Here is a 144,179-nt window from a genome sequence, read left to right as displayed (position 1 = left end):
TGCCTGCTGCCTCAGAAAAGCAGCCAGCATAATTAAGAAACCCATGTACCCTGGACATTGTCTCTTCCACCTTCTTCTGTTGGGAAACAGATATAAAAGTCTGAGGTCACGTATCAACCGACTCAAGAACAGCTTCTTCCCTGCTGCCGTCAGACTTTTGAATGGACCTTTCTTGAAGTTGATCTTTCTCTACACCCTAGCTATGGCTGTAACATAACATTCTGCATTCTCTCCTTTCCTTCTCTATGTTTTGTCTGTATAGCGCGCAAGAAACAATGCTTTTCACTGTACGTTAATACATGTGACAATAATAAATCAAATCCAATCTATTGTTGTAAACCACTGTTACCTTTTCCCTAATATGTTTCTTCATCCTCTTAAATGCATCCATACCATTCACTTATACCATTCCACGGGCAGCAGGTTGGCACAGTGGTTAGCACTGCTGCCTCACAGCGCCAGGGACCTGAGTTCAATTCCAGCTTCGGGTCATTGTCTGCGTAGAGTTTGCACATTCTCCCCGTGTCTGCATGGGTTTGCTCTGATTTCCTCCCACAGTCCAAAGATGTGCAGTTGGGTTGATTGTCCAGGCTAAATTGCCCCTAAGTGTCAGGGGGACTAGTAGGGTAAATATGAGGGATTATGGGAATAGGACCTGGGTGGGATTGTGGTTGGTGCAGATGCGATGGGCTGAATGGCCTCCTTCTGCAATGTAGGGATTCTATGATTCTACGAATTCGACTATTTCCTGTGGATCCAGTTCCACATTCTCACCACTCTTTGGGTAAAGAAGTTTCTTCTGAATTCCTGATTGATTTCTCGTTGAACATCTTATACTGATGGCCTCGAATTAGACTCTACTCCACAGCAGAAAATATTTTCTCTGTATTCTCTCCCCTTCAACAACATGTAGGCCAGACTGGGTGAGGACGGCAGATTTCCTTCCCTAAAGGAGATTAGTGAACCAGATGGGTTCAGTAATTTTGACCTCCTGTCCTAACACCTCCTTACCTGCCTTGGTATCAAAACCTGTTAACATTTCTGTGACGTGCCTTGGAACTGTGCTAAAGGTGCTATATAAATGCAAACTCTTGTTATTGTTAACCCCCAGGCGAGAGACCAATTAAAGTCCCCACTCACTGTGACTCAGTACACGACTAATCATCCTTCCATCAGATATAAATCACAGTGTCCGCCTCTCACCATTGTACAGCGCTCAAAACCTCTTGCACAAAGAATAGTAAATAATAGTTATTGTCGATGATTATGTGAACAAAAGATATTAATTTCTGCATTGCCGTTGCTGTATCCTTCACCCTACACTGCCAGATTACACACTGAACAATGTAAGAATGCACAGGGTGTAAGTGTACCCAGAGGTGGTAATTCTGGGGGGAGTTGCTTTGAACATTAAAGTGCTTTACCCTGCGATGAGTTCCTCTGAGTTTTGAAAAGGTTCGTGCGATGGATTTTCTGTTGAGTTTCTGTGTTTGACAATGAACTCCTCTGAGCATCCCCCGAGGATTGCCACTGAGAAGTCACACAGTAGGGGGGCAGTCACATTGCTTCAGCCTCCACAAGCAAACACTGCTACCATTTAGGTTCAGCCGCAGTTCTCTTCAGCTAAGGAAAAACTCAACAACAAAAGGAGGAAGTTCAAGATGTTACGATCCCAGTTGATAAATACTTAGCTTTCTTTATATTTGATTTGATTTATTATTGTCCATTGTTATTTTTTTAAGGGGCATTTTAGAGGAAGTGAGAACTAAAGAGGTGAGAACTAAAGAGGAAGGCTGAGGCCTCGGCATGCTGGCCAGAGATGTGTGGGTTAGGTGGGTTGGCCATACTAAATTGCCCCGTAGTGTCAGGGGGATTAGCAGAGTAAATTCATGGGGTTACGGGAATAGGGACTGGGTGGGATTGTGATTGCTACAGACCCAATGGGCCAAATGGCCTCCTTCTGCACTGTAGGGATTCTATGAATCTATTCATCTATCCTCTGACTGTCACATGTATTGAGATGCAGTGAAAAGTTATGTTTCTTGCGCACCATACAGGCAAAATATACCATTCATATGTGGCCTTTATATGTCCTGTTTCTGATCAGACTCTCCACTCACCTGACGAAGGGGCAGCGTTCCGAAAGCTAGTGGCGTTTACTATCAAATAAACCTGTTGCACTTTAACCTGACGTTGTGAGACTTCTTACTGTGTTTACCCCAGTCCAACGCCAGCATCTCCACATCAGCATTTATTGCCCATCCCTTGTTGCCCTTGGGAAGGCAGGGGGTGAGCTGCCTTCTTGAATCGCTGCAGTCCACGTGCTGTGTGTCGACCCACAATGCCGGTTAGGGAGGGAATTCCAGGATTTTGACCCAGTGACTGTGAAGGACATATTTCCAAGTCAGGATGGTGATGGAGGGGAACTTGCAGGTTGGTGGTGTTCCCCGTGTATCTGCTGCTTTTGTCCTTCTAGATGGAAGTGGTTGTGGGTTTAGAAAGTGCTGTCTCGGGATTTTTGGTGAATTGCTGCAGTGCATCGTGCAGTTAGTACACACTGCTGCTACTGAGCGGTGGTGGTGGAGGGAGCGGATGTTTGTTAGTAACCTAAAGTTAATGAGCAGACAATAGCCTAGCACCTGAAGCCAGCAAGTAAGAGGAGCCCATATCCCCTCCCCCTGCAGTATGAATATCTCCCACTTTCTATACCTTTTAGCTTTGACAAAGGATCATCTGGACTTGAAGCATCAGCTCTTTTTTCTCCTTTTTCTCTCCAGACCTGCTGAGATTTTCCAGCATTCTCTCTTTTGGTTTCAGATTCCAGCATCCGCAGTAATTTGCTTTTATTAAGAGAAGCCGATTATCCAGCCTATCAAAAACCAGCTTCTGGAAATCGCCCTTGCAACAAGCCACATCGTAGACAGAGAGGACAAATCTTCTAAACTTGTATTGAAGGGTAGTTAGCGCAGGTCACCAGGAGAGAAATTACACATTCCAGCTTCCATATTACAAAAGAAAAAATACAACAACGACAAGAATTGTTTCAGAATTGATCGGTTCGAGCTTTTCAGAAAGGATGAACACTCTTGGTTTCTCTCCTCTCGAAAAGAGAAGGTTGAGGGTTGACAGGTTGTAGGGCTTTAAGATTATGAAAGGGGCTGACAGGTTAAACACATTGATGGTTCATTAATCGGGGAGGGAGACTGAAGCCAGGGGGTCCGTAAGTATAAGATAATTACTAATAAATCCAATAACAAATTTGCAAGAAGCCTCCTTGCCCAGAGAACGGTGAGAATGTGGAACTCCCTGGAAATGTGGAAATCCCGTGGAATAGGTACGTTTTAGGGGAATCTGGATGAACACATGAAGGGGAACAGGATAAGTTGATGGGATGTGGTGAAACGGGATGGGAGGAGGCTCAGGTAGGGCATAGTCACTGGCATGGAACAGTTGAGCGAAATGGCCTGGTTATGTGCTGTCATTACTGTACAGTCCTGTACAATTACTGTACATGAATGAGCTGGTGGGGGAGGGGGGGGAAGGGGTGGGGGTGGAGCTAGTGGGGGAGGGGCTGGTGGGGGAGGGGGAGGGGCAGGTAGGGAGGGGGAGAGGTGGGGGAGGAGCTGATGGGGAAGGCGAGGAGCTGGTGGGGGAGGAGGAGGGGCTGGTGGGGAGGGGTGAGGAGAGAGTGAGGGAGGGGCTGGCGGTGGGGGAGGTGGAAATGAGGGAGGGGATGGTGGGGAAGGGGAAGGGGAGGGGGCAGGGGTGCAGGTGGGGGGAGAGGCGGGGGTCGGGGAGGGGAGGGATTGATGGGGAGGGTAGGGGCTGGTGGGATGGGGGTGGGGGGAGCTGGGTGGGGAGAGAGTGGGGGAGGGATGGGGCTGGTGGGGGAGGGGGTGGGGGGGGGTTGGGACAGGGAGGTGGGGCTGGTGGGGTGGGGGAGGGGCTGCGGGGGAAGGAGGTCTGCAGCGGGGTGGGGAAGGGGAGGGTGGGGGGGGGAGAGGAGGGGAGGGGCAGGGAGCAGCAACGTCTGAGCTTTCGCTGCAGAACCCACCCAGGGAACAGGCTGGGCTGGAGTTGCAGCCTTGGTGAAGGCAGCAGCAATAAACGGCAATGTTCCTGACCCCCCCACCCCCAGAATGAGAATACAAGCCCAAGAAACATTTAGAGTGGGGTATGCTGCATATCTGTGCACCGTCCCCCGAACAAGCTACACATCAGGCATGTGTCCACCGGGGGATACAGTGATAAATGGCCACACAAGAATCATACAGAGACTGAAGAAAACCAGCGCTGCCAGACAAATATGTTTTAAAGGGAACTTTGTCTATGTGTACAGCTCTGGAATTATTTCCACCCCCCCCAAACCTGTCCTCCTTTAAGAAGCTCCTTAAACTCTACCCCACAAAGCAAGTGTTTAATCACCTGAGCAAACACCTTCTGACGTGACTTGGTGGCAAAATATTTTGTTAACGCTCCAAATGAAGCAGCATGAAATATTTTATTGCATTAAAGGCATCAAATCATAGAATCCCTAAGTTTGAGTTTATTTATCAGTGTCACAAGTCGGCTCACATTGACACTGCAATGAAGTTACTGTGAAAATCCCCTAGTCGCCACACTCTGGCACCTGTTCGGGTACACTGCGGGAGAATTTAGCACGGCCAATGCACCCTAACCAGCAAGTCTTTCAGACTGTGGGAGGAAACCTGAGTATCCAGAGGAAACCCACGCAGACATGGGGAGAATGTGCAAACTCCACACAGACGAGCCTGGAATCAAACCCGGGTTCCTGGCGCTCTGAGGCAGCAGCGCTAACCACTGTGCCACAATGCTGTCCTCAGAATAAGGCCATTCAGCCCATCAAGCCTGCACCAATAACAATTCCATCCAGGCCCTATCCCCGTAAGTCCATGTATTTTACCCTGCTGCTCCCTCTGACACTAAGGGGCAATTCACCATTGCCAATTAACCGAACCTGCACATCTTTAGGCTGGTACCCTCAGTGCAGAATGCAAGTTAGAATCATATCATCCCTACAGTGCAGAAGGAGGGCCATTCAGCCCGTCAAATCTGCACCAACAATAATCCCACCCAGGCTCTATCCCCATAACCCCATGCATTTACCCTAGCTGGTCCTCCTGACACTGAGGGGCAATTTATCTTGGCCAATCCACCCAACCCACACGTCTTTCAGACTGTAGGAGGAAACTGGAGCACCTGGAGGAAACCCACACAGACACGGGGAGAATGTGCAGACTCCACACAGACAGTGACCCAAGCCGGGATTCGAATCCAGGTCCCTGGCGCTGTGACGCAGCAGTGCTAACCACCGTGCCACCGTGCAGCCCCGGGTCATTCCTTATATCTCACATTCGCCCGAGCTACGCCCAGCTGGAACGTAGAGGAGGACAAGAAGGAAAGGGAAGGGAGGGAGGGAATTTATTAAGCATATTTCAGGAGGTTCTGAAACGTTTTACAGCCAAAGTATTCTTGAGGTCGCGGCAGGGATTTTCCTACCTCGCCGACAGCTGGGATTTTCCAGTCCCGCTGCCATGAATGGTGATTTGGTTGAGTGCGAGGCCAGAGAATTCAGGGCCTGAGTTACTGTTGTAATATAGCAAAAAACTGGGTGCCTAAAGCGGAGGGCATATTTGCATTTTTGCACCGACAACTCAGAAATCTACTAAGCTTCCTCCCCCTCCCCCGCCCCTCACCACCCCTCCAAGAAATTGTTATTCGCAATCATGTTTATAAAAAGCACACACGTCTCTGTGAGATGCGCTTGATGTCTCGAGTCTCCCGTCTCAGGGTCTTTTTGTCAATGTGAGAGCTGTTGACAGCCCCAGGATCAAACAAATGAATATCTCCGCCAAGCAGAGTTCACTCGCAAACAACCCATCAGTTGTGATAATTAGAATCTGCTGCCTTAGTGCCCTGGTTTAGGGTCTCTGGAAATAAGCTGAACTCCCATCTGGCTTACGGAATGCTGGCCTTGGTATTAAATTTTAATAATGGAGCGGGTCACTGGAGAGAGGCAGATAGTTACGCTTGTGTACATTAATGGCTGAGAGACAGACTGTGACCTACATACATGACTACAAAAAGACAGCACACACACAGATACTCACATATACAGACTGAAACACGCACACAACACAGATGGACAGATATACACTCTCTCAGACAGGCATGCACACAAAGACAGATAAGGACAAAACAGGCACTCACACACAGAAACCCACACACATTTACAAAGATACAGCACAAGTGCACACACATAGAATCCTACAGTGCAGAAAGAGGCCCTTCAAGTCTGCACCAAACACAATCCCACCCAGGCCCTACCCCCATATATTATACCCACTAATCTACGCATTCCAGGACACTAAGGGGCAATTTCTTAGCATGGCCAATCAACCTGGCCCGCACATCTTTGGACTGTGGGAGGAAACCCACACAGACACGGGGAGAATGTGCAAACTCCACACAGACAGTGACCCGAGCACGGGAATCGAACCCTGGACCCTGGAGCTGTGAAGCAGCAGTGCTAACCCACTGTGCCACTGTGCCACCCTGTATATGTTCACCAAACTCAAATACTGACATACACACGCAAATAGGCAGGCATACAGACAGACAGGTAGACAGGCAGACAGATACACACGCACACAGACACCCACAGACAAACACATCAACACAAACACACAGATACCTTCAAATTAACGGAAAGCACTTGACGACAGTGAGCAGCAGAACTGTCCCGAACTGATTTAATCTCTCTTTATTGCCATCCTGCTCATGTAAACAACAACCTGCATTTAAATAGCGTCTTCAATGTCAAACGCCCCAGTGAGTTTTACAGGATAGTTATTAGGCAAAAGATTGACATTAAAGCCACAGGAGACGTTACACCCAGTGAAAGTCCTGTTCTGTACGCTTCAGTATTTCCAGTCATCAACCCATACAAGAAGGAGGCCATTCAGCCCATTGTACCTGTGTCAGCTCTTTGTCAAACAAACATAGCCAGAGTCACGGTTCAGTGGCGGGCGGAGCAGTGGGCGTGATTTGTGCTGAGATTGGGACACAGGTTCTTGTGTCGTGCCTCACATCCACGCCGTGTGTAAAGGGCAGTCTGCACCATCCCACCCACCCTGGCCCCTGTTCCAGCACCCCCCCTGCTAACTCTTCCTTGGTCACCTTCCACCCTCCGGGCACTGCCATCGCCCGGCTTCGAGCGCAGGCTGGTATTTACAGACAGTCCACCCAGAGGGCCATACAGCCACACCTCATCGTCAATCAGGGCCGAAATCTCCCCCGTCTGGGCCGTGCCACTCAGGTACAGTCGTAAAGGCAGTGAGCTCAATATTGAGGGGAGATTAATTCTTGCAAGCGGGCCTTTTAATGTTTGATAAGCGAATGTGCGCGGGAGGGTTTCCGCTCACGGTTCACCTGGACACTCGACCTGACTTTAAAGTTGAGTGAACAGAATTATAACAGTGAATCCTGGCAGCAGGAAATTGATCCGGCGCTCACCAAAATTCCCATTGCCGCTGGATCTGGAAGATCCCACACGTGGAGAGAGACAGATTCACACAGTCACACACTCACACACACACACTCGCACTCACACACTTGCACTCACTCACTCACTCACATACTTGCACTCACTCACTCACTCACTCGCTCACTCACTCACTCGCTCACTCGCTTGCTTGCTCACACACACTCACACTTGCTCACACACACGCACGCTCACACACAGATACATAGACACTATTTCCACCAACTCCAGCTTCCTCTTCCCTCTCCTGTCAGCATTCCGAATGGACCACTCCCTCTGCCACACCCTGGCCTATTCCTCTATCACCTCCAAGACGGGCAGCATGTTGGCACAGTGGGTTAGCACCGCTCCCTCACAGCGCCAGGGACCCGGGTTCGATTCCCGGCTTGGGTCCCCGTCCGTGTGGAGTCCGCACATTCTCCCCGTGTCTGCGTGGGTTTCCTCTGGGTGCTCCGGTTTCCTCCCACACTCCAAAGATGTGCGGGTTAGGTGGATTTACCATGATAAATTGGCCATTAGCGTCAGGGGGATTATTAGGGTAAATGTTTGGGTTGTGGGAAGGGTCTAGGTGGGATCGTTGCAGGCTAAATGGGCCAAATGAATTGTTCTGCACAGTAGGGATTCTATGATTCTAGCACCTCATCCCCTTCTCATAGCACCTTCCCATGGACTCGCAGGAAGGCTATCACCTGTCCCTCTGCCTCTTCACTGTCCAATCACACCTCCCTGGTGAAGCAGTGATTTACTTGTAATTGATTGAATTGAGTTGCTGTAGTCACTGCTCAGGATGCAGTCTCCTCCACACTGGAGAGATTACATGGAGACTAAGTGACTGCTTTACAGAGCACTCCATCAGTGACCCCTAACCTTCTAGTCACTTACCATTTCAATTCACCGTCTTGCTGCCAGCTCACATCTCTGTCCTTGGCCTGTTACAGTATTCCAGTGAAGCCCAATACAAACTTGAGGAACTACACCTCATTTTCCGAGTAGCTTTCAGGACTCAACATTGAGTTCAACAACTTCAGGCCATGAACACTCTCTTCTGTTTTTTATATCTTTTTCCCCTAGTGCCAGTTTATGTCTTATTCTCATGTTTTGCTCTCAGACAGAGTGGTCTTCATCCTGTTACTAACACATTCTGCTATTTAGCTTTCAGACAGTGCTGACCTTTATTCTGCTATTAACACATTCTGCTATTCAGCTTTCAGACATTGCTGACCTTTATTCTGTTATTAACACATTCTGCTATTTAGCTTTCAGACAGTGCTGACCTTTATTCTGCTATTAACACATTCTGCTATTCAGCTTTCAGACATTGCTGACCTTTATTCTGTTATTAACACATTCTGCTATTTAGCTTTCAGACAGTGCTGACCTTTATTCTGTTATTAACACATTCTGCTATTTAGCTTTCAGACAGTGCTGACCTTTATTCTGCTATTCACACCTACTCTGGACAATGCTTTGTTCCTTCACTCATTTTGCCTTTTGCCCCATGGGGATTCTCTGATCTCGTTCACCCCACCACTGTTGCCGAAGAGAACAGAGACTTTGGCGCTCAGCCAAAACATCATTCACCATGGCGGGATCAGAGAATCCCAGCCCCGGGCGAAGTTGGAGAACTCCGGCTGACATCTTTTAACCTCTCCCGCCCCCTCACCTATCGCTGACCTTCACCTTTGCTCATCTAGCCCCTCCCCTTCCTCAACGTGAACGAACCCACCCTCTTTCTGCCTTTCTTCACTCCTGAAGAAGTCATATTCAACTCAAAACACTAACTCAGGACGGGATGGAACATTTAAGGACAGAGTTTGGAGAGGCTTTGGGTTGTTTTTGTTGGAGCAGAGAAGACTGAGAGGTGGCTGATTGAAGTCTACAAGATTACGAAGGGCGTGGGCAGGGCGGATAGGGAGGAGTTGTTCCCCTGAGCTGAAGGGTCAGTTACGAGGGGACACAAGTTAAAAGTGAGGGGTGGGAGGTTTCGGGGGGATTTGAGGAATCCAGAGGGTGGTGAGGGTCTGGAATGCGCTGCCTCGGAGGGGGGATGCCTCACACCCTTTAAACAGGACCCGGGTGAGTACTTGGCACCCCATAACTTTCACGGCTACGGGCCAAGTGCTGGCACACGGGATTAGCCGGGCAGGTCGGGGCGTTTCATTTGTCGGTGCAGACTCGATGGGCCGAAGGGCCTCTTCTGCACTGTAGCGACCCGTGATCCTGCAAACTCTGCTTCTCTCTCACACAGACGCTGACAAACCTGCTGAGTACATAAGAAATAGGAGCAGGAGTAGGCCATCTAGCGTCTCGAGCCTGCCCCACCATTCAATAAGATCATGGCTGATCTGAAGTGGATCAGTTCCACTTTCCCGCTTTCTCCCCATAACCCTTAATCCCCTTGCCTGCCAAAAACCTATCTACCCGTGACTTAAATATATTTAGCGAGGCAGCCTCCACCACTTCAACGGGCAGAGAATTCCAGAGATTCACCACCCTTTGTGTGAAGAAGTTCCTCCTCAACTCTGTTCTAAACCGCCCCCCCCTTTATCTTGAGGCTGTACCCTCTAGTCCTGGTACATTATCTGAGTATTTCCAGCACATTGTGTTTTTATGTCAAATCTCCAGCATCTGCGGCAGTTTACTTTGTAATAAAATTCTACTCTCTGTGCTTTCAACTGTCGGCACCCTAAGGCTCCGGAATTCTTCCCTTAATCTTTCCGCCTCCCTCTGCCACAACTGAGATGACATTTGATCTTAACATCTGAGGCTCAGGGTCCAATTCTGTCCGATAACACTCTGGAGAGACACCTTGAGATGTTTGGCTATGCTAAACATGTGTTGAAAGAAGGGGAAAGAGAGAAGGAAGAAAAGGGGAAAGAACGAGAGAGAGAAGGGAGAGAAAGGAAGAAACAAAAAGACGGAAGGAAACGATAGAGAAGTGGGCAGGGAAAAGTGAAAGGAGAAGGAGAGCAAGGAAAACAGACACGCTGAGAACGAAAAACCAAGGGAAAAGTGAAAAGAGTTCAGTTTAACTTTATTTATGAGTGTTACAAGTCATCTGACATCAACACTGCAATGAAGTTACTATGAAAATCCCCTAGCTGCCACACTCCGGCGCCTGTTCGGGTACACCGAGGGAGAATTTATCATGGCCAATGCACCCTAATCAGCACGTCTTTCAGACTCTGGGGAGAAACCGGAGCACCCGGAGGAAACCCACGGAGACACGGGGAGAACATGCAGACTCCACACAGACAGTGACCCAAGCCAGGAATTGAACCCGGGTCGCTGGCCCTGTGAGGCAGCAGTGCTAACCACCGTGCCACCCATGAGAAAAGGGGAATAAGAGAGTGAGAAATGGAGTCAAAAAGATGAAAAGGAAACAAAGAGAGGGGAAAGATAGAAAGAGAAAGAAGAAATAAAGAGATAGGAAAGGCGATAGTGCAGAAACATTCAGAGAAAAGGGAAAATGGAAATAAATTGGGAGATGGGGAGCTGAAAGAGAGAAGTGTTAAGTTGGAAAAAGGAGGGAAAAGTAGAGAGTGGGGAACAGAGGATTGAGAATTGGAAAAAAATGGAAATAGAATGAAAGGGGAAGAGGGAAGCAGAGTAACGGAATGAAAGAATCAGAGGAGGAAAGCAAAACCTTGTTTTTCTCCACTCTCCGCAGCGGGACTGGAAAATTCCAGCCGCGGGCGAGGCTGGAAAATCCCAGCCGCGGGCGAGGCTGGAAAATCCCAGCCCAGAACTCAAAAAGACCTTGGCTGTAACCAGCACCTTGAACCCTGAAGGGGGGCTAGAATTTTCCAACCGTTCCCGCCAGTGGGATTTCCCCATCCTGCTGCAGTGACCGGGGATTTGGCTGGCTGTCAAATTCTCCAGCTTCGCTGCAGTGGGAGCTTGGCCTGAACGGGCGGTGAGAGATGTCCAATTTTCTCTCAGCCACATTTGAACAGTAAAAACCCTCACCCGAGGGTGCCGGGTATCGTATCACCCATTCAGCTCTGCTAACCGGTGTCACTGGAGCCTCGCTCAAAGCACGTCTCCCCATTCAGATATCCTCCAGCTCACTTTACCTGCTCAAAGGCAATTTGAGAAGTAAAGCAGTTTGAGCTTCACAGATTCGTGTCTGTGTGTTTCCGTGGCAACAATTAAGAATCTTAATTACAATCACAAAATAGGGCAATGACCTCATCACTGGAGTCATAATTCATACAATCCATAAACGGACCACATAGTCATCTCTTTTCTAATAAAAGACTGACTCCTAGTGTTGGAATATTGTCAGAACAGCCGTGTTCTCATCACAGGAATCTGGTTTTCTGGTGTTTAATCTGTGATCAACTCGTACGTCTTTGCCCCAAATCCTTTAGTACCCCGGTTAACAAAACTATCAACCTCATCTTTAAAATTACCGATTCATTCAGCATTATTTACTCGTTTAAAGTTCATCTATTCGTGTCACAAGTACGCTTACATTAACACTGCAATGAAGTTACTGTGAAAATCCCCTAGTCGCCACACTCCGGCGCCTGTTCGGCTACACTGAGGGAGAATTTAGCACGGCCAACACACCCTGACCAGCACGTCTTTCAGACTGCGGGAAGGAAACCGGAGCGAACCCACACAGACACGGGGAGAATGTGCAGACTTCACACAGGCAGTGACCCAATCTCAGGAATCGAGCCCAGGTCACTGGTGCTGTGAGGCAGCCGTGCTAACCACTGTGCCACCGGGACTGGAAATACAGGTATTGACAAGAGTGCAATAGAATTGATAAGATCCGCTCTTATCAGAGAATCATCTTTGCGTAGGCTTACAGCACCCCAGGCTATCACTTTCTGATCTACAATTAGATTCAGATTGCCGATCATTAGAGCCTAATCTCACCCCCATCAAACAACACAAACACAGATACCGTCAGACACTGTGATATCAGATAGGAACAGCCGCTTGTTGGAGGGGGGAGGGGGTCTATTTCCACCACTCTGCATCGCTCCCGATATTTCAGAGGGCCCGCCCCTCGACCTTTTGACTAAGATCAAGCATCAGATCGAGCCCAGAATGGGCTGCATTGCCTTATCTTATTATCTTGGGTCTTGTTTCCCTCTCCTGCGAGGACCATGAATTGGATTCCATTTGCATTCGTTTTTTGGAGCAAGCAAAGGGCTGGATTCGGGTTTGCCCGGTCCAAGCTGAACATTGGCTTTGCAGCTTGAAGAATGGAGTAAAAATTTTTAAAAAACACCAGCCTATGCCTCCTAAATATCACAATGAATTATAATGATCAGCTGGAGTGTCGATTCTCTCTCTCAGACGTTGCCTGGTCTTCTTTTCGAACGTTTCAGCGGTCACGGGCATTCGGTCTCTGACCTTCGGGTAAACGTTCTCCAAGGCGGCCTTCACGACACACGACAGCGCAGAGTCGCTGAGCAGAGACTGATAGCCAAGTTCCGCACACATGAGGACGGCCTCAACCGAGACCTTGGGTTCATGTCACACTATCTGTAACCCCCATGACTTGTCTGGGCTTGTAAAATCTCACTGTCTGGAGACAATACACATCTCTTTAACCTGTGCTAATGCTATCTGCGCTCACATTGTCTGCATCTTTAAGACTTGATTAGCAGGTTAGCTGTAAAGACTTGCATTCTAATCGGTGTTCTATAAACTGTGTGTGTCTTTATATGTCCTTCTCTGGCCAGAACCCTCCACATACCTGACGAAGGGACACCGTTTCTGAAAGCTTGTGGGTTTACTGTCAAATAAACCTGTTGGACTTTAACCTGGTGTTGTGAGACTTCTTACTGTGTTTACCCCAGTCCAACGCCAGCATCTCCACATCGCGCGTTTCTTTCCCCCAGCCTGTTCTGCTCTCATTTCAGATTTATATAGCATTTTGCTTTTGCATTGGATCAGATGTCTTGTATTATTCGGGGTACCCTTAGTTGGAAGGGTGCTGTCCAAGTCGCTCCAGCGACGAGGGAGCAGGACAACACTCACAGCCACTCGAACGAAACACAGCAAAAAAGAGTAATAAAAACCATCACCAAGTGAAAGTGCGTGATGAGGGAGTTGAAGAAAGGCTGCAGACACCAGGAGGATCTGAAAGAAAACCACAAAATATTTGGAAAGTAACTTTAGAGGGAAGCTTATCCCGTGCTCCACCCAAAACATACCAGATAGCCGTGGGCAGCAACTGCTCCACAACAACACTGTTCGAGCTGGGAAGCCGCGGTAAAACACAAAAGCTCAGTTTGTGTCTCGTCTTGGGAGAAGGGAAGCTAGGTGGTGTTAAAATTTTGTGGCATGTTGTGTACATGCTGATCCTTCCATGGAGGAAAATGTTGGGAGTGTTTGGCGCCATGGATCCATTGGATGTGAATACAGAATGTTGGAATTTATACACGGAATAATTTGACTATTTTGTCCAAGCTGGCAAGGTAGCAGAGGATATGAAAGTTCCCTTATTCCCGAGCATCTAACCTCCTTAGGGATTTGGTACAACCAGGCACAAAAACAGGCAAGGAAACGGTCGAATTTTTCCAGGGCTACTATTCACCAAGACCCCTAGTCACCGCGGAAAGGCTTAGGTTTCATAAGTGCATCCATAGTGGCACAGTGTTTAGCACTGCTGCTTCACAGCTCCAAGGGACCTGGGTTCGATTCCCGGCTCGGGTCACTGTTTGTGTGGAGTTTGCACATTCTCCCCAGGTCTGCGTGGGTTTCCTCCGGGTGCTCCGGTTTCCTCCCACAGTCCAAAGATGTGTGGGTTAGGTTGATTGGCCAAGTTAAATTGCCCCTTAGTGTCCTGGGATACGGAGGTTAGAGGGATTAGCGGGGTAAAAATGTGGGGTTAATGGGATAGGGCCTGGATGGGATTGTTGTCGCTGCAAGCTCGACGGGCTGAATGCCCTCCTTACGCACTGAGTGATTCTATGAAGGCGAATCAATTGTAATATTTGTCGCTGCACTGAAACGATTGGCTGAATTTGGGGCTGTATTGCAGGATAGCATCTGAGATTGGCTAGTGTGTGGTTTGAGGAGCAAGATAATTCAAAAGTGGTCGTTCATTAAAAACAGCCTGACTTCGAAGAAAGCTTTGGAAGCTGTAGTGTCAATGATATTAGCAGCCTAAGAAGCTCAACAGTTGAGTCCAGACACAAGAATTTGCAAGATGTTGGCTGAATCTCAAATGTAAACACTCACACTTGCCTTCAGTATTCTAAAACTGGATACTCTACAGCAGAATGCTGGTACAAGGGCAGCATGTGCAGGAATTGTGCGAGAAAGGACCACACTGAATGCACTTGTTGGAAAAAGAAACAAGTTCCAGGCAAACGTTGTAAGAAACAAGGTCCGAATAAAAGAAATGGCGAACAGGATAGAGGAGAAAGAGTCCGTGTGGGCAAAGAGAATGTGAGGAAAGATGTGATTCACAATCCAAAGATGGGTTGTTGTTAAGTGTAGTCGTGTGTAACAAATCAGTACTGGGTCACTCCACTTGCTGGCGAAGATGGAGGTGGACACAGTGGCAGCAATCTTGTTGGTTCCAGAGACTGTTTAGAAAGAAAAACTGATAGATCTCTCTGAAACCCTTGAAAACAGCCCCCACTGGAGAAATGGTTCCATGTGAGGGGCCGCATTGATGTAACAGTGCAATTGAATGTTTTGATTTGATTTATTATTGTCATGTGTATAGGGATACAGTGAAAAGTATTGTTTCTTCTCTGCTGTACAGACAAGGTATACCGTTCACAGAGAAGGAAAGGAGAGTGCAGAATGAAACGTTACAGTCACAGCTAGGGTGTAGGATGTAGACAGACAGACAGATGGCAGACCTGTCCTTGCACAGAGTCAAAAGAAATCATTCGGCATTTATAGGAGGAAGTTCGTTGGAAAAGATCAGATTAAATTGGACCGATGTAAACCTCATGACAGATTCTGAATCAGGCCACACCAAAATCGTAAAGAAACACGTTATTGTATTCAATGGTGGTCTGGGAAACATGAGGAATACCTTAGCAAAGTTAAAGATTAAAGAAAAGACCCAGGCAAAATGCTTGAACATAAGAAATAGGAGCAGGAGTAGGCCATCTGGCCCTTCGAGCCTGCCCCGCCATTCAATAAGATCATGGCTGATCTGAAGTGGATCAGTTCCACATTCCTGCTTTCTCCCCATAACCCTTAATTCCCTTGTCTGTCAAAAACCTATCTACCCGTGACTTCAATATATTTAGCAAGGTAGCCTCCACCACTTCAACGGGCAGAGAATTCCAGAGATTCACCACCTTTTGAGTGAAGAAGTTCCTCCTCAACTCTGATCTAAACTGCCCCCCCCCCTTATTTTGAGGCTGTGCCCTCTAGTCCTGCTATCCTTTCTAAGTGGGAAGAATCTCTCTACCTCTACCCTGTCCATCCCCTTCATTATCTTATATGTTTCTATAAGATCCCCCCCTCAGCCTTCTAAACTCCAATGAGTACAGACCCAGTCTATTCAGCCTCTCTTCATAGGCTAACCCCCTCATCTCCGGTATCAGCTTAGTGTACCTTCTAGGTTGAAGGCAAAGGTCAGTACCTTACACAATCCGATCTGAGGTCGAGGCAGAATTAGAGTGACTAGTCAAACTGCGAGTCCAAGAACCTGTTAACGTGATTGAATGGGCTACACCCATTGTACCCGTAATGAAAAAAGACAAGTGCGTGCGAATTTGTGGTGATTTCAAAGTAACCATTAATCCTGAGCTCCATGCAGAATAATACCATTTACCTCTGATTGCTGACCTGTTTGCAGCATTGGCTGGAGGTCAACACTTTTATAAGATCGACCTCTGTCAAGCAGGTCTACACATTGATGCAAATCGGGATTCACAACAGTTCTTGACAAGTGTGACGCACAAAGGATTATTTTGACACAAGAGACCATTTGGCATCGTTCCAGCTCCAACATTGTTCCAATGAACGATGGACCATATTTCATGGGGGTAAAGAGAGTCCCGTGTTATCTGGATGACATCATGGTGACTGGGAAGAATGAGGAAGAACATCTCCGCGACCTGGATGCCACATTCCAGAGATTAAATTATGGATTAAGAGTCCAAAAAGACAAATGTACATTTTTCCACTCTTCAGTCGAATATCTGGGGCATGTCATCGACGCCAAGGGACTGCATAAGCCTCCTTCGTAAGTCAAAGTTATTACCGGACATTCGCACCTCAGAATGTGAACCAACTTTGATCTTTCCCAGGCTTAGTAAATTACCAAGGAGTGTTTGTCCCCAATCTGGCAACTATTCAAAACCCTTGCATAATCGACTATATGTAAGTAAGGAGTGGAAGTGTGTGGATCAACGTGAGAATGCACTCACGCAAACCCTGTGGGCAGCACGGTGGCACAATGGTTAAACACTGCTGCCTCGCACCGCCAGGGACCCGGGTTCAATTCCTAGCTTGGGTCACCGCCTGTGCGCAGTCTGCACGTTCTCTCTGTGTCTGCATGGGTTTCCTCCGGTTTCCTCCCACACTGCAAAGGTACTTTGGTCAGGCTAAATTCTCCCTCAGAGTGTCCAAACAGGTGCTGGAGCATGGCGATTAGAGGATTTTCACTGTAACTTCATTGCGGTGTTAATGTAAGTCTACTTGTGACTAATAGATAAACTTTAGGAGGTGCTGCTCAAATCAGAATCCTCACATATTTTGATCCAAACCCCCAGTTGGTGTGTGACACATTACCCTATGGTGTTGATTTGATTTATTATTGTCACATGTATTGACATACGGTGAAAAGTATTGTTCTTTGCACGCCATACAGACAAAGCATACCATTCATAGAGAAGGAAGGAGAGAGGGCAGAATATAGTGCTACAGTCAGGACAGAGGGCAAAATATAGTGCTATATTCATAGCTAGGACGTAGAGAAAGATCAACCTAATATGAGGTGCTGGGGCTATGGTGTCCCACATTGTGCTGACAGGTGAAGAGCTAACAAAGGGTCATCCAGACTTGCAACGTTGGCTCTATTCTGTCTCCACGAGTGCTGTCAGAGCGGCAGAGATTTTCCAGCATTTTGAGGAGTCATCTCTGGGTTCCACCAATTCTTGTGTAGCAGGAAATTCACATTATTGACGGAGCATCTTCCATTAACGATAATTCCTGGATCACATAGCGGGATGCCATCCCTGGCATTGAGCAGGGTGCAGAGATGGGCATTGCTTTTGCCAAGCACACTCGTACACTGTCGAGTATGATCTGTCAAGTCTTCATGGTCAGGCAGATGGGCTTTCCCGAATACCCTTACCAACTAGTTTGTCAATGAGTAGTTTTGTGTGGAAACGTACTTTGAGAAGTTAGATAATTCTCCCATTACCACAGGGCAAGTGAGGAAATACACCCAAAGTGATCCAGAACTTTCCAAGCTAATAATGAACATGGCCATTTGGCAAAGATCAAGTGTATGATCAAAGCCAAGGGGTCGGATTTCTCAAAGAGCTATCGAATTTCGATGGGGATTGTGGATTGAAGAAGCATTCAACCGACTACACAGAAGAAGATAACACTTGAGCTCTGCTGCTACTGGTGGTCCTGGGTTCGATTCCCAGCTCAGGGTGACTGTCTGTGTGGAGATTGCACACTCTCCTCGTGTCTGCGTGGGTTTCCGTCGGGTACTCCAGTTTCCTCCCACAGCCCAAAGATGTGCGGGTTAGGTTGATTGGCCATGCTAAGAAATTGCCCCTTAGTATCCAGGGATGTGTAGGTTAGAGAGATTAGTAGGTGTAATATGTAGGGATATGGGGGTTAGGGCCTGGGTGGGATTGCGTTCGGTGCAGACTCGATGGGCCGAAGGGCCTCTTTCTGCGCTGTAGGGTTCTATGTTCTATGGATCTTTACGCTGGTTTCAAGCCTCTGGCTTGCGCCTAACGCTGGTACAGTCAGATTCAGTGTTTTTGGGCTATGGCTGCAGTTGTTCCGAGAGCTACAGGCCAAGGGTTGCCCGACACCATCCGGGTGAAGCCTTTGGGAGGGAGGTTGCCTGCGGGCCGCGATTACCTCGTGAAGAAGGTGTTGTCCGAGTGCTGCGGGTTCCAAGCAGCAGGTATCTCCGGTGTGGCTGAGTACAGCAGCCAGCCGTACACGGATATTAGCTTCAGAAGCCTATCAGGATGCGTCAAGCTCCTGACAGTGTGGAAGGAGAAAGACAAAGGTCTATCCAGACGGCGGAGCCCCTGTTCACAGTGCCGTCCCAGCGGAACCCCGTTATCACGTTCCAAATGTATAACCCCTACGTCCCTGCAGCTGACGTTCCTCTCCAGGTACGTGGAGGTGAAGGGGGAGAGCGTGGATGTCACGGATAAATACGGGATCTGATCCTGTAAAAGGCAGATCAGAGTCACCCTGAAGACAGACCCCACCTCCTGCACCCACCCTCCAATTTTGCCATCGGAGGGAATCGAGGCTTCCTGTACTACACGGGACAGCCACGTCTGCCGTACCTGCGGCAAAACTGGCCATTTTGCCACAAGCTGCAAGCACCACCTTCTTCAGAAACCGCCTGGAGGAGGGGACACTCGACCAAGGACAGCAAATGTTGCAACCTGTGCGGGGAGGCTGGCCGTCTTTACAGAGCCTGTCCCAAGCGGAAGGTCACCCGCGCCCAGATCACTGGAGGCGGAGGGATGAAGACAAGTGCTCCTGTCGCCTCGGGGAATAAGAAGTCCACCACAAAAGAAGCCGGCACGGAGAAAGCTCCTGAAGCAAGGATGGACCCCCCCAGTGACACACCCACACCAGCACCAGCAGAGGGCACGGAGAGCGGAGATCCCGCGGGGTCCCTGGCAGGACGGAACCTCCAAGAAAAACGCCCGGAAAAGGAAATCCCTCACAGCTGGAGCCTCCAGTGGCGACGCCTCCAAATGGGCAGCCGACGGAACATCAAACGGCTCCACGTAAAGGCGGCACAGGAACCACAGAGGGCTCAGACATGGGGGCAGCCGGGGACCATCCAGGTGACGGGGGCAGCAGTGCGGCCGAGGGTCCACAGACCCCGGGAAACAGGAACTGACAAGGTCCAAGGCGGAGATCGGCCTGCAACCCCGGCACCAACCGAGAGCTACACGACACCGACAACGTCACCCAGTCGGGGTCGGGGAGCTGGGGCAGGGGACGGACTGTTCCCTCAGCCCTGCTTGTCCTACCTGGACAATATCAAGGCCGACCTGCCGTTCCTGCAGGAGTGTGGGATACCTCACCTCAGGCGTTGGTCGAGTGTGTGGGTCCCACGGCCCGTCCATCTGGTCAGGTGGGAACGACTGCTGCTCCTCGGGCCTGGGCATCCTGCTGCGGGGAGGGGGCTTTACCATCTCCGGAGTTAGGAAGGTGGTGGGGGGGGGGGACGACGCCTCCTCGTAGCAGACGTCACCTACAAGAACCGCCCTCTCCGGCTGATTAATGTCTATTCCCCTGCCGTCAATACTGAGCGGCTGGCGGTTTTTGAGCAGCTGCCGCTGCTGCTCACCACCTCCAGGCCGGTCGTTCTGGGTGGGGATTTCAACTGCATTATAGACCGATCCAGCAGGGCTGAAAACAAACTGGACGCTACGTCCAGAGCCCTGCTGGAGACGCTCAAAGATGCCAAGCTGCTCCACGTCTTCAGTAACCCAGCAGACGGAGGGCAGCGCAGGTAGACGTGGTCACGGCCAGACGGGTCTGTCCGCTCCAGGATCACGTTGGTGTCCCGCGCGCTCACGGTCAGGCCCACCGACGTCAGGCCGGTGTTCTTCTCTGACCACTGCCTCCTGCTGGCCGACTGTCAGCTGGAGGAAAACCAGCAAGTGGGCAGGGGGTCCTGGAAGCTGAATGTAGAAGTGTTGATCCCAGAGAACCTCGAGGAACTCAAGAGGGTTTAACACGGTTGGAGAACCGTCAAACCCTTCTTTGAGTCTCCATTGCTCTGGTGGGAAACCATCAAGGCCAACATCGAGAGGTTCTTCATCCGCAAAGGGGTTCAGAAGGCCAGGGAGAGACGGGGGAGGGTGGCAGGGGGGGGTGGGGGGCATGTCCCGACTCCAACTGCAGTCGATGTCAGGGAGGAGCTCCAGGAGGTGAAGAGCCAGCAAGCCTCGTTCTTTGCCTCGGAGGCCACCAAGGTCACCTTCCGGTCCAGGGTCCGCTCCGTGGAGCAGGACGAAAAGTGCTCGCGTTTCTCCTTCCAGAAGGTACACAGAGAAACCTCTGTGATCAGCAGCCTGAAGGAAGGTCATCGCAGTCGGACATCCTGAGGATCTGCAAATCCTTCTATGCCGGACTGTGTGACCTGAAGCCGACAGACAGCACGGCCTCCCAGTCTCTCCTGTCGTCTATCACTCAGGCCTTAGACGACGGTGAGCGGGACAGCCTGGACAGGCTGGTATCTCTGGACGAGCTGACCAAGGCCGTCGAGTCCTTTCAGAAGGGTAAAACTCCCGGAAGCGACGGCTCACCGGCGGAGTTTTACTCAGCGTTGTGGGAGTTGACTGGCCCGGAACTCTTGGAAGTATACGAGAGTATGCTTCTGGAAGGCAGGATGTCAGAATCCATGAGGAAAGGCATCATTACCCTCATCTACAAGCAGGAGGGGGAAAGGGAAGAAATTCGGAATTGGCGACTCATTTCACTATTGAACGTGGATTATAAAATTCTGGCCAAGGTCATCGCCAACCGGGTCCAGTCTGCTCTGGGGTCAGTGATCCATCCTGATCAAACCTGTGCTGCACCCAGCAGGAAGATCTCTGACAGTCTGGCGCTACTCAGGGATACGATCGCCTACGTGTAGGACAGGCAGGTGGATACGTGCCTCACCAGCCTGGACCAGGAGAAGGTGATTGACAGAATATCGCACAGCTACATGATGGATGTGCTGTCCAAAATGGGTTTTGGGGAGGGAATCCACAATTGGATCCGGCTGCTCTACTCAGACATCAATAGCACAGTTTCAGTCAATGGGTGGGAATCAGAGAGGTTCCAGATCAGGTCTGGAGTCAGACAGAGCTGCCCTCTCTCCTCCGTCCTTTTTGTGTGTTGCATTGAACCCTTTGCCCAGGCCCTCAGAATCCACCCAGGCATCAAAGGGGTGACAACCCCAGGCAGTGGAGGCACGCAGGTCAAAGCCTCCCTGTACGTGGATGACGTGGCTGTCTCCTGCTCCGACCCCCTGTCTGTTCGCAGGCTCCTCCAGGTCTGTGAGAATTCGAGCTGGCCTCGGGGGCCAAAGTCAACCAGGGTAAGAGCAAGGCCATGTTCTTCGGGAACTGGGCTGACAGATCCTTTGTCCCCTTCACCGTCAGGGCAGAGTACCCTGGGGATATGGTTTGGAGCGGCAGGAGCATGCACCAAAAACTGGGAAGGGCGCATTGCGAAAGCCAGGGAGAAATTGTAGGAGCAACGCTCCCTCTCTATCACCGGAAAAAACCTGGTGATCTGTTGTGAGGTACTGTCCGTGTTGTTGTACGTGGCGTAGGTCTGGCCTATCCCCAAATCCTGCGCTGCAGCAGTGACCCAGGCCATCATCAAATTTATCTGGAGAGCGAAGGTGGATCGTGTTCAGCAGGAAGCGATGCACGAATCTCCAGAGAATGGAGGGAAAAGCATTCCCAATGCTGCCCTCAAGCTGTATAAAGCTGTGTGTAGATCCTCGGTACACTAACAGCAAGTGCCACTACTTTTTGAGGTTCTACCTGTCCCGAGTGTTGCGGAGGATGGGTCTGGCCACACTGCCGTGGAATGTTCCGGATAGTTGGACCGTACTGCAGCACCTGTCCTTCATGGAGAAATTTTTCCGCAAACACAACTTTGACCACATGGTGATTAAGCAGTGGTCAGCGCGTAACGTCCTTGGGGCCCTGAGAGAAAAGGAGATGGCGGATCCTGTTGGATGGTTCCCTGAGCAGACTGTCAGTGTCATCTGGCAGAACGCCTCATCACCAGAACTGACAAATAAGCAGCAAGATCTGGCTTGGCTGGTGGTGAGAAGGGCACTCCCCGTCACATCCTTTATGCACGCTCGAGGTCTCAACATCACCGCACGCTGCCTTTGAAGCGGCTGTGGGGCTAATGAGATGGTCACACACCTCCTTCTGGAATGTGCCTTTGCAAAGAAGGTCTGGAGTGAGATGCAGTGGTATTTGTCGAGGTTCGTCCCGAGCAGCTTGGTGACGCAGGACTCTGTGCTCTACGGGCTGTTTCTGGGAACGCACACCGAGGCAAATATCAACTGCTGCTGGAAGGTCATCAACTCGGTGAAGGACGCACTTTGGTCCGCCCGAAACTTGCTGATCTTCCAGCTGAAAGAACTGTCCTCGACCGAGTGTTACAGACTGGCACATTCCAAGGTCCAGGACTATGTGCTGAGGGACGTGCTGAAGCTTGGGGCAGCTGCCACAAAGGTGCAATGGGGAAAGGCCACACTATAAGGCCTTTTAACGGAGGCAGACCGAGGGCCCGGGAACTGCAGAATACCCTCGACCTGCATAACTGTGTGCCAATCTGAGAAATAACGGCACACAGTAAAATCTGATGTGTGTATATAATTTAAAGTAATGAAATGTAATGCCATGTAAATTAGCATCATATAGTATTGCAAAAATAACTGATTTTTTTGCACTGTTTATAATTTTTGGAAATGTTGTTTTGCAATTGTTTATTTGAGAGTTTTTTCATGAATAAAGTATATTTTTGAGAAAAAAACATTGGCTTCAAGTGGAGAGGATCTCTAAGAAAATCGTGCATCTCGACACAGAACTTGCCAAATCTCTCTAACTGTCCTGTCTGGAGACAATACACATCTCTGTAACCTGTGTTTAACCCTCTCCCCACTCACATTGTCTGTACCTTTAAGACTTGATTACCTGTAAAGACTCACATTCCAGCCATTATTTTGTAAATTGAGTTTGTGTTTTTGTATGCCCTGTTTGTGAACTGAAATCCCACTCACCTGATGAAGGGGCAGCGCTCCGAAAGCTGGTGGCTTTTCCTACCTGTTGGACTTTAACCTGGTGTTGTGAGACTTCTTACTGAGAACAGATACCGATGTAGATCAGTTGGGCCTTTCTGTGCTATATAAAAATAATTGTCATAAATATTCATCAGCGATAAATAAATCTGCCATTCCAGTACAGCGCTCTGTTTGGGCTCTGAAACTGTTCGAGCTGTTCACAAAGTGAATTGGGTTGTACACCACGTCAGATCCAAAGCCTTTTCTGCTCACCAGATGTTTTCGCAATCCAAGCCCAGATGTCGGAGCACAGCTGTAAGCCAGGGAGATTGTAGGCCAGTGCGAGGCACATCTCTTACAGATAGGCACTGGGGAGAAAGCCAAACTGGGAGTCAGTGCCAGAATCGTGAACATCATAAGCCCTTGGCCTCAACATGGTGAGTAAATACATACAGGAACATAGAAACATAGAAGATAGGAGCAGGAGGAGCCCTTCGAGCCTGCTCCGCCATTCACCACAATCCTGGCTGATCACCCAACTCAATGACCGAATCCTGCTTTCTCCCCATATCTTTTGATCTCATTCACCCCAAGTGCCACATCCAGCTGCCTCTTGAATACATCCAATGTTTGGCAAGATGGCACAGTGGTTATCACTGCTGCCTCACGGCACCAGGGACCCGGATTTGATTCCCAGCTTGAGTCACTGTCTGTGTGGAGTTCACATGGAGTGCATATTCTTCCCGTGTCTGCGTGGGTTTCCTCTGGATGCTCTGATATCCTCCCACAGTCCGAAGACGTGCTGGTTAGGGTGCATTGGCCGGGCTAAATTCACCCTCAGTGTACCCGAACAGGCCCCAGTGTGTGCCGACTAAGGGATTTTCACAGTAACTTCATTGCAGCGAGAATGTAAGGCTACTTGTGACACTGATAAATAAACTTTAAACTTGAAACTACTCCCTGTGGTAATGAGTTCCACAGGCTCACCACTCTTTGGGTGAAGAAATGTCTCCTCATCTCCGTCCTAAATGACCTTGAATCCTCAGACTGTGACTCCCCCCACCATCGGGAACACCCTCCCTGCGTCTACCCTGTCTAGTCCTGTTAGAATTTTATAAGTCTCTACGAGATTCCCCCCCCCCATTCATCTGAACTCCAACAAAAATAATCCTAACCTAATCAATCTCTCCTCGTACATCAGTCCCACCTCACACCTATAAGGAATCTTTCACAAACTGTACATGTGTATTAAACTGTGCCCACCCCAGTCCAACCCTGGCATCTTCACCTCACGTGAGCAAGAGGCTGTCAATGAGCCAGTATAAACGTCACCCACTGCCCTCTTAAACCATGCCCACTATGCCAAGAGGGCCAAGTAGGAGGAATGACTTTGCACCCAGAACTTTCAGATGTGTGCTAACAGTACCTGACTGAACATTGTGCAGGGCAATGTCACACGTGTTAGAATAACTCTTTCTATTTCCTTGCACATTACCCTCCCGCCACCAGGGGCAGGCTGCACGGATGTCTCTGACTCAGGCATCTCCTCCTGTACTCGACGGTGGTCCCCTTCACCACATCCTAAACACGCACCACATCTCTCCAATTCTTTAGTTTCTGTGTTAGCAGAGCGTGGGTTGGTCAGATGTGAAACTGCCCTCCAGTCCCCCCCACCCTCTGGATATCAGGTCCATCTCCTGGTGCCTGGCAGATGACATGGCATTGGGGTGGGGGAGGAGGCAGGTGAGCAATACTCTGACCAGTGTGAGATACACAGGAGGAGGTAAGGAGATTTAATATTTACAATGTGACTGCACGCCCTGATACACACCACTGCCTTTAATCTCTCACCACCCGACCTTCGCACTCTCTCTCATAGCAACGTTCCCTTCCACTCAGAGAACACACAGCATCACCTCCACCAATACCGCCATGTTTCAAACTGCCTTTACCAGCACCTTTACCACCTGTAATGGCCGATTCTCCATCCCTAACCACCAGGCAGACACCAAGCCAAGGCTGTCCCCTCCATTGTTCCTGATCAGCTGTAGCCTGGTGGATCCAGCCCCGGACCGTACTATCTCCCTGGCAACGTGGACCCTCTTGTCCTGACGACACAACATGCAGAGTGATATTTGCCTAATGTACCGTGCCACCAGGGATAAATCACAGTCCACATTTCCCCTCTACTGTGTGCACCTATAGGGGGCAGTTTGGTACACAAGTCTCCATGCTGTAGGACAGGTATGTGCCAGGTCTCTCAGAGTCAGTGCAGGATTTTGATGGGAACCATCGCTCACTCCCTTGTGTACTTGTGCAGAACATCTAATCTAACCAGAGAATGGCAGGTCATGGAACCGCTTCCTATACTGAATCTACTAGCAGCCATAGTCCCTTCTTGCACCCACAGTGGAGATTGTCCTCTTTGACGTCCGTTTGGTCGCCGTGGGTGAGTTGTAAGGTGCTGTGGAGTCTCTGTGTCTAACTCACCAGGATTTGGAGATCCAAGTCACATATCCACAGTGCAGCCTCTTCCCCATTCATCCTTGAACTTGATTCTCTGCCACATCAATGCCTAATGTTTGGGGAGAGGCAGTTGGTATTAAGAACATAAGAACATAAGAAATAGGAGCAGGAGTAGGCCATCTAGCCCTTCGAGCCTGCCCCGCCATTCAATAAGATATTGGCTGATCTGAAGTGGATCAGTTCCACTTACCCGCTTTCTCCCCATAACCCTTAATCCCCTTGCCTATCAAAAACCTATCTACCCATGACTTAAATATATTTTGCGAGGTAGCCTCCACCACTTCAACGGGCAGAGAATTCCAGAGATTCACCACCCTTTGAGTGAAGAAGTTCCTCCTCAACTCCGTTCTAAACCGCCCCCCCTTTATCTTGAGGCTGTGCCCTCTAGTCCTGCTATCCTTTCTAAGCGGGAAGAATCTCTCTACCTCTACCCGCTCCATCCCTTTCATTATCTTATACGTCTCTATAAGATCCCCCCTCATCCTTCTGAACTCCAACGAGTACAGACCCAGTCTATTTAATCTCCCTTCATAGTCTAACCCTCTCATCCCCGGTATCAGCCTAAGTGAACCTCCTCTGCACTCCCTCCAAGGCCAAAATATTGGTCAAATGCAGGGTAGCTTTTGTTCAACGAAATGAAGGAGATTGTCATCGACTTCAGGAAGCGTAAAGGAGAACATGCCCCTGTCTACATCAACAGGGACAAAATAGAAAGAATCGAGAGCTTCAAGTTTTTAGGTGTCCAGATCACCAACAACCTGTCCTGGGTCCCCCCCATGCCGATGCTATAGTTAAGAAAGCCCACCAATCCCTCTACTTTCGCAGAAGACAAAGGAAATTTGGCATGTCAGATACGGCCCTCACCAACTTTTACAGATGCACCATAGAAAGCATTCTTTCTGCTTGTATCACAGCTTGGTACAGCCCCTGCTCTGCCCAAGACTGCAAGGAATTACAAAAGGTCGTGAATGTACCCTAATCCATCACACACATAAGCCTCCCATCCACTGACCCTGTCTACATTTCCTGCTACCTCAGCAAAGCAGCCAGCATAATTAAGGATCCCACGCACCCCAGACATTCTCTCTTCCACATTCTTCCTTCGGGAAAAAGATAACAGAAGTCTGAGGTCACGTACCAAGCGACTCAAGAACAGCTTCTTCCCAGCTGTTGTCAGACTTTTGAATGGACTTAGCTTGCATTAAGTTCATCTTTCTCTACATCCTAGCTATGACTGTAACACTACAGTCCACACTCTCACATTTCCTTCTCTATGAACGGTATGCTTTGTCTGTATAGCGTGCAAGAAACAATACTTTTCACTGTATATTAATATGTGGGACAACAATAAATCAGATCAAACCAAGTCAAAGTTCCTGTCGCCATCTAATGATATAGAATCACTGCAGTGCAGAAGGAGGCCATTCGGCCCATCAAGCCTGCACCAACAGCAAGATCCGGAGCTCCTGGCTTGCGGTGTGTGAATGGTTGACTGTCCTATTTATATGGCAGCCAGATCTTCATCCCCGTGAGATAACAGCAGGAATGGATGCTTCCTGAGGTTAGGTGAACTCCTCACAAATGCGCAGGAAATTAGCTAAACAGCGCACGATCGCGTGGGAGATGATGGCCTAGTGATATTATTGCTTGACTATCAATCCAAAAACTCAGCTTATGTTCAGGGGAGCTGGGTTCGAATCCCACCACGGCAGATGGTGGAATTTAAATCCACTTTTTAAAAATCTGAGATTAAAAATCATGAAATTACTGTCGATTGTCGGAAAAACCCATCTGGTTCACTGATGTCCTTTAGAGAAGAAAGTCTGCCATCATTACCTGGGTCTGGCCTACATGTGACTCCAGAGCCACAGCAATGTGATTGAATCTCAACTGGCCTCTGAAGAAGGACAACTAGGGATGGGCAATAAATATTGGCCAGCCAGCAACGCCCGTGCCCCACCAATGAGTTTAAAAAGTGTGGTTGGGTTTCCCACCCCAATTTCTGTGCCCACCACCAAGCTTTGATTCCAGGACGGAAGATTCTGACCATTATGCTTGCTCTAGAATTCACAAAGGGTTAACCATGGACTAGTCACAAAGTTAATTATCCAATATATTTCCTAAGAAGTCAGCAATCACGAGTTTGGAGGAAAATGCCACTAATTGACCGCCAGTCTTGTGATCAAAAACTTTCTCGATGATTTCAACTCTCGTCATGTGAGTTTAAGTGAATTCAGCTCTGCAGCTGGGCCAATTAGATCAGATATTAAAGCCTCTCAGGCTGTGTGCCTCTCAGGAAAGGTTGTGAAGATGGTGTTTTGCTGGAAAACTTCCAGGGACGAGGAGCTGCAGAAATGTGAAAAGACTGGATTGTTCTCCTTAAAAACAGAGATTAACAGATTTGATTTAAAATCAAGTCAGGTTTAGAAAGAGTAAATGAAGAGAAACTTCTTCCAGGATCAGTAACCAAAGGACACAGATTTCATAGAACCAGCGTCAACGTGACAAAGTTTAAGAAATGATGTGGATATGGAATGAACTGCCTGAGAGAGTGGTGGATGTGGATTACAGAGTAACTCATACAGTCATAGAGATTTACAGGAAAAAGGCCCTTCAGCCCAACTTGTCCATACCACGCTTTTTTTCAAACCACTAAGCTAGTCCCAATTGCCCACATTTGGTCCATACCCCTCTATACCCATCCTACCCCCGTCACCGTCTAAATGCTTTTTTTAAAAGATAAAATTGTACCCGCCTCAACTACTGCCTCTGGCAGCTTGTTCCAGACACTCACCACCCTCTGTGTGAAAACGTTGCCCCTCGGGACACTTCCTGGACGGGCTGCTGCTGCACACCTTCCAGTGCCACGTCCTGGCCCCTCGCCCGGATACACCTTGGCAGGCCTTACTGCCACCGGGCAGTGGAGGATTCCAGTGGAGGTCCCTCTACGGAGGGGGGATGGGGGGGTGGTGGGGGGGGAAGTGGGGGTTGGGGGAGGAGGGGGAGGGGGTTGAGGGTTGGAGGGGGGGAAGGGGGGGTGGGGCTGGGTTTGCGGGGGGGTGGGGGGATGCGGGGAAGAGCGAGGACCTCTTTGTGAACCTGCTCCTGGGCCTGGCAAGGCATTCCATCTACAGGTCCAGCAGTGGGTGACCGAGGGGGGGGGCATCCACCCTGACTATCTGCCCCTCGACTGTGGCTAAATTCACGGCCGGGAGTTCCTGGGAAGGGAGCATGGTGTCCGAGGGCACTGTTATTGCCTTCCATGCCCGCTGGGCACAGCAGGGACAGGGGTGTATTATTGACTGGTTTAATCACATTTTAATTTGAGGTTTTAAGTTTCCTTTCTGCTCTGTCTTTTATTTTGGGCGGTTCCCCTCCTTTTAGGGAGCTGCTCCTTTTTGAGTTGTTTATTTGATTGGACGCTAAAAGATGTCCCTGACTGAGGTAAACATTGCCTGTCCAATCAGGGAGCCTCACCTGTGTATATATTGAGGAGTAGACACAGTAAGCAGTCTCACCACACCAGGTTCTCTTCATTTACAAGCTTATCTCCACTCCTAAGATGCTTCAGGTGCAGAGTTGAAATCTGGAGTGTTAGTAGTTCTTTCACTCCTCAATATGTGGATCACAGTACAGAGTCTCTGAGCAGAAACTGATAGCCAAGTTCCGCACACATGAGGACGGCCTCAACCGGGATCTGGGGTTCATGTCGCACTATCTGTAACCCCCATGACTTGCCTGGGCTTGCAAAATCTCACTTACTGTCCTGTCTGGAGACAATACACATCCCTTTAACCTGTGCTTAATGCTATCTCCACCCGCATTGTCTGTAACTTTAAGACTTAGCTGTAAAGACTCGCATCCCAACCATTATTCTGTAAATTGAGTTTGTGTCTTTATATGCCCTTTTGTGAACACAACTCTCCACTCACCTGAAGAAGGAGCAGTGTTCTGAAAGCTAGTGGCTTGTGCTACCAAATAAGCCTGTTGGACTTTAACCTGGTGTTGTGAGACTTCTTACTGTGTTTACCCCAGTCCAACACCGGTCTGTCCAGGGCGACTGACACTCCAGATTTCGACTCTGTACCTGAAGCATTCTTAGGAATGGAGATAAGTTTGTAAATAGAGGGAACGTGGTGAAGGGAACACCGGCCTCTGAGGGGTTATTTCATCATCTCACTGATTCTGGAGAGGTTTCAGCCTGGACTGACTGAGTCAGGGTGGGAATTTTTCCCACACCAAGCTCCCCCTCTACTCCTGGCTATCCTTTCTGTCTTTTTCTGTAGTTAATTATGTCTCTTTCCCAGAAATTGTATGATCAAATGTGCCAGAGAAAGTGAATTTTGTAGACCTTTGGAAAAAGAATAATAGTTTGTTTGGACTGAGTCGTAAAGGCTACGTTGAAATGAAAAGGATCAAGTGATGATGGAGAACACTTGACTGCAACCTGCGGCCATTCACCCAGATAAAATCTTACTTCTGACTCATGGGATTTCAGTTGTTTGCTACTTCTACTCATTGAGGTATTTAGAATCCAGGGAGTGATCCCTATCTTTCTATCATCGAATGCCCACAGTGCAGGAAGAGGCAATACAGCCCATCAAGCTCAAATGGCCAACAATTCCACCCAGGCCCTACCCACATATTTACCCAATTAACCTCCCTGATACTAAGGGGCAATTAAACATGGCCAATCAACATAACCTGCACATCTTTTAGACTTTTATTTATTCGTGGGACATGGGCGTCGCTGGCTGGACAGCATTTATTGCCCATCCCTAGTTGCCTCTGGAGGGCAGTTGAGAGTCAACCACATTGCTGTGGCTTTGGAGTTACACGTAGGCCAGACCGGGTAAAGATGGCAGATTTCCTTCCCTAACAAAAAAACTGGATGGTTTTTCCTGCCAGTTGACAATGGCTTCATGGTCATCAGTAGATTCTTAATTCCAGATTTTTTTTATTGAATTCAAATTCCACCATCTGCCGTGGTGGGATTCGAACCCAGAACATTAGCTGAGTTTCTGGATTAACAGTCTAGTGATTGCCTCCCTATTGTACAATCCCAGCAAATCCCCGGAGATAAAACGCTGGTGGACTAATCATTCGGATGACTGTAAGAAGCTCAGCTTTCTACATTACTGTCCGTGAGGAAATGTGAAAATGTTAAACTTTGTGCCAAAAAGGGTAAAAGACCTTTTCTGTCTTAACTCACTCAAGGCCATTTACATTTTGGTCACATGTAGTTAATCCATTACTTGACTATCTCCCTGGAAGAAGAAACTTTTATTACATTTAACAATTATTCACTTCACCCCAAGTGCAGCCAATCATATCTTTACAACGGCTTATGTGAACCAATCACTACGGCCGTGGTAGGGTGCCAATTTGGAGCTCATCATCCCTCTTCTGATATATAACTGGAAAATCTGGAGCCAGTGAACCAGCAAAGGCTCTCACAGCAAGCAGTGCCTAGTGAATCGGCTGTGAGAAAATCAACTGAAAGTCTCCAGTCTTTGAAGAGGGAAAGAAGCAGAAAGCAGACTTAATATTTGACATGATGCTTTCTGAAGATCCAGTCTGGTAAGTTATCATTTTAATTGACCCGTTAGTGGATTGCCCACGGAATTGTTCATGGCAAGGCAGCCAGTACGTTGAGCATTGTATGCATAAGGCAGGTAGTACGTGTAGTACAGGTTAACTCTGGTAGTAGGTACATTGAGCATTGTAGGCATTGTGGCACAGTGGTTAGCACTGCTGCCTCACAGCGCTAGGGACCCGTGTTCGATTCCTGGCTTGGGTCACAGTCTGTGCGGAGTTTGTATGTTGTCTGCAGGGGGTTTCCTCCCACAGTCTAAAGATGTGCAGGTTAGGTTGATTTGGCCGTGGAAAATTGCCCCTTTTAGTATCGGGGGGGATTAGCAGGCTAAACGCGTGGGGATAAGGGTCTGGGTGGGATAATTGTCGGTGACTCAGGAAGAAATGGTAGTAGATGAAGGTGGTTTGCCTTTGAATGCTGGTGGGATATTCCGGTTCTGTCAATGCCTACGGTGTTTTGTGTGCCCTGCCCGTCACAGTACCAGGGAACCCGCTGCAGGGGTAGGGGCTGCTTTCAGCAAGGCTGGAAGATTGATGGGGAGGAAAGTGGTACCTTGGCATTATCACTGGATTAGAAATCCAGAGAGTCTAGGTAATGCTCTGGGGACCCAGGTTTGAGTCCCACCCCAGCAGGTGAAGAAATTTGAAACTAATTATTTAAAAATCTGGAATTAAAAGTCTCAGGGCGATCATGAAAACATGTTTGATTATCATTAAAAACCCATCCGGTTCACTAATCTTCTTTGCGGAAGGAAATCTATAACTGGTCTGGCCTACACGTGACTCCAGACCCATAACAATGTGGCTGACTCTCAACTGCCCTCTGGGCGGCACAGTGGGTTAGCACTGCGGCCCGCAGCGCCAGGGACCCGGGTTCGATTCCCGGCTCGGGTCACTGTCTGTGCAGAACTTGCGCGTTCTCCCCGTGTCTGCGTGGGTTTCCTCCGGGTGCTCTGGTTTCTCCTCACAGTCTGAAAGGTGTGCTGTTTAGGTGCGTTAGCTGTGCTAAATTCTCCCTCTGTGTACCCGAACAGGCGCCGGAGCGTAGCAACAAGGGGATTTTCATGGTATCTTCATTGCAGTGTTAATGTATGCCTACTTGTGACACTAATACATAAAAGAAAATGATCTGGAAAGCTGCTGAATTCAAGGGCAATTAGAGACGGGTAATAAGTGCTGGCCCAGTGATGCCTACATCCCATGAACAAATAAAAAAGACTCTGTCATTTACAAATGTATCCTCTGGTGCAGTTTTGAGTCTGTAGAACTGTTTAACATCTAGACCAAGCGATGGAACATTATTCCAGGAATTGCACCTATTGAACACTCCAATTTCAGACTGTTCCCACTCTAACAGAATGGGAACTGGTCTTTAATGGGGTGGAAATTCCTCCATACCTGCACTCTCTCTCCTTTTCTTCTCCCGTATGTTCTCTCTGAACAGTGTGTCCGTATAGTGTGCAAGAACACAATACTGTATACTAATAAGTGTGACAATAATAAATCAAGTTAAATTTGTATTTCTCAGTTTTCCTACACACTGAGTGCGTGTGAGCAAACCTTACACTTGACAAAACCTACCGGATGGGAGATAACAAACTGGCAGTGCAAAGTCTCCCCGCTGTCCATGCTAACTGAACCGAGAGCAGCTCATGGACCTTTACCCCTGCATGTTAAGATGTACTGCGAAAGAAAGCAGTTCTGAATTAGCAAGGATGGCAACCAACAAAAGTTGTAGGAGAGGCAGTGGCATAATGGTATTATCGCGGGACTAGTAATCCCGAGAGCCAGGATAATGCACTGGGGACCCAGGTTTGAATCTCACCACAGCAAATAATGAAATTTAAATTCAATAAAAATTTTGAATTAAAAGTCTAATGGTGACCGTGAAGCCATTGTTGTAAAAACCCATCTGGTTCACTAGTATCCTTTAAGGAACTGCAATGATTTTGGTCGGGCCATTGAGTTTGGTCTTGCTGATTTAAGGATCCAATTGACGAGGCAATCAGGGACTCTTTGCCTTGTGGTCAACTGGGTGTGGCAGTTCCTCTGACTCCCGGGAGAGACTGCTGACTCATAGCACTCTGTGTACTGCTATTAGAGCTTGTAATTAAAGGGATTTTGGTGAAGGAATTTCTGCCTCCGAAGACCTATTGTAGGAAGGAAATCTGCCATCCTCACCTGGTCTGGCCTACATGTAACTCCAAAGCTACAACAATGTGGTTGACTCTCAAAAGCTCTCTGATATGAATGGCAGTTGGGATGGACAATAAGTGCCAGGCCAGTCAGTGACATCCATATCCTGTAAAATGAATATTAAAAAGATCAGAAGGAATCTTCCATCCAATTCACTTCAACCTTCAATAGGAGGGTGAATTGCATTTAACTAGGGTTCAAACTCATTATCACAGCTAGACTTCTGGGCGCCTTTTCAAGCAGAAACCATACTGTTGCAAACTAGAAACCCTACAGTGCAGAAGGAGGCCCATCGAGTCTGCACTGACAACAATCCCACCCAGGCCCTATCCGCAGAACTCTACATATTTACCTGCTAATCCCTCTAACCTACACTTCCCAGGACACTAAGGGGAAATTCAGCATGGCCAATGCATCCAACCTGCACATCTCTGGACGGAAACCGGAGCACCCGGAGGAAACCCACGCAGACACGAGGAGAATGTGCAAACTCCACACAGACAGTGACCCAAGCTGGGAATTGAACCCAGGTCACTGGTGCTGTGAGGCAGCAGTGTTCACCCACTGTGCCACCCCCAGAACATCCAGAGGTAGAAAATTCATTGAATATTTACATCATTTGGAGAAAGAGTCTTTGACAAAACTCCAACAGAAACTTTTTCCTTCAAGTTCAATTACATTTGATACACCAGCTATGAATCCTTTATCATACACCAACTTTGTTCTGAAGCCTGCAAGAACTGAAAATTAATCTCCGGGACACTGTCTGAGGATCACACGGGAGGGGAATGTCATAGGGGTTTAAAGAAGATTGTGATTTGCTTTGCATTTTTTTGTTTGCTGAAATGAATTAGTTCCTGAAACTATTGGAGTTGGGGGTAAAGGCTGCTTTTGACGCCCAGTTGTGCCAGTTTGCATCCCGGTTGGCGGGGTTAAAGCGGGGCATCACAAGGATTGCTGCCTCGAATGAGAAATGGCAGGTTGGAGGCAGGAGGTGGTGTGATGAATCCGCCAGGCAAACCTCCAACTGGAGGTGACAACACTCTTACTTTAATTTGATTTATTATTGTCACATTTATTAGTATACGGTGAAACATATTGTGCACACTGTACAGCCACACCATTCATAGAGAACGTAAGGAAGAAGGAAAGGAGAGTGTGCAGATTGCAGTGTTTTAGCTAGGATGCAGAGAAAGATCAACTTAGTGCGAGGTAGGTCCATTCAAAAGCCTGACGGCAGCAGAGAAGAAGCTGTTTTTGATTCAGCTGCTATGTGTTTTCAGACTTTAGTATCTTTTTCCTGATGGAAGGAGGTGGGAGAGAGAATGTCCGGAGTGCGTGGGGTCCTTGATTATACTGGCTGCTTTGCCGAAACAGTGGGAAGTGCAGACAGAGTCAATGCATAGGAGGCTGGTTTGCATGAATGACTGGGCTTTGTACATGACCCTTTGTAGTTTCTTGTGACCATGGTCAGAACTGGAGCCATACCAAGCTGTGATATTACCAGAAAGAATGCTTTCTATGGTGCATCTATAAAAGTTGATGAGAGTTCATAGCAAACATGCCAAGTTCTCTTAATCCCTGGGCTATTAGAGGTATTGGAGAGCTTTCTTAACTATCACTGCACTGGTGTCAATTTTAGATTTCTCACACCGGATGAAGCAGGGTGAATCTATTTACAATTTTTATTACGCGGCAGGGCATTTGTTACTTCAGAAGTATCAATGAAGAATGAGTTATTGAAAAGACAAAATTAATGATGGATATTCTGCCTTTCCGTTCCTTGAACAGATTTATTCGATCCTACCAGAAAAATATTAACTCTTTCTTTCAGTTGGGGATTTGGAGATTGTGGGGTTTTGTTTCCATCCTCATTGCTTTCCATAGTAACAGGTCTAAATCCTCCCCTTTGACTGAGACCTTTCAATAACCTTACTTTTACACATCGGGCAGTTTCTTGGGCTGGGAGGCCATCATCATTTGAAGGTCCCCCACCCCCCCAGCGTAAGGCAACTTATGTCCCGTCTTTAGATTGACTGACTGACTGACTGACTGAGCCAGTTTAAAGTTAGTTTAGATTTGCCAACCATCCACCCCCCCCCTCACCCAACCCCTTCTGCACCCCCCAAACTCCCCTTCCCCCACGAGTGTCCCCAGAGTCTCCAGGACTTGAAGATTCATCTCCAAAACGCTGCTCCAATTATGGAGCAATTGAAAAGAAATTCTGTGACGTTTCTTTGCTTAGAACACTTCCATCTGCGAGTTTTGGAAGTGTGGGAGACGGGTTAAAAAAAAGCTGCTTGATTGACAGTCAAAGAACAAAGAAAATTCCAGCACAGGAACAGGCCCTTCGGCCCTCCAAGCCTGCACTGACTATGCTGCCCGACTTAACTAAAACCCCCTACCCTTCCGGGGACCTTATCCCTCTATTCCCATCCTATTCATGTATTTATCAAGACAACGCTTAAAAGCCACTATCGTATCCGCTTCCACTACCTCCCCCAGCAACGGGTTCCAGGCACCCACCACCCTCTGCATAAAATACTTGCCTCGTATATTTCCTTAAACCTGTGCACCCTCTAATAATTGAATCTTTCACCCTGGAAAAAAACTCCTGACTACCCACTCTGTCCACGCTCCTAATAATCTTGTAGACTTCTATCAGGTCACTCCTCAACCTCCATCATTCCAGTGAGAACAAATCAAGTTTCTCCAACCTCTCCTCATAGCTAATGCCCTCCATATCAGTCAAGGATCAGCCAATGGGGTAGCAAAGACCTTTTCCATTTTTAATGGGAGAAGGAGGGCATTGTGGGATGGGTGTGCCAAGTGACAAATGGCAGGAGCATAGAGGGTGGGGTAGCAGGAGGCAGGATACCACATCACGTAACCGCGAGGAGTACATTTAACCAGAGTTAGCAACTCTTAGGTTAGCTATGGACTTGTTTGCTTGTCATTAGACAGTTCTTGTCCTTTTCATGCCTGTCTTCCTTTTAAAGAAAGGTTTTCTCCTGGGTTGTGGCAGTGTACAGCATTTATTGTCCATCCCCAGTTACCCTGAGAAGATGGTTCTACCTTATCAGATTCAGAAAGGATGTTCCCAATGGTGGAGGAGTCCAGAGCCAGGGGACATAGTTTGAGGATAAGGGGTAAATCTTTTAGAACTGAAGTGAGGAGAAATTTCTTCACCCAGGGGGTGGTAAATGTGTGGAATTCACTCCCACAGTAAGTAGTTGAGGCCAAAACATTGTGTGATTTCAAGAAAAAATTAGATATAGCTCTTGGGGTTAAATGGATCAAGGGATATGGGAGAAAGGAGAGGACCAGGATATTGAATTCCATGATCAACCAAGATCAAAATGAATAGTGGAGCAGACTTGAAGGGCTGAATGGCCTACTTCTGCTTCTAGTTTCTATGTTTGTATGTTTTCAGCAATTGTATCTATAACTGAGAGAGTATTTTCTGTGGGTATGAAAAGATGGAATGGGTGGATGGACAGATAGATGGGCATGCAAGTGAGCGGATGTACATGGACGAACATGTGGATGGATGGATGCACGGACGGACGGACGTCGAGACAACATGTGCCGAATTCTGATGGCCACATGAGTAAAACGAGTAATCATAATTCAGAATGTAATTATAGGCAATCACTGAAATAGAGTAAAACATGAAATAATCTCTGGAATTCTCTGCCCGTTGAAGTGGTGGAGGCTGCCTCGCTCAATATTTTTAAGACGCAGGTTGATGGGTTTTTGATAAGAGAGGGGATTAAGGGTTATGGGGAGAGGGCGGGAAAGTGGAACTGAGCCATGACAGATCAGCCATGATTTTATTGAATGGCGGGGCAGGCTCGAAGGGCTAGATGGCCTACTCCTGCTCCTATTTCTTATGTTCTTATGTTTTTATGTTCTTATAAAAGGATCGCATAATTATGAACATCAGAATATTGAAACAATTATAAAATTGCAAATAGCAGGTCTTAATTTAGAAATAATAGTGAAAGATCGACTGCATTTTCAATGAAAGGTCATTGATCGCCTGCCGTTAGGTTGCGTTCATTAAACTTTCAATCATTTACAGAATGGGCGGGATTTTACAGACTCACTCAGGCGAGACTGGAGATTCCCACCCAAGGTTAACAGCGATTTCCGTTATAGGAGCCTTGCCCCCGCCAGGCGCGTTCTGGCCAATATTTCTTTTTCTAACAGAGTGGAGTCATGTGTAGTTTGGAATGACTTGGTTTCTTTCCCTGAAAGATGCTTTTGAACCTATGGAGTTTTTATAAGAACAGAGCGCGCAGCACAGAGTTGGTCTTTGGGCCCAATGGGTCAATACTGCTGCCCCACATGAGCCTCCTCCCAGCCCCATTTCAGCTAACTCACCCAGCTGGGGTCATTCAAAGTGTATGCTGCAATAATGTTACAACATTTGCCCCGAAAACTTCAAACTCCTAATGTTTATTTTTGCTGATTAATAAATTCTCAGCTCTAAACTTCTGACCTTCTCTTTCTGACTGAGATGAACAATACATTTTATGTATTAAAATACATTCAGTACTTTCGTATATATATACTTTAAAATTATATTAATTTGTTTTAGTACTGTTATTACATTTATACATGAGCAAACTGTCCAGATTAACCTGTTATAAAGAGTCATTTGATACCTCTCACTATCCTATCACTGAAAAGACTATATCTGTCTGTGAATCTTTTGATTTGATTTATTATTGTCACAAAGTATTGTTTCTGGTGCACAGACAAAGCATACCATTCACAGAGAAGGAAAGGAGAGAGTGCAGAATGTAGTGTTACAGTCACAGCTAGGGTGTAGAGAAAGATCAACTTAATGCAGGGAAGGGACATTCCAAAGTCTGACAGCAGCAGGGAAGGAGCTGTTCTTGAGTCAGCTTGTACGTGACCTCAGACATTTGTATCTTTTTTCCCAAAGGATGGAAGAGAGAATGTGCGGAGGGGTCCTTAATTATGCTGGCTGCTTTGCTGAGACAGTGGGAATCGTAGACAGAGTCAATGGGTGGGAGGCTGGCTTGCGTGATGGATTGGTCTACATTTTGTAGTTTCTTGCATTCTTGGGCAGGGCAGGAGCCCATACCAAGCTGTGATACAACCAGAAAGAATGCTTTCTATGGTGCATTTGTCAAAGTTAATGGGAGTTGTAACTGACATGCCAAATTTCCTTGATCTCCTGAGAAAGTAGAGGTGTTGGCGAGCTTTCTTAACTGTAGTGTCAGCACAGGGGGGACCAGGACAATTTGTTGGTGATCTGGACACCTAAAAACTTGAAGCTTTTGACCCTTTCTACCTTGTCCCTGTAGATGTAGGCAGGGACTACAATCTTACTAACTGCTTTACTATAATGAATCTGGTCTTTTGTGTGTTGGCAACAACATGACAAGCTATTGGATTGTTGGAAACGCTCATCTGATTCACTAATGCCAAGTGGAGAGAGATTTGATCGAACCGACCTCTGACTCTTACGCAAAATTCATTTGGTTGACTCTTCACATTCGCAGGGAGAGCAATAAACAGTTCTGTCAGTCTCTGCTGCCAAAACATTTAAAAACCTAACTCCCCTGGATGTTTTCAGGGAATTTTTTTCAAGAAATGTTGCCAATCTGAGGGTCACGGACCACGTTCTTGCAAACTCCCTAGAAGTGCAGCCAGTGCTAACATTCCCCCTGGATCCTGGCTAAAATTCCTGACACAATTTCCTGAAGTTCGTGGAAGGAACCAAAAGGAAAATATTGCAATGAATAGATCATTGGATAATAAAATGTTGCAACAGAAATAATGCCCAGAAACGGTTGGGCTTAATGGTAGTTTTACTCATGGTCATCTGTGTAAAGGAAGCCCAGCATCTAAGGGGAGATAGATTGTGAATTGACACAGTTCCTGAATAGTTCACCATTAGTCTCACCGCACTCCCAGTAATTTAGTTTAGGCTTGAAGGATGAGGGAATGATTAGATTCTCTGATGTTAAGAATGAGAAGTGATCTTATTAAAATATTGAGATTCCAAAGGGATTCATTGGGTTAGACTTAGGCCTGGATTCGCACTTCCATATTGCTTGTGCAGAGTTGGGAGATTTCCTGAGACCTACTCAGGAGAAAATGTCCCAAGCTGCCGGACTTTCACTCGGGTCGGGGTGGTGGCGTGGGGTGGAGTGGGGGGAAGGGCAGGGGCGTGATGGAAGTGCTGATGCAGAGGCAGGTCCAGGGTGGCTAATGCGGCTCGGTCAGGTTTTATAAGGGGGGGACTTCCTGCTGTGATGCAAGAAATGGATACCTGTGTTACTGTTGCTCGGGGAGATGGTGACAGGAACAAAAGCTAGGCCATCCTGTGCCCTCCCATAGGAGTGGTGACGGCTTAGTAGTACTAGGCTATTAATCCAGAAACTCAGCTGACATTCTGGGGTCTCGGGATCGAATCCTGCCACAGTAGATGGTTGGTTTTGAATTCAATTTAAAAAAACTGGAACTAAGAATCTACTGATGACCATTGTCAATTGCTGTAAAAACCCATTTGGTTCACTAATGTCCTTTAGGGAAGGAAATCTGCTGTCCTTACCTGGTCTGGCCTACATGTGACTCCAGACCCACAGCAATGTAGTTGATTCTCAAATGCCTTCCAAGGGCAGCTAGAGATGGGCAATAAATGCTGACCCAGCCAGCGATGCCCATGTCCCACAAATGAATTTTAAAAATCTTATCCAGCTCCAGTTACCTCTCTGCCCAACATTAGGCATTGATGAGACAGAGAATCTAGTTTGTGAACATAGGCAGATGCATTTGAACATGGAGGTTTATCTGTAGCTATCAGACCATCTGCGTATCTACCCAATCAATACAATCTACACAAGGGGTGTCTTGACAAATACAGTAAGTAGTCTCACAACACCAGGTTAATGTCCAGCGGGTTTATTTGGAATCACGAGCTTTCGGAGCACTGCTCCTTCACTCACCTGATGAAGGAACAGCGCTCCGAAAGCTCGTGCTACCAAATAAACCTGTTGGACTTTAGCTTGATGTTGTGAGACTGCTTACTGTGCCCACCCCAGTCCAACACCAGCATCTCCACATCTTGACAAATACATGAATAGGATGGGAATAGAGGGATATGGTCCCCGGAAGGGTAGGGGGTTTTAGTTAAGTCGGGCAGCATGGTCGGAGCAGGCTTGGAGGGCCAAAGGGCCTGTTCCTCTGCTGGAATTTTCTTTGTTCTGATACAATACACTCAGATAGACCGCCTGACTTCAAATGATAAAAATCTAACCGTCCTGCATATTTCCTGAGATCCCAGTTTGCAAGGTTGACTTCGTCCTGTTTGTGGTTACTTAAACATGAATCTTATTCCAGTTACGAAACCTACCAGGAGACAGCAGACTGGCTGCTATTGAGGACCAAGCATCGTCCAAAGGTGGCAATAATCTGTGGCTCTGGACTTGGGATGCTCGCTGAGGCACTTGCAAACCAGGAGGTCTTTAAATACATCGACATTCCCAACTTTCTGCAGAGCACAGGTATGGAACCTGGATTCACTGAGGACTAGCGAGAGGCTGTCAACGCCTTGAAGTGAGTCAATATCATAGATAAGGGTCACAGAAGCCTCAGTAACAAAAGGACAATTATTTAAGATAATTGGCCAATGGAGCAGATGTGAGATGAGGAAGAAAACATTTGACGCCAGCAAACTTGTTATTATCTGGAATACATTGGCGACATGGTGGCACAGTGGGTTAGCACTGCTGCCTCACATCACCCGGGTTCGATTCCCGGCTTGGCTCACTGTCTGTGCAGAGTTTGCACATTCTCCCCATGTCTGTGTGGGTTTCCTCCGGGTGCTCTGGGTTCCTCCCACAGCCCAAAGATGTGCGCGTTAGGGGGTTGGCCATGCTAAATTGCCCCTTAGTGTCAGGGGGACTAGCTAGGGTAAAGGTGCGAAGTTATGGGGATGGAGCCTGGGTGGGATTGTTGTCTGTGCTGACTCAATGGGCTGAATAGCCTCCTTCTGTACTGAGGGATTCTAAGTCCATAATTCTACAATTCTATGAATGCTGAGAGTGCTATATAAATAGTTGTTGTTGGTGTAGCTTCAGGAGAAGTTGCTAACTTTCTGGTTGCCCACTCTCCTCTCTTTCTCCATCCAGTCCAGGGGCATGCTGGTCAGCTGGTATTCGGAGAGCTGAAGGGGAAGGCGTGTGTTTGTATGCAAGGCCGTTTCCATAAGTTTGAAGGATACTCACTCATAAAGGTAATGGTGACATATCCTGACTCCTGAAGGATAATGTATAAAATGTGTCGCTTATAGTGAACATCTTGCCAGACATTGGCAATGAACAGTGTACGGCGCTAAGTGGCAGCCACAGGACAGGCATTCCTGGAAGAAAAGGATCATTTCTCAGAAATGGGCGTCGTTGCAACCTCACCATGCCAAGTTGAAGCTCATTCAAAACATTAGGCAAAGCAATTCCAGTGGCATATTTTGCAATTCCAACACATCCCAAAGGGCTCAATAAACAAGGGCGTATTCCTCAAATAGTGCCATTGTAATTGAGACAGTTCGCAGTTGTACGCACACAACAATCCCCCACAAACAGCAATGGTGACCAGCAAACCAGGGTTTAGTAATGTTTGTTGAGGGATGGATTTAAATACTGGCTTCTTCAGGCCAACTATCCTGCCGGCTGATCCAGTGACCAGGCTAATACTCTGGGGATGAGGTTCAAATCCCACCAGAGCAGCTGGAGATCATTAAATTCAATTAATAATCTGGAATTGGGAATCTAGTCTCGGTAATGATGACCACGAAACCATTGTTGGAAAAACCCATCTGGTTCTCTAATGTCCTTTAGGGAAGGAAATCTGCCGTCCTTACCTGGTCTGGCCTACGTGTGATTCCAGAGCCACAGCAACGTGGCTGACTCTCAACTGCCCTCGGAAATGGCCCTAGAAAGCCACTCAAAGGCAACTGGGGATGGGCAATAAATGCTGGCCTTGCCATCAACACACATTCCAAGAGAGAATTAAAAAAAAAAGGCACAAAATGCATTATTTTTCTGAGTGGTCAGGGTAAAGGCACAGAAGGCCGACCACAATGAATCATCGGGTGGAATTTTTACTGGCTCACCCCGCCCATCGATGGGCGGAGCAAGCCGGTGAAGCCAAGAGCGAGAGCCGGGAAATCAGGACCAGGCCCGATTTCTCCCATCTTGTGATTTTACGTGGGTCGGATTTCCAGTGAGGTCTGGCTGTCACCAGAAATGGGTGAGAGGCTGAATAAATTGTCCAGATGTATGAAAATGCTCACTTACATCTGCATAGTGAGCTCGGCGCTCTATCACCTGGGCTCCCTCGCCTTGATGGCCTCTCAGGGAGAGGCTGTCTCCGGCCAGGAAAACACCCGCTCCCCATGGACGGGGAACAGTCGCGTTGGCCTCGCTGGTGGAATTGGAGGTCATTGAGGCCCCCATAGGGAGGTGGAGGGTAAGGGGGGGATCCCTGGGGTAGTGCCAGCCTGGCACCTGGGCAATGCCCAATGGGCAACTTGGCACTACCAGCCGGGCAGCGCTGGGGGTGGGGTCAATGGGGCGGGGACTTAGTGGACTATGGGGGAAGGGTGCATGGTGCCAGGGCATGAAGGGGTGGCCCGATTGGGGTGGGGGGGAGACCCGCTGCACATTCTGCAACAGGATCAGATCAGTCGGCACTCTGCAGTTGTAATCGGATCAGGAAGGGGGGGAGCAATCGGTCTGGGCGGCGGAGATAGGGGCGATTGTGAGGGTTGGATGCCCATGCATTGTGGGGCTCGCGATCGGCCCACCGTGATTGCTGTGGGGGTAGCTGGTTGAGGCTGCCTGCTGTAACTCTCTCTCTCTCTATCTGTCAGACCCCTGTAGTTGCTATTGAATGTTGTGCCTGCCACATGGTCTGTTTCAACCCTTATAAAATGAACAAAGAATTGTGAGTCACTTCTTGTTAGTACAACTGATACTTATTTAAAACACACAATCAATAATCACCCAGCCAACCAACAATAAGTTATCTTACAGAACTATTAAAGTTCAAGTCCAATACTCGATCTTGACTTAACTTTGCGTGACTGGCAAGTACCCAAGCAATATTGGTCTTTATCTGTGTGCTGGTCTCTGTAGCCCTCCGTGTAGTCCAGTCCTTTGATCTATCTGGCACTCTGGTTCTGGCCTTCCCTCCTTTTTGGGCGTGGTGGCTCTCCTTGTGCTGGTCGTTGCTGGCGACAGTCACCGTTGTTATAACTCGTTCATGGAGTCAGAGAGAGTGAGAGAGAGAGACTGGGTTGTGAAGCACCTTTTATACTCCGTTGGGTTTCGCGCTCCTTTTGGCCATTGCCAATCAATCGATCAGGACTTGATCACCCTGATCGATCTCAGAGCCAGAGTGCCAGATAGACCAAAGGACCGGACTACGCAGAGTATTACAGAGACTAGCACACAGATGAAGGCCAATATCTGCTTGGGTACTTGCCAGTCACGCAAAGTTAAGTCAACCTTAAAGTTGGAGGAGTTGTAGACAGTGTGGATGGATGTTACAGTTGACAGAGGGACATAGGTAAGCTGCAGAGCTGGGCCGAGAGGTGGCAGATGGCGTTTAATGTGGAAAAGTGTGAGGTGATTCACTTTGGTAAGAGTAACAGGAGTACAGAATATAGGGCTAGTGGAAGGACTCTTGGTAGTGTTGACGAGCTGAGAGATCTCGGGGTACATGTGCATAGGTCCCTGAAAGTTGGCACCCAGATTGATAAGGTTGTTAAGAAGGCGTACAGTGTGTTACCTTTTATTGGTAGAGGGATTGAATTTCGGAGCCGTAAGGTCATGTTGCAACTGTACAAAACTCTGGTGCGGCCGCACTTGGAGTATTGCGTACAGTTCTGGTCGCCGCATTATAAGAAGGATGTGGAGGCATTGGAAAGGGTGCAGAGGAGGTTTACCTGGATGTTGCCTGGTATGGTGGGAAGGTCTGATGAGGAAAGGCTGAGGGACTTGAGGTTGCTTTCATTGGAAAGAAGAAGGTTACGAGGTGACCTAATTGAGGCATACAAGATGATCAGAGGGTTAGATAGGGTGGACAGTGAGAGCCTTTTTCCTCGGATGGTGATGGCTAACAGGAGGGGACACAGCTTTAAATTAAGGGGTGGTAATTATAGGATGGATGTCAGAGGTAGGTTCTTTACTCAGAGGGTAGTAAGGGCGTGGAATGCCCTGCCTGCAGCAGTTGTGGACTTGCCAACTTTAAGGGCGTTCAAATGGTCAGTGGATAGGCAAATGGATAATATTGGAATAGTTTAGGTTAGAGGGTCATTAGATTGGTTCCACTGGTCGGTGCAACATTGAGGGCCGAAGGGCCTGTGCTGCGCTGTAATGTTCTACGTTCTAATGTTCTAGCTCTAGTATTGGACTTGAACTTTAATAGTTCTGTAAGATAACTTATTGTTGGCTGGGAGGGTGATTATTGATTGTGTGTTTTAAATAAATACTGGTTGTATCAACAAGAAGTCTACTCACAATTCTTTGTCCCCTGTATAAGGATTAAAACAGACTGTGCGACAGGCACTACAATTGGTGAATCAGAGGTCTGCACATGTGCAGTAGCTCCCTCTACAGGCTGGCTGGCAAATTAAGCCCAGCCCACTGCCTGCAGCAGCTAGAAATAGTCTAGACCATTTTTTCAGTGACTAAGATTGGATGTGAAAACTCATCCAAAAAATGGATCAGGAATTCTCCCATTTTCATGCCAGCTGGACGCTTAGAATCAATCTCGTAAAATTCCATCCACTGAATGATTTTACAGCACAGAAAGAGGCCCAGAGATTGTGGCTGCATTGGCCACCAAGCACATAGCTATTCTCATCTTATTTTCCAGCAGTTGTTCCCTCGCCTTGTCTGCTATGGCATTTCAAAAGCTCACCTAAATGCTCCTTAAATGTTGTGAGGTTTTCCTCATCCGTCACCCTTTCAGACAGTGAGTTCCAGTTTCCCACTGCCCTCTGGATCTAAATGTATCCCCTCTAAATCTCCTAAGGGGACCCCTGTACTAAGGGGAAAGGTTTCCTCCTGTCCGCTCTATCTATGTCCTTCATAATTGTGTACACTTTGATCAGGCCTTCTTTACTCTGAGGAAAAACAACCCCAGCCTAACCACCTCTCTTCGTAGATGAAATGTTCCAGCCCAGGAAACATCCTGGTGAATCATCACGCAGTCCTTCTCATGCAATCACACCCTTTCTCCAGTGTGGTGACCAGAGCCGCACACAGTGCTTTAGCTGTGGCCTAACCAGCGTTTTGTACAACTCCATCATAACACCCCTGCTCTATATTCTATGCCTTGGTAATAAAGGCAGGTAACACATAACCACCCTATCTACCTGTCCTGCTGCGGTCCTGCACCTATGGACATGCACCATCTGGTCCTCTGTAAAAATAACTTGCATTTACGTAGCGCCTGTATAACCCATCGTCCCAAGGTGCTTCACATGACATGTTATCAAGCGTATTATGAAGGCTGATAGTGGGTCTCTCCGGGCAATATTAAATTGTATTTTCTTTCCGTGTTTCCAAGGTGACGTTCCCTGTCCGAGTTTTCCAGCTGCTGGGTGTTGAAGTCCTGATCGTGACCAATGCTGCAGGATCGATTGCCGATGGTTACAATGTAGGAGACCTCATGATCATTAAGGATCACATTAATCTGCCAGGTCTCACTGGACAGCACCCCCTCTGTGGACCCAATGATGAACGGTACAGAGCCACGCTGGTTTTATACAGTCAAACTTCTATAAGATCATAAGTCATAGGAGCAGAATTGGGCCACTCGGCCCATCGAGCTTTCTCCGCCATTCAATCATGGCTGATACTCTTCTCATCCCCATTCTCCTGTCTTTTCCCCATAACCCCTGATCCCTTTATTGATCAAGAGCCTATCCATCTCTGTCTTAAAGACAGGATGGCACAGTGGTTAGCACTGCTGCTTCACGGTGCCAGGGAACTGGGTTCAATTCCTGGCTTGGGTTACTGTCTGTGTGGCGTTTGCACATTCTCCCCGTGTCTGCGTGGGTTTCCTCCCACATTTTGAAAGACGAGCAGGTTGGATGCATTGGCCCAAACAGGCGCTGGACTGTGGTGACTAAGGGAATTTCACGGTAACTTCATTGCAGTGTTAATGTAAGCCTTACTTGTGACTAATAAAAACTTTAAACTCAATGACCTGGCCTCCACAGCCTTCTATGGCAAATAGTTCCACAGATTCCCCACTCTCTGGCTGAAGAAATTCCTCCTCATCTCTGTTTTAAATGATTGTCCCTTTAGCCTGGGGTTGTGCCCTCTGGTTCTAGTTTTTGCTAATAGTGGAAACATCCTCTCCACCTCCACTCTACCCAGGCCTCACAGTATGAGGAGAGGCTGAATAAACTAGGCTTGTACTCGTTAGAGTTTAGAAGAATGAGGGGAGATCTCATTGAGACGTATAAGATGATGAATGGGATGGATAGGATAGAGGTGGAGAGACTCTTCCCGCTCAAAAAAGACAGTAGGACTAGGGGGCATTGCCTCAAGATAAAGGGGAGGCGGTTTAGAACGGAGTTGAGGAGGAACTTCTTCACTCAAAGGGTGGTGAATCTCTGGAATTCTCCGCCCGTTGAAGTGGTGGAGGCTGCCTCGCTAAATATTTTTAAGAAGCTGGTTGATGGGTTCTTGATAAGAGAGGGGATTAAGGGTTATGGGGAGAGGGCGGGAAAGTGGAACTGAGCCATGACAGATCAGCCATGATCTTATTGAATGGCGGGGCAGGCTCGAAGGGCTAGATGGCCTACTCCTGCTCCTATTTCTTATGTTCTTATGTTCTTATGTCCTGCAAGTTTCAATAAGATACCTCCTCATCCTTCTAAATTCCAATGAGTACAGTCCCAAAGTCTTCAACCATTCGTCATATGATAAACTCTTCATTCCAGGGATCATTCATGTGAACCTCCTCTGGATTTTTATATTTAACCCCCCCCCACCACTCCTTTTCAATTTTTCTTCCATGACGACTTGCATAGAATGTGTTGAACAGGCTCTACAATCCAGTGGGATTGCCCCAGTTAATGCTCCACAGGGGCCTCCCCCTACCCTACCTCATTTAACTCAATCAGAGAATATCCTTCAATGCCATATGCCTTCTTAATCACCTTGGCCACCTGTGTTTCCCCTTTTAGGGAACTCTGGGCCTGCACGCCCAGATCCCTCTGGAAGTTAGTTTTCCTAAGGGTTCTGCCATTTACAGACTAATTCATACCTAAATTTGATCCTCCAAAATGCATCACCTTGCATTTGTCCGGATTAAACTCCATTTGCCATTTCTGTGCCCAAGTCTCCAATCTATCCTGTTGTATCCTCTGACAATCCTCGGCACAATTAGTAACTCCATCAATTTTTGTGTCATCTGCAAGCTTACTAATCAGAACATCTATATTTTCCTCCCGATCATTTATCTATACTACAAACAACAGAGGTCCCAGCACTGATCCCTGTGGAACACCACTAGCTACAGATCTCCATTCAGAAAAACACCCTTCCATCGTCACTCTCTGTCTCCTATAACTAAGCCACTTCTGTATCCATCTAGCCAGCCCACTCCAAATCCCATGTGATTTTAATTTTTGTACCAGTCTGCCATGTGGAATCTTGTCAAACGCTTTACTAAAGTCCAAATAAACTACATCCACAGCCTTTCCCTCATCAATTGTCTTTATCTCCTCTTCAAAAAACTCAATCAAGTTGGTGAAACCTGACCTTCTCCATACAAAACCATGCTGTCCATTTTCTTCCAAACGTGCATATATCCTGTCCCTCGCTATCTTCTCCAAAAGCTTCCCCACCACTGAGGTCAGGCTCACCGGCCTATACTTTCCCAGGTTATCTCTGCTTCCTTTCTTAAACAGGGAAACAATATTGCCTATTCTCCAGTCCTCTGGAAACTCGCCTGTGGTCAAAGAGGATGTGAGGATATCTGTTAAACCTCAGCTGTTTCTTTCCTTGCCATGAGAAGTAATCTAGGGTAGATCCCATCCGGCCCTATGAGATGTGTATTGTCTCCAGACAGGACGGTAAGTGAGAAATTGCTGAAGGCCGCCTGAAGATCTTCAGGTAAACGCTCTCCAAGCAACATCTCACATACTGACCTGTCTGGAGACAATACGCATCTCTTTAACCTATACTTAATGCTCCCTCCACTCACATTGTCTGCACCTTTAAGACTTGATTAGCTGTAAAGACTCACATTCTAATCAGTATTCTGTAAACGGAGTGTGTGCCTTTATACGCCCTGCTTGTGATCAGAACTCCCACTCACCTGATGAAGGGGCAGCGAGCGCTCCGAAAGCTAGTGGTCTTTGCTACCAAATAAACCTGTTGGACTTTAACCTGGTGATGTGAGACTTCCTATTGTGTTTACCCCAGTCCAACGCCGACATCTCCACATCATCCGAAATATAACACAGTCGTCAACAAACCCAATTGGCAACTTGAGGGAAATTATTTTAGAACATAGAACATAGAACATAGAACACTACAGCACAAACAGGCCCTTCGGCCCACAAGTTGCGCCGACCACATCACCTACCAACCTACAGACCTATCTATAACCTTCAATCTCATTAAACCCCATATACTCATCCAGAAGTCTTTTAAAAGACCCCAGCGAGTTCGCCTCCACCACCACTGACGGCAGCCGATTCCATTCACTCACCACCCTCTGAGTGAAAAACTTACCCCTAACATCACTTCTGAACCTCCCTCCCCGCACCTTAAATCTGTGTCCTCTCGTAGCGACCATTTCAAACCGGGGAAATAGCCTCCGAGAATCCACCCTATCTATTCCTCTCAACATTTTGTAAACTTCTATCAGGTCGCCTCTCAACCTTCGTCTCTCCAGGGAAAAGAGTCCCAGCTCCCTCAACCTAACTTCATAAGGCATGCCTCCCAGTCCAGGCAACATCCTTGTAAATCTCCTCTGCACCCTTTCAATAGCTTCTACATCTTTCCTATAGTGAGGCGACCAGAACTGCGCACAATACTCCAAATGAGGCCTGACAAGGGTCTTATAAAGTTCCAGCATTACCTCCCGACTCCTAAACTCAATCCCTCGATTAATGAAGGCCAGTACACCATACGCCGTTTTATCCGTAGACTGGCTAAAACGTGGAGCTCACTGCCACAAAGAGTGGTTGTGATGATAGATGCATTTAAGGGAGCAGTAAAGGGATAAAGGTGAAAAGGATAGAAGGAATGTTGAGTTGTAGTGACTGAGTGGTTTCTCCCACACTATTTCTCCGCTGCCTCTGTCGGATGCTCTTCCTCCTGTTCACCACAAGGGGTGGTGTTTCTCCCTGGCCCACTGCTCAGTCGAGGTCACTGAGCTGGCTTCTCCTCTGCTGCCTCTGTTGGATGCTCTTCCTATGGTTTCTCACTAACTGGGGGAAAGGCCCACAGTCCAGTCGTGGTGATCGATTTATCACATTTATCCTGGAATCCTAGAATCCCTACAGTGCAGAAGGAGGCCATTCAGCCCATTGAGCCTGCACCGAAAACAGTCCCACCCAGGCCCTATCCCCGTAAACCCACATATTTACCCTGCTAATCCCCATATCCTACGCATCTTGGGGCACTAAGGGGCAATTTTAGCATGGCCAATCAACCTCACCTGCACATCTTTGGGCTGTGGGAGGAAACTGGAGCACCCAGAGGAAACCCACGCAGACACGAGGAGAATGTGCAAACTCCATACAGTCACTGACCCAAGAATCATAGATTTTTTTAAAGTTTTTTTTATTTGTTAGTATCACAAGTGGGCTTACATTAACACTGCATAGAATTATAGAATCCTACAGTGCAGAAAGAAGCCATTTGGCCCATCGAGTCTGCACCGACCACAATCCCACCCAGGCCCTATCCCCGTAACCACATGTATTTACCCTGCTAGTCCCCCTGACACCAAAGGGCAATTTAGCACTGCCAATCCACCCTAACCTGCACATCTTTGGACTGGGGGAGGAAACCAGAGCACCTGGAGGAAACCCACACAGATACGGGGAGAACGTGCAAACTCCACACAGACAGTGACCCAAAGTCAGAATTGAACTCAGGTCCCTGGTGCTGTGAGGCAGCAGCGCTAACCACTGTGCCACCGTGTCGACTTCTCCCTGAGTGCTCCTCTGGTGCCTCTGATCAATGTCCCTCTCCTATTAGGGGCGGCACGGTAGCACAGTGGGTTAGCACTGCTGCTTCACAGCTCCAGGGTCCTGTGTTCGATTCCCGGCTCGGGTCACTGTCTGTGTGGAGTTTGCACATTCTCCTCGTGTCTGTGTGGCTTTCCTCCGGATACTCCGGTTTCCTTCCACAGTCCAAAGATGTGTGGGTTAGGTTGATTGGCCGTGCTAAGAAATTGCCCCTTAGTGTCCAGGGATGTGTAAATTAGAGGGATTAGTGGGTATAATATGTAGGGATATGGGGGTAGGGCCTGGGTGGGATTGTGTTCGATGGACCGAAGGGTCTCTTTCTGCACTGTAGGGTTCTATGATTCTGTTTATCACTGGGGGTGGTGGAGACAGGGGGAGTTTCCTGTGCAACGCAACTGTTGAGTCGTTGCCTCTGGGGTTTGCTGGACAGAGTGTTGATGTATTTCCAAGTCGGGATGGTGTGCGACGTGGAAGGAACTACACAATTTGTGGGATTACTATTGCATCTGCTGCTCTTGTCCTCCTAGATGGTGGAAGTTGTGGTTTCAGAAGGTGTTTGCGATGGAAACTGCATACGCTATATAACCTCCTGGCAAAATTATTTTTGTAAAAAATCTTTGAAGTTTAAAAGCGGAAGAAAATATATAAAGTACAATGATGTTCTTATTGATAGGTTTGGTTCGCGCTTTCCCTGCATGTCTGATGCATATGACAGGGATCTCTGTAAGCTGGCCCTGAATATAAGCAGGGAACTGGATTGCTCTGATTATATGCACGAAGGGATTTACTGCATGGTTGGAGGTCCCAGTTTTGAGACGATCGCTGAAGCACGTCTTCTTCACACACTTGGAGTTGACGCTGTGGGTAAGATATTTCATACCAATCAATGTTTTTGGCAGATTCCAGAATGATAGGTGAACTCAGCGCTTCTCAAAACCTCAGAATGTTCCAAAATGCTTTCAGCCAATTAAGTACCTTTTGAAGTGTGATCGCTGTCGTAAGTTTAAAAAAAGTGCAGCAGCTAATTTATGCATAACAAGATCCCATAAGCGACAATGAAAGAAATGTTCTCAGGTCATCTGGGCCGGGGCAGCACAGTGGTTAGCACTGCCGCCTCACAGCGCCAGGGACCTGGGTTCGATTCCTGGCTTGTCTGTGCAGAGTTTGCACATTCTCCCCATGTCTGCGTAGGTTTCCTCCCACCATCCAAAGATGTGCAGATTAGGAGGATTGGACAAGTTAAATTGTTCCTTAGTGTCAGGGGGACTCGCTAGGGTAAATGAGGGCAGGGCCTGGGTGGAATTGTGGTTGGTGCAGACTCGATGGGCCGAATGGCCTCCTTCTGCACTGTAGGGATTCTATGGTAAACATTGGCCAGAATATATAGAGAATTCTTCTGCTGTGATTAAAATAGTGCCATGGAATCTTTTACATCTTCCCAACAATGCAGTGCCCTCTGTGCTCCACTGGGTTGCAGAGTGAGACTGCTGCTTACTCAGAACGGAGAGAGCCTGAACCAAGGTTGGCAGCTAAGAGGTGGTAATAATGTCTGGATATGAGTTAAGCAGCATTAGAGTCTCAGTGCACTGTGTCAGTCAACTTGATTCCACTCACACTTACACAATTCAACATGTTAATTACCTTTCCTGATGTCACAGAATCCCTACAGTGCAGAATAGGCCCTTCGGCCCATTGAGTCTGCACCAACCACAATCCCACCCAGGCCCTAGGTTCAAGGTGAGAGGGGCGAGGTTTAACTCAGATGTCAGAGAGACGTATTTTACACAGAGGGTGGCAGGGGATCTGGAACGCACTGCCAAGCAAGGTGGTGGAGGCGGACACGCTGAGATCGTTTAAGACTTCTCTTGAACAGACTGGGAATGGAGGGATACAAACGAATGGTCTAGTTGGACGCATGAGCGGCGCAGGCTTGGAGGGCCGAAGGGCCTGTTTCCTGTGCTGTATTGTTCTTTGTTCATATCCCTGCATATTTTACCCACTAATCCCTCTAACCTAAGCATCTCAGGACACTAAGGGGCAATTTTAGCGTGGCCAATCAACCTAACCTGTTGGCAAATGTATTTTCATTACACATGTTTCTGTTCCATTACATACAATAAATGTAGAAGTTCTTCATCTGTTTGATATTCTTTCTTTACTATTTCATGGGATGCGGATATCACTGTCGAAGCTTACATTTATTGCCCTTGAACTGAAGGCAGTGAAGATTCACATATAGGCCAGACTGCATAAGGGCAGCAGGTTCCCTCCCTAAAGGGTGTTAGTGAAGCGAATGAGTCTTTACAGCAATTAGAATCATAGAGTCCCTACAGTGCAGAAGAAGGCCATTCGGCCCATCGAGTCTGGACCAACAACAATGCCACCCAGACTCTATTCCCCTAACCCCACATGTATACCTCACCAATCCCCTCACACTAGGGTCTTTTTTGCACGGCCAATCAATCTAACCTGCACATCTTTGGCCTGTGGGAAGAAGCCGGAGCACCTGGAGGAAACCCACGCAGGCATGGGGAGAATGCGCAGACAGTGACTCAAGCCGGGAATCGAACCCAGGTCCCTGGCACCGTGAGGCAGCAGTATTAACCACTGTGCCACCGAGCTGTCTTCTCAAAAGATGATAATTTGATCATTTCATGATCATCATTCCTGAGACGAGAATCCAATTCCAGTTGAACCAATTGAATCTGAATTCCGCCTGCTGCGGTGGTGGGATTTGAACCCATGTCACCAGACCATTAGCCTGGATTACTCATCCAATGAATTTACCACTGCCACGACTCTTCCGAATTTCCTGCTGGAGTTGTTAATGGTTATTTTATATTCATGGCCCTTACTTCCAGTCTCTCTGACAAGTGAAAATACTTTCTGTATATCTACCCAACCCAATCCTTTCATAAAGACCTCTGTCAGATCAATCAATTTCTCAAGCAAACTTGGCATGGTCAATTTTGTGCTCCTCAAATTATCAAAATCCATTTTCACAACTTGCTACAGTGAACTCAAAAACTTTGGATTATTAATCTCGAACTTTTAGGTTACTAAACCACAACCTCTGGGTTACCTTTGGGTTACTAGTCCACAATCTCGTAGAATCCCTACAGTGTAGAAGGAGGCCATTCAGCCCATCAAGTCTGCACTGACCACAATCCCACTTAGGCCCTATCCCCATAACCCCATGCATTTACCCTGCCAGCCCCCTGACACTAAGGGACAATTTAGCATGGTCAATCCACCTAACCTGCACATCTTTGGACTGTGGGAGGAAACCAGAGCACCCGGAGGAAACCCATGCAGACACGGGGAGAATGTGCAAACTCCACACAGACAGTGATCCGAGGCCAGAATCAAATCTGGGTCCCTGGCGCTGTGAGGCAGCAGTGCTAACCACTGTGTCACCATGCTGCCCTCAAAGACAATCTCTGAATTACTTCTGGGTTACTAGTCCACAATCTCTGGATTACCTCTGGGTTACTAGTCTTCTTCTGTGTTGCAATGACTCCAGTCGCGGGACTTCCAGCCGCACTTGCTCCAAAGCCAAAAAGGTCCACCCATGGTCAATGGACCTTTGCACGAACAGAATCCCTACAGCGCAGAAGGAGGCCATTCAGCCCATCAAGTCTGCACTGACAACAACCCATCCCAGCCCTATTCCCATTACTCCCGTGCATTTACCCTGCTAATCCCCCTGACACTAAGGAGCAATTTAGCATAGCCAATCAACCTAACCCGCACATCTTTTGAGTGTGAGAGGAAACCAGAGCACCCAGAGGAAACCCACACAGACATGGGGAGAATGTGCAAACTTCACACAGTCACCCAAAGTTGGAATTGAACCCGGGTCCCTGGCGCTGTGAGGCAGCAGTGCTAACCATTCTGCCAGCATGCTGCCCTTCTGCATGGGTCCAACCCACCCACACACCTGGGCAGGATGGGAAAACCCCATCCTCGGACTCTCCTCTCAGATGATTAAGGCCAGTCCATGGAAATGTTATGCGCTTGTGGCTTACTTGTTCTGCTAATTAAAGTTTTCTCAACACACGTTTCTTGCTGCCTACCGTTCTGCAGGAATGAGTACTGCTCCTGAGGTCACTGTTGCCAGACACTGTGGCTTGCGGGTCTTTGGACTTTCGCTGATCACCAATAAAGTGCTGAAGGAGTATGACAGCAATGAGGTGGTGGACCACGAAGCTGTCCTGGGTGTTGGGAAGAAGCGGGCAGGATTGCTGCAGAGTTTTGTGACGGAGCTGGTGGCACGTATGGAATTCAGCGCTGGCTGCTAATGTGCAGACCAGGAAACGAAACGGATGTCAGAGCCAACAAGAAAACAATGATCTCTGAATTTCTGGAATATAAGTTTAGAGTATATTCCATTTGATTGTTAAAATATCACCCTGGTGGCTGTATCTGCACATCCTTTCACATTGTGGATTACAATAAAAATCTCCTTGAAACCAGCTCATTGTCAGGCTTGATGAATTAAATACATAAATTCACCCTCGCCAATAGGCTGTCATGCCCCCTGTGTCAAGCCCCTTCCGTCCATGCCCATGGCTCGTCATGCCATCATGTCCAGTTCTGCCCATCTGCCCACACTCATGGATCCTCATGCCCATTTGTCAACGAATGCCCCTCCATCCACTCCCCATGGCCCCTCATGCCTCCTGTGCCAAGCTACAGCAGTCACTTGCCTGTTGACCTAACAGACGCTGTATAGAACTAATGAACCATGTTCTGAGTGTGGGAACGTGTATAAATAAACTCCTTTCAACTTTTATTCATTCATCACTTTCCGCAATATTGATAAAAGTCATTTCACCTCAGGACAATAAAAGTGTCAATCTTCCAGACCCATTAAAGTATCAATAACAGAAACTCTAAGTCCTTGAAAACACTTAACCTTGTATAAATAAAGTGTGAAATTGACAGCAGAGATCAGTGTGCCTGAGTTGTCAATCAAGCAATGTTTTCTCTGCAGTTCAGAGGTTTCAGTATGAGGAATGGATTTCTGGGCTTGCAGATGAGATTTTGGCAGACTACGAGGTGACTAAAAAGGCTATTCTAGAAGCTTCTAGAGTTGGTGCCTGGAACATGTCCCCATGTATTCCAAAGCCTCCAAAAGCAGCCCGACTTACGTCAAGTTTGAACAGGTCAAGCAATTTGCTTTTGACCAATGGAAAGGAGAGTTTTAGATTCCACCTCTGAAAGCCTCAGAGAGGTAATTTTCCTTGAGGATTTAAAGAAACTCATTCCCCCTTTCCATGAAATTCCATGTGGAAGAACTAAGGGTGCTATCTTGCCAGCCATTCACACCATAGTCCTGCTCGGAGAATTTGGCACTCAGCCAAATCCGCATTAACTGCAGCGGGATGGGAAAATCCCATCGGTTTGAATAACCACATAACATTCCAGCCTCAGAGTTTCCAAAGCTGGGCAGGCAACACCAATAACAGGTGTCTGAGTTAACCCACAGAACCGTGACCCAAAGTAAACTGGGATCCGGTAATTCTCTCAGACTCAGGAGAGACAGAAGAGTTAGACAAAGACAATCAAAGTGCAGAGGAAAGGGGAAGGACGAAGGAAAGGCAGATCACAATAAAACAAAAACAGAAATGGAAATACAGGGACAATTCAGCAGGTCCAGCAGCATCTGTGGAGAGAGAGGGAGACAGAGAGTGGAATTTTACAGCCCTATCACAGCGAGGGTGGAGCCATAAGACCCAGTGAGGTGTTCAAACATCCTGCTGAGATTTTCCAACATTTTCTGTTCTTGTTTCAGATTCAGGCATCTGCAGTAATTTGCTTTTTGCTCACACTACCACAAGAACGCTCACGTTTTTCCACAGTAACTTCATTGCACTGTAAGCTTGCTTGTGACACTTTTTAAAAACCTTTTTTGAAGCTGATGTGGAGATGTCAGTGTTGGACTGGGGTGGGGATAGAATATTTGATTGAATCTCTAGCAGACTGACTCGTGTTAGCTATTCCTCAGTGAGTGTGATCACCAGCCATTGCGCAACATAACACATTGGGGAAAAGTAACTCTCATGGTGGGGTGGCACAGTGGTCAGCACTGTTGCTTCACAGTGCTAAGGACCTGGGTTCGATTCCCACCTCGGGTCACTGGCTGTGTGGAGTTTGCATGTTCTCCCTGTGTCTGCATGGGTTTCCTCCAAGTACTACGGTTTCTTCCCACATTCCAAAACACATGCAGGTTAGGTGCGTTGGCCATGCTAAATTCTCCCTCAGTGTGCCTGAATAGGCACCGGACTGTGGTGACGAGGGGGATTTTCATTGTAACTTCATTGCAGTGTTAATGTAAGCCTACTTGCGACACTAATAATAAATAAACTCTCAAGCGACAGAACTGCTGGTTAGACGCATCGACCCAAACAGGTGCCGAAGTGTGGCGACTAGGGGAATTTCACAGTAACTTCATTGCAGTGTTAATGTAAGCCTTACTTGCGACACTAACAACTAAACTTGCGCTCCCAGATTGATACGCCAAGTCGGCTGCGCATGCGCACGGGGATAGCCGGCAGTGAGCGGCGGGCTATCTTAACGCGCCTGCGCGGCGCGGGGGTCCGGCAACGCATGCGCAGGCGTAACAATAGCTGACCCGGCCGTCGGCGGGCGCGCATGGGCGGTGAGTGATCAGCCGGCGGGCGGACGGAGTTGGCTGCAGCGATTGTCGGAGGCCCGGGGCCCCGGAGGCGGTGAGTGATCCGGGTCGGAGCTCCGTCAGGCCAGGCTGGCTCCTTATGGTGCTGCCAGGCGGGGCGGGGGTTTTTGTTTTACAGGAAGATCCCAGTCGGTTTCTGCTCCCAAGGCCGCAGGCTTGAGTGGGGGTTTCTATGGCAACCAGCAACAGCAGGGCTCCTGAGGCAGTGCGTGCACTCACGTTGGCACAGGCTGCACAGCACCCCCAGGGGCCGGGCTGCGACCACCCCCCACCCCCCACCCCCCACAGGGGCCGGGCTGCGACCACCCCCCACCCCCCACCCCCCACAGGGGCCAGGCTGCGACCCCCACCCCACGGGGCAGGGCTGCACTGCTGAAAGGTGCGAGTGCACGTTTTATAAATACACCTTTTTCTGGTTGCATTGCCTTGCACTGTGGCACAGAAAGAGGTCATTCAGCTTATCAAGTCTATGCAAATGATATCCCTTCTTTCAATGTGTGGTCACTGTCAATGTGGAGCAAATGCTGCAGCCAATTTGTGCGCAGCAGGATCCTGCATAAGGCTATGAAATAAATGTCTGGATTATTTGCTGTAGTGTTGTTGGTTGAGGTAGATATATTGGTTAGGGGGGGTGGTATGGTGACTTAGAGCACTGCTGCCTCACAATGCCAGGGCCCTGGGGTTCAATTCTGGCCTCAGGTGACTATGTGGAGTTTGTATGTAGTCCTCATGTGAACCTACCTACCTACCACTGGCATGGTGGCACAATGATTAGCACTGCTGCCTCACAACATCAGGGACCCGGGTTCAATCCCGGCTTCAGGTCACTGTATGTGTGGAGTTTGCAGGTTTTCCCTGTATTTGTGTGGGTTTCCTGCGGATGCTCCAGTTCCCTCCCGTGGTCCAAAGGTTAACCGGATTGGTTGTGCTAAAATGTGTAGGTTAGATGGGATTAGCCGTAGTAAATGTGTGTGGTTATGGAGGTGAGGTGGGGGAGAGGGCCTCCCAGAGTAAGATACTCTGTTAGAGAGTTGGTGCAGACTTGAGGGGTCAGATGGCCTCTTCCGCACTATAGGGATGCTATGATTCAAGTCTTTTCAAAGTATCCTTTCCAGATATATCACAATTTGGTATGGCTCCTGCTCTGATCAAGACCACAAGAAACTACAAAAGGTTTGAACGAAACCCGATCCATCTCACAAACTAGCTTCCCATTCATTGACTCTGTCTACACTTCCCACTGCCTCAGAAAAACAGCCAGCATAATTAAGGACCCTGTGCATCCCAGACTGACTCTCTTCCACCTTCTTCCATCAGGAAAATGATATAAAAGTCTGACATTACATGCCAATGTTCTCTTTCTCAGGAGGCTGTATAAATTTGGAATGTCTGCAATGACTCTGTCCAACATTTGTAGATGCACCATAGAGAGCATTCTTTCTGGTTGTATCACAGCTTGGTGTGGCTCCTGTTCTGTCCAAGACCACAAGGAACTACAAAAGGTCGTGAATGTAGCCCAATCCATCTCACAAACCAGCTTCCTGTCCATTGACTCTGTCTACACTTGCCAGTGCCTCGGCAAAGCAGCCGCATCATTATCATGAAGGACCCCACGCACCCCGGATATTCACTCTTCCACCTTCCTTCGGGAAAAAGTTACAAAAATCTGAGGTCACGTACCAACTGACTCAAGAACAGCTTCTTCCTGCTGCTGTCAGACTTTTGAATGGACTTTTCTTGCATTAATTTGATCTTTCTCTACATCCTGGATATGACTGTGACACTACATCCTGCACTGTCTCATTTCATTTTCTATGAACGGTATGTTTTGTGTGTATAGCGCGCAAGAAATAATACTTTTCACTATGTTAATATATGTGACAATAATGAATCAAATCAAAAACAGTACTTTTCATTGTACATCAATACATGCAATACATGTGACAATAATAAATCAAATCTGTTACTTTGATACCAACTTATGCGTGGATATATGAATTAGGAGCAGCAGTAGACCATTCATCCCCTTAAGCCTGCTGCACTATTTAACCTGATCTGATTGCTGCCTCTACTTGGCCCCTGTAGTCTCCATCCATCCAGACAGGCTGTTGGAGGTCTTCAACTTGGGAAGGGTTATGATAGCAGCAGCCTATTACAAGCTCATTAATCACAGCAATCTTAATTATACTTCCATCCACTGTAGGGACTAAATGTGACATGAGGTCCTTCTCCATCCTGCCAACTCAGTTCATCTAAAACGCTAGCTCAAAAACACTACAAGAAAAGTGACTCAACCATGGCTTAGAAAAGAAATTTGGGATTATATTTGATCCACAGAGGAGTCATCTAGAGTTGCTTGGAAAAGTAGCAAGCTTGAGGATTGAGAGCAGTCCAAAATTCAGCAAAGGAGGACCAGATATAATCCATGGAGAATCATCAAAGTTGCCAAGAGACAGTACCAGACTAAGCTAGAGCACTAGGCTATCCACAGGTTATGGTAAAGTCTACACAACATAAGAGGCTACAAGGTGATAACATGTAGAATGGCTGGCAGCAATGCATGCCTCCCCAACGAACTCAAGGTGTTCTGTGCCCGTTTTGAGCAAGAAGTCAGCGAGAGGACATTATCCATCCCAGATGCCTATTCAAAGTTGCCATCAACAGCAAATAAATCATCAATTCAAGGCTATGGCTTTACACACAGTACCAGACAGATAATGACTTTAAAATTGTTACATATTATATCAAACCACCTTTCTTCAGAGGCATGGCCCAATCATTGCATTAATGGATTCAAGAATCCCTGCCTTGACCAGTCTGTTTAATTCTGCCGCAACCTGGGTAACTAAGTGTGTGGACAAAGGTAGAACAGTTGATGTCGTAGGCATTTGATAAGGTTCCCCATTGTAGGCTCATGAAGAAGATAAGGATGTGTGGGATAGAAGGAAATTTGGCCAATTGGGTAAGTAACTGGCTGTCTCATAGAAGACAGAAGGTGGTGGTGGAAGGAAAATTTTCTGACTGGTGACCAGTTACCAGCAGTGTACCACAGGGGTTAGTGCTGGGTCCTCTGCTATTTGTGATTTTTATCAATGACTTGGAAGAGGGGGCTGAAGGGTGGGTTAGTAAATTTGCTGATGACACTAGGATTGGTGTAGGGCTCTTGCAGGCTGCAAAGAGACATTGATAGGATGCAGAGCTGGGCTGAAAAGTGGCAGATGGAGTTTAACCCTGACAAGTGTGAGGTGATTCATTTTGGTGGGACAAACTTGAATGCAGGTTACAGGGTCAATGGCAGGGTTCTAAGGAATGTGGAGGAGCAGAGAGATCTTAGGGTTCATATCCACAGATCTCTGAAGGTTGCCACTCAATTGGATAGAGCCGTGAAGAAGGATTAAGCATTTATTAACAGGGGGTCTTAGTTTGACCTGTGGAGTTACGCTGCAACTATACTGGAGGTTGGTGAGACCACGGTTTGGAATATTGTGTTCAGTTCTGGTCACCTCACTATAAGAAGGATGTGGAAGCATTGGAGAGAGTGCAGAGGAGATTTACCAGGATGCTGCCTGGTTTGGAGGGTAGGTCTTATGAGGAAAGGTTGAGGGAGCTGGGGCTTTCCTCTGTGGAGCGGAGGAGGATGAGAGGCGATTTAATAGAGTTTTATAAGATAATGAGGGGGATTGATAGAGTGGATATGCAGAGACTATTTCCTTGGGTGGATGTAGCTGTTACTAGGGGGCATAACTACAAGGTTCATGGTGGGAGATATAGGAGGGATGTTTGAGGTAGATTCTTCACTCAGAGAGTGGTTGGGGTGTGGAATAGACTGCCTGCTGTGATAGTGGAGTCAGACACTTTAGAACTTTCAAGCGGTTATTGGATAGGCACATGGAGCACACCAGAATGATAGGGAGTGGGATAGCATGATCTTGGGATTGGACGTAGCTCAGCACAACATTGAGGGCCAAAGGGCCTGTACTGTTCTATGTTCTAACCTGAGGCACTATCTTAGCCTTTAAATATGCTTGGCTTTTATCATTGATCTTTAGCTTGAATGAGATCTCTTTCATGCTTCTCAGCTCTCCATTGAAGACAATGGGACGTTTCTTTAAAATATTCAGTAGACCTGTTTCAGACTCCGGCATGAGATTCACTTTGACGCAGTTTAGCCGACTGTAATGAATAATGGATCATCTGAACAAACTATGATGGTGCTTTCTTGTCTCTTTCTGTGTGCATGTTTAGAAAAATGATAATGCTGTACTGTACCAATCCTAGAGGGTTTGCTCGCATTCATAAAAATGGGGAAAATATTTAAAACAAAAATTCTCCACCTCATTTTCAAACTTTCAATTGGCTCAACCCTCCCTGCTTCTTTAATTGTCATGACGTGGAGATGCTGGCATTGGACTGGGGTGTAAGCACAGTAAGTAGTCTCACAGCATCAGGTTAAAGTCACTCACCTGAAGAAGGAGTTACACTCAAAGTGTGTGCTACCAAGTGAACCTGTTGGACTTTAACCTGGTGTTGTGAGACTACTTGCTGTCTTTAATTGTCTCCAGACCCCTACTGCACCCCGAGATATCTGTGCTCTGCTAATTCTGGCCTCTTGACCATGCCCGATTGTAATTGTTCACTGGCTGTACTTTCAGTTGCACAGGCTCAAGCTCTAGAATTTCCTCTCTAAACTTCTCTTTACCTCCCTTTCATTCTTTAAGATGTCCCTAAAACTTGTCTGTTGGAACAAGTTTTTGGTCAACTAACCTAACATCTCATTATGTAGCTCAGTGTCATCCTTTGTTTAATTATGCTTCTGTGGAGTGTTTTTGGAAATGTTGCATTTGTACAGTAATAATCACTGTAAATGTTGGTGGTACCAACAGCATTGTCAGAGGGCTAGCAGCAAAGACAAACCTGGTGACAGTGAAGGCCTTGAGTCCATAAACCTGCAATTTAGTGTTTTATCATTTGCTTTATTATCCACAGGATCTTTGGGCCAAGATGGCGACAATGACAGAAAGCAATATCTGTATTGTGAAATCCTTAGAAAAGGAATTTGATATGGTAGTAAGTATCAGGAGTAAGAATGTTGTAATTTGTTGATATATTTTACATCAATCTAATAATTAAAACTAAAATTTAACATCACCAAGACTTTGAAAGGCTTGATGTAGAAATACCCATTAGAACTACTATAGAGAAATAGATGACTGATTACAATCAAGTGTCCCAAAAGCTGATTCCAATTTTCACCGTCCATTTGGTGACTGAATGTGTGACTAACAATGGTTCATAGCATCTCAGGCTTCTGCTGACCACATCTTTGTGTGGTGTGACAGCTTTCTCAACCATGAGACAATTTACATGGAACCTGAACTTTCAAACTACTTTCCCTGATTATTGAAACTGGGATCTAAATAGTAAGTACAGTTCCAGATCTAAAAGAAGAAAAGACTTGTGTTTATGAAGCACCTTTTATGAATCACAGAACATCACGAATTACTTTAAGTCCCAATTACATACTTTTCAAGGGCAGTCACTGTGCATAAATCAAAATGTGATAATGACCAGATAGCCTACATTTGTGATGTTGGCTGAGGGATAGATATTGGCCAGGACATCAGAGATAACTCCCTTACTTTTCCTTTGAGAAAATGCTATGGGATGTTTTACATAGTGTACTGATTTTCAGTGTTTTGATTGCTGAAATTTGGATGCGACTCTTTGGCATTCTGAATACTTTCATTTGTAAGGCAGCTGTAACCATTTTGAGTTAGAGATATAATTAGCTGTTTTACTGTCACCATAGCAGTTCCCACTCAGATCAATTTTCCACTTCGCTGTTTTTGTACTCAATACAAAAAAGGATACAAGTTTTTTAAAACTGCTGTTATTATGCCTTGTATCTGTAGATAGCATGCACAATATTTCCCCATGGAATAATTCCATGTACGAGCAAGCACATATAAATATAGAATCCCTACAGTGCAGAAGGAGGCCATCGAGTCTGCACCAACCACAATCCCACCCAGGCCCTATCCCCATAATTACATGCATTTACTGTAGCTAGTCCCCCTGACACTAAGGGGCAATTTAGTATAGCCAATCCACCTAACGTGCACATCTTTGGAGTGTGGGAGGAAACCGGAGCACCCAGAGGAAACCCACGTAGAGACATGCCGAGGAAATCCTATATTCTCATCTCCTCCAGTAATGCAGCACTCTCTTAACACTGTAATCGAATCAGTGCCTGTCTAGTTTATGCACCCAAACACAGATAAGAGGTTTGGACTTTCTAACTCAGTAAGCCAGTATGATATAGGATCACACTAAAATTCATCTGTTTAAACATCTTTGTAATTGCTTTATTTTCTGCTTTTGTTTAGGATTATAGTCAGTGGGAGAGAACAGACAGACATGGAAGGAGTCGCAGTGCACAGACTTCTTCACTCCCACCTATTAAGTGGTCGCCGGAAGCTTTAGGAAATCACTGGACGATTGTGAAGAAAGACAGGGAAAAATCAGCAGCACATCGTACTACCCAACCGCAGAATAAGTCAGAAGGTATTCTTCCCACTTTTTTGGCCTCTGTTGGATCTGTTCCCGCGATTCCACACTGGCGCTTTTGACATGTCTTTCTTTTTCCTCAACTGAGAATTTCCCCCACTGCTCCCTGAGCTGTGTTTGACATGGCCCTCAGCCGTGCCTGACCCATTTCTCACAGGTCTGGCGACTGTTTACATTTCCAGCTGCCTCGGAAAAGCAGCCAGCATTATCAAGGACCCCACGCACCCCAGAAGAATCTCTTCCACGTTCTCAAATTGGGAAAAAGATACAAAAGTCTGAGGTTGTGTACCCACTGGCTCAAGAACAGCTTCTTCCCTGCTTCCATCAGACCTTTGAATGGACCTACCTCGTATTAAGTTGATCTTTTTCTACACCCTGGTTCTGACTGTAACACTACCTTCTGCACTTTCTCCTTTTCTTCTCCATGAATGGTATGCTCTGAATGTATACGTGCAAGAAACAATACTTTTCACTGTTTGCTAATACATGTGACAATAATAAATCAAATCACTTCAGTTCATCCGTTTGCTATGGAAACAGCAAAAGAAAACCTCTGTCAGCAAGCTTGCCATCGCTGGTTTTGCTACTCCTCCAGTCAAAGATTGGTTCACTTCCACATTATCACCAGCAAGCATAGGAGAGGAATGGCCTATGATTGGAGGACAAATATTTGATCATTTGTCATTGTGGTAGCACTGCTGCCTCACAGCGTCAGGGACCCAGGTTTGATTCCCGGCTTGGGTCACTGCCTGTGTGGAGTCTGTATGTTCTCCCCGTGTCTACATGGGTTTCCTCCAGGCGCTCTGGTTTCCTTCCACAGTCCGAAAGCTGATTAGGTGCATTGGCCATACTAAATTCTCCCTCAGTGTGCCCAAACAGGCGCTGGAATGTGGCAACTAGGGGATTTTTACAGTAACTTCATTATAGTGTTAATGTAAGTCCGCTTGTGACACTAATAAATTGACCTGTTTATAACTGCAGTGCAATAGCAAGTTTATGTGCGTATCCTACAAAATAACCCAAAGGTCATGGTCTGTTTTAGGTCCATACCGGCTGAATATAGATCATCCTTATTCAACCAAATGTGATCACCCCTGGCAGAAAAGAACGGTTATAAAGGATGATGATGCCTGTTATGTTGAAATGCAAAAGAAAATGGCAATACTTAAGGTAATTATTAATGTTGCCATTACAGTTACAGTTTCTACAGAGCTAGTACTAAAAGTGTATAATGGATGTGAAAGAAAGTCTTGGATATTTGCTTAACATGTTTCCTCATGAGACATATGTGCATGTCTGCCCCACCCAGGTGATTTCACTATGAAGCGTGTCAGTCTGTTACTGTTTATACCTACCATTCAGCTGCATTACCATCTAGCATCACTGACCATTGATGCTACATTGCTGCCCAATCTTAATTTTGTCAAAGCGAAATATACTGATGCCAATCAGCACAGATAGTTAGGAAAGTCTTCTGTTTGATGTCATGTTGTGTCTCTTAACTACTCTATGGAAATCCACTAAATTAGAGAGAACTTTTGAAATTATTTAAAAATAAAGTTCTGTTCCCAACTGTGTTCAATACACTCCCATGATATAAAATTGTATTAGTCTAACTTGTGATCTGTACATTAACTTTCCAGCAATATTATTAACTCCTATATCCATTCCATACTGAAATGTTACATTCAATATTTCCTAAGTTTATTAAGCTGCATGAACAAGAATTCTTTGATGAATAACATTTTAACCTGGTGAAAGGGGGGAGCCTTTTTGGGATATATTTCTGATTGATGCACATCAAGATGCATAAATTGGCTATATGAGAGAGGTGCTGTCTTTCTTGGAAATAAATCTTAAAAGATTTTCTTCTGCTTTTCTCAAACTATACTCAAGAAATCCATTCAATGCAAAGGAAAATTTGTTCATCTTTTGCAGCGTGCAGATCTCTTCCTTGGCTTTCTGGTGTCAGCATCTGAAGGGTTTTCTAACCATGTAACTTTCACATACATAGATGAATGCCAAAATTTCTTTGCCATTTAAACTTCCCCCTAACAACACCAAGTTCAATTTAGGAGCAATTTGTTCCTGGTTAAAATTTGGTGCTACTGATTCCACAGAGAGTCATTGGACACTGTCTTGAGGGACATGCTGGTATTGTCAAGAAAGATCTTTGGGTTTTCACAGTGACTTCATTGCAGTGTTAATGTAAGTCTACTTGTAGCACTAATAAAGTTTATTTTTGACTTGAATTAAAAGGAAAACATTTTGTTGCTACAGAATTGTGTTAGCCCCGCATACAGAGGGAGGTCACAAGACCCCTTGACAATTGTTGAATTTGCTTGTCTAAGCCCCAAGCATCTGTTTCTCTAAAGTAGGAAGCCCTATTTCTTTGCCATTACCCTGGGTGACATAGTGGCACAGTGGTTAGCATTGCTGCCTCACAGCTCCAGGACCCAGGTTCAATTCCTGACTTGGGTCACTGTCTGTGTGGAGTCTGCACATTCTCACCATATCTGTGTAGGTTTCCTCCGGGGACTCCAGTTTTCTCCCAAAGTCCAAAAATGTGCAGTTTAGGTGCATTGGCCATGCTAAATTTGCCCTTAGTGTTCTGGGATGCATAGGTTAGAGGGATTAGCGGGGTAAATATGTGGGGTTACGGGGATAAAGCCTCGGTGGATTGTTGTTCGTACGGACTCAATGAATTGAATAGCCGCCTTCTGCGCTTTAGGGATTCTCTGATTTCTACAGCCACTGCCTGCAGTTTGATACAGTAAAGTAAACCAGGAAAGCAGAGGCATCCTAATTTTAACTCCCCAGTCTGGAAGAATACATTTTAGTGTATCAAAATATAAACCTGCTGCTGATCAATGCATACAAGTTGAATCATTTCACTCCCAGAATTTTGAGCAATTAGCACATCCATTTCCCTTAGAAAAGACAAATACTGCTGTTCGGGCAAAGATAGCTGAACAAATTGACTAATGATGTGCGTTCTTGCTGAGCACCAGGCAAGGAAAGCAGGAGAGGCCCTGATCCCCTCATTGCAGTTGCGGCATTTCCATATCGCACTCTATTCAACCATTAGGATACTCTTTTTGTGCTAGTTTTAGGGCACCAAATAGTGCATTCACCTAAATTACTTTCCTGTGCATTTTAACGTGTGGTTCAGTCTGTGATGAAGTTGCTACTGCAGTATTCGGAGTCCTAAAACTCTGCAAGATCATCATTTCCTTCCACGTAAATTATAAATCACTCAACAAAGTAATTCTCAAAGCTTTTTGAAATGTTCCTGGGAAACTCATTGAGTCTGCATGTTTCTGGGAACCTTAATAAGGTGTTATGTGAACGCAAGCTATTCCTTCTCCTCTCCAGCAGTGTTCTAAAATCTGCATAAAACCATTCTGAGCAAATCACTGCATCATTGAATCATACAGTGCAGAAGAGACCCTTCGGCCCATTGAGTCTGCACCGACACGAGAGAAATGCCTGACCTCCCACCTAATCCCATTTACCAGCAATTGGCCCATAACCTTGAGTGTTATGACATACCAAGTACTTTTTAAAGGATGTGAGGCAACTTGCCTCTATTACCCTTACAGGCAGTGCATTCCAGACCATCACCACCCTGTGGATAAAAAGATTTTTCCTCATATCTCTCCCTAAACCTCCTGCCCCTCACCTTGAACCTATGTCCCCTCGTAACTGACCCTTCAACTAAGGGGAACAGCTGCTCCTTATTCACTCTGTCCATGTCTCTTATGATCTTGTACACCTCAATCAGGTTGCCCCTCAGTCTTCTCCGCTCCAACAAAAATAACCTCAGCTTCATTCTGTCTGGAGCAGTAGACATCATGACACATTGCCTTACCTAGGCTGAAGGAGGTTCCCTAACAAGGCAAGCACTTCCAGACAGTAAAGAAGGGGAATTTGAAAGGTGAGTTACATCTGGGCTGCTTCTGTGCACCTCAAAAGCATCCAGCTGTGAGAAAGCATTGGCAAGCTGCTTGCATCAGTGATCATGGTTTACTGTGCAGCATAGCTTGGATCAATCACATGTGATAGAGGCAAAAGCAATAAAAGCCCTTCAAGTGTTAAAGAATGCACACAGTTTTTCTAATGCTTTGCAACTATAAATGCCTTGAAATTCGCAAGGGGAGATCTGTGTTCAGCCCATTAACAGGGTGGCAGGGAGGAGTGGACACTTGGGTTATAGAAGTTCATTACACCCTCTCAGCTTGTCACCTTTTAGATTTCAACTCTTCATTTGAACATCCAGTTGTAGCTTGAAAGTCTCATGTTTAAGGGTAGCACAGCGATTAGCACTTCTGCCTCACAGTGCTCGGGACCCAGGTTCAATCCCCTTGAGTCACTGTCTGTGTGGAGTTTGCACATTCTCCCTGTGTCTGTGTGGGTTTCCTCCAGGTGCTCCGGTTTCCACCTACAGTTCCAAAGATGTACGTTGACCCGAACAGGTGCCGGAGTGTGGTGACTAGGGGAATTTCACAGTAACTTCAGTGCAGTGTTAATGTAAGCCTTTGTCTCTAATAAATAAATAAAACTTTAACCATGCTGCTTCACAGTATCTGATAACAGCAAAGAAGAAGCAGATAGATGAGTGCAAGGAATACAGCAAGAACCTCCTGGAAATGAACATGAAACTGGCAAAGGAAATGAAAGAGATGGATGAAGTTGCAATGAAAGAATCCAGAAACCTCCTGGTTCAGTACACCAAGTTTAGGGTATGTGACTGACTGTGTCATATGACATCCGCCTGAGTGCTTTTCTCAGCTATGACCTGTACCTTCCTTCCACTGGAGCTGTCATAGATTTTCCCATCCACTTTTAGACTGTATGTACCTTTTTGACTCTGGAAACGACAGCAAGAAATTGCAATGTGGAAGGCCAGGCAAACCTAACCATGCTATTGCAAGTTGTTGAAGAATTAGATTGGTAAAGACTAGGAGGTAGTTGTTGAGAGTCTGTGAGGTCAGTGAGAGACTGGCAAAAGAATAGGGACAAAAGAAGTAGGTCATACATATGACTGGAAAATGAGCACTAAAAGAATCACAGCACGTGATTTTAAAGAGCTGGGAAAAGAAGAGAACCAAACCCTTTTAATCAATCTGATGGATTCCTGTGCAACTGGTGTTCAAAATTGATGTGAAATTAATATCCCAATAACTGTTAAGATCATAAAGCCATTAGACGTAGGAGCAGAATTAGGCCACTCAGCCCATCGAGTCTGCTCCGCCATTTAATCATAGTTGATATTTTTCTCATCCCCATTCTCCTGCCTTTTCCCCATAACCCCTGATACACTTATTAATCAAGAACCTATCTATCTCTGTTTTAAAGACACTCAATGACCTGGCCTCCACAGCCTTCTGTGGCAAAGAGTTCCAAAATTCACTTACTCCCTGGCTGAAGAAATTCGTCCTCATTTCTGTTTTGAAGGATCGTCCCTTAGCCTGAGGTTGTGCCTTCTGGTTCTAGTTTTGCCTGCTAGTGGAAACGTTTTCTCCACATCCACTCTATCCAGGCCTCGCAGCATCCTGTAAGTTTCAATAAGATCCCCCCAGCTCGTCCTTCTAAACTCCAACGAGTACAGACCCAGAGTCCTCAACCGTTCCTCGTACTACAGGGAGTTCATTCCGGGAATCGTTCTTGTGAACCTCCTCTGGACCCTTTCCCAGGCCCAGCACATCCTCCTTTAGATATGGAGTCCAGAACTGCTCACAATTCTCCAAATGGAGACTGACCAGAGCCTTGTACAACCTCAGGAGTACACTCCTGCTCTTGTATTCTAGCCCTCTTGGCATGAATGCTAACATTGCCTTACTAACTGCTGACTGAACCTGCATGTTAACCCGAAGAGAATCTTGAACAACTCCCATGTTCCTTTTGTGTTTCTGATTTCCTAACTATTTTTCCATTTAGAAAATAGTCTATGTCTCCATTCCTCCTTCCAAAGTGTATAACCTCACACCTTTTCACATTGTATTCCATCTGCCACTTCTTTGCCCGCTCTCCTAAGCTGTCCAAGTCCTTCTGCAGCACCCCCCAACTTCCTCAATACTACCTGTCCCTCTACATGTCTTTGTATCATCTGCAAACTTAGCAACAGTGTCTTCAGTTCCTTCCTCCAAATCATTAGTAGATATTGTGAAAAGTTGTGATCCCAGCAGCTGAGTAAAGGTAGGGTTGTCACACAAGACTCCCAAGCCAGGAGAATCGGCTGACTTGATGGTACCAAACGGAACAGTGTGCTGTCAGCCCCAGTATTAACTTTGACACATCACCTTTCCGGCATGTTGCAGAATGAGAGTGATGGTTTGTTTGTAACAGCATCTTTTACAACAAAAAACTGTGAACACAATGGAGCAGAAATGAGTTGGATAAATTGTAATCTGTAGTCTCAATTCTGATATTACTCTCTTCAATTTGCTCCCTCATTTTGTATGTAAGAAAGGAATTTCTGGTGTAAACGATTGGAAGCGACAGGAGCTTGAAGCAGCAAAAAATGACCTAAAAGATGCTGAGGAAGTAGTGGGGCAAAAATCTGCAGGTCAGTGAAGAACCATTTGTAAATTGTGAATGTATTCCTTTTGTAAGCATGTGCAGAGCAATCTGCTTCATTTCCCTTTGATAGAGAACGGAAATCAGCCGGGGCTGCACTTCTGCTTGCTCTCCAGAGCTTCTGGACAACCGGTAAGGATCTACTGGATTCTTAGTCATAATTGAATTCTTGGCAGCTACTTGGGGAAACTGCTAAGCCCAGTGGCATGATGAAATAGAATTGACCTTCAAAGGTCTGTCTTGTAGTAGCATATCATTTAAAATCTATGTTCATCATAAAATGTTTACCTATTTGGTCCAAAAAAGGTTTATATTAATTTTGATTTTAATGTTACTATGAAGCGGCTAGCACGTTGGACAATGGTTAGCACTGCTTCCTCATAGCATCAGGCATCCAAGTTCAATTCTGGCGTTGGGTGACTGTGTGACAGTCTGCCTGTGTCTGCATGGCTTTTCTCCGGGTGCTCCAGTTTCCTCCCACAGTCCCAAAATGCGCAGGTTGGGTGGATTGGTCATGCTAAATTTCCTCATAGTGTCCAAAGACGTGTATTTTAGATGGATTAGCCATGGTAAACGTTCAGGATTATGGAGATAGGGATGTTCCTGGGTGGGATGCTTGATGGGCTGGATAGTCCCTTTCTGCACAGTAGGATCCTGATTCTGTGGAAGTTAAATTCAACTCCAAAGGGCTTGAATCACAGGAGTACCCAATGGATTCAGGATGTGGGTTGAGGTCACTAACAAGGGAGTCAGATAGGTCATTGACAGAATTGTATTTCTTGCGAATCAGCTTGGTGTGGTGAGGACCAATGGTTGCCGCCAAGAAACACTTACACCGGTAATGGCACGCCTGTAATGTTGGACTGTATTTTAAATTGGAGTGATGTGCAGGATAATGGGGGAAAGGGAGGAGAGTAAATTGCTCATTCAAAGAGCTGCTGCAGACATGGTGGGCTTCTGCTCCATAAAAGGTCTGAAATTTTGAGTCCGTTTTGACTCTTCAAGCTCTAATGCTATATCAGATTTGAAAAGTTTTTCCTCTGTACAGGGATGCTGTCAGTCCTGCTGACTGTTTGCAGAACTCTATTTTGGTTTTCCAGCAAAGCTGTATTTTGCTTTTATTTTAACAAATGGAATACCAGACCAACCTGTCGTCATTTTTTTATTTATTCCAAGAGTTACATCGTCAGCTGGAAGAAGTTAACACTAGCATTCAAAATGCACAGGCAGAACTTAATGTGTTGAAGAACTTCCGAGACAAAGATTTTCCTGTATACTCTTTGAAAATTGCGGAGCTGCAGAGAGAAATTGGGAAACTCTCGGAAGAGCACCAGGTAGGGGGAGAACTGCTCGTGTCCCTGCCAAGCATCCATCATTAAACAAGTGAGGAGTCTGCTACATGGCAGCTCTAACTCCGTGACAGCCCAAGCTTCACCACAGAGCTGTAATGCGAGATGAGGAGTGATTCAGCATTCTATTACTCTTCCACACTTCTTGTGTATAATGGTGTTGCCTGAGCACGGATTTGGAGGAGAAGCACCAGAAGCAATGCAGCTGCTATTCACGGGTAATTGTTATAACTTAATCTTCCTTTGGTACCAAACAGGCTGAGCTGGATGACATGGAGCAGATTGCACATGAAGAAAAGAAGAAATTGGAAAGTGCTTTGAAGGAGAAAGAACAAGAGATATTACAGAAGATCGCAGAGGTTAGTAACTCTAGCAAGGTAAAAAGTAACTGCATCAGATAGGACAGATAAGAAATATGGAATGCCTTCCTGTCCTCCCCAATCCTTTAAAAAAGATGAAGAAGTAGGGATGGTGGGGAGTTCAGTGTTTTTTTTTATTCATCTGTGGGACATGGGCGTCGCTGGCCGGCCAGCATTTATTGCCCATCCGTAGTTGTCCTTGAGAAGGTGGTGGTGAGCTGCCTTCTTTAATCGCTGCAGTCCCACGTGCTGTGAGTTTACCCACAATGCCATTAGGGAGGAAATTCCAGGATTTTGACTGAGCGATAGTGAAGGAGCGGCAATATATTCCCAAATCAGGGTGGTGATTAACGCGGAGGGGAGCTTGCAGGTGGGGGTGTTCCCAATCAACCACTTCAGAACTGAGATTGAAAGATAAGGTCACAGAACCAAGGCAGGCAATTGGATTTGAAGTGCAAATCAGCCATGATCTAACTGAGTTTAGGCACTAGCTCAAGAGGCTGTATGACCTATTTGAGGAGTCAGTTCTTCCTTACCCACAAGTTTGGTAAATTTCTGAAGTATAATTTGTTTTTTATCAGAAGAGTTCTAAGAATGCATTAACAGAGCTCAAGTGGGTTATTTCTTCAATATTGGTGGAATTGCTCAAATACCAGATGAAAACAAATTAGTTTATGTGGGCAGGAATCTACAGTATAATACTTGGTTTCAGCTTAACATTCTCACTTTCTGAGCCAAAAATTCATGAATCCTGAGGGAAGGTGGAAGGAGAAAATGCTGGGAAAACTCAGCAGCCATTCTGGCAGCATCTGTGGAGAGAGAAACAGAGTTAACATTTCGAGTCCAATACCATAAAACCATTGTTGGAAAACCCATCTGCTTCACTAATGTGCTTTAGGGAAGGAAATCTGCCGCCCTTACCCAGTCTGGCCTATATGTAACTCCGGAGCCACGGCAATCTGGTTGATTCTCAACTGCCCTCCAAGGGCAACAAGGAATGGGCAGTAAATGCGCTGATGTGGAGATGCTGGTGTTGGATTGGATAAACACAGTAAGAAGTCTCACAACACTGAAGGAGCAGTGCTGTGAAAGCTGGTGGCTTGTGCTACCAGATAAACCTGTTGGACTTTAACCTGGTGTTGTGAGGCTTCTTACAGTAAATGCTGGCCAGCCAGCGATGCCCATATCCCACGAGTAAATAAAAGAAACGAAGACTCTTCAGCGTTTTGTGTTCTATTCCTGTTGCTTGTAAAGCATTATTGGTCATTGTTCTCTGTTCAGCGCACTATATAAATGCAATTGGTTGTTGTCAGTGCTGAAACTTAAAAAGATTTTGGTCCTTGCTGGACAGATAGTTAGTGGAAACCAGGACAATTATAAAGAATATGGGAAACTAGAGAAGAAGAATTAACAGGCAAAGACCAATGCGAGATGAGATTTATTTCAATGCAGCAAATTATGATCTGGAATGTGGGAATAGGGGGAAAGAGTGTAGGGGAATCAAATTCAGTTGTAATTTTCATGTGGAATTTAACAAATAATATGAAAAGGAAAATTTTGTTATGGAGAAAGAGCAGGGGAGTGGGACTAATTGGATAACATTTTTGAAGAGCTGCCAGGGCGGTGTTGGACCAAATGGCCTCCTTTACTATATTTTCAACAGTTATAGAGTAATGGTGCTTTAATTGTGCTTCCTGGGTGGTGTGGTGGCACGGTGGTTAGCGCTGCTGCCTCTCAGTGCCAGGGACCTGGGTTCGATTCCTGGCTTGGGTCACTGTCTGTGCAGAGTTTGCATGTTCACCCCATGTCCTCACGGGTTTCCTCTGAGTGCTCTGGTTTCCTCCCACAGTCTGAAAAATGTGCTGGTTAGGTGTGCTGACCTGAACGGGTGTCGATAGTAGTCATGACCTGACGAAGGGACTAACCCCGAAAGCTTGTGAGTCTATTATCAAATAAATCGTTTGGACTAAAACCTGGTGTTGTCAGACTTTTTACTGAACGGGTACCAGAGTGTGGCAACTCGGGGATTTTACTTTTTTTCATTTACTTTTTTTATTGGTAGGTTCATTTTGAAAGTGTCCAGTATTGATCATCTACCACCAGGTGTCACCAACACTTCATTAAATACCGCATCACCAAATTTGCTGAGGAGGCTTTGAAGGCTGATGTTTTCTTCATTTTGTTTTTTTTAAACTTCCACTGCCATGGTCCCGATATTTGGAGCAGAGGAAGGTGGAAGGGCTCCAAGGAGACAGTAGTGCAGTGAGATAGTTTCCCATTGCTGTAGCAAAGAGTTAGGATCTACACAATGGAGACAGTCTCTGTCTTCACCGCTGAACTGTCTTCTACAAAGTAGAACTTGCCCTTTATGAAATCAGCCCAATTTTAATTCCATCAGCTCTGTAACGGACAGGCAGTCAGCTACACTCACTAGTCATGTCTCAAATTACTTATATACTGTATCCCAAAATGATGGACTCTTAGAAACTTAAATGTGGAAAAGATTCCTTATTTTAAAATTCTTTGATATAACTGTGATGCCATATTTAAAAATCCATCTTTAAGAAAGTAATTTGTGTGCAGAGCAGCTTGCCTGTAGAACATCTCCACTGGGACTTATCACACAGTCAGTATTTGTAAAGAACAGGAAATAATTGTGAGCAATTTGGCAAGAACTTCTCAATCATGATCGCACGCAGTTGGATCATAATCAGAACTCTAAAGCAAAACAAGTGTTGTAGTGCAACGCTGCCAATATATTTTTCTTATTCAGTGCTGGGTTGTAGGTGCAGTGACTGGTTTGCATTTGTTGCTCGTTCCTAGGTGCCCTGAAAATATTTTGTAGTTTAACTGATAATCTGCATTTATATATCTTAAACTTAGTAAAGCACCCAAGAGGCTCCACAGGAGCATTAACAAACAACTTTGACACCAAGTGGCTTACTGAACTACAACAGTTAAGTTTCTCTACCTTTTTTATTTCTTTATTGTCTTTCTTTATTTTTCTTCCCCCCTCCACTTCCCCCTATTTTCTCCCCCTTTGCTTCCTTTTTCTCCCTTTTTCCTTACTTTTACCTCTCTCCCAGTCATCTCTCCACCCCGCCAACCCCACATCTTCATCTGTCGCAATTCACTCTGATTTCAGCTTCTCTGCCATTTGGCTATTCACACCTTCTATTCTCTCCATGGACTGCCATTGGCAGCCTTTCCTCTTTTTGTGGCTGTGACTCATCTTTAATTCCCTCACCCTGCAGTGTAAACATCTCCCACTTTCTCTGCCTTTTAGCTTTGACAAAGGGTCATCTGGACTCAAAACGTCAGCTCTTTTCTCTCCTTGCAGTTACTGCCAGACTTACTGAGATTTTCCAGCATTTTCTCTTTTGGTTTCAGATTCCAGCATCCACAGTATTTTGCTTTTATTGGGCAGTTAAGAATTAACCGTATTGGTGCAGGGCTGGAAATCCATTTTAATCAGATGAATCATAGATCAGCAGGGTTTTTTTCTCTAATGGTATGTTAGTGGGCAGCACGGTGGCACAGTGGTTAGCACTAATAAACAAACTTTTTTTAGTGAGCCAGTTAGATTTTTACAACAATCCCATGGCTTTGTTGTCATGTGGATGTGGAGAGGATGTTTCCAATAGTAGAAAAAACTAGAACCAGAGGACACAACTTCAGGCTGAAGGGACGATTCTTTAAAACGGGGATGAGGAGGAATTCCTTCAGCCAGAGAGTGGTGAATCTGTGGAACTTTTTGCCGCAGAAGACTGTGGACGCCAGATCATTGAGTGTCTTTAAGACAGAGAAAGATGGGTTCTTGATTAATAAGGGGATCGGGGTAATGGGAGAAAGGCAGGGGAATGGGGATGAGAAAATATCAACCATGATTGAATGGTGAAGCAGACTCAAAGGGCTGAGTGGCCTAATTCTGCTCCAATGTCTTATGGTCTTATTTTCTTTGATATCAGCTTTTAATTTCCTTGTTAACCATTTAAATTCTCAAACTGCTATGAGGGGATTAAACTTTCAGCCTCTTAGTCTCCCCAACAACATATCCTCCCAACTTCAGCGAGAGTGCAGGTTTACAGCACTATTGAGCAGTGACTTTTTTTTTAATGGTTGTTATTTTATACTGGCAGGAGCAATTCCGTTTCATCCCTCCAGGATTGCAAGAGCTAATGTTTCATAATACAGTGATGAAGAAGGAAATAGAAGTTCACAGACAGGTTAGTCCTGAGAATCGTGATAACTTGGAATAATTTCTGATCTGTCTGAACGCACATGCGCATCATTGATTCCAGTTTTCATGCATTGTGTGGATATATCTATCGCTGGATAGTGGTTTGAACAGAGTGGTAGCACCACATCTGGTTATTAATGCCGGGCTGGGGCCACAGTTGAGCTTGCGCTGTGCTGAGTACTCTTTATTTGTCAGCGCCTCCCAAATCAACAACCATTACTGTCTGATTTGTAACAATATTGCTGCTCCTTCACTATCGTTGGCTCAAAATCCTGGAACTCCCTCCCTCCCCAATGACACTGAGGGTGTACATAGGCCTCAGGGACTGCAGTGATTCAAAAAGTCAGCTCACCAATACCTTCTCAAGGACAACTAGCCAGTGGTGTCTAAATCCTGTAAATGAACTTTTAAAAAATTACAATTCACCCGAGAACTGTCTTTGCACCATAACACAGTTCCGCAGCTCCTGATGCCCTAGGAGGAGTTAGGGACTACTTCAGTTTAAAGTTTGTTTATTAGTGTCACAAGTAGCCTTACAGCAACTTCACTGCAGTGTTAATGTGAAAATCCCTCAGTTGCCACACTCCGGCACCTGTTTGGGTACACTGAGGGAGAGTTTAGCATGGCCAATGCACCCTAACCAGCACGTTTCTCGGACTGGGAGGAAATCCATGCAGACACGGGGAGAACACGCAGACTTTGCACAGACAGTGATCCGAGGCAGGAATCAAATCCAAGTCCCTGGTGCTGTGAGGCAGCAGTGCTAACCACTGTGCCACCGTGCTACCCTGATGTTGAGTAAAACCTCCTGTCTTTCAGTGAAATGTCCCTGTTACTGTGCTTTGGCACCATCAGCTGTGGGTGATGGAAGTGTCTGCGTTCACTGGCACATTGGTTTGCCAGTTTAGCCATATGTGTTTGCAGAGACCAGGGAGTCAATCTCCAGTTACTTCCTGCACCTCCTGGAGCTGACGGGATAGGATGCAGCACCCCTCCCACTTTTCCTGTCCATTAAAGTCACCGGATACCAATATTGTCTGGGGTGTGAAACCAGCATTTCCTCGCACCCTATGAGTTGCGCAATCTTCAAGTCAGATTAAAATTGCCTGCTCGCCATCTTTCCCTGTCCACCTTGATCTTGATGTGGAGTGCCAGCGTTGGACTGGGGTAAAAACAGAAAGACGTCTCACAACACCAGCTTAAAGTCCAACAGGTTTATTTGTAGCAAACGCCACAAGCTTTCAGAACAGGCTGTCCCTCTGTCATATGGGTGGGAGAGAGTGGGAACAAATAAACTGTGAAAACAAAACCAGCGTACAAACCAGAGAAGGGTCCTTTCAGTACATTTACCTGGAAATTATTTGCTATTCTAGAGTGATCGATAACAACATTAGAAATAGGAGCAGGATTAGGCCACCCAGCCCCTCAAGCCAGTTCCAGCATTCAATAAGATCATATGACAGAGCGGATTGTGGCTTTCACTCTGTTTTCCTGCCTGCCACTCACAACCCCTGACTCTGTCTTCAATCAAATGTCTGTCTAACTCTGCCACAAATATATTCAATGACCCAGCCTTCACTGCTCGTTGGGGAAGAGAATTCTAAAAAATACCCACCCGCTGAGAGAAGAAATTCCTTTTCATTTTCATCTTAAATGGGAAACTTAAATGACATTCCTTATTTTGAAACTCTGCCACTAGTTCTAGTTTCCCCCTTTAGGATGGCACAGTGGTTAGCAGTGCTGCCTCACAGCCCCAGGGACCTGAGTTCAATTCCTAACTTGCGTCACTGTCTGTGTTGAGACTGCACATTCTCCCCATGTCTGCATGGGTTTTCTCCGGGTGCTCTGGTTTCCTCCTACCGTCCAAAAAACATACTGGTTAGGTGTATTGGCTTTGCTAAATTGCCCCTTAGTGTCCCAGGATGCATAGGTTAGAGGGATTAATGGGGTAAATATGTGGGGTTACGGGGATAGGGCCTGGGTGGGATTGTATTCAGTGCAGACTCGATGGGTCGAATGGCCTCCTTCTGCACTGTAGGGATTCTATCCTTTCAGTATCCACCTTGTCAAGTCCCCTCAGAATCTTGTGGTTCAATTCTTCTAAATTCCCTTGAGTATAGGTTCAAACTGCTTAACCTTTCCTCATAAAACAGCCGAATAAACTTTCTCTGAACTGCTTCAGCACTGAATAAGCTTCAAGATAGAATCGTGAAGACAAAAACTCTGATTTTTGAATTGGTGCCAGCGAGGTAGAGAATGAACTTCACTAACTCTGTTAACTTCTTAACCTGCAGCTGAACAAAAATATGGAAAGAAATAACTTGGTGCTACAGCAGAAACTGTTACAACTACTGAAAGCAAAGAGAGATTCTAGAGAGGAAATCTTCGCAGATATTCTTAAAAAGCAGCCAAAGTATGTATCCTCACTGCTCAGAAACTGTTGATAAACTGAAACTTGTAAGGTTTTATTAAAAGTACAAGTGAATTGGATCTGCTCGGTGGCATACAACTGGTAATTAATTGATCAGAATCTTAACTAGCCATATAAATACTGTGGCTATCAGAGTAGATCAAAGACTAGGAATCCTGCAGTGAGCATGTCACCTCATGACTCTCACACATACACACACACACACCCCTCCAACCACACAGAGCCTGTCCACCATCTTCAAGGCACAAGTCAGAAGTGTAATGGAATACTCTGAGTGAAGCTCCAGCAACACTCAAAATGCTCAACACCATCTAAGACAAAGCAGTCCACTTGATTGGCACCTATAAACATTCAATCCCTCCACCATCCACAAATAGTGACAGCCATGTGTACCATCTACAGGATGCACTGCAGGAACTCACTGAGGTTCCTGAGACGGCACCTTCCAAACCTGTGACTGCTACAATCTAGAAGGACAAGAGCGGCAGATACTGGGAACACCATCAGCTGGAAGTTTCCCTTCCAAGTCAGGATGGTGAGTGACTTGGAAATAACTCATTGGTCCTTCACTGTTACTGGGTCAACATCCTGGAATTCCCTCCCTAACGGCACTGAGTGTATCTACACCTTGGGGACTGCAGCAGTTCTCAAAGTCAGCCCACCACCACTTCTGAAGGGCAACTAGGGATGAGCAATAAGTGCTGGTCTACCCAGCGACATTTGGGTAGAATGAACCAGGGCAGGACTTACTCAATTAATAGTAGGGCATTGGGGAGAGTTACAGAACAAAGAGATCTAGGGGTACATGTTCATAGCTCCTTGAAAGTGGAGTCACAGGTGTACAGAGTGGTGAAGAAGGCATTCAACATGCTTGGTTTCATCGGTCAGAACATTGAATACAGGATTTGGGACGTCTTGTTGAAGCTGTACAAGACATTGGTAAGGCCACACTTGGAATACTGTGTGCAGTTTTGGTCACCCTATTAAACTAGAAAGAGTGCAGAAAACATTTACTAGATGCTACCAGGACTTGATGGTTTCAGTTATAAGGAGAGGCTGGATGGGACTTTTTTCTCTGGAGCGTAGGAGGCTGAGGGGTGATCTTATAGAGGTTTATAAAATAATGAGGGGCACAGATCAGCTAAATAGTCAATATCTTTTCCCAAAGGTAGGTGAGTCTAAACTTGAGGGCATAGGTTTAAGGTGAGAGGGGAGAGATACAAAAGTGTCCAGAGGGACAATTTTTTCACACAGTGGGTGGTGAGTGTCTGGAACAAGCTGCCAGAGGTGGTAGTAGAGGCAGGTACAATTAAGAACATAAGAACATAAGAAATAGGAGCAGGAGTAGGCCATCCAGCCCTTCGAGCCTGCTCCGCCATTCAATAAGATCATGGCTGATCTGTCGCTGCTCAGTTCCACTTTCCCGCCCTCTCCCCATAACCCTTAATCCCCTCTCCTATCAAAAACCCATCAACCCGCGTCTTAAAAATATTTAGCGAGGCAGCCTCCACCACTTCAACGGGCAGAGAATTCCAGAGATTCACCACCCTTTGAGTGAAGAAGTTCCTCCTCAACTCCGTTCTAAACCGCCCCCCTTTTATCTTGAGGCTGTGCCCCCTAGTCCTATTGTCTTTTTTGAGCGGGAAGAGTCTTTCCACCTCTATCCTATCCATCCCATTCATCATCTTATACGTCTCAATGAGATCTCCTCTCATTCTTCTAAACTCTAACGAGTACAAGCCCAGTTTATTCAGCCTCTCCTCATAGCTCAACCCCCTCAACTCCGGTATCAGCCTAGTAAACCTCCTCTGCACTCCCTCCAAGGCCAAAATATCTTTGCGCAGGTGCGGCGCCCAAAAATGCACACAGTACTCCAGTTTTAAAAAAGTTTTAAAAAGTCCTTTTAAAAAGCATTTAGATAGTTACATGGATAAGATGGTATGGAGGGATATGGGCCAAATGTGGGCAATTGGGATTAGTTTGGGGGTTTAAAAACAAAAGCGGCGTGGATAAGTTGGGCCGAAGAGCTTGTTTCCATGCTGTAAACCTCTATGATCCACACCCTGTCTATGAATAAAAAATATATAGGCTGTGAAGCTTCGCTGATGCTTCATATAGTTCATCTGGCAAGGTACTCAGTTTGGCAAAACAGAGGTCCCAGGTCTATGTTGGGTTAGCTGAACTTAGCCAGATTGAGGGGCGGATGACTCCAGCTGGTCTGTGCCGTTGACTTAGGGAAGGAAAATATTACACTGGCTTTCTGTTCCATCCATTGGACATCAACTTTGCCCAGGCTTTGGGCATCAGGTGAGCACAGTGTGGAATTTGCATCTGTGCTTTGCAGGATAGAGGATTTAGTACTGCTGGGGCCTCCAAAATAAATAAAGTTCATTTATTAGTCACAAATAGGCTCACATTAACACTGCAATGAAGTTACTGTGAAATTTCCCTAGTCGCCACAGTCCGGCACCTGGTCAGGCCAATGCACCTTACCAGTATGTCTTTCAGAATGTGGGAGGAAACTGGAGCATCTGGAGGGAAGCGATACAGATACAGGGAGAACCTGCAAATTCCACACAGACAGTCACCCAAGCTGGGAATTGAACCTGGGTTTCTGGTGCTGTGAAGCAGCAGTGCTAACCAATGTGTTACCGTGCCGGCCCATGAAGTAAATGCAAGAAGAACCTGCCATCTCAACTGCTGATGGGACAACCTGACTTCACTTTGGTCAGCTGGTTTAAGAGTGCCAAAACTACTACAACAGCTTGCATTTGTGTAGCATTTTCAACATTGTAGAACCTCTCAAATTGTTTCACAAGAGCGTTTTCAAACAAAACTTGACATTGATTCACATAATAGGACATTAGATGACCCAAAACTTAATCAAATAGAAGCATTGAGAGCTTCACGTTTCAAGGTATCCAGATCACCAAAACCTTTCCTGGTCCCTCCATGCTGATGCTATAGTTAAGAAAGCCCACCAACACTTCTACTTTTTCAGGAGGCTAAGGAAATTTGACCTGTCAGCTACAACTCTCACCAGTGTTTACAGAGGCACAATAGAAAGCATCCTTTCTGATGTATCACAGCTTGGTACGGTTCCTGCTTTGATCAAGACAGCAAGAAATTACAAAGGGTCAAGAACGTAGCCCAGTCCATCACACAAACCAGCCTCCCATCCATTGACTCTGTCTACGCTTCCCACTGCCGAGGAAAAAGCAGCCAGCGTAATGTGCAGCTAGTCGGAGACCACAAGAAGTGCATCCTCCAGGTGTGTGCGAGGTTCCTGGGAATGTTAATGATTCCTATGGCCTGAGCTGACCTCGGACCTCTGATGTTTTTGGGGGACCACAGCAGCTACAGGGTTGGCTTCTCAAGGACAGGGGGTACCCGCTGAGGACGTGGCTGATGACTCCTGTGCAGAGGCCACAGAGTGCAACTGAGGCTAGATACAGTGAGGTTTGTGCTGCAAATTGCAGACCATTGAGATGCTGAAAGCGAGGTTCCGGTGCCTGGACTGATCTGGTGGAGCCCTGCAATGCAGCCCACAACTTTCTGCGGGTGTCTCCTGTACCTCTCAACCCAGGTGAGAAACTATCTGAGGAGGAAATGGAGGAACAGCACATTTCCTCTGATGCAGAGGATGTTGAGGTAAACAAGGACGAGGCAGGGCTGGAGGGTGAGGCAGTTGGCCAGAAGGGGCCAAAGAGCTTGGGACTTGCTTATGACTGCCTAGTTAATGGATGGTGATGATTAGGGCCAATGATAACAGCCCATCTTGAAGCCCCTTCCATGTGCTGTGCCCTCCAGTCCGACTGAGCTCACATCCTTGCTGATAAGGGGCGGGAGTGTTTGCAGTACATTGAAGGAAGGTAATGGTGACTTGCAGTGGGGGCAGTGCATTGTTCTTCAAAGAGCTATTCCAAAAATCTGACTCCTGTCTGACTGAAGGCAGCTCCTTCAGTCTCGGTAACCAGGGTCATATCAGGGCGATGGAATTGTTTTTTGTCATGATGTGGGGGGGGTGCGGGGTTAGGACTATGGAACAAATGAGAATCTATCGTTCTCGTGTATAGATCATCGGTGAAGGCATTAATTGGAGGATCTGGCTCAAGAGACTGATCCATATTCAATGCAACAAGATCTCTTAAAATTGAGTGGAATGGGCACTTGTAATAGTCATTCTTCACAATGCTTCCCCCTCGGTTTGTTAATAATCCTCACAACACCAGGTTAAAGTCCAACAAGGTTATTTGGAATCACGAGATTTTGGAGCGCTGCTCCTTCCTCAGGTGAGTATTGGATTTTAACCTGGTGTTGTGAGACTTCTTACTCTGCCCACCCCAGCCAACACTGGCATCTTCACCTCGTTAATAATCCATCAATGACTTCCTCAATTGCAGTATGCAACAATCTTTCTTGGTACCTTAAGTTAAATTGTGAGTGCAGTGAAAACTCAGCAATGCTGCTATGTGCATTGACTGAAGATTGCGTAACTCCTGGTGTGGAATTAGTGTTGAACATAACTGGATTTCTGCTCTTGCTGCACCCAACATGAAACGAGCTGGCTGATGCAACGACATGTATTGGGCTCATTTGTTTCCAATCAGCTCTAACTCTACACAGTGAGACTAAATCCTTTTACATTATTCACGAATGCCTATCTAATAAATGAATAAAATATCCCCCACAGTACGCTGCCTGCTGAAAGGACTTACAACTGATAAAAGCACGCGTTCGTTATGATTTCTTCACTTACAAGCTAACCATATAAAGCAACTTCTTTGTTAAAAGAAAATTTACTACTTGCATTTTTCTGCTAATTTTAGTAGCTTGCCTAAATATAGCATACAGATGGCAGCTGTTGCCCACCATAGCTCAGTCTCCTGCTACGTTTCTTGAACTGTCAATCTCTTATAAGCATCGCATGAAATAATAAACCATAGAATCCTACAGTGCAGAAAGAAGCCATTTGACCCATCGAGTCTGCACCAACCAAAATCCCATCTAGGCCCTATACCTATAACCCCATATATTTACTCTAGCTAGTGCCCCTGACACCAAGGGTCAATTTAGTATGGTCGATCAACCTAACTCGCACACCTTTGGACCGTGGAAGGATAACCGCGCAGATCTGGGGAGAATGTGCAATCCCCACACAGACAGTTACCTGGCTCCCTGGTGCTGTGAGGTAGCAATGCTAGCCACTATGCCACCCACGTTAAAAAGATGTGCATTATTTAAACTGATTTTATTTCACTCATTGCTTTTCAGTTAAAAAATAGACTTGTATTTACACCTATGCTGACCTCAGACGTTCCAAAGCATTTCATTAAAAATGTATTAGAAATGAGGCAAGCACATTGTGCACAGCAAGCTCCCATACTTGCAATTAAACAAAGGACCAAGTTATCTGTTTGTTGTGAGGGATGAGTGCTGGTCAAGACACCAGGGGGAACCCACCTGCTTCTCTTGAAACAGTGTCTGAAAAATCTTATTGCATTTGCCTCATAGTAGATGGTACATCAGATTAACACCTCTGAAAGGTGGCATCTTGACATTGCAGCCACAGGCTGATGTTATGTAGCTAATGGAAAGTCAAATAAACTTTTTTTTAAATGTCAGTGTCCCTAACACTCCTACCCCAGTTTAAATGTTTTGAGAGTCTCCCTGTCATGTCTGATCTGGTCCCTTGTGAAACATATAGTGATGCGGTCCAATGCAGGGTGGATATATATAATGTGGGACTACACGATGGCATAGTGGTTAGTAATGCTGCCTCACAGTGCCAGGGACCCGAGTTCAATTCCGACCTCGGGCCACTGTTTGTGTGGAGTTTGTACATTCTCCCTGTGTCTGCATAGGTTTCCTCCCACAGTCCAAAGATGTGCGGGTTAGGTGGATTGGCTGTGCTAAATTGGCACTTAGTGTTAGGGGGATTAGCAGGGTAAATGTGTGGTGTTGCGGCAGTGGGACCTGAATGGGATTGTGGTCAACGCAGAATGGGCCAAATGGCCTCCTTCTGCACTGTAGGGATTTTATAATTCTATAATATATACATATGTGTATGTATCTTGGATTTATGTAGGTCCTTTTATGCCCCAAGGCAGTTCACAGGAGCATTCTTGAAGAAAATTTGAAGTCCAACCACATGGGAGATATTAGGGCAAGTAATCTAAAGGGGTTGGTTTTAAGGAGCTTCTTAAAAGATAAAGGTGGAGAGGTTTATGGAGGGAATTGCAGAACCCAAGGCCTCAACAGCTGAAGGCGATAAAGAGATATTAGGACACATGGTTTAAGAAAGCTGTCGAGAGATTAATTGTGTTTCTTATGAGCATTCTTGACCAAGATACAGTCTTCAGTCTTTTAAGACATTCCTTTAGCCTACCTCTTCAAACAAGTCACTGTTCGAGTGGGTAAATCTCCCATGTAAAAGTTACATCAATCCTCAGCCCTCGATGTGGCCCACTGTTGGATTTTATTTGATCACATTCCTCTTTGGAAGTGCTTTGGGACTTTTCACGACATTAACGCATCACATAAACGTTGTTCAGGTACATTTCGATGTTTGTGAAGGATAAGAAGCAGATCAGTGCTGCTGTTTGTCTGTCCTGTCGAGCAGCCTGTGGATTTCTAGTCCAGTTTCTCCAGAGTCCCTGGTGCGGTCGTCTATACCTCAGTGCAATGGAACTGCATGATATTAGCTTCACGTTGAACAGCAGAGAGGAAAATGAAGCCAGATTTTCTGATTATTTTTAAATTTTAAATATATTTACCTGTTCAACTTCCCATGGGAAAATGTCCCCTTTGCCCAAAATTATGTTGCCTATGGAGGGGAAGGAGGGAACTAAATAACAGATCTCAGAAAAGGAGAGAAATCTCCAGCCAGGTTTAACCCGTTTGTTGGCGTTATTACAGTAATTGTTGCACCAGTGTAGATGATGCTCCCCTATACTAGGAGAGACCCTGTTGATGTATAGTGGTAACTGCCTCCTCCGACTCCCAACATGAACAATACCATAAGTGTACTCTGGTTGAGGCCGTCCTCATGTGCGGAACTTGTTTTCCGGTAAGAGTGAAATATATGTAGAATATCCCATTTGCAACACACTTATGAGCCATTTGTCCCACTTTCTTTAGCTGGTGTTTATGTTCCATACTCACCACCTCCCACCCTACATCATTCCACCCCACAGCAAATCCTTCTGGTCTTCCCTTCCCCTTATACACATTGAGCTTCACCTCAATTGAATTCTATTTGCCACAGGTACCCCCTTGTGGTAACATCGTTCAACATTCTAACTACCCCTTGAGTTAAGAAATATCTCCTGAATTCTCTACTGGATTTACAATTACTATCTTATGTTGCTATCCCTTATTCCCGGCCTTCCCACAAGTGCTAAGATCCCCCCATTCTATCAAACCCCTTCATTATTTTAAAAATCTCCAGCAGTTCAACTCTTTAACCTTAACTCTGCTCCCAACCACCAGGAAGTAACTGACTGAGGACAAAGATAAAGGTGTGGGATTTTTGATTTGATTTGATTTTATTGTCACGTGTATTAGTATACAGTGAAAAATATTATTTCTTGCGTGCTGTACAAAATATACCATTCACAGAGAAGGAGACAAGACAGTGCAAAATGTAGTGCTACAGTAAGAGAGTTTTAGAAGCATAGAACAAAAATAAAGATAGAATTAAAAAACATGCAGGGCACAGCTTGCAAGAAGTCGCCTCGCTCCAGCGCCATCCTGGAAAAAAATCAAATCAAACTTTGGGCGGGATTTTCTGGCCACGCTTGCCCCAAACCAGAAAAACCCACCCGAGGTCAACGGACTTGTCAATGGTCCGCCACTCACCCACTCCAATTCCCAGGGCGGGCAAGATGGTAAAAATAACCCCACTGAATCTAAAACCATAAAGTTAAGATTCAATCAAGTATTGCTGCCTTGTTTAAATCAGGATGGTCAGTCACATCACTGCTGGTCCCTCTGTTTTGTGATACATTCCAGATAAATTTGTGTAGTATGTTAGAGTACAGTAGCGTTGTAGTTCTGTTACTGCGCTAATAATCCAGATCTGGCAATGAGTTCAAATCCCACCACAGCAGCTGGGGAATTTAAATTAAAAATAATGCTAAAAAAGAACCTGGTAACTGTAATGGCAACCATGAAACTACTCTATTGCTGTCAAAACCCATTTGGTTCATTCATATTCTTTAGGAAAGGAACTCTACCTCCATTCCTTGATCTGGCCAACATGTGACACAAGCCCTCTAAAATGGCCACTCAGTTGTATTCAAGACAGCGGTTCACCAATCTTAAATTGCACTTAAGATTAAGTTATTTAATCTTTCGAGGTTTTCCCTTTGGTGCATGTTAAAGTACTGTCTGCAACTACCAACTTCAGTTAACTGCAGTCATTGAGAAAGGCATTGATGCAGATTCTCTGATTCACTCACTATCGTAATTCTCCTTTTCCTTGATCCTACAGATGCACACCAGACATGGACGTTATGTTGAACATCCGGAGAGAAGAATGCCTTCCCATTTAACACCAGGTCCTTGTCCTTTTCTGAACACTGACCTGGCCTTTATAATGATGCATTCTTTGAGAGACATGTCTCTGCTGAATGGCCTTAACTGAAATTATTAAGTATACAAAAGCTACAGAGAAAGACTGGAGAACAATCGTGCAGAAATAAAACTTTTTTCCAAATGATAACCTGTGTTGTAGTTATTTCTTTATTAAAATTACCCATTCAACTAATTTCCACCCCCCCCCCCCATTCCCCCAAATCAACTCAGCCCAATTACCACCTCAGCAGTCCACTTTCAATCATCGGTAAATGAGGGGAGGGATCATCAACAGTGCTTTTTAGCAGCACTTGTTTAGCAATAGCCTGCTCACTGATGCCTAGTTTGGGTTCTGCAAATAAAGTTTATTTATCAGTGTCACAAATAAGGCTTACGTTACCACTGCAATGAAGTTAGGGTGAAATTTCCCTATCGCCGCAGTCTGGTGCCTGTTCAGGTAAATGCACCTAACCAGCATGTCTCTCGGACTGTGGGAGGAAATCGGAGCCCTCAGAGGAAACCCACGCAAACACAAGGAGAACGTGCAAACTCCACACAGACAGTGACCCAAGGCCGGAGTTGAACCCAGGTTCCTGGCCCTGTGAGGCAGCAGTGCTAACCACTGTGCCACCCAAGGGTCACTCAGCTCCTGATGTCATTACAGTCTTCAAACATGAACAAAATGAACTCCAGAGGCGGGGTGAGAGTGATGCCTTGATATCGAGACCATATTTGACCGAGTAGGGCATCAAGGAGCTCGAGCAAGCCTAGACTCAACTGCAATCAGGGAAACTCTCCACTAGTCTCCAACAAGAGACAATCTGACTATCGCCCTTTGACATTCAAGGGCATTGCCATCCTTGAATTGGCTGGATGCAAGCCAATCAGCAGCCTGGGGGTTATCGTTGACCAGAAACTAGCCATATAAATACTGTGGCTACCAGAGCAAGCCAGTGGCTTGAAATCCTGTGGTGAGTAACTCACCTTCTGATTCCCTAAATCCACAATCTCCAAGGTACAATTCAGGACTGTGATGGAATACTCTCCACTTAGCTGGGTGAATGCAGCTCCATCACGCACTCAAGAAATCGTACACCATCCAGGACAAAGCAGCTGCTTTATTGGTACCCCATCCACCAACATTCATTCCCTCCACCATTAAGCACAGTGGCAGCAGTGTGTACCATCTACAAGATGCACAGCAATGTTTCCTAGACAGCACCTGTCAAACCCGTGATCATTACCACTTAGAAGGACGAGGGTAGCAGATAATCCCCATCACCTGTAGTTGCCCTCCATGTCTCTCACCATCCTTACTTGGAAATGCATCGCCATTCCTTTACTGTCACCGGGACTCCCTCCCTAACAGCACTGTGGATGTACCTACACAGTATGGACTGCAGCGATTCAAGATGTAGAGATGCCGGCGTTGGTCTGGGGTAAACACAGTAAGAAGTCTCACAACACCAGGTTAAAGTCCAACTCTAACCAGGTTAAGGTTTATTTGGTAGCACAAGCCACCAGCTTTCGGAGTGCTGCTCCTTCATCAGGTGAGTGGGATTTCAGTTCACAAACAGGGCATATACAGACACAAACTCAATTTACAAAATAATGGTTGGAACGCGAGTCTTTACGGGTAATCAAGTCTTAAAGGTACAGACAATGTGAGTGAAGAGAGCATTAAGCACAGGTTAAAGAGATGTGTATTGTCTCCAGACAGGACAGTTAGTGAGGTTTTGCAAGCCCAGGCAAGTCATGGGAGTTACAGATAGGGTGACATGAACCCAAGATCCCGGTTGAGGCCGTCCTCATGTGTGCAGAACTTGGCTATCAGTCTCTGTTCAGCGATTCTGTGTCGTCGTATGTCGTGAAGGCCGTCTTGGAGAACATTTACCTGAAGATCAGAGGCCGAATGCCCGTGACCGCCTGAAGTGTTCCCCAACAGGGAGGGAACAGTCTTGTTTGGTGATTGTCAAGCAGCGTTCATTCTTCCGTTGTCGTAGCATCTGCATGGTCTTCCCAATATACCATGCCTCGGAACATCTTTTCCTGCAGTGTATCAGGTAGACAACGTTGGCTGAGTTGCAAGAGTATGTACCGTGTACCTGATGGATGGTGTTCTCATGTGAGATAATGGCATCCGTGGTGATGTTAACAACCACACAACTTCAAACAGACCATTGTCCGCAGCAAACTACCCAGCCTTTCAGAGAACAGTAACCATGATGCGACGCAACCCCTGCCAGAGCAATCTGCAAGATGTGCCAGAAAATCAACACAGATGTTACCAGAGGACATAGAATCACAGGGCAACATGGCACTGAAACAGGCCCTTCGGTCTAACCAGTCCATGCCAACCATGGCTCCTTCCCAGCTAGTCCCTATTTCCTGTGTTTGGCCTATATCACCTCTAATCCTTTCCCATCCATGTACTTATCCAAATGTTTTCTAAATGTTGCTATTGTACCTGCCCCAACCACTTTCTCTGGCAGCTCATTCCATACACAAATCACTCTCTATGTGAAGAAGTTGCTCATCATAGATTTCAAATAGTTGGCAAAAATCGGCATGGTAGCACAGTGTTTAGCACTGCTGCTTCACAGCTCCCAGGGACCTGGGTTCGATTCCTGGCTTGGGCCACTGCTGTAGGGAGCTTGCACATTCTCCTCGTGTCTGCGTGGGTTTCCTCCGGGTGCTCCGGCTTCCTCCCACAGTCCAAAGATGTGCGGGTTAGGTTGATTGCCCCTTAAAATCATGAGATGCGTAGGTTAGCGGGTAAGGATATGGGGGTAGGTTTATGGTCGGTGCAGACTCGATGGGCTGAACGGCCTCCTTTTAGCCCAGCAGGGTTCCTATGGTCTCAGGGTGGGTTGACGAGAATTGTTTACAAATGGTGAGCTGTTCTGACCTGGAAGCGGCTTTCCGAAGGGGATTGGATGCGAACCTGAAAATTTTAAATAAAAATGCAAGGTTCAGGGGAAAGAGGAAAAGAATGGAACTAACTGGATAACTGAAGCCAGCGCGTGCAGAGTGGGCCCAGTAACCTCTTTCTGTGCCGTTCAATTCCATAAAGCTACTTCGCAGTAGCAAATGCTGCCTGAGGGTACGACTAAAGCTCTGTGTTGCAATTGAAATCACTTATGGAAAGTTGGCCGTGTGAAGATTATCCAACTCTGGATATTTATGCAACTTTTATTAAGTGTTGACTGACTGACACAGTGTCAAATGTTCCTGACCATAATAAGCCTGCTCGCCCCCCCCGCCCCCCGCCAACTCCGGAGCCCCTGTGGTGGGAAAAGCAGCTCCAATGTCCAATCTCGGCAGAGCTGTGCGAGCTTTAAAAGCTGCCGCCACCTCCTCCCCCGCCCCCCCACTCTCTAGTTTTACACTGGCAGGAAGCTGTCGTCCCAGGGAGAACCTGAGACGCCGACCAGCCCCAGGCAAGCTGCTGAATTATTGACGGTGGCTCTGGAACCGGATACCATCACCATGGCAAAACCATTTGTTTACGAGGATCAGTGGAAATTCCAATGGAAATTGCTAATTCTGATGGAACGTCTCGTTTGCACCCACAACTGAGAAAAGGACACCCTGTGTAGTTTAGGCAGGAAAGCGTGGGCATTTCAGCCACAGGGCAGAATTAGTCATGTTTTTATTTTGGAATAGGGAATGAACGGGGAATTCTATGGAACGGGGGCTGAAAAACTCCAAATCCCTTTCCCATGGAGTTAATACTGGAAACTGCGGTAAGTTTGAAGGTGTGGCTTCAACGAGCAACTAACTAATACAATAGGTACAAGATAAGGGTCTGACAGCACCAACGCACGTCTCTTCTCGTTCCTGGCTCCAACCTCCCCTTCCCAGGCTGCCCGCCCGATTGGCTTGTCTTCCCGTGCCACCTTTCCATAGGGTCTGGCCCCATGACATGACCCGCAAAGGATCTGCCGCTCCTCCCTCCCACCCCACACTTTAACAACATAAGAAATAGGAGCAGGAGTAGGCCATCTAGCCCTTCGAGCCTGCCCGCCATTCAATAAGATCATGGCTGATCTGAAGTGGATCAGTTCCACTTTCCTGCCTGCTCCTCATAACCCTTAATTCCCTTGTCTATCAGAAACCTATCTACCCACGACTTAAATGTATTCAGCGAGGCAGCCTCCACCACTTCAACGGGCAGAGAATTCCAGAGATTCACCACCCTCTGAGAGAAGAAGTTCCTCCTCAACTCCGTTCTAAACTGTCCCCCTTCCCTTGTTTTGAGGCTGTGCCATCTAGTTCTTGTTTCCTTTCTAAGTGGGAAGAATCTCTCTACCTCTACCCTATCTATCCCCTTCATTATCTTATACGTCTCGATAAGATCCCCCCTCAGCCTTCCAAACTCCAACGAGTACAGACCCAATCTACTCAATCTCCCCTCATAGTCCAACCCCCTCATCTCCGGTATCAGCCTGGTGAACCTTCTCTGCACTCCCTCCAAGGCCAATATATCCTTCCACAAGAGCCACATTAGTAAAGTAACCACTCCGTTGGCTGTCTGAGGCTCAAGCTCAGCAATTTCTACCTTTCACCTCTTAATTCCCTCTCCTCCTTTAAGGCCATTCTTTGTGAGTAAGCTTTGTGACATCTCTTCCTTCCACTCTCTCCCCTTTTACATTGGCAGCCAGCTTTCCTACACTGTTGCAGGGGTCAGTGTGCTGCTGTGTCGAGGTTTGAGATCGAAGGTTGCAAGGGGATCCAATTCAGGTGTTGAGGGTGATTAAAGGATTTGATAGGGTAGAGAAAGAGAAATTATCTTTTCTAGCGGAAAAGTCCAGAACAGGAGCGTGTAATCTTCAAATTAGGGCGACACAGTGGCACAGTGGTTAGCACTGCTGCCTCAAAGCACCAGAGACTCAAATTAGCTTTAGGTGACTGTGTGGAGTTTGCACATTTTCCCCGTGTCTGTGTGTGTTTCCTCCGGGTGCTCCGGTTTCCTTCTACAGCCCAAAAATGGGCAGATTAGATTGATTGGCCATGCTAAATTGCCCCTTAGTGTCCAGAGATGTATAGGTTAGATGGATTGGCCATGGGGTCATGGGGATAAAGCAGAGGGGAGGGCCTGGTTAAAGTATTTCTTCAAAGAGTCAGTGCAGACTCAATGGGCCGAATGGACTGTAAGGATTCTGTGTTTCTAAATTGGAGCTAAGACATTCGGGGTGAAGCTAGGAGGCACAATGGAGAATGGAAATCTGGAACCCTTCCCCCTCAGAATATTGTGGCGATTAGAGGTGAATTGAAAATTTCAAAGCTGAGATTGTGCAACTTTCGTTAGGAAAGTGTAATCAGGGTTGCAGAACGAAGGAACACTCGCAGTGACGTCCTGGACTCGAGATGATTGACCTCCAACCAACACAACCCTTAGTACCAGATATGAGGCCAACCAGTGGAGAGATTTCCCCCTGATTCCCATTGACTCCAGTTTTGTTCGGGTTCAATGATGCCACACTTGGTCATATGCTGCCTTGATGTCGAGGGCTGTCAGGCTTACCTCACCTCTGGAGTTCAGCTCCTTTGGCCATGTCTGAGCCAAAGCAGTGAGTCCCTTGGGTAGCGCTTCTAGGCCCAGACATCAGCTGCTTCATCGATGACCTCTCCTCCATCAGAAGTGGGGATGTTTGCTAATGACTGCGCAATGTTCATCACCATCAGGAACTCTGCTGATCCTGAAGAATCCATGTCCAAATGCAGTAAGACTGAAAACATTCAGGCTCCAGGCTGCTCATGGCAGCTAACATTCACATCACAAGGCTGTAATAGAATCAGGAGCCAAGTGTCCCAAACTGAGCAATTATCTCCTAACATAACTCAACGTAAAACTTTGGTTGATAATATTTCAGTGATGCACCTGGAATGCCTTATCCTGTTAAAGGTGCTATGTAAAGGCAAGTTGTTGTTTACCATTTATCTACAAGTCTCATCATTTACAGAAAATGGTTTTAATGGTTACTGTAACAGACTGGAATGTGGAGGATGCTGTCTGCAAGTTGTCAAGTACATATGGGCACTTAAAATCCTAGCACAACTCACGTCTGCTGGCAATTCTACAGAAAATTCTGCTCAAAATAAGTCAGAAACAAAAGTGTTGCCACAAAAGGGGCAACATGTCACTAACTGGAGCACCAAATGTTTCAATTTAGCAAAGTTCTCCTACATGCCAATATACATTTAAAGTTTATTTATTAGTGTCACAAGTAGAGTGGCACAGTGGTTAGCACTGCTGCCTCACAGCGCCAGGGACCCAGGTTCGACTCCTGGCTTGTGGAGTCTGCACATTCTGCCCGTGTCTGCGTGGGTTTCCTCCGGGTGCTCTGGTTTCCTCCCACCTTCTGAAAGACGTGCTGGTTAGGGTGCATTGGCCGTGCTAAATTCTCCCTCAGTGTACCCGAACAGGCACCAGAGTGTGGCCACTAGGAGATTTTCACAGTAACTTCATTGTAGTGCAAATGTAAATCTCCATTTGTGACACTAATAAATAAACTTTAAAACTTAAGTCGGCTAACATTAACACTGCGGTGAAGTTACTATGAAAATCCTCTGGTCACCACACTCTAGTGCCTGTTTGGGTACACTGAGGGAGAATTTAGCACGGCTACTGCACCTAACCAGCACACCTTTCGGACTGTGGGAGAAATGGGAGCACCTGGAGGAGACCCATGCAGACATGGGGAGAATGTGCAAACTCCACACAGACAGTGACCCAAGCCGGGAATCAAACCCAGGTCGCTGGCGCAGTGAGGCAGCAGTGCTAACCACTGTGCCACCGTGCTGCCTATGGGAATCTGGTGAAGGGACACCAGCCTTTGCGGAGTTATTTCACCGTCTGCCCCATTGGTGGCTGTGCTTCCAGATACATTAGAAGAGTCCTCTGGAATTCCCGCCTTCCGTCTCTGTCCTTCCCTCCCCTCCTTTAAGACCCTCCTTAAAGCCTCCTTCAATCATCTGGTCATCTGTCCCAAACCCCTTCTGTGTGGCTTTGTGTCAAATTATCTGCGATAACGTCCCTGCGAAGCACCTTGAGATATTTTACTTGTCAAAGGTGCTATATAAATGCAAGTTGTTGTTATGTAGGGGAAGAAATGTTAACAATTGCCTGGAATTACTAAATTAGGAGTGACTTTTTGTTTCTCTCCAAGATTTAACTTTGCTTTTTGCCTTAAGCAAGGTTGAACATTAAATCTGAAAAATGCAGGCAGAGTAACCTGAAGGTTTCTCAGAGGCGGAAGTTCCATCCTGCACCAATATTGGCAACTTTTGTGCCTGTTATTCCTGAATACCCACCAGAGGGCACCCTCAACCCTCAAATCATTTCAGTCGGATTCTTGTAATTTCCAAGGATTAAATTCACCAGGAGATGGTTCTTCTCTTGGACTGCAGCTATACTGCATGCTTCAGGTTACCTGCGATGTATTTCCATGTGGCAACTGCCATGATGCCACTCAGGCACAGTAACTGACCGTTTGTAACATGTCCATTTGGTAAATGATACGGTGGATCCTGTAACAATCTCCCTAACCAGCCAAGCAAGCAGAGCTGTAGGGCTGGATGGTTAAACCAGGCTTTTGTCACAGGAGGCAACTTGAAGTTGCAGTGTTTATCTCGGGTTCCATTAACTGTGATTCACCGTCCTGGGACTGAGAGCCATGGAGGTTTACAGCACGGAAACAGGCCCTTCGGCCCATACTGCTGATGTTCTCATTCTTGTTTTCCAATCCCACCATGGCCTCCTGTCTCTTTAACTTCCTTGAGCTTTATTTCCTTATCAGATCTCCGAGGTCCCTGCCCTCCTCCAATCCTGACCTCCTGCCCAGCCCCAGTTGTAATCACTCCCCCATTGGTAGCCATGTCTCCAGCTGACATGGACCCTAAGCTCTGCGATCGCCTCCCCGAGCCTCTCCCCTTCCCTCTGACTTCATTAAAACTATCTCTTTGACTGAGATTTTAGACACCTGCCCCAATATCTCTCTGTGTTGGCTTGTGTGTCCGATTGTGAAGCGTTTTGGGACATATTGAGGGCACTCCACAAATGCAATTTGTTGTTGCTGTGTTGTCCGCCTGCACACCCTGCAACTCATCCTTCCATTGCATCTCATAAGAACATAAGAACTAGGAGCAGGCGTAGGCCATCTGGCCCCTCGAGCCTGCTCCGTCGTTCAATAAGATCATGGCTGATCTTTTCACGGACACAGCTCCACTTACCCACCCGCTCACCATAAATCTTAATTCCTTTACTGTTCAAAAATCTATCTATCCTTGTCTTAAAAACATTCAATGAGGGAGCCTCAACTGCTTCATGGGCAGGGAATTCCACAGATTCACAACCCTTTGTGTGAAGAAGTTCCTCCTCATCTCAGTTCTAAATCTGCTCACCCTTGAATACAGGAGTTGTGACGTCTTGTTGAAGTTGTACAAGACATTGGTAAGGCCACACTTGGATAACTGTGTACAGTTCTGGTCACCCTATTATAGAAAGGATATTATTAAACTAGAAGAAGTGCAGAAAGGATTTACTAGGACGCTACTGGGACTTGATGGTTTGAGTTATAAGGAGAGGCTGGATAGACTGGGACTTCTTTCTCTGGAGCGTAGAAGGCTGAGGGGTGATCTTACAGAGGTCTATAAAATATTGAGAGGCATAGATCAGCTGGATAGTCAATATCTTTTCTCAAAAGTAGGGGAGTCTAAAACTAGAGGGCAAAGGTTTAAGGTGCGAGAGGAGAGATATAAAACTGTCCAGAGGGGCAATGTTTTCACACAGAGGGTGGTGAGTGTCTGGAACAAGCTGCCAGAGGTAATAGTGGAGGCTGGTATAATTTTGTCTCTTAAAAAGCCAGAGGTAGTAGTAGAGATGGATACAACTTTATTTTTTAAAAAGCATTTAGATAGTTACATGGGTACGATGGGTGTAGAGGGATATGGGCCAAATGCAGACAATTGGGATTAGTTCAGCAGTTTAAAAAAAAACAGCGTCATGGGCAAGTTGGGCTAAAGAGCCTGTTTCCATGCTGTAAACATCTATTTTGAGGCTGTGCCCTCTAGTTCTAGTTTCACCCGCCAGCGGAAACAACCTTCCTGCTTCTATCTTATCAGTTCCCTTCATAATCTTATATGTTTCTATACCATCTCCCCTCAGTCTTCTGAATTCCAGTGAGTATAATCCCAGTCTACTCAGTCTCTCCTCATAAGCCAACCCTCTCAACTCCAGAATCAACCTGGTGAATCTCCTCTGCACCCCCTCCAGCGCCTTCCTCAGGTAAAGAGACCAAAACTGTACGCAGTATTCCAGGCGTGGCCTCACCAGCATCTTAGGCAGCTGCAACGTCTCACTTACAGTTCCACCTCAACAACCCTGGCACATCTCCCTGGGATACCTGACTTCACCTGTCCCCATAAACCTCGGGGACGGATCCTCCAGCCTCGCTCGCAGCTGGGATTCTCCAGTCCCGCTGCAGTGAAAGGAGGTTGGGTGCTCACTGACAGCGGGGCGTGGACAGTGGAGCATTCAGGCCCCTCATTCGAGGTCACTATTTCCTACTGTGGCTAACGCCTATCACGGGAATTTTAACCGATCCAGGGTGGAATGTACTCCCTGCCCAGTATTGCTGCTCTGTGAACTCTGTGCCCCCAATCCCCACCCATTTCCCCGCTTGTGGCTTAGGTTAACACTGCAGCTCCAGTTCGCCTAAGTCGTTACACATACAATAACGATGGTTTTTACTGATGTTGCATTTTTTCCAAGATGGCACCAGAACGGACTGACTTCTTACAAGCTGTGCCCAGCATAACCTCTAATTCTATCTTCTACTCTCATTCTATGCCTCCAAAACTTCATTCTAACTCTTCTAAACTCTCTAACAATGCTTCATTAAGTTAATCTTTCTCTACACACTAGCTTTTAGGGGCGGCACGGTAGCACAGTGGGTTAGCACTGCTGCTTCACAGCTCCAGGGTCCCGGGTTCGATTCCCAGCTCGGGTCACTGTCTGTGTGGAGTTTGCACATTCTCCTCGTGTCTGCGTGGGTTTCCTCCGGGTGCTCCGGTTTTCTTCCACAGTCCAAAGATGTGAGGGTTAGGTTGATTGGCCATGCTAAGAAATTGCCCCTTAGTGTCCAGGGATGCGTAGGTTAGAGGGATTAGTGGGTATAATATGTAGGGATATGGGGATAGGGCCTGGGTGGGATTGGGTTCGGTGCAGACTCGATGGGCCGAAGGGCCTCTTTCTGCACTGTAGGGTTCTATGATTCTATGACTGCAACGCTAAGTTCCGTATTCTCTCCTTTCCTTCTCTATGAATGGTATGCTTTGTATAGTGCTCAAGAAGCAATACTTTACACTGTATGTTAACACATGTGACAATATTAAACCAAATCAAATATATGTAAATAAAAATCACAAGCAGATATGCAAGAAGAAATATTTTTATTTAACACCTTTTTAACTCTGTGGGGAGTCAGCCCATTCTCCCCGTGCTTGCATTCACCTGAGGAAACCAGGTGCTCCGGTTTTCTCCCACATCCAAAGGTTAGGTGGATTGGCCGTGCTAAATTCCCCTCTAGTGTCAGGGGTGGTTAGCAGGGTAAATATGTGGGGTTACGGTGATAGGGCCTGGGTGCAATTGTGGTCAGTGCAGACTCGATGGGCCAAATGGCCTCCTTCTGTAGGGATTCTATGATTCTACGTCCTTTGGCCAAGTTTTTAGCTATCTGCCCCGATATCCTTTCTGGTTCACAGTCAGATTTGAAGAACATTCCAGTGAGGCAGCAAGGGATGTTTCACCATGTTGAAGGCTTTATATAAACACAAGTTGTTGTTCTTCATAACTTCAGGACATTCCAGCGTTTTTTACAGCTAGTAGAATAATTCTTGAAGTGTAGCCACAGTTGTGATGTAGGCAATGGTGGCACAGTGGGTTAGCACTGCTGCCTCACAGCGCCATGGACCCAGGTTCGATTCCCGGCTTGGGTCACTGTCTGTGTGGAGTCTGCACATTCTCCCCATGTCTGTGTGGGTTTCCTCCGGGTGCTCCAGTTTCCTCCCACAATCCGGAAGACGTGCTGGTTAGGGTGCATTGGCCGTGCTAAATTCTCCCACGGTGTACCCGAACAGGCGCTGGAGTGTGGTAACCAGAGGATTTCTGCAGTGACTTCATTGCAGTGTTAATGTCAGCCGACTTGTGACACTAATAAACAAACTTTAGTCACCTTTCTGCTTGTAAAGGGATTAAAGGACTCGAGCACAAAAGCTGGGAGTGCCGCACTGTCAGAGGGTCAGTGCTGAGGGAGTGCCGCACTGACAGAGGGTCAGTGCTGAGGGAGTGCTGCACTGTCAGAGGGTCAGTGCTGACGGAGTGCCGCACTGTCAGAGGGTCAGTGCTGAGGGAGTGCTGCACTGTCAGAGGGTCAGTGCTGAGGGAGTGCCGCACTGTCAGAGGGTCAGTGCTGAGGGAGTGCTGCACTGTCAGAGGGTCAGTGCTGAGGGAGTGCTGCACTGTCAGAGGGTCAGTGCTGAGGGAGTGCTGCACTGTCAGAGGGTCAGTGCTGAGGGAGTGCTGCACTGTCAGAGGGTCAGTGCTGAGGGAGTGCCGCACTGTCAGAGGGTCAGTACTGAGGGAGTGCTGCACTGTCAGAGGGTCAGTACTGAATGAGTGCTGCACTGTCAGAGGGTCAGTGCTGAGGGAGTGCTGCACTGTCAGAGGGTCAGTACTGAGGGAGTGCTGCACTGTCAGAGGGTCAGTGCTGAGGGAGTGCTGCACTGTCAGAGGGTCAGTGCTGAGGGAGTGCCGCACTGTCAGAGGGTCAGTACTGAGGGAGTGCCGCACTGTCAGAGGGTCAGTGCTGAGGGAGTGCCGCACTGTCAGAGGGTCAGTACTGAGGGAGCGCCTCACTGTCAGAGGGTCAGTACTGAGGGAGTGCCGCACTGTCAGAGGGTCAGTACTGAGGGAGCGCCGCACTGTCAGAGGGTCAGTAGTGAGGGAGTGCCGCACTGTCAGAGGGTCAGTGCTGAGTGAGTGCCGCACTGTCAGAGGGTCAGTACTGAGGGAGTGCCGCACTGTCAGAGGGTCAGTACTGAGGGAGTGCCGCACTGTCAGAGGGCCAGTACTGAGGGAGCGCCACACTGTCAAAGGGTCAGTACTGAGGGAGGGCCGCACTGTCAGAGGGTCAGTACTGAGGGAGTGCCGCACTGTCAGAGGGTCAGTATTGAGGGAGCGCCACACTGTCAGAGGGTCAGTACTGAGGGAGTGCCGCACTGTCAGAGGGTCAGTGCTGAGGGAGTGCCGCAGTGTCAGAGGGTCACTGCTGAGGGAGTGCCGCGCTGTCAGAGGGTCAGTGCTGAGGGAGTGCCGCACTGTCAGAGGGTCAGTGCTGAGGGAGTGCCGCACTGTCAGAGGGTCAGTTCTGAGGGAGTGCCGCACTGTCAGAAGGTCAGTGCTGAGGGAGTGCCGCACTGTCAGAGGGTCAGTGCTGAGGGAGTGCCGCACTGTCAGAGGGTCAGTACTGAGGGAGTGCCGCACTGTCAGAGGGTCAGTGCTGAGGGAGTGCCGCACTGTCAGAGGGTCAGTACTGAGGGAGCGCCTCACTGTCAGAGGGTCAGTTCTGAGGGAGTGCCGCACTGTCAGAGGGTCAGTACTGAGGGAGCGCCGCACTGTCAGAGGGTCAGTAGTGAGGGAGTGCCGCACTGTCAGAGGGTCAGTACTGAGTGACTGCCGCACTGTCAGAGGGTCAGTACTGAGGGACTGCCGCACTGTCAGAGGGTCAGTGCTGAGGGAGTGCCGCAGTGTCAGAGGGTCAGTGCTGAGGGAGTGCCGCACTGTCAGAGGGTCAGTACTGAGGGAGTGCCGCACTGTCAGAGGGTCAGTACTGAGGGAGTGCCGCACTGTCAGAGGGTCAGTACTGAGGGAGTGCCGCACTGTCAGAGGGTCAGTGCTGAGGGAGTGCCGCACTGTCAGAGGGTCAGTGCTGAGGGAGTGCCGCACTGACAGAGGGTCAGTACTGAGGGAGTGCCGCACTGACAGAGGGTCAGTGCTGAGGGAGTGCCGCACTGACAGAGGGTCAGTGCTGAGGGAGTGCCGCACTGACAGAGGGTCAGTACTGAGGGAGTGCCGCACTGTCAGAGGGTCAGTACTGAGGGAGCGCCGCACTGTCAGAGGGTCAGTGTTGAGGGAGTGCCGCACTGTCAGAGGGTCAGTGCTGAGGGAGTGCCGCACTGTCAGAGGGTCAGTGCTGAGGAAGTGCCGCACTGACAGAGGGTCAGTACTGAGGGAGTGCCACACTGTCAGGGGGTCACTGCTGAGGGAGTGCCGCACCTTCAGAGGGTCAGTACTGAGGGAGTGCTGCACTGTCAGAGGGTCAGTACTGAATGAGTGCTGCACTGTCAGAGGGTCAGTACTGAGGGAGTGCCGCACTGTCAGAGGGTCAGTGCTGAGGGAGTGCTGCACTGTCAGAGGGTCAGTACTGAGGGAGTGCTGCACTGTCAGAGGGTCAGTGCTGAGGGAGTGCTGCACTGTCAGAGGGTCAGTGCTGAGGGAGTGCTGCACTGTCAGAGGGTCAGTACTGAGGGAATGCCGCACTGTCAGAGGGTCAGTGCTGAGGGAGTGCCGCACTGTCAGAGGGTCAGTACTGAGGGAGTGCCGCACTGTCAGAGGGTCAGTGCTGAGGGAGTGCCGCACTGTCAGAGGGTCAGTACTGAGGGAGCGCCTCACTGTCAGAGGGTCAGTACTGAGGGAGTGCCGCACTGTCAGAGGGTCAGTACTGAGGGAGCGCCGCACTGTCAGAGGGTCAGTAGTGAGGGAGTGCCGCACTGTCAGAGGGTCAGTGCTGAGTGAGTGCCGCACTGTCAGAGGGTCAGTACTGAGGGACTGCCGCACTGTCAGAGGGTCAGTGCTGAGGGAGTGCCGCAGTGTCAGAGGGTCAGTGCTGAGGGAGTGCCGCACTGTCAGAGGGTCAGTACTGAGGGAGTGCCGCACTGTCAGAGGGTCAGTACTGAGGGAGTGCCGCACTGTCAGAGGGTCAGTACTGAGGGAGTGCCGCACTGTCAGAGGGCCAGTACTGAGGGAGCGCCACACTGTCAAAGGGTCAGTACTGAGGGAGGGCCGCACTGTCAGAGGGTCAGTACTGAGGGAGTGCCGCACTGTCAGAGGGTCAGTATTGAGGGAGCGCCACACTGTCAGAGGGTCAGTACTGAGGGAGTGCCGCACTGTCAGAGGGTCAGTGCTGAGGGAGTGCCGCAGTGTCAGAGGGTCACTGCTGAGGGAGTGCCGCGCTGTCAGAGGGTCAGTGCTGAGGGAGTGCCGCACTGTCAGAGGGTCAGTGCTGAGGGAGTGCCGCACTGTCAGAGGGTCAGTTCTGAGGGAGTGCCGCACTGTCAGAAGGTCAGTGCTGAGGGAGTGCCGCACTGTCAGAGGGTCAGTGCTGAGGGAGTGCCGCACTGTCAGAGGGTCAGTGCTGAGGGAGTGCCGCACTTGCAGAGGGACAGTGCTGAGGGAGTGCCGCACTGTCAGAGGGTCAGTGCTGAGGGAGTGCCGCACTGTCAGAGGGTCAGTGCTGAGGGAGTGCCGCACTGTCAGAAGGTCAGTACTGAGGGAGCGCCACACTGTCAGAGGGTCAGTACTGAGGGAGGGCCGCACTGTCAGAGGGTCAGTACTGAGGGAGTGCCGCACTGTCAGAGGGTCAGTACTGAGGGAGCGCCACACTGTCAGAGGGTCAGTGCTGAGGGAGTGCCGCACTGTCGGAGGGTCACTGCTGAGGGAGTGCCGCACTGTCAGAGGGTCAGTGCTGAGGGAGTGCCGCACTGTCGGAGGGTCACTGCTGAGGGAGTGCCGCACTGTCGGAGGGTCAGTGCCGAGGGAGTGCCGCACTGTCAGAGGGTCAGTGCTGAGGGAGTGCCGCACTGTCAGAGGGTCAGTGCTGAGGGAGTGCCGCACTGTCAGAGGGTCAGTGCTGAGGGAGTGCCGCACTGTCAGAGGGTCAGTGCTGAGGGAGTGCCGCACTGTCAGAGGGTCAGTGCTGAGGGAGTGCCGCACTGTCAGAGGGTCAGTGCTGAGGGAGTGCTGCACTGTCAGAGGTCACATCTTTTGGATGAGGTATTCCAGTAAGGCCCTTCCTTCCCTCTCAGGTGAATATCAGTGCTGCTGTTAAAATAGTTATGGGTGGGTGGAGGGGTGTCAGGGGTGAAAGGAGGGGGAGTGTGGATGGGGGGGTGGGTAGTGGTGGCGGACTATGAACACCAACATCACATGCTGCAAACTCCAAATTTTTACTCCGCTGCTTCATGAATAATTTCTTTTTCCAGCTTGGTAGAAAGCTGAGATAATTGCTGCCTAAAATAGAATGATTAAAATCTCTTGGAACATCCTCGAATATTATTTGTTTAGTTTTGTTAGAGAAACAAAGAGATCTTCCTGGAAAAGTTTGTCTCCGTGATGGGATAGTGTAAAGATGTATTATCACAGACTTCATTCACAAACACAGCAGGAAATTATTAATAAGAATTGTTCCAGAGGCACATAAGAACACAAGAACTAGGAGCAGGAGTTGGCCATCTGGCCCCTCGAGCCTGCTCCGCCGTTCAATAAGATCATGGCTGATCTCTTGGTGGACTCAGCTCCAATTTCCCGCCTGCTCACCATAACCCTTAATTCCTTTATTGTTCAAAAATTTATCTATCCTTGCCTTAAAAACATTCAATGAGGGAGCCTCAACTGCTTCACTGAGCAGAGAATTCCACAGATTCACAACCCTTTGTGTGAAGAATTTCCTCCTCAACTCAGTCCTAAATCTGCTCTCCCTTATTTTGATGCTATGCCTCTAGTTCTAGTTTCACCCTCCAGTGGAAACAACTTCCCTGCTTCTATCTTACTATTCCCTTCATAATCTTATATGTTTTTAGAAGATCTCCCTTCATTCTTCTGAATTCCCATGAGTATAGCCCCACTCTCTCCTCATAACCCTCAGCTCCAGAATCAACCTAGTGAATCTGCTCTGCACCCCCTCCAGTGCCAGTATATCCTTTCTCAAGTAAAGCGACCAAAACTGTACACAGTACTCCAGGTGTGGCCTCACCAGCACCTTATACAGCTGCAACATAACCTCGCTGTTTTTAAGCTCCATCCCTCTAGCAATGAAGGACAAAATTCCATTTGCCTTCTTCATTACCTGCTGCACCTGCAAACCAACTCCTTGAGATTCTTGCACAAGGACACCCAGGTCCCTCTGCAATTTTTTACCATTTAAACAATAATCCATTTTCCTGTTATTCCTACCAAAATGGATGACCTCACATTTCCCAACATTGTACTCCATCTGCCAGACCCTCGCCCACTCACTTAGATTATCTATATCTCTTTGCAGATTTTCAGCATCCTCTGCACACTTTGCTCTGCCATTCATCTTAGTGTCATCTGTGAATTTTGACACACTACACTTGGTCCCCAAGTCCAAATCATCTGTGTAAATTGTAAACAATTGCAGTCCCAACACTGATCGCTGAGGCACTCCTCTGGTCACTGATCGCCAACCATAGCTGCAGCAAACTCCCTACTTGTTTTAAAGTTCATTTGTTAGTGTCACAAGTAGGCTTACATTAACACTACAATGAAGTTACTGTGAAAATCCACACTCCAGCGCCTGTTCGGGTACACTGAGGGAAGAATATAGCACGGCCAATGCACCAAACCAGGTGCGTCTTTCGGACTGTGGGAGGAAACTGGAACACCCAGAGGAAACCCATGCAGACATGGGGAGAACGTACAGACTCCACACAGACAGTGGCCCGAGCTGGGAATCGAACCCAGGTCCCTGGCGCTGTGAAGCAGCGGTGCTAACCACTGAGCCACTGTGCCCCACTCCTAGTGGTTAACCACTTTCTTGAACAGCTGCAGTACTTGTGGTGTAGGTAAACCAACAGTGCTGGGCCTTAGCTGTCATCCACCTGTATGTTCACTCCTCATGAGTGAAGTTGCTGGTTCCATCTCCCTGAGAGATTTGATTTGATATATTATTGTCACATGTATTAACATACAGAGAAAAGAATTGTTTTTTGCATGCTATACAGACAAAGCATACCATTCATAGAGAAGGAAAGGAGAGGGTGCAGAATGTAGTGTTACAGTCATAGCTAGGGTGTAGAGAAAGATCAACTTAATGCGAGATAGGTCCATTCAAAAGTCTGACAGCAGCAAGGAAGAAGCTGTTCTTGAGTCGGTTGGTACGTGGCTTCAGACTTTTGTACCTTTTTCCCAAAGGAAGAAGGTGGAAGAGAGAATGTCCAGGGTGCGTGGGGTCCTTGATTATGCTGGCTGCTTTGTCGAGGCAGCAGGAAGTATAGATGGAGTCAATGGATGGGGAGGCTGGTTTGAGTGATGGACTGGGCTTAGTTCACAGCTCTTTGCAGTTTCTTGGGGTCTTGATCCGAGCAGGGGTCATACCAAGCTGTGAAACATCCGGAAAGGATCCTTTCTATGGTGCATCTGTAAAAGTTGGGACACTGACACACACTCCCTTCACCCTTTTGATCTGGTCAACACACAGTGAAGTGGGACAGTGGATCTTTTAAAAGGAGGGAGACAGTGGCCTCTGGAGGGTCAGAGGAGCGCGCACACACACACACATACACACATGTGCTTGCATTGCCGAGGAACTGACGTTCAGTGGGTCCTGATGTCATGGACAGTGGGGCTGGCTTTATAAAGGGGAGCTGCCTGGCTCGGATATCGCCCAGACTGACACCAGTATGAGGGAGCAGAGATCTGCTGGGACAGCCTGGAATGAAAAGGGAAGCAGCTGTATTGAGCAGTTCCGACTGAAAACACACAGGATTAAAACCCCGGGTAAGTCTTGACTTCTCACACTTTGCAAACGCAACTTTCTCCACTCTGTGCAAAAGTTATCCTGAAATAGGCGAAAGGATTAGGACGGGGGTCGGCGGGGAGGGAAGGGGAGTCTTGACAACAGAGGACTTTGTATCTCTCTCAGGAACTGGTTAACTTTTTCCCCACTTTTCAAGTCCCTTGCTAAGTGTGTAACATCAGTATAAGGCAGCAGGCATGAGGAGGGAGTGAGGCTTTTTAATTCTCACTGTGTGGCCGATTGCAAAGTTTTAAACACATTTTCCCTCCACATTCCTGAACGATCTGGGGACAAGCGGAGTGAGTCCTGGTGGGAAAAAAATGTTCGGGTTTCAAAAGTGCAACTTTTAATATCGTTTCAGTAACTTTTTCACTGAAAATTAATATTAAGCACAGTGATGTCTTTGTGATGGGGGATTGATAAATACTTGCAGGGGGTGTCAATAATTGTAGGAATTTTGCTGCTTGCTGTGTTTAAAAAAAAAACTCGAGATGAAACCGGATGAATTCACCGTGGGTCAGTTACAAAATGACACCTGGAAAAGTGCCAGCCCTGGGAGTAACTTATAACACATTCAGCTTGTGAGCCGAGGAATTAATTATTCAAGTATTGTGGCTCAGTCATAAGTGGCATTTTTATTTAATTGTTCAACCATGCGAAAACTGACACTGGGGAGAAAAAAACAGTCTGTCTTTTGGTTTAGGTGGAACTTGTCCTTCGGATAGTGGGGACGTTATAAGATGCAGAGAAGGCTGATCTTTTAGAAATACATTCTATCTAATGTGGCCGGTCGCTGTTCCGAGACCAGGAACTCAATGGACAGATCAGGGATTTCCAATGAGTGCAATTTACTCCCCTTTTAATGTTTATTTATTAGCATCACAGGTAGGCTTATATTAACACCGCAATGAAGTTACTGTGAAAATACTCTAGTTGCCGCACTCCGGCACCTGTTCGGGTACACTGAGGGAGAAGCTGTTCTTGAGTCAGTTGGTACATGATCTCAGACTTTTGTATCTTTTTCCTGATGGAAGAAGGCGGAAGAGAGACTGTCCAGGGTGTGTGTATGCTGGCTGCTTTGCCGTGGCAGCGGGAAGTGTAACGTTTATTTATTAGTGACAAGTAGGCTTACATTGAGAGTGAAGTTATTGTGAAAATCCCCTAGTGACCACACCCTGGTGCCTGTTCAGGTACACTTAGGGAGAATTTAGCATGGCCAGCGCATCTAACCAGCACATCTTTCGGACTGTAGGAGGAAGCTGGAGCACCCGGAGGAAACCCATGCAGGGAGAACGTGCAGACTCCACACAGACAGTGACTGAAGTCTGGAATTGAACCTGGGTCCCTAGTGCTGTGAGGCAGCAGCGCTAACTACTGTGCCACCTACAACCACGGAAGACTTTCAGTGAAGCTCTACATGTGAGACTTTAACTGTCTGAATATACTGGTAATTTTGGGGTGCAGGTTGAGACAATGATTACTGACTGGATTGACAATTGGAAGCAGAGAGTGGTAATAAATGTGTCTTAAGGATAATAGGGGTAGGTTTTTCTTAACAGTGAGTCTCAGAGGGCTCCAAGCCTCCAAAATTTAATTTATAGCAATTTATAATTTATTAAACGAGATGGTGGGGGAAATAGCAAATGCATGAGTGGTAATTTACCAAAATCCGCTGGACTCTGGGGTGGTTCCTGCAGATTGGAAAACAGAAAATGTGACACCACTGTTTAGAAAAGGAGGGAGACAAAAGGCTGGTTAGCTTAACTTCTGGAGGAGGGAAAATGCTTGAATCTATCATCAAGGAAGAAATAGTGAGACATCTGGATATAAATTGTCCCATTGGTAAGATGCAGCATGGGGTCATGTTTGACTAATTTGGTGGAATTCTTTGAGAACATTGCGTGTGCAGTGGACAGTGGGGAACCTGTGGATGTGATGTATCTGCGTTTTCAGAAGGCATTTGACAAGGTGCAGCACCAACAACTGCTGCATTAGATAAAGGTGCACAGTGTTACGAGTAATATATTAGCGTGGATAGAGGATTAGTTAACTAACAGAAAGCAAAGAGTGGGGGTAAATGGGTGTTTTTCTGGTTGGCGATCAGTGACTAGTGGAGTGCCTCAAAGATCAGTGTTGGGACCGCAATTGTTTCCGATTTACATAAATGATTTGGAGTTGGGGACCAAGTGTAGTGTGTCAAAATTCACAGTTGACACTAAGATGAATGGCAGAGCAAAGTGTGCAGAGGATGCTGAAAGTCTGCAAAGGGATATAGATAATCTAAGTGAGTGGGTGAGGGTCTGGCAGATGGAGTACAACGTTGGTAAATGTGAGGTCATTCATTTTGATAGGAATAACAGGAAAACAAACTATTATATAAATGGTGAAAAATTGCAGCGTGCTGTTATGCAGAGGGACCCGGGTGTCCTTGTGCAGGAATCTCAAGAAGTTGGTTTGCAGGAGCAGCAGGTAATTAAGAAGGCAAATGGAATTTTGTCCTTCATTGCTAGAGGGATGGAGTTTAAAAACAGCGAGGTTATGCTGCACCTGTATGAGGTGCTAGATGCTTCTGCACATCCTGTGGTCATGAAAGGTGCTATATAAATGCCAATCTTACTTTCTGTGTTCTGCTGACACTTGGAGTGTGGGACAACAGGACTGAATATTCGATTCTAGACTGCCTGGAGAAGGATGGGTTGTGTGTACAATGGGATGGAAGTGTATTTTAGCATCCTGTGGGGAGCGAGGAGACAGTGGCATGGTGGTAATGTCAGCAGACTAGTAATCCCGAGACCCAGGCTAATGCCTGGGGAGCACGGGTTCAAATCCCACCATGGCAATTGGTGGAATTTAAATTTGATTAATAAAATCTGGAATTGGAATTGGAAAGGTGACCATGGCAACTATCATAAAACCCTACCTAGTTCACCAGTGTTGCTTAGGGAAGGAAATCCCATCCTGGCTTTCCCGTGGCTACATTCCCTCCCCATTCACCTGACGAAGGGGCAAACTCCGAAAACTTGCAAGTTTACTGTCAAGTAAATCGGTTGGACTTAAACCTGGTGTTGTCAGACTTCTTACTGTGTTTACCCCAGTCCAACGCCAGCATCTCCACATCATTACCTGTGGCTCACAGGTCCTCTGAAATCTTCCAGCCAGACTTTTCAAGGGGCAGTTAGGGATGGGCAATAAATGCCGGCCTTCCCAGCGACTATCACATCCCACAAAAGGATAGGAAAGATATGAGTAAAGGAGCTATTTGAAATGTGATGTGGATTTACTGTGGACTCATTGCTAGGAGATGGATAGCTGCCATTAGTCAACAATCCCATTGTCATTGTATCATTACACTACCAGGATCGTAGGACGGGAATGAAATGGACCCTGATCTTTCACATCTAGAAATTTCTATGTCATTGTCTTTCGGAGAGGAGTTGTGGATATTGAAGAGGGAAATGACGACCAGATTAAACACTGGAAATTGGTTTGAAAATGATGGTGTTTAATGGTGGAAATCCTGGTTCAGAAGACGGTTAATATTTGATTTGATTTATTATTGTCACATGTATTGGGATACAGTGGATTGTTTCTTGCACGCTATACAGACAAAACATACCGTTCATAGAGTACATAAGGGAGTGGGAAATGAGAGATTATGGAATGTAGTGTTACAGTCATAGCTAGGGTGTAAAGAAAGATCAACTTAATATAAGGTAAGTCCATTCAAAGTCTGATTTCCACAGAGAAGAAGCTGCTCGGTGGCACAGTGTTTAGCACTGCTGCCTCACAGCGCCAGAGACCCCGGTCCGATTCCCGGCTTGAGTCGCTGTCTGTGTGGAGTCTGCATGTTCTCCTCATGTCTCTGTGGGTTTCCTCCGGGTACTCTGATTTCCTCCCACACTCCAAAAATGTGCGGGTTAGGTTGATTGGCCATTCAAAATTGCCTTTTAGTGTCCTGGAATGTATAGGTTAGAGGGATGAGTGGGTTAAATGTGTGGGTTGGGGAGAGAGGGCCTGGGGTGAGATTGTTATCGGTGCAGACTCGATGGGCAGAATGGCCTCCTTCTGCACTGTAGGGTTCTATGATAGTCTAAGATTAAGTCGGTTGGTGCGTGATCTCAGGCATTTGTATCTTTTTATCAATGGAAGAGAGAATGTCCGGGGTCCTTGGTAATCCTGGCTGCTTTTCCAGGGCATTGGGAAGTGTAGACAGAGTCAATGGATGGGAGGCTGGTTTGCATGGTGGCTTGGGCTACATTCATGACCTTTTGTAGTTTTTTGTGGTCTTGGTCAGAGCAGGAGCCCATACCAAACTGTGATAAGCTACTGATCAGATCTCCTATTTACTCCTCCTGTCTCTCTTCCTCTAGCATTGCTGATATGACTCTGAACACGCAGAGGACGGACAGCCATGACAAGCTGCAGAGACGCGCCAGCTCTCCGATGCCCTCGGCTCACCATCACCCCCATCCTCGTGCCCACCCTGTCCGCAGCCTCACCACGGAGAGGGAGCTGCTGGCCCACCCCGCCCAGTGGCAACCAAGACCCAACTTTGGCCACTCGGTTTCGTACCAGTCGGCAGAGAGGGAGCGTGGCAGCTGGTCATCGGACTCGGCGGAATCTGACGCCTCCAGCGACTCCAGCGAGGGTCTATTCCGGGTGCTGCTGCTCGGAGACTCTGGAGTGGGGAAGTCCAGCCTGACCAATATCTTTGCAGGGATCCAAGATGCACATGGCGAGCACTCGGGAGGTAAGAATGGGAGATCGGGGGAAAGGGAGGGCCATTCAGCCCCTGCAATGCACAACGGAACAGAAGAAGGCCACTCGGCTCCTCGAATCATTTCCACCATTGTGGAAACCCCAGCATCGGTGTTCTTACCTAGAACACAGAACATTACTGCGTAGTACAGGCCCTTCGGCTCTCGATGTCGACCTGTGAAACCAATCTAAAGCCCATCTAACCTACACTATTCCAGTGTCATCCATATGTTTATCCAATGACCATTTAAATGTCCTTACGTCCCTATCCATCCAGCCCCAATCAAAACCCATTAATATAAGAGCTGGAAAATTAAAATCTAAACAGAAAAATGCTGGAAATATTCAGCTGTGGAGAGAGGAACGGATAAACGTTTCAGGTCGATGACCTATTTAACGTTTCTCTCTCCACAGATGTGGACAGATCTGCTGATTTGAATTGATTCGGGTTTCAATGATTTTGCTAGCAGAGAAAGTTCCGGATTTCCTCCACCCTTTGTGCGATGGATTACTTTCTGATATCATAGAACCATAGAACATTATAGCACAGAAACAGGCCTTTTGGCCCTTCTTGTCTGTGCCGAACCATTTTTCTGCCTAGTCCCACTGACCTGCACCTGGACCATATCCCTCCACACCTGTCTCACCCATGTACCCGTCTGAGTTTCTCTTAAATGTTAAAAGTGAGCCCCATTCGCCACTTCATCTGGCAGCTCATTCTACACCCCCACCACTCTCGGTGTGAAGGACCCCCCCCCTAATATTCCCTTTAAACTTTTCCCCCTTCACCCATATCATGCCTGAGTAACCTGGCTCTCATTTTAAGAAAAGGTTCTTCCCCCCTTGATCTGGACACATCCCCCCCATCACCAACCCTCCGCCTCCCTCCAAGCCACGCCACCACCCCCAAAAACACCAGAGGAAATAGTTTCTAATTGTCTACCCAATTCAATACTTATACTGATTAAAGAGAACACTCTTTGTTCTTTTGTACCTGAGGAAATATAAGCCTAGTCCATGCAAACTTCCCTCTTAACTTAATCCTTTGAACCACTGGCATTGTCTTGGTGAATGGGGGTTTGTACCCCTGGTCAGAAAGCTTATTAAATGGCTAGAAGATATTCTTCATCTGATCTTATGATCTATGGTGAGGAACTACAGAGTAGCCAACTTAAAAGTTAAGTTAAAGTTTATTTATGAGTCGCAAGTAAGGCTTACATTAACACTGCAATGAAGTTACTGTGAAATTCCCCTAGTCGCCACACTCTGGAACCTGTATGGGTCAATGCAGCTAACCAGCACGGCTCTCGGACTATGGGAGGAAACTGGAGCACCTGGAGGAAACCCACGCAGACACGGGGAGAACTTGCAGACTCTGCACAGTGACCCAAGCTAGGAATCAAACCCTGGCACAATGAGTCAGCAGTGCTAACCGCTGTGCCAACATGGCACCCACATGCACTGTAGGGGTTCTACAACTCTCTGGTGACTTTCAACATTGAAAAAATAAAATTCCAAAGTGGTTCATGGTGGCACAGTTAAAGACAATAAGATGAGCTGAGAAAGGGTCCAGTGGGCTTTAAGAAAGATTTTGATGCTGAGAGGTCTAAGGGAACAGAGAGAGATTGAATAGGTTAGGACTTTATCCCCTGGAGCGTAGAAGAATGAGGGGAGATTTGATAGAGGTGTATAAGATTTTGATGGGTATCGATAGAGTGAACGCAAGCAGGCTTTTTCCACTGAGGCTAGAGGAGAAAAAAACCAGAGGGGATGGGTCAAGGGTGAAGGGGGAAAAGTTTAAAGGGAATATTGGGGGGGGCTTCTTCACACAGAGAGTGGTGGGAATGTGGAATGAGCTGCCGGATAAAGTGGTAACATTTAAGAAAATCTTGGACGGGTGAGAGGGGTGTGGAGGGATATGGTCCCAACTGCAGGTCAGTGGGACTAGGCAAAAAAATGGTTTGGCACAGACAAGAAGGGCCAAAAGGCCTGTTTCTGAGCTGTAATTTTCTGTGGTTCTATGGAAGGAAGTCCTGATTTGGGAGCGATAGCAGCTGAAGACACAGCCAGCAATGCTTGGGACGCTGGGAGGGGAGAGCGAGAGTTTTCTGAGATAAAAGCTTTGAGGAATAACGCAGTGGGAGAGCTTGGCCTGACTGCATAATTCCTGAAATCTGCTCCTGCTTTTCTCGAACAAAAGGTCAGGGTTTGCTCTGACCTTGTGGCACCAGGAAAACTGAAACTGGGAGCGACAAGGCAATTAATAATCCTGGGGGCCTTTTGCCAACCCTAATTCCAGGCCAGAGCTATGGAAAATGTTTGAGTGCGTTAGTTTTTGACAGAGGCTGCATTCTGTATTAACAAGCCATACCATCGGACAGTCCACAGGGAAATTTGGAATTTGAACTACGTGCTTCTGTGTGTTAAGCACAAATAATTCCGCTCCTTGGGAAGTAAAGGCTTTAGTGATTTGGTTTCTAATGAATCAATGCAATAAGTAAAGCACTGGAAACATCACAAATGCTACCTTTTATCAATCGAGTTAAAAACATGTGGAGGATTATTCCTTTCTGTAAGCCAGAGATAGAACTAAAAGAAGGAAGCTCCTTCTAATGTAACAAAACAATTCAAACTTTCACCAAAAGTAATGCCTTATAGCTTCGATCATCTACCCAACTGTTACAGCACAGGAGAAGGCCATTTGGCCCATCATGTTCATACTGACCTATTAAAGGAGCTAACTAATTAATCACACTCTCCTGATTCATAGAATCTCTACAGTGCAAAGGGAGGCCATTTGGCCCATCGAGCCTGCATGGACAACAAATCCCACCCGCCCCCTATCCCCATTACCCCACATATTTACCCTCCTAGCCCCCCTGACACTAAGGGGCAATTTAGCACGGCCAATCAACCTAACCTGCACATCTTTGGAACGTGGGAGGAAACCGGAGCACCCGGAGGAAACCCATGCAGACACGGGGAGAATGTGCAAACCCCACACAGACAGTGACCGGAGGCTGGAATTGAACCTGGTTCCCTGGTGCTATGAGGCAGCAGTGCTGACCACTGTGCCACCGTGATTAATCCCAAGATTCCTGTATTTTCTTTTTCACCTTAAGTATTCTCTTTTCAGAGTTATTATTGAACCTGTTTCTGTAGAAACTCGAAGCAGGAATAGATCGTTTGGCCCTTCGAGCCTACTCTGCTATTCATTTTGATCATGGCTGATCATCGAATTCAATATCCTGATTCTCCTTACTCCTGTATCCCTCAATCCCTTTAGCCCCAAGAGCTGTATCTAGTTTATTCTTGAAATCAGACAGCATTTTGGACTCTACTTTCTGTGGTGGTGAATTCCATCCTCTGGGTGATTAAATTTCGCCCCACCTCAGTTCAACAAGGTTTATCCCTTTTCTTCAAACTATGACCTCTAGTTCTGGACTCCCCCCACCATTGGAAGCATTCTTTCCGCATCTAACCTGCCTAACCGTGTTAGAATTTTATAAGCTTCTATGAGATCCCCATTCACTCTTCTAAACTCCAGTGAATATAATCCTAACCGACTTAGTCTCTCCTTGTATGACGGACCTGCCATCCCAGGAATCAGCCTGGTAAACCTTCGCTGTATTCCCTCTTATAGCAAGGACATCATTTCAGTCAGTGCATTCCGGATCACAATCAGGAGGCGATGAAACCTAGAAGGGGCTTTAAACTTGCAAGAGAGCATTAGACATTAGCCAGCAAAACATTGGTTTGAATCGAGAAGGCGTTGAGTGTTCATTGTGAAATCAGTTTGGCTAGTGTCAAGCCAAGGTCCCTCCCTAAACCATTTGGCTTCTCCTCCGGTCTCCCGTTAAGAAGTTCTTCCAAATCCCCCTCTTTAGCCAAGCTTTTGGTCACCCGTCCAAAGTATTGCCCAGTATAATTGGGTGTCAAGTTTTACAATTGCTCTGTGCGGTTCCTTGGGTCACTTTGATAGGTTAAAGGTGCTAAATAAACGCAAGTTGTTGTTGCTGATATCAGTGGACACCGGGGGGGAAAACCATCCCTCATTTGTAAGATTGGTTTTGTGCCATTGTGTTGAGAGTGTTGTTCATAGAATCGTAGAATCCCTCCAGAGGAGAAGGAGGCCATTCAGCCCATCGAGTCCGCACCGAACACAATCTCACCCATATCCCTATGCATTTACCCTAGCTAGCCCCCCCAACACTAAAGGGGCAACTTAGCATGGCCAATCCACCTAACCCGCACATCTTTGGACTGTGGGAGGAAACCCGAGTCTCTGAAGGAAACCCATGGGGAGAACTTACAAATTCCGCACAGTCACCCAAGCCGAGAATTGAACCCGGATCCTTGGCGCTGTGAGGCAGCAGCTCTAACCACTGTGCCACCGTGCCACCCAGTAAGACCTGTGAAATACAGTACTAGAAAAAATTGCATTAATGTAGCACCTTTCATAACCTCAGGGTGTGTCAAACTCCTTCATGTCCAGACAAGTACTCAAGTATTGTAGAAACTGCAACAGTCAATATTGGACATACCGGGGTGACAGTGTGATAATGACCAGGCGAATAGGTTTATGGACGAAAAGGGATTGGTTTAGATTAGTGGGTCATTGTTTTTTAACTGGTCGGCGCAACATCGTGGGCCGAAGGGCCTGTTCTGCGCTGTAATGTTCTATGTTCTATGTTCTAAACTGTCATATTACACAATGCCCAATAGAGAATTCCCAAACTCTCCTTCCAAATAATGTAAAGGGAATACGTTACATCCCCATGAGAGGGCAGTCATCAGGAAAACAGCACTCTCGACAATGCTGCACCCCCACTCTGCTGCACCCGAGAATCAGCAGAGACTTGCTGCTAAAATCTGTGTGTGGGTCTTGAACCCACAATCTGTAGCTGGGATGCGGTGACGCTCCCACTGGAGCCACAGCTGACACTCCAACACCAAGGCACTGGGAGACTTTCTCAACCATCTCCACGGCTAAATCTAAGTTCGATTTGCCAAGTTTCATTGGATATATTCCTCGAGGTTTCACTCTGTAACTGCCACTAACTGACCCAGACCCACACCCTCACCACTGATAACCCGACATTAAGCTCATCCCTCTGTTCTGGGGAGGAACCAACTATACCTGCCATTTACTAATGTCCATTAGGGAAGGAAATCTGCCAGCCTTATCTGGTCTGGCCTACATGTGACTCCAGAGCCACAGCAATGTGGATAGGTTCTTGATCGATAAGGGGATGAGGGGGTATGGGGGAAAAGGCAGGAGAATGGGGATGAGGGAAAAAAATCAGCCATGATTGAATAGCAGAACAGTCTCGATGGGCCGAGTGGCCTAATTCTGCTCCTATGTCTTAAGGTCAATAGACTCTCAATTGCCCTCCAAGGGCACCTGGGGATGGACAATAAATGCTGGCCAGCCAGCGATGCCCGTGTCTCACAAATGAATAAATTGAAAAATGCCCGTATCTGAGCACCAGGGTCCCTGAAAGTTCTGTCTTTGGGCTATCGAGCCTGTGGGTCTCTGCACATGTGTGATTTGAAGCAGTGAGGCTGTGCGGCGGAAGTGAGTAAAGAGGTTAGTGAGTGCCGCCGGATTCACTGCCTCCTCCACCCACAAGTCACCTTTCTTTTCCACAATGTCCCTCGGCCTTCACTATTCTATGTTGCTCCTTTGTTTCAGAGGACATCTACGAACGAACGTTAACTGTTGATGGAGAAGATACTACTTTATTAGTGATGGATACTTGGGGAACTGAGGTAATGTCATTTGGTTTCTTTTAACTTACGGGTTGTGAGCGTCGCTGGCTAGGCCCGCAGTTATTGCCCATCCCTAATTGCCCCTTGGGAAGTTGGTGGCTTCTTGAACTGCTGCAGTGCCTGTGGTGTAGGTACACCTGCAGTGCTGTTAGGGAGGGTGTCCCAGGATTTTGTGAAGGAATGGTGATATATTTCCAAATAGGGATGGTGTGCGGTTTAGAGAGGAACATTCAGGTGGTGCCATTCCAACGCATCTGCTGACAATTACCCTCCTGGGTGGTAGAGGGTTTGGAAGGTGCTGCTAAATGGTTGGTGAGATCCTGCAGTGCACCTTGTAGATGGTACACACAGCTACCACCGGGCATTGTTGGTGAAGGTAATAGATGATTAATGTGTGGGATAGGGCGCCAATCAAACAGCTTGCTTTGACCTGGATGGTGTTGAGCTCCTTGAGAATCCAGGCAGGCAGGTAGAGAATATTCCATCACACTCCAGGTGCGCTTAAACCTCCCCAAGAGATTTCCTCTTCCTCAAATTGAGTTTTATTCACCCAACTTTATCTTTCCCCAAACATTACTGTCTGACTTGGTTAGTTAATTGTTTTTGATAATTGCCGTTTTGAGACAGCTGGTGCTGACCTGCCCTGAGCAAATTAAGCACCTTTCTTACTTATCCCCCTGTGTACCCGATAAATATATTCCCTCTCCACCTGCACTTCCCGCTGACGTCTCCGCTTGGGTAAGGTCATTAATCCAGAGATGTGCGGGTTAGATGGACTGGCCGTGCTGAATTGTCCCGGAGTGTCAGGGGGATTAGCTAGGGTAAATATGGGGAGTTGTGGGGATAGGGCCTGGGTGGGATTGTGGTCAGTGTAGATTTCCTCCGGGTGCTCCAGTTTCCTCCCACTGTCCAAAGATGTGCGCGTTAGGCAGATTGGTCATGCTAAATTGACCCTAGTATGGGGGGACTCGGAGGATAAATATGTGGGGTTACGGGAATAGGGCCTGGGTGGGATTGTGGTCGATGCAGAATCAGTGGGCTAAATGGCCTCTTTCTGGACTATAGGGAATTCTATGATTCTATTCTATGGTGAATTCTCTGCCCCATTATTAGCCTGTTTGTTACTACATTCACACAGGTTCCTGACTGTACTCTTTTGATGCAGGCACTAAGGAGGCGAAATTGGGCCCCATCACATACACTCTTTAGAGTAAAATATTAGCATTAGGAGATTTGAACATTGCTGAAAAAGACACTTTGTCGAAGTTTTTCATTTTCTACTCATCAGGACAACTGCAAAAGCACCAATGTCAGATAAACATTTCACTTAGAAAGGAAACAGGAGCTAGCCTCAAAATAAGGGGGGTGCAGTTTAGAACAGAAGTGAGGAGGAACTTCTTTTCTCAGAGGGTAGTGAACCTCTGGAATTCTCTGCCCATTGAAGCAGTGGAGGCTACCTTGTTGAATACGTTTAAGTCACAGGTAGATAGATTTCTGGTCAATAAGGGAATTAAGGGTTATGGAGAGCAGGCGGGTAAGTGGAACTGAACCACTTTCAGATCAGCCATGATCTTATTGAATGGCGGGGCAGGCTCGAGGGGCTAGATGGCCTACTCCTGCTCCTATTTCTTGTGTTCTTATGTTCTTAAACAATGACTTTATACTGTATGAGAAGAAGGTGCTGATTGATTGGCAAGCAGACTCTGACTCATCAGGGTGTTGCCTTGGAGAATGCACCAGTTGCTGGTGACTGGCAGTTAACTGCCAAGCATTGTTTGAAATTTAATCTAGGCAGCTTATGAGCATACAAACAAGGAGTAGGAATAGGCCATTTTGCCCTTCGAACCTGCTCCAGCATTTAAGAAAATCATGGCTGATCTGATAATAAGTTTGTATGTCATATGTTTGTAACCTCAAATCTGCCCCCAATAATCTATCACCCCCTTGCTTATCAAGAATCTATTGACTGCTGCCTTAAAGATATTCAACGTCTCTTCTTCCACCATCTTTTCAGGAAGAGAGTTCCAGACACTCACAACCCCCTGAGTGAAAAGATTCCACTTCATCTCCATTTTAAAGGGTGACTCCTAGTTCTAGGTTCTCCCACGAGCGGAAAACATCCTCTTCACATCCACCCTGTCAGTGTCCCCTCAGGATCAAGAGAGGGTTGGCTTATAAGGAGAGACTGAGTAGACTGGGGCTGTACTCATTGGAATTCAGAAGAATGAGGGGGGATCTTATGGAAACATATAAGATTATTGAAGGGAGTAGATAAGATAGAAGCAGGGAAGTTGTTTCCACTGGCAGGTGAAACTAGAACTAGGGGGCATAGCCTCAAAATAAGGGGGAGCAGATTTAGGACTGAGTTGAGGAGGAACTTCTTCACCCAAAGGGTTGTGAATCTGTGGAATTCCCTGCCCAGTGGAGCAGTTGAGACTACCTTACTGAATGTTTTAGATAGATAAACAAATTTATTAGATAGATTTTTGAACAGTAAAGGAATTAAGGGTTATGGTGAGTGGGCAGGTTAGTGGAACTGAGTCCACAAAAAGATCAGCCATGATCTTATTGAATGGCGGAGCAGGCTCGGATGGCCTACTCCCGCTCCTGTATTCTCTAAATTGGTTGTCAGTGTAATTTTTAGCACGCTGAGGATGATTTAGCTTTGGTTGCACTGAAATTCACTCATCTGAGTGAGAGGCAGAGTGTCCTTTTAACTGGGAATGGATGGTGGTCCTATCATGTTGCAATGCGACAGAGCCTCTGGTACAGGATAGAGATTCTGATCGAGTAGATAAGACAAAGCTTTCCGCTGCTGGAAGGGTCAGTAACCAGAGGGCTCAGATTTAAGATAATTGCCAAAAGATTCGGACAGGGTGAGGAGGAAACATTTACCATAAAGAGTGAGTTGTTGAGATCAAAAGGCAAGGCTTGAAAAAGCGGTTAGTGCAAATAAAATAATGGGAAAGGAATTGGGTAAATTGGCGTTGTGAATTGTTGAGTGAAGACTGACGGTCTGATCCCTTCCCTCTCCAGGGTGATGAGCCGTGGGTTCAGGATTACTGCATGCAGGTGGGAAACGCCTACATCATTGTCTACTCCATCACTGACCGCTCCAGCTTCGAGAGCGCGTCCGAACTTCGCATCCAACTTCGGAGAATGAGACAAGCCGAAAACATCCCGATCATCTTAGTGGGGAACAAGACTGACTTGGTTCGGTGCCGAGAGGTCTCCGTCGAGGGTAATTTGTACATTTAGTTTGTGCGCTCCGAGAGGGAACAGTAACCAGCAGCGCCCTGTCCCACCTTAACTCAACCCATCGGTAACTCCAGATACCCTCATCGTCTGAGCAGAATTCCATTAAAGTGTCCAACTATGATTGGGCAGCTACCCCCCATTTGTTCCAGGAGGCTGGAGTTCCAATGGATCCATTCCATTCCTACTCATTCCCATTTTGTGGAATTCTATTTCCGTTTACAGCAACAATTTGCATTTATATAGCACCTTTAATGTGGTAAAACTGTCTCATGCATTAGGAACAGTGGATGCTGGGACAATGAGTACATTTGAAGAGGAGTTAGACAGATTTTTAATTGGTAATGGATTGAAGGGTTATGGGGAGAAGGCTGGAAAATGGGGATGAGGAGTATATCAGCCATGATCCAATGGTGGAGCAGACTCGAAGGGCTGAATGGCCTAATTCTGCTCCTATATTTTATGAACTTATTATCAAATAGAATTGATACCAAGCCACACATGCGTATTCCTATTCGCACAGGTGGCCAAAAGCTTTGTAAAAGAGGTAACCTTTAAGGATTTTCTAACAGGAGTGAGCAGGGTGAAATTGGGCAATGTTATGCAGATGGAAATAGATGGTCTTTGTGATTGTACATGTTTGTGGTCAGGGTCAAATTTATTTAATGCCGCATGTATTAGTGTACAGTGAAAAGTATTGTTTCTTGCACACAAAGCATACCGTTCGTAGAGAACGAAATGAGAGAGCGCAGAATGTAGCATTACTCATAGCTAGGGTGTAGAGAAAGATCAACTTAGTGCGAGGTAGGTCCATTCAAAGGTCTGACAGCAGCAGGGAAGAAGCTGTTCTTGAGTCGGTCGGTGCGTGACCTCAGACTTTTGTATCTTTTTCCCAAAGGAAGAAGATGGAAGGGAGAATGTCTGGGGTGTGTGGGGTCATTAATTATACTGGCTGCTTTGCCGAGGCAGTGGGAAGTGTAGACAGAGTCAATGGATGGGAGGCTGGTTTGCCTGATGGATTGGGCTACATTCATGACCTGTGGCACCAAGGTTGCGAACAAACTGGTTTCATTTCATACTGCGGCAAGGGAGAGGGCTGGAGACAGTCAGGAGAGAACAGACCAAAAACAATGGCTTCAATCTTCCCAATATTTAAATCAGAGGAAATTTCTGCTCCTCCGGGACTAGAAGCAGTCTGACAATTTCGGGAAATTGGTGGAGTTGAGGGACGTAGCAGTGAGATAGAATTGGCTCTCCCACTACACTCAATGATTGGGGTATTAATTGGTAGCCTTGAGTATTGTGCACCACACCACGTGTCTTCAAAGGCAGCGTGTCTGATCCCACGTCTCGTTGTTCTGTTGCAGAGGGCCGGGCCTGTGCTGTGGTCTTTGACTGCAAGTTTATCGAGACCTCTGCTGCCCTGCATCACAACGTGAAGGAGCTTTTCGAAGGCATCGTGCGGCAGATACGGCTGAGGAGGGACAGCAAGGAAGCCAACGACAGGAGGATGGCCACTCACAAGAGGAAGGAAAGCATCACCAAGAGAGCCCGCCGGTTTCTGGACAAGTTTGTGGCAAAAAACAACAAGAAGATGGCCTTGAGAGCGAGGTCCAGATCCTGCCACGACCTCTCGGTGTTGTAAATGCACAGAATTCCTCAGAAGCCACCCAATCGTTGGGGGGGGAAAACGGGAACCAGTACTGACTAATTGGCCGGAATTTTCCAGCCCACCACGGGAATCGGAGCAGGCGAACCATGGGAAGGCCCGTTGACCTTGGGCGGAATTTTACGGTTTCTGGACGAGCGAGGCTGTAAAATCCCGCCCATTACGTCAGGACAAAGTTCCTAACCTGACATCTCTCATCAGAGACCCGTGTGGCTTCACCCCAATTAAAGGAATAGGATTAGCGAAAGACGGGCGGACCTTTGGGAGATGGGACCGACGGGATGGGTTCCTGCGACTTATTCATGAGAAAGGAGACAAAACGTCGTGTTTGTGACGTGAACCAAGCAAAATATTCGTGGAAAGACTTCTGCTGGTTAGCGCTTGGAACAAATGAGGCTTTGACTTCCTTCACTTCTCAGCTGCACAAGATATTTCCTTGATATTTCCTTTAGGGGAATATTTTGCCCACCTTCTGCTTAGGCCCGTTGCCTCTCAGTACAAGTCTGAAAGTTGGAAGACAAATGAGCCCGACGCCCTCCTGCTAATTGCTACGATAAATGTCTCCACATTTGGTACCCAAAACCAAAAGCCAAGTTGGTGAATCTTTACATCTGCAGTGTTTACATATGGTCAGATTTTATTTTGTGGGATCGGGTGGCGGTAGCCTGGGGAATGGGGTTGTTGTAAGATCTGCAATAGTTTTTGCCTCAGAATTTCCATAACGTTCTCGGGAGTTACAGCCTTACGCCTCTAGGACTCTTTGTAAAGCTTAGATTAACGATCAGTCAGATTTTTCCCCTTAACCTGGTTTCCAATGGGGGTACCATAAGCATAGACATGGGACAAGGATGGAGGAGGAAAAACACATTGTTAAGATGGTGGCGCGGGCTCGTTGGGCCGAAGGGCCTCTTTCCCGTGCTGTGTTGTTCTTTGTTCTTTATTTAAATCATGGAAATATTATTTCTAATTATCTCATGGGTGTAACAGTCTCCAGTTCCCTGAGGGACTATCCTACACAAGGCCTTGTTGTGCAGTGAATGAACCTCAAGTGAGTTGGCTTGCCTCATGTTGAACCGGCGTCAGGCGCTGACTGGGAGGCAGGAGACAGTGGCACAGTGGTATTTTCACTGGACTCATAATCCAGAGACCCCGGGTAACGTTCAAATCCCACCAAGGCAGATGGCAAAATTTGAATCCAGTAAAATTTATAATTAAAAGTCTACTGATGACCACAAAACCATTGTCGTAAAAACCCATCTGGTTCACTAATGTCCCTTTAAAGCTGTCCGCACTTGGTCTGGCCTCCACATGACTCCAGACCCACAGAAATGTGGTTGACTCTTAAATGCCCTCTGAAATGGCCAATCCTCTACTCATTTCGAGGACAATTGGGGATGGATAATAAATGCTGGCCCAGCCAGTGACGTCTGCATCCCATGAATGAATTTAAAAAAATAGGATCCTTGGTGATTGTGATCGTTAAGCCCATTTTCAACCAAATGGACTATCATTTGGAATTAAAGTGTTCCAGCAATGATGCAGGGGTGAGGTAGGGAGAGTGATGGAAAGAGAAGCTCTTAATGGGTCACATCAGTCTGCTTCTCTCTGGAAGGATGAAGCCCATGTCTCATTCTCTGCTCAAAGGAGACAGGGAGGTGGCTGAAGAATGCTTGCACTGGAGAATCAGAGAGCAGAATTGTGGTTACTGAATCCATTCCAGCTTCAAGAGACAAGGCTCTGATTGTCATTGGAATTAAAATCTTAACTGTTCTGATAGACTTCAAACAGTGCATCTCAACTCAACTTTGTGCAAATTGAAAGGAAGATGCACTGGTAAGGTGAGCAGGTAATGGGAGAAGAGCAGAACCTTGGAACATAGCAAAAAGGAGGAGGTCATTCGGCTCCTCAAGTGACTCGGTGGCACTGTTGTCTCACAGAGCCAGGGCCCGGGTTCAATTCCAGTCTTGGGTGATTGTCTGTGTGGAGCCTGCACATTCTCCCCGTGTCTGTGTGGGTTTCCTCCGGATGCTCCGGTTTCCTCCCACAGCCCAAAGACATGCAGGTTAGGTGATTGGCCATGCTGAAATTGCCACTTAGTGTCCCGGCATGTGTCGGTTAGATGGGATAGACAAATTTATGGGGATAGGGTGGGGGAAAGGACTTCGGTTGGATACTCTGACAGAGTGAGTCGTGCAGACTCAATGGGCTGAATGACCTCCTTCTGCACCGTAAAGGTTCTATACGTTCAGCCCCATTATTCTAATAGATCATTACTATCCCAATGCCATTCTCCCACACCATCCCAATACCCTTTGATGCCTCTAATATCTAAAAATCTGCCCACCATTTCCTTCAACGTGACTGAGCTCCACACACATCTGGGATAGAGAATCCCAAAGATTCCAAAGGAAAGGAAGAATTTCTTCCTCATCTTAGCCCTCAATGGCCTACCTCGTGTTCTGAGACTGCGCCCTCTGGTTCTTGAGCTCCCAGCCTGGAAACGCTTCCTGTATCTACCCTGTAAGAAATTCAACCTTCCCACTGCATCCGCCCTCTCCCCCACTCATTGCAAATTATTTCATGCAATCACAGGATGTGGGCGTCGCTGTCAATTAGTTCCCATCCCTCACTGCCCTTGAGAAGATGGCAGTGAGCCAACGCCATCTTGAGACGCTTGCTAAATCATTTCAGAGGGCAGCTTAGAGACCACCATATTGCTGTGGGTTTGGAGTTACGTATAGGCCAGATCACACAAGGATTTCCTTCCCCACAATCTAGTAACTGTGGTCTTTTAATTCCACATTTATTTAGTTAATTGAATTTGAATACACTAGCTGCCGTGTGGGATCTGGACTCAGGTCACCAGATCAGTTGTCAATCTTTTTGACCAAACAATTCAACTAAATTAAACTAACTGAGGGACAAATTAAAAGGGGCCAGCCCCCAAAAAGAAGGGAACCGCCCGAAATAAAAGAGAAAGTAGAAAGGAAATTTAAAACATCAAACTAAAATGTGATTAAAGAGGCTGATGATGCACACCAGCCCCTGCGGTGTCCAGCGGGTACGGAAGGCTTCTACAGTGCCCTCGGACACCGCATGCTCCCTCTCCAGGGACACCCTGCCACGAATGAAGCCACGGTAGAGGGGCAGACAGTCGGATACCCAATCAGTAGTCCAGGCCTCTGAATTACTGGTCCCAATAACTACTGCATCCCTGACTTGGCAATGAACATCTCAACTTCCCTATTCACTTCGTCATTCTTACCTATCTCCTGCTAAACTTCCAGCGCTCCATTCTCTGAGGTTCTTTGAGGCAGAGCAGTTGTTGTTTGGTAAACTGACCTCCGTCTTGCAGGGCTGAATACCAACTCTTTGACTCTTCTTCCTATCTCCACCGGGCCAGGGCCTCCAGCACTGAACGCCCAGCCATTATTTTCCAGACAGTCACCAATCTCAATCTCCTCCAGAGATCTTCCCCTCACAGCCTCCAACCTCCCAACTGTTTGATAGCCAATGGCTATTTTTGTCATTAGTTAAGGGGCGATGATGGCCTAATGATAATATTGCTTTACTGTTAATGCAGAAACTCAGCCAATATTCTGAGGACCCAGAACATAGAGCCATAGAACCCTACAGTGCAGAAACAGGCCCTTCGGCCCATCGAGCCTACACCAACTACAATCCCACCCAGGCCCTATCCCCATATCCCTACACATTTACCCTCTAATCCCTCTAACCTACACATCCCAGGACACTAAGGGGCAATTTTAGCATGGCCAATCAGCCTAACCCACACATCTTTGGACTGTAGGAGGAAACCGGAGCACCCGGAGGAAACCCATGCAGACACGAGGAGAATGTGCAAACTCCACACAGACAGTGACCCAAGCTGGGAGTCGAACCCAGGTCCCTGGAGCTGTGAAGCAGCAGTGCTAACCACTATGCTACCGTGCTGCCCACTGTGCTACTATGCCACCCAGGTTTGAATTCCACCACAGCAGATGGTGAAACTTGAATTCAATTAAAAAAATCCGGAATTAAGAATCTACTAATGAACATGAAACCATTGTCGATCGTCGGAAAATCCCATCTGATTCACTAATGCCCTTTGGGGAAGGAAATCTATCATCCTTACCTGGTCTGGCCTACATGTGACTCCAGAGCCACAGTAATCCTTGGGCAAATAGGGATGGGCAATAAGCGCTGGCCAGCCAACGATGTCCATGTCCCGTGAATGAATAAAAAGAAAGTGCTTGGCTACTTTCCACAACCTATAATTATCACAGCAGAGGGTTCCTAAATTCACGTTGTAATTGAAGGTTCAAATAGGTTATTGCAGGGTTAGCTGTTTTTGATGTGGGGTTATTGAATACAAGTCTGTTTGTTTTCATAATGGATTAAGTATTTGAGCATTTTAAAAAGTTCTGAATGGGCCTTTATGAATGGAGAGATAATTGCTGCCAGAGAGAATGGAGAACTTGGTGTTCAGCGGGACTGGAGAATCCCAACTGCGGGCAAGGCCGGGTGTGTTTAAAATCTACTGTCTCACTCACACACAAAGATCAAATACCGATCATAGAATCACTACTGTGCAGAATGTGACCATTCTGCCCATCAAGCCTGCAGTGACAACAATCCCAGCCAGGCCTGATCCCACTCTTTACCCTGCTAATCTCCTGTCAATGAGGGGCAATTTAGCATAGCCAATCAACCTAATCTACACATCTTTGGACTGTGGGAGGAAACCAGAGCATCCAGGCGAAACCCAAGCAGGCATGGGGAGAACATGTAAACTCTATACACACACAGTGACCCAAGGCCAGGTCCCTGGTGCTGTGTGGCAGCAGTGCTAACCACTGTGCCACCGTGCTGCCAAAGTGAAGAGAGAACAAAATGACTGCAACTTATGATTATGTCAGTCTCTTTAATGTTTGGCCCGCAGTTTCTTAGATGGAGGTGAGGCTTTAAAATTGAATTGAAAGTCCGGTGGATTCTCAGTACGCTGCGAGGATTCTCGTAGTCAACTTTCCAGGAGGCTGGGTGAACTCGCAGTTGGAACAAGTCCCTCCCCCACTTTTGAGGCGTTGCTGTTTATTATCTTGCCTTGCAGCTGGCTCTACGCTTTTTGATGAAATTCTCACTGCCTGCAAACTGAATGGGTTCCACGTCACCTGGTTCCTGCAGGTTCAAAGTTCCTTTTCCACACAGTGGGTGATGAGGCTGTCGATTTCGCTCGTCCTGTACGGCCATTTGGCACAGTCCAGCGTCTTTGTGCTTGAGTGACCCATTCAATGTGAAACTACCCTTTTTGGGTTCGTTCCGTGAAAGGCATTGACTCGACCCCCAGTCTGAACTATCCTTTCTGCACCCTCTTGAGACAGGTTGGGGGTGGGGGGGGCGGAACCGGAGTCGGGGTGGTTTCAACTCACATAAGAGTTCAGGCGACCCTGGGGCAGTCATCTTTTGCAGCCTTTTATTCAGGCTTTTAATAGCGATTAATATTCCTTAAAACGCTGGAATGTGACAATATATTGCTGGGTTGATATTACCCTGATATAGCGCCTGCTGGTTATACTGCACTCTCCCTTCAAATTGGTTAAATATTCTGGAAACCTTTAAAGAGGTGCAGATTTTGCCTAATTCAAAGTGCTTGCCAGCACAGCCTGTCCAAACGCTGCAGCGGGAGTGGATGAGATTTTCCAGCCATGCGCACCCCAAAACTCAAAATTACCCCCCCCCCCAAACTCAACGCATCTTTAAATCATAGAATCCCTACAGTGCAGAAGGAGGCCATTCTGCCCATCGAGTCTGCACTGACCACAATCCCACCCAGGCCCTATCTCCGCAACTCCACCTATTTGCCCCATTAATCCCTCTAATCCCTACACATCCTGGTAGACTAAGGGGCAATTTATTATGGCCAATCAAACAAACCCGCACATCTTTGGACTGTGGGAAGAAACCGGGGCACCCGGAGGAAACCCGCACAGACACGGGAGGAATGGGCAAACTCCACACAGGCAGTGATGGGAATCGAACCCGGCTCCTGTGCGCTGTGAGGCAGCAGTGCTAACCACTGTGCCACCGACTGGTCTGCCAAATTTTCTGCCGTGCTTGCTATGATTCCCGTGGTGGGCGGGATGGGAGATTTCAAAGAACAAAGAACAAAATCAGCCCAGGAAACAGGCCCTTCGGCCCAACGAGCCCGCGCCACCATCTCAACACCACCAGCCCACCTCTCCCCCCACGGCCCCTGTCTAATGTTTTATGGCCATCCAGATTGAGGGAAACTGATTTAGGGACAATTTATTCCTGCCAATCAGCCTAACAGCACATCTTTGGGGTGTGGGAGGAAATCGGAGCACCCGGAGAAAACCCACGCAAGCACGGGGAGAATGCGCAAACTCCCACAGACACCGGCCCAAATCCATGTGTCTGCACAGCAATCAGTGATAGTCACTGAGCTGTCGTCTTGCCCAGTATCTGGTCCAGTTTAGGCACACACTAACGACATGAAGCACTAGGCCAATCTCGAACAACCAAGAGCAGCCCCAGTACGACCCATTGCGTGTATGCCCCTCGTTGGACACGAGGTGGACCGACTTAAAACAGGATGTTTTATATTGAGTCAAATCAGATCTCACTTCCCAAGCTCACAATGCAAATGATAACTGACTGCACTCATGGCTGCCAGGCAACGCGCAACTTGTGTTCTACATGTGAGCATCTGGTCTGGTTAACGAAAGATTACCCAGTATTGTATACCATATATCAAAGGCATATTTGATAATAAAGAAAAGGGAACCAGTATGGGGGGAGGCAGAATTTTTAAATACAGCAAGTTATGGCCTGGAACTCATTTCCTGGACAGGAAGTGGATGGCGATTCAATAATAATTTTCAAAAAGAGATTGGATAATATGGGAAAGGGAAGCAGGTGAGGGGGGGAGAGCAGGGGACTGGGCTTTTGAAAGATGCCGGCGTTGGACTGGGGTAAACACAATAAGAAGTCTGACAACACCAGGTTAAAGTCCAACCAATTTATTTGATAGTAAACCCACAAGTTCGGGGCAAACCCCAAAAGCTTGTGAGTTTACTATCAAATAAATTGGTTGGACTTTAAGCTGGTGTTGTCAGACTTCTGACCCTTTTGAAAGAGCCAGTACAGCTATGATGGGCCGAAAGGTTTCCCTTGCTACATCATTCTATGATTTAGGCTTCTGGGCCTCAAACATTTCTGCTGGCGTGGTCAAAGTCCCCCAGCCCTTTCTCGGATTGTTAATGTGAGATCTCCGAGTGAAACCCGAATATTTTCTATCCTGCAAATTGCAATGATTTCTGCTGAGCTGCAGCAACATCGAGGAGACACTTTTCGCCTGCTGTTCAACTTACTTCCACAGTTTAAACTGGAAACATCCACATGCCATTAGAGCAGCAGGGTCTGAGTCTGTAACTGGTTAGACACATCATCGGAAAACAGAGCAACTTCACTTGTGGGTGAAGGCTGGCAATAATTTTGCAAAACCGTTGTTAACAGAGGGAAAATGTACTTGCCTTCGAGCAGGGTCAGCGCAGCTCTATGAGATTGTGATTCCTGGGATGAGGGATTTGTTTCATGAAGAGATGTCGGGCGGGATTCTCCCACCATTCACGTCAGCGGGATTTTCCAGTCCCGCTGCAGTGGACGGCGATTTGGCTGAGCACCGAATTCTCCATCCTCGCTGGCAGCGGCAGTGGGGCGTGAACGGCCAGAGAATCCCGGTCATCGAGCAGAATTGGCCAATATTCAATGCCGTTTAGAAGAGTGAGGTTTAAGCCATCTCCTTGAAATGTAAGATTCTGAGAGAGCATGAGGCGCTGGGTCATAGAATGGTGCAGAAGGAGGCCATTCAACCCATCGAGTCTGCACCGACCACAATCCCACCCAGGCCCTATCCCCGTAACCCTACACGTTTACCCTGCTAATCCCCTGACACTAAGAGTCAATTTATCATGGCCAATCAACCTAACCTGCACAACTTCGGACTGTGGGAGGAAACCGGAGCACCCGGAGGAAACCCACACAGGCACAGGGAGAACGTGCAAACTCCATACAGATAGTGACCTGAGGCCGGAATTGAACCCGGGCCTCAGGCTCTGAGAGGCAGCAATGCTAACCACTGTGCCACCATGATGCCCAGGGCTTGAGAGGCTGTTTCTCCGCTGCAAAGTCTGGAACTAAGGGACATACTCTCAGAATAAGGAGAAATTTCTTCTTTCAAAAGGCTGTTGGAATTCTCTATCCCAGAAGGTTGTCAGGAGGTCTTGTGGGACAATGGTAGTGTCCCTGGGCCAGAAGCTCTGGGTTCAAGTCCCGTTTCAGAACTTGATGGTTACAGAAGGTGCGTTCATAATGTGGTCAGATCGGCCTGTAAATCCTTCCAATATACCTGAAGGCAGGTGGTATGAGCGGGAGAGTTTCCTGGTTAGCCATATTGCAGGAAGCAACGGCAAACCACTGCTAAGCTTTGCCAGGCATCATCAGAGACTAATCCAATGGAAATCCATGATTACCAATGCCCTCTTAGGGCATGGTACCAGGAGGAAAGAGCTATAAATCTCCAGTCATTGAGTGCATTCAAGACAGAGACTGAAAGATCTATGGTCACAAAGGGATATTTCAGATTGGGCAGCCGTAGTCTACTTTTGTAACTGAAGTTCTTCATCCGTCGTAAATCTTTACTGGACCCTCTCCAATGGCTTGACATCCTTCCTAAAGAGTGTTGCCCAGAATTGGACACAATCCTCCAGTTGTGATTGGACCAGTGATTTGTAACTTCCCTGCTTTTCCACTTCCTGGGGTGAACTTTACTGTGTCGCCTGCCTCGGGAATCGGATTGGGCGAGGAATCGGACCATGGAAAAGTCCATTGACTTTGGGTGGGATTTTCCGGTTTCAGGGGGAAATTCCTGCCCTATCCCTCTATTTGTAACGCCTGGGATTTTCAGAGCTATTCTTTCGGTTAACCAATGGGTGAGTTACTAATATAGCTCATTCACCGGATGTTTAGGTTAAACATTACCGTGCCTATCATAACTCTAACCAAGTCCTGGTCACCCCTCACCCTCTGTGTTTGCTGAGCTACAATCCAGCAATACCCTCATTATAACACTCTCACCCCTGATTACAAATCCCTCCATGGCCTTGCCTTGGACTTACTCAAAGGCAGCACCATAGCATTATGTTTTTTGTGTTTGTCTCTGGTCCCCTTTCTCAATAGAAACATAGAAACTAGAAGCAGCAGGAGGCCACTCAGCCCTTCGACCCTGCTCGCCATTTATTTTGATCATGGCTGATCATTGAATTCAATATCCTGATTCCCGCCTTCCCCCCATATCCCTCAATCCCTTTAGCCCCAAGAGCGATATCTAATTTCTTCTTGAAATCACACAACGTTTTGGCCTCAACTACTTTCTGTGGGAGTGAATTCCACACATTCCCCACCCTCTGAGTGAAGAAATTCCTCCTCACCTCAGTTCTAAAAGGTTTACTTCTTATCCTCAAACTATGACCCCTAGTTCTGGACTCCCCCACCATCAGGAACATTCTTTCTGAATCTACCCTGCCTAACCCTGTTAGAATGTTATAAGTTTCTATGAGATCCCCTCTCACTCTTCTAAACTCCAGTGAATATAATCCTAACCGATTTAGTCTCTCTTCATATGACAGACCTGCCATCCCAGGAATCAGAATGGTAAACCTTTGCTGTGCTCTCCCTTCCTCAGATAGAGACACCAAAACTATACACAATCCTCCAGGTGTGGCCTCACCAACGCCCTAGACAATTGCAGCAAAAAATCCCTATTGCTATACTCAGTGATACCTGAGCAGTGACAGGGAACACCCTCAAGATTATCTTTCTTTTCTGATGTTAGTCTCGGCTCAGGTCTGGTTTGAACCTGACTCTGACCTTCACGTTGCTGTTTGTACACAAATCCATCTGACATATCTTCTACATTACAACAGCGGCTTCACTAAAAATAACTTTATTTGTTATAAGACACCTTGAGACATCCTGATCAGAATGAATAGCAGAGCAGGCTCAAAGGGCCCAGGCTAGAATTGAACATGAATCCCTGGTGCATTGTCCCACTGTGCCACCCTTCAAATAGCACCTCCCATAGAAACATAGACACTCGAAGCTGGAGTATACACGTTCAATTATAGTCTGGATCACTGTCTGTGCGGAGTTTGCATGTTATCCCCATGTCTGTGTGGGTTTCCTCCAGGTGTTCCAGTTTCCTCCCACAGTCCAAAGATGTGCAGGTTAGGTGGATTGGCCAAGATAAATTGCCCCTTAGTGCCCAAAGATGTACAGGCTAAGTGGATTGACCATGCTAAATTGGCCCTTAGTGCCCAAAGAGTGTAGGTAGAGGACGTAGTGGGGTAAATACATGGGGTTATGGGGATAGAGCCTGGGTAAAGTGATCTGTCGGAGTGTCAGTACAGACTAGATGGGCTGAATGGCCTTCTTCTGCACTGTGGGGATTCTATGAAGTTCTTTCTCCCTGGACAGCTCATGATGTGCCAAGCTGCTCTAGAACATCTCTAGAAGATTTACTGAAGCTCAGTGCTCTAGTCCATGCCGTCATTGAGGGGTTTTTGGGGAGGTGTTTGCCCTGGGACTGAAGCGAAAAAAATTATTCCGTAATTGCAACAACAACCACTTGCATTTATATAGTAACGTAGTAAACCATCCCAAGGTAGTGCACGTGCAGGAGCGACAGGCAAAGGTGATTTGAATCTGAACCCCTGATGGAAGTCCTGGAGAGAGATTAGGACGGGTGACCCAAAGCTTGGTCAAAGTGGTAGCAGCACCTAAAGGATTAGACGATGTGGCTGGAGGCCAGTTGTGGAGCTTTGGGTGACTATGTAGACTGTAAAATGGAGATGCCGGCGTTGGACTGGGGTGGGCACAGTAAGAAGTCTCACAACACCAGCTTGAAGTCCAATAGGCTTGTTTGGTAACACAAGCTTTCTTCCTCAGGTGAGCGTACCTGATGAAGGTGAGATGTTGTGAGATTTCTTACTATGTAAGCAGCAGCTAGACTCAAAGAGGAAAGTGACCAAGTGGAACTCTTCCAATTCTGTTTGTTACAATGTGGGGGTGTTTTTCTGACAACCAACTCTTTTGACACCACGATTTAGCACTGAGTAATTTGGGATCTGATGGAATATCGAGCTGTAATCCTACGGGACCTGCTAGATTCCTGGGAATTGTGAGTTACCGAGCAATTGATCAGAAAGTATTATTCTCAAATTAGAATGTGGCTACTGGGCTCAACAAGTCCATTCCTTCTTTAAAGGATCAATCCTGTTTGTTTCCACAGTCCTCTATCTGTTTAGTGTCCAATAACACATTTCATTATCTTTACAATCCCTTTATACTCTCAATGGCAGCCCCCCCATGGTATCTTGTTCCAATAACAGCATCACTCTTTGATAAAATTTGAATTCCCTTTGATTGTGTAGAAGCTCACGTACATGTTCACAGCTCCTGGGTGTTGGGCAGCGATGTACTAATGTACAGCATTTTCTATTTGCTTTATACAGTTACATCTGCAGGAAGAAATCCCTGGATTTTGAACTTACTTCTGTAATATAGCACTTCATATATTGTAGATTTAACTTTTTTTTTCAATAAAAGCATTTTTATGAAGTTAAACGTATTGTAACTTGGTTTGTGTTTCAGTCACGTCACATTGGTACAGTTCAGGCTTCATTCCAACACTTAGAATCACAGCACAGAATGAGACCATTCGGTCCATCAAGTCATGCACTCTTTATGCAAAGGCAACTCAGCTGCTTTGCCCTTTCTCTGCAAATGTTTTCTTTTCAGATAATAATCCAATTCATTTGTGAGTGCCACGATTGAATCTGCTTCAATCACACTCTCAGGCAGTGTATACCAGATCCTAATCACTCACTGTGTGAATCTGTCTCCACCACACTCTCAGACAGTGTATTCCAGACCCTAACCACTCGCTGTGTGAATCTGTCTCCACCACACTCTCAGACAGTACATTCCAGATCCTAACCACTCGCTGTGTGAATCTGTCTCCACCGCACTCTCAGACAGTGTTTTCCAGACCCTAACCACTCACTGTGTGAATCTGTCTCCACCACACTCTCAGACAGTACATTCCAGATCCTAACCACTCACTGTGTGAATCTGTCTCCACCGCACTCTCAGACAGTCATTCCAGACCCTAACCACTCACTGTGTGAAAGAGATTTTCCTCAGGTTGTCATTGGTTCACCTTAAGTCTCATTCTCAACACTGCTGCCAATGAGAACAGTTTATTTCTATTAACTTTGTTTAGACTCCTCATGTTTTTAAAAGCTTTAATCAAATCTCCTCTAATGGAAAACAATCCAAACATCTCCAATTAATTCTGAATTAATATCCAAAGTCCCTCATCCCTGGAATCATTCCCATAAATTTTTTCCGCACTGTCTCCAAGGTCTTCACGTAATTTGCAATGTGTTTTCATATTTACGTTAACTCCAGCCTTTTATAACCGAGTTGCTTACAGACTTTCACTCTATTTAATATCATATTTGGGCCAATTTGCTCAGGTTTAACCTGAACCTTTAAATATGGTAAATTACTTTCTGGAAAACATGACTACACCCTGTCTACATCAACGAGAATGAAGTAGGAATGGTCGAAAGCTTTACGTTTTTAGGAGTCCAGATCACCAACAACCTGTCCTGGTCCCCCCATGCTGTCACTATAGTTAAGAAAGCCCACCAATGCCTCTACTTTAGTAGAAGGTTAAGGAAATTTGGCATGCCAGCTACGACTCTCAGCAACCTTTACAGATGCAACATAAAAAGCATTCTTTCTGGTTGTATCACAGCTCGGTATGGGCTCCTGCTCTGCCCAAGACTGCAAAAAACTACAAAAGGTCGTGAATGTAGCCCAATTCATCACACAAACCAGCCTCCCATCCATTGACTCTGTCTACACTTCCCGCTGCCTCAGCAAAGCAGCCAGCATAATTAAGTGACCCACGCACCCCGGACATTCTCTCTTCCACCTTCTTCCATCGGGAAAAAGATACAAAAGTTTGAGGTCACGCACTGACCGACTCAAGAACAGCTTCTTCCCTGCTGCTGTCAGACTTTTGAATGGACCTACCTCGCATTAGTTGATCTTTCTTTACACCCTAGCAATGACTGTAACACTACATTCTGCACTCTCTCCTTTCCTTCTCTATGAATGGTATGCCTTGTATAGTGCACAAGAAACAATACTTTTCACATATACTAATACATGTGACAATAATAAATCAAATCAAGTCAAATCAAATCAAAAAGACATGCTCACATGTACTTCTAACCCATCTCCCTTTGCCATAGGTTCAGAATAATGTCACCACAACAGTGAATACAGGCTAAAAATACTTTGTCGGATTTATCTACTGATGAAACGATGTGCAGGAGCAGGAAGCACATTGGATGCAAGCCAATCAACATCCTGGGAGTTACCACTGACCAGAAACTGAACTGGATCAGCCGTATAAATACAGTGGTTACAAGAGCAGGTCAGAGGCTGGGAATTCTGTGGCAACTAACTCACCTCCTGACTCCCCAAAACCTGTCCACAGCCTACAAGGCACAAGTCGGGAGTGTGGTGGGATACTCTCCACTTGCCTGGATGGGTGCAGCTCCAACAACACTCGAGAAGCTCAATACCATCCAGGACAAGGCAGACCCAGTTGACTGCTGCCACTTCCACCATCTTAAACATTCACGTGCTCTGCAAAGTGGCGGCAATGTGTAGCATCTACAAGATGCACCGCAGCAACTCACCAAGGCTCCTTCGACAGCACCTTCCAAAAGCATGAGCTCCACACCACATGGACTGCAGCGGTTCAAGAAGTCAGCTCACCACCTTCTCAAGGGGCAATTAGGGACGGGCAATAAATGCTAATCTAGCCAGCAACACCCCTGCACCCAAGCAATGAATACATTTTAAAAAGTGCGCACAATGGTTAAAATAATAAACCCACTATTCAGAAAACAGTGTTTCTCAAATTGAGAATACCTTAGCCAAATTAACAAAAGATTTAATAATAATTTCTACAGGTTACATTCAGCCAAGCTGGATTCTATTTAAATGTACACTGATATTTTATAGGCACAAGTACACACCCTAGATTCCAATTCCTATCTGATCATGATAACAAGTTAGCAGCTATTCTCCTGATAGAACAAGTGATTTGCTGGAGCCAGGGAATTGTACTGCGATGAAGAACCATCACTTTCATTGCATTTGGGCAATATTGCAGCACTTTATTCGAAAGGCAAAGGTTGTCGCCTGCGGTGAGCGTGGAAATCTGGAGTGAGCGATTCAGGATGTTCCATGACGGACAAATCATTCAATGTTATCCAACTCACTGAAATTCAATAAAAGATTCAATGGACCGGATTCTCTGACCTCATCCGCGGCTGGGATTCTCCGACCTCCCCCACGACAAAGATTCTCCGACCTCCCCCACAACAGGGATTCTCCAACCTCTCCCATGGCTGGGATTCTCCAACGTCCCCCATGGCTGGGATTATCCAACCTCTTCCACGACTGGGATTCTCTGACCTTGCCCCAGCTGGAATCCTCCGATCCCATCGGTGACTGGGATTCTCCAACCTCCCCCACGGCAGGGATTCTCCAACCTCCCCCACGGCAGGGATTATCCAACCTCCCCCATGACTCTGACTTCGCCCCAGGCTGGGATTCTCCGAACTCACCCATGGCTGGGGTTCTCCAAACTCCCCCATGGCTGGGATTCTCCAAGCTCTCCCATGGCTGGGATTCTCTGATCCCGTCCACGACTGGGATTATCCAACCTCTCCCACTGCTGGGATTCTCCGATCTTGCCCGCAGTTGGGATCCTCCAACCTCACTCAGGCTGGGATTCCCAAACTCACCCAGGCTGGGATTCCCAAACTCACCCAGGCTGGGATCCTCCAGTCCCGCTGCAGTAAATGGAGATTTTTCTTGAGCACCAAATTCTCTGTTCTCACAAAACATTGAATCAAATGTATTTACAAGATCAATGAAGGTATTAAAAACATCCCTTGGTTGCTTTATGTTCTGGGTAAGATATAGTTATTCAGATCTATTGCCTGTTTGTAAAGTTGTTTGGATTAGTCATTTGAATGTTCTTGGCAGCATTTCAGCATTAGGTAGCCAGCACAGAGAGGTACTGAGACTGAGACTGAGACTAAGATCTCAAGTTCACAGGTTGATTTGTTTGAAGAGGGTTTCTTGATGCTTTATATCTCATCCTTTTCACAATGGCAATGTTTCTGTCTGCCCTTTACATTATCTGGCTGTTTCTTCAATTTGTCTGCATCTCCCATTACCCAAATCACTCCACGAACTATGGGCTTACCTTCTACGTAAGAAAATATTTCATGATATCTATCTTAAACTTCCATTACAAACAATGAAGCCCCCCTGCCTTGAACAGGTGACTCACCGGAGGAAAGAGCAATGCTCCGAAAGCTCATGATTCCAAATAAACCTGTTGGACTTTAACCTGGTGAAGTGAGACTTCTTACTGTATTGTAGTGGTTGAGATTGCCAATTGATACATGTGTTAGTAAAGACCAGACATCAATTGTCATTACAACAATTTGTACTTACATAGCGCCTTCAGTATAATAAAATATCTCAAGATGTTTCCACCAGACAGATCATCAAACATCTTTCAAAGTTGCCAAACAATGAAGATCTCTGAGCCACCGTAGGAGTTATCAGCAATTCCCAAGCACACGTTAAAGCGATATTTAGTCTTTATAATTAAAACTATTTTAATGGAGCATTCTTCTTTGACAATGGAGCATTACGCTTTTATTTCAGCCATTCATCGAACTTGGATGTCTCTGACAAAGCCTGTCTCTATCATATCTTCATTCTCTTTGAGTAAGTGATGGTGAGCAACTCCCAATGACTATCACTGTTTGCTGTGCAGACACATGGATTTGGGCCGGTGTCTGTGGGAGTTTGCGCATTCTCCCCATGCTTGCGTGGATTTTCTCCGGGTGCTCCGGTTTCCTCCCACACCCCAAAGATGTGCTATTAGGCTGATTAGAGGTAATAAATTGTCCCTAAATTAGTTTTCCCTCAATGTGGATGGCCATAAGCATAGATAAGGGTCATGGGTGGAGGGGGGACTGGTAATGTTAAAATGGTGGCGCGGGCTCGTTGGGCCGAAGGGCCTGTTTCCCGGGCTGTTTTGTTCTTTGTTCACTGCAGGGGGCAGTCAAGAGTCAACCAGATTGCTGTGGGTCTGGAGTCACAGGTAGGTGAGACTGAGTAAGGACAACAGTCATTCTGCACTGTAGGGATTCTATGATTCCTTCCCCAAAGAGTATTAGTGAACTGGGTGGGTATTTATGACAATCCAGTGGTTACATGGTCACCATTAGTCATAGTAACTGGTAATTAGCCATAGTCCATGAAGGACAATGGACGTCTCTCTCCATTAGAAAGAGGCACCATTAGTACAGACCTCCTGCTCCACTAGTGGCAGTAATACCGTTGTACTACAGTTGCTGTGTGCATGCTTCTGTTTATATGAACACTTGTTCAATAAACTCTTTAGATAAGGCTAACTAAATAAAGCACATTATTGTCAATACCACAATGCTTTTTAAATTCATTGTGCTTGTTTGATAAGTGTTTGACATGTTATCTGTGTTTATTTTTAGCTCTGAGGATACCGAATACATGAAGAGAATCTGAAAAAGCATGAGAGGCCACCTCATTGGAAATATCTTGCCATAATGCATGTGACCAGGTTCCCATGACGCCATGGAGTCAGAAGGTCATCGAGGCTTACAGAATGAAAACAGGCCCTTCGGCCCAACTTGTCCATGCCACCCAGTTTTTACCACTAAGCTGTCCCAATTGCCCACATTTGGCCCTTATTCCTCTACACCCATCTAACCCGTGTAACTATCCCCACAGGGACCATTCTGTCTGGGACATTCCCCCCCCGACCCTCATAGTATAAATCTCTGCTGATTCCCTTTGCTCTCTGCTCTGATGAAGGGTCATCCAGACTTGAAACATCAGCTCTTTTCTCTCCTTACAGACGCTGTCAGACCTGCTGAGATTTTCCAGCGTTTTTTCGTTTTTGTTCATCTGGATGCAGTCCCACCAGTGGCCACCATTCATAGAGGCACTGCGGAGACTGTAGGGCTACCAGCCATCCGATTGGCTGGCTTCTGGTATTTACGCCCAATTCCTCATAAATTATACAATGAGTTAGAATTCAGAAGGAGGACAATCAGCCCATCAAATCTGTACTGGCTCTTTGCAATAGTTGTTTAGCTGGTCCTGCTCCCCTTACCCCTTACCCAGTACATCTCTCCTGTTGGGAACCTTCAGACTGGATTCTTAAGTTTATTTATTAGTGTCACAAGTTGGCTTACATTAACACTGCAATGAAGTTACTGTGAAAATCCCCTAGTCACCACATTCTGGCACCTGTTTGGGTACCCTGAGAGAGAATTTAGCATGGCCAATGCAGCTAACCGGCACGATTTTCAGACTGTGGGAGGAAACTGGAGGAAACCCACCCAGACACGAGGGGAAGGTGCAGACTCCTCACAGACAGTGACCCAAGCCGGGAATTGAACCCGGGCCTCTGGCACTGTGAGGCAGCAGTGCTCACCACTGTGCCACCGCGCTGAGATCAGATGAAGGATAAATACTGGGAGAAGTCCCCTGCTGTTCTTTGGAATACTGCCATGGGATCTTTCTTGATCATATAAGAGGGCCAATGGGGGCCCCGGTTTAATGTCTGCATCTCCGCCAGTGCGGCACTCCCTCGACACTGGGAAAGCCAGCCCGGATGTGAGGCAGACCTTGAACCCACAGTCAGAGTCAGATGACTGAGCGATGACAGCATATGTCCCAGACGCAAAAGGTTCGTGTCCGACAGCAAGTGGTTCCAGTCTGTGCAGCGACAAGGATGGGACATTGGGAGAAGCACAGCTGGACAAAAAATCCAAGCGGGCTTAGATTCAGTTGTCCAAGGTTTAATATGAGGAATTCTTCCTCAGATACATGGGACTCCTTCTCCAGTATCTCTTTACTGGAGACAGCACGGTAACACAGTGGTTAGGACTGCTGCTTCACAGCACCAGGGACCCCCCTTCAATTCCCGGCTTGGTGTACTGTCTATGTGGCGTTTGCACATTCTCCCCATGTCTGTGTGGGTTTCGTCTGCGTGCTCCAGTTTCCTCCCACTGTCTGAAAGACGTGCTGGTTAAGTACATTGACCTGAACAGGTGCTGGAGTGTGGCGACTCGGGGAATTTCACAGTAACTTCATTGCAGTGTTAATGTAAGCCTTACTTGTGACACTAATAAATAAAGTCTACTTTACTTTTTAAAATTATTACAGCTTGTAAATTTCAGATGGAAAACAGATATAGATAGTTCATTACAGATCAGACCTCAACAACTCAACACCGTTTTCCATACAGTGTCGTTAGCCCTTTGAACACTTCTTTTTGAATAAGCATTGGTACATTTTCCTTCCTTATTTTGTTTCCCGTCTGTTTTCCAATTTCCTATTGCAGCATTATTTTAAATCCTTAACCATCAACACCCAGGGGGTTACCATTGACCAGAAATTGAATTGGACTGGCCATCTAAATACTGTGGCTACAAAATTAGGTCAGAGCCCGGGATTTCTGCAGGGAATAACTCACCGCCTGACTCCCGAAAGTTAGTCCGCCATCTACAAGGCATAAGTCAGAAGTGTGATGGGATACACTTCACTTGCCTGGATGACAACAACACTCAAGAAACTCAACAAGACTCAACAAAGCAACCCACTTGATTGGCATCCACTACTTTAAACATTTCCTCTCTCCACGCACAGTGGCAGCATTGTGTACCATCAAAAGATGCACGTGTAGCTGCTCTTCAGAATCATGTACTCTGGGTCGGAATTTTCCTACTGTTCACGCCCCACCGCTCCTGCAAGCGAGGCTGGAGAACTTGGCGCTCAGCCGAATCTTCACTCACTGCAGCGGGACTGGAGAGCCCTGCCAGCGTGAATGATTGGGAAACCCCACCCAAACGAGACTCTGCGACTCGGGTTTCAGCTGCCGTGTGACTGCGAGTTGGGATTCCCCGTTCAAAGGTCCGGATCCAGCAACTTCAGTGCCTTTCCAGCACTGCTCGTGGGCCAAGTGGAGCAGAGATGCTCACGTCACCTCCCCCCCACCCACCCTCCCAATCTTACCGTGCTGCAATCTCCCTCCCTTTCTTTGTTGAGGGTTTCAGCCTGCCCCCACCCCAACCCATTCTCGCCACCATGAACTTCCCACCCCTAGGATCTGCCCGCTTCCTGCATTCCCCTTCTTGGGAAACAGGAGAGGAAGAATGCAAGTGACGTTCTCCCTCTAAGTTTGGCAGACCTTCAGCACTCTGATATTTCTGGGTTCCCTTCCCGATGACAGTGCTCTCTGCCGCTACCGCAGCTTGCCAGAAATACCAGACCACAATAAAAACCAAAAATCAAAGTGACGAATTTAGAATTTCAGGGAAAATGCACAAAAAGCTCGCAATACGTTTTAATATAAATGGAAGTTCACCTTCTTCCGTTTTGATATAACAATGGTTTTGCGTGTGCTTTATTTTACGATAGGACATCATGGGCAGGATTTTCCAGCCATATTCATCACAAGAACAGTCACCTTTGCATGGTCCTGTCCCGCCCACTACAGTTCCCGTGACAGGAAAATCCCATCCCTTGTGTTGTATTCTTCCCGGGAATGTGGGTGTCGCTGCCGAGGTCAGCATTTGTTCCCCTTCCCTAATTGCCCTGGAACTGAGTGCCTTGCTCAGCCATTCCAATGGGCAGTTCAGAGTCAACCACATTGTTGAGGTTCTGGAGTCACATTTAGGCCAGACCAGCTAGGAATAGTGGATTTCCTTCTCTACAGGACGCCGGGTTTTAAACAACAATCAATGTTTATTGTCGCTGTCACCTTAGTTTCCAGATTTATTAACTGAATTTAAATGCCAGCAGCTTCCATGATGGGATTTGAACCCACGGCCCAAGAAGCCCAGTGATATGCCACTGCCTCAGCTTGTCCCAATGCTGGGGAGATCTCCGGCCCTTTAGAAATCCCATCACACTCACCAGCAACCTCCCTTTCAGTTTTCCTCTGAAATCACACATTTACGATTAACTACCTTCGTTAAGAGGTTGGCGAGATGAATTTCACATTAATGCAATAGTCAGGTTATTACCAGGGTCAGAAAGATTAATTTGCCTCACTCTCTCTTCCTCTCTCTGTCTCTCTCTCTCTCGTTCTCTCTCTCCAGTCCCTTCCTTTTCCATCTCCTAACCTGTTCTATAATTTACAGCTTCAAAACAAAAGTAGCGATTGGGTTGCTAAATGTTTGGCGAGGGTTAGTGAAGTTTCAGTGGCTTGGGTTCAGTGAGACAGATGGTGTGGTGGAGATAAACCCGAGACTAGACAAACAAAGGATTGGATCAAATAAAACTGCTTCATTAGGCTGACAGATTCTGTAAATATCTAATGAGTTCATTCGTCAATGACCTCATCTGCACTCCATCAAGCAGCAGGCTTTATAGGAGGCTTGTTTGGGAAGGTTATGTGGTGAGTTGAATGGATTGTGCCGTGAGTTTGACTCGAGGGGTGACCTCCATTTGGTAGCCTCCCTTTGGATTCAGGGAGGACGCCATCTTGATTCAAGATGGCGGGTACCTCCTCGGATAAGAGTGTGTCCCCACTGCAACACCACTGTGTCCTAGCCAATAACACCCAAGTCCCCCATCCTAACTGAACCGCTTAGTTAACTGTAGAGCAAGAACTTGAACAGGTAAAATATCTTTCAAGTAGCAAGGCAGCCCAGAGTGCTGAGGTAACACAACCACGAAGTTATGACTTGATTTTCCATTTGATTTATTATTGTCACATGTATTGGTGTACAATGAAAAGTATTGTTTCTTGCACATTATACAGCCAAAGCATACCGTACATTGAGAAGGGAAGGAGAGAGCACAGAGTATAGTGTTACAGTCATAGTTAGGATGTAGAGAATGATCAACTTAATGCGAAGTAGGTCCATTCAAAAGTCTGATAGCAGCAGGGAAGAAACTGTTCTTGAGTCAGTTAATATGTGTCCTCAGAATTTTGTATCTTTATCCTGACAGAAGAAGGTGGAAGAGAGAATGTGCATGGGGTCCTTGATTGTGCTGACTGCTTTTCCGAGGCAGCGGGAAGAGTAGACAGAGTCAATGGATGAGAGGCTGGTTTGCGTGATGGATTGGGCTACATTCATGACCTTTTGTTGTTTCTTGCGGTCTTGGGCAGAGCAGGAGCCCATACCAAGCTGTGATACAACCAGAAAGAATGCTTTCTATGGTGCATCTGTAAAGTTGGTGAGAGTTGTAGCTGAGTGGGGGAAGGATTGAGAGATAAAACTGTACGGTGACCAGGAATGTCCAAGGGAATTCCCCAGAGGAAGATCGGTGGAATCCCACGAGAAAGCCACAGTTCCAAAACGTTGACAGATTTCTAGCTGGTTACTACAGAAGATTGGAAGAACGATATAGAAATTAATATTCTTAGCTGTTCACTGTACCTCATTATACGTTAAAATGTAGTTACTGGTACATAAAATTTTTTTGTGTTGTATGTAGAAGATTTACACAAACTACAATGAAACGAGGGAGGAATTTTGGCCTAAATAGTGGGCGGGATCCCTCCTTCCCCCTTCTTGGATTCATAAAGTTCTTTCATGACTTCAGAATGTCGATGGGTAGCTTTTTTTAATCGATTTGTTCATGGAATGTGGGGATCCCTGGCTGGGCCAGCATTCATTGCCCATCACTGAGAGCATTTTAAGAGTCAACCACATTACTGTGGGTCTGGAGTCACATGTAGGCCAGACCGGGTAAAGACAGTAGATTTCCATCCCTGCAGAACCAGGTGGGTTTTTATGACAATCAACAATGGTTTCATGGTCATTATTTGACTTTTAGTTCCAGGTTTTTATTGAGTTCTGCCGTTTGCCGTTGTGGGATTCGAACCCCAGTCCCCAGAGCATTACCCTGGGTTATAAGTTCAGCAGCAATACCACTATACTACTGCCCCTTTCACACGCCATTGTGTCCCCGATTGTGAGCCAGAAACTTTGGGTTCAGCTCCCACCTTAGGACTTGACGCCCAAGTAAGGTGCAATGGCGAACCAGGTTAATATTCAATAATGTGATTAGAGATATTGAGTGTTAACCTTCAAAACCTTCTTGTGTGCTGATGACAGGTGATAGGAGACTCCTGGGTGGACATGCTTGATGTAGAGGGATACTTCTCAAACTATTACCTCTGCTAGCAACCTATTGCAGGAAAAATAAGCAGATGTAAATGTCTACTTTCTCTGCCTAATGCATCTCGTAATGTTGGGACTTTTAGGACTTCCCAAAGTACATTACAGCCAATGGGAACTTTAGAAATGAACTTATTATAGATTCATATAGTGTAGAAGAAGGCCCTTCAGCCCATCGAGTCTGTACTTACTCTTGAATTTAATAAGTGCAGCAGCAATTTGTAAATGATTATTTTTATTTGGCACTGGACGAGGTTTAATTGTTGGCCCAGGAGGCTGGCTAACTCTCCTCCTCTTCTTAGAACTGCCCTGTGGGATCGAGCATGTCCACCTGAGTGGCCAGATCTGATCACATTGAACTTGCAAGGCATGTGGCTTAGCTAGACAGGTTTGGGAAGCCTCATGACCGCCCCCCTCCCCTCAGGTACAAAGAACTTCCAATTTTATAGCACTTTTCATAACTTGAGAATGTCGCAAAGTGCTTCACAGCGAATGAAGTAGGG

General features: G+C 46.8%; 3 protein-coding genes across 5 annotated transcripts; all 3 read left to right on the top strand.

Annotated features, from left to right (window-relative positions):
• The first annotated feature begins 31,484 nt into the window (after positions 1–31,484).
• LOC145353609 (purine nucleoside phosphorylase-like) lies at positions 31,485–55,586 on the top strand. Its single transcript, XM_080204372.1, has 6 exons — positions 31,485–31,634; positions 41,226–41,389; positions 42,017–42,120; positions 46,461–46,636; positions 51,785–51,975; positions 55,198–55,586. The coding sequence occupies exons 1-6, from the start codon at positions 31,609–31,611 to the stop codon at positions 55,410–55,412; spliced, it is 876 nt and encodes a 291-aa protein (XP_080060498.1). The 5' UTR covers positions 31,485–31,608; the 3' UTR covers positions 55,413–55,586.
• Positions 55,587–57,772: 2,186 nt separating this feature from the next.
• LOC145353806 (uncharacterized protein C20orf96-like) lies at positions 57,773–88,029 on the top strand. The gene is made up of 11 exons (XM_080204631.1): positions 57,773–57,845; positions 62,798–62,878; positions 64,198–64,375; positions 65,421–65,548; positions 68,962–69,120; positions 70,847–70,946; positions 72,134–72,291; positions 72,564–72,665; positions 76,805–76,891; positions 79,200–79,318; positions 87,831–88,029. The coding sequence occupies exons 2-11, from the start codon at positions 62,813–62,815 to the stop codon at positions 87,889–87,891; spliced, it is 1,158 nt and encodes a 385-aa protein (XP_080060757.1). The 5' UTR covers positions 57,773–57,845; positions 62,798–62,812; the 3' UTR covers positions 87,892–88,029.
• A 17,616-nt stretch (positions 88,030–105,645) lies between these two features.
• Positions 105,646–138,122, top strand: rem1 (RAS (RAD and GEM)-like GTP-binding 1). Of its 3 annotated transcripts, none has more exons than XR_013888768.1 (6): positions 105,646–105,773; positions 110,163–110,542; positions 116,246–116,322; positions 119,359–119,563; positions 120,945–121,839; positions 138,007–138,122. XR_013888768.1 is itself a non-coding variant. In XM_080204629.1 (6 exons), exons 3-6 carry the CDS (start codon positions 110,173–110,175, stop codon positions 121,220–121,222), a joined length of 930 nt encoding a protein of 309 aa, XP_080060755.1. In that variant the 5' UTR covers positions 105,646–105,773; positions 107,045–107,211; positions 110,163–110,172; the 3' UTR covers positions 121,223–126,625. The 3 variants fall into 3 exon arrangements, 2 of the variants coding, with proteins under 2 accessions (XP_080060755.1, XP_080060754.1); XM_080204629.1 differs by lacking the exon at positions 138,007–138,122 and adding an exon at positions 107,045–107,211 and having other exon boundaries at positions 120,945–126,625; XM_080204628.1 differs by lacking the exon at positions 138,007–138,122 and having other exon boundaries at positions 120,945–126,625.
• The last annotated feature ends 6,057 nt before the right edge of the window (positions 138,123–144,179 follow it).

Source organism: Carcharhinus amblyrhynchos, chromosome 16, assembly GCF_965287045.1.
Source record: "Carcharhinus amblyrhynchos chromosome 16, sCarAmb.v2.hapA, whole genome shotgun sequence".
NCBI classification, from domain to species: domain Eukaryota; kingdom Metazoa; phylum Chordata; class Chondrichthyes; order Carcharhiniformes; family Carcharhinidae; genus Carcharhinus; species Carcharhinus amblyrhynchos.
This window is presented reverse-complemented; position numbering and strand designations above follow the sequence as displayed.

Coding starts and splice junctions, on each gene's coding strand:
- LOC145353609 (XM_080204372.1), top strand. CDS start 31,609: ATGATGCTTTCTGAAGATCCAGTCTG. Junction 31,635..41,225: donor CTTTCTGAAGATCCAGTCTG/GTAAGTTATCAT, acceptor ATCTTATTCCAG/TTACGAAACCTACCAGGAGA. Junction 41,390..42,016: donor CAACTTTCTGCAGAGCACAG/GTATGGAACCTG, acceptor TTCTCCATCCAG/TCCAGGGGCATGCTGGTCAG.
- LOC145353806 (XM_080204631.1), top strand. CDS start 62,813: ATGGCGACAATGACAGAAAGCAATATCTGTATTGTGAAATCCTTAGAA. Junction 62,879..64,197: donor AAAAGGAATTTGATATGGTA/GTAAGTATCAGG, acceptor GCTTTTGTTTAG/GATTATAGTCAGTGGGAGAG. Junction 72,292..72,563: donor AACTCTCGGAAGAGCACCAG/GTAGGGGGAGAA, acceptor GGTACCAAACAG/GCTGAGCTGGATGACATGGA.
- rem1 (XM_080204628.1), top strand. CDS start 110,173: ATGACTCTGAACACGCAGAGGACGGACAGCCATGACAAGCTGCAGAGA. Junction 110,543..116,245: donor ACATGGCGAGCACTCGGGAG/GTAAGAATGGGA, acceptor CCTTTGTTTCAG/AGGACATCTACGAACGAACG. Junction 119,564..120,944: donor CCGAGAGGTCTCCGTCGAGG/GTAATTTGTACA, acceptor GTTCTGTTGCAG/AGGGCCGGGCCTGTGCTGTG.